This window comes from Mustela putorius, unplaced genomic scaffold, assembly GCF_011764305.1.
Source record: "Mustela putorius furo isolate JIRA1106 unplaced genomic scaffold, ASM1176430v1.1 tig00000873_pilon_pilon_pilon, whole genome shotgun sequence".
Taxonomy (NCBI): Eukaryota; Metazoa; Chordata; class Mammalia; order Carnivora; family Mustelidae; genus Mustela; species Mustela putorius.
Window position 1 is genome coordinate 1,281,471 of NW_025421504.1, and position 137,044 is coordinate 1,418,514.

At 63.3% G+C, this 137,044-nt stretch overlaps 2 protein-coding genes across 5 annotated transcripts; both read right to left on the bottom strand.

Moving 5' to 3' along the window:
* Nucleotides 1-9,357: 9,357 nt before the first annotated feature.
* On the bottom strand, nt 9,358-12,570 carry LOC123393541 (collagen alpha-1(I) chain-like). The gene is made up of 2 exons (XM_045085992.1): nt 12,415-12,570; nt 9,358-11,658 (listed from the first exon to the last, which is right to left on the bottom strand). Exons 1-2 carry the CDS (start codon nt 12,568-12,570, stop codon nt 9,358-9,360), a joined length of 2,457 nt encoding a protein of 818 aa, XP_044941927.1.
* Nucleotides 12,571-27,554: 14,984 nt separating this feature from the next.
* On the bottom strand, nt 27,555-87,219 carry BAHCC1 (BAH domain and coiled-coil containing 1). Of its 4 annotated transcripts, none has more exons than XM_045085708.1 (28): nt 87,027-87,219; nt 82,930-83,318; nt 60,133-60,312; nt 49,844-49,966; nt 45,846-47,573; nt 45,545-45,650; nt 45,012-45,220; nt 44,688-44,846; nt 44,262-44,440; nt 43,801-44,131; nt 42,399-43,211; nt 39,174-39,373; nt 38,917-39,053; nt 38,486-38,614; nt 36,438-36,555; nt 35,556-35,847; nt 34,606-34,788; nt 34,208-34,509; nt 33,935-34,009; nt 33,642-33,813; nt 33,444-33,558; nt 33,294-33,369; nt 33,090-33,198; nt 32,602-32,721; nt 32,301-32,477; nt 31,009-32,183; nt 30,102-30,338; nt 27,555-29,656 (listed from the first exon to the last, which is right to left on the bottom strand). In XM_045085708.1, exons 2-28 carry the CDS (start codon nt 83,102-83,104, stop codon nt 29,450-29,452), a joined length of 7,827 nt encoding a protein of 2,608 aa, XP_044941643.1. In that variant the 5' UTR covers nt 83,105-83,318; nt 87,027-87,219; the 3' UTR covers nt 27,555-29,449. The 4 variants fall into 4 exon arrangements, with proteins under 4 accessions (XP_044941643.1, XP_044941642.1, XP_044941641.1 ...); XM_045085707.1 differs by having other exon boundaries at nt 33,935-34,006; nt 45,545-45,653; XM_045085706.1 differs by having other exon boundaries at nt 45,545-45,653.
* Between the last annotated feature and the right edge of the window lie 49,825 nt (nt 87,220-137,044).

Sequence of the window (137,044 nt, forward strand, 5' to 3'; positions counted from 1 at the left end):
ACATGTCTGTGTGGCTCAGGAGCTCCCTCCTTCCGTCGCACTTCGTGTATCCATGCGCCTGTCAAGGACATTTTGTTTGCTTCTGGGTTTTGGCAATTACTAATAAAGCATCTCTACGGAGCTTTTTGTCTGGACAGGGCTTTCAGATCAGGGGGACAAAACTTCTGCTGCATAAGCATGGGATTGAATGCTGACATAATCTTTATCTTTGTAAGAAACTGCCAAATTACCTTCCGAAGTGGCTGGACCGGTTTGCAGCCTTCCAGCCGGGAGGGACGGCTTCCCTGGGTCTCCTCGCCAGCAGCCCGGTGCTCTCATGTGAAAAACTGTGATAAGATACGCATAACGTAGAACATATCATCATGACCACTTTTAAGTGTTCAGTGGTGTTAAGTACATGGTGGTGCCACCGATCTTCAGAATTCTTTCCATTTTGAAAACTCAAACGTAACCCTGTCCCCTGCCCCCATTAAACGACAACTCGCACTTCCCTCCCCCAGCCCCTGGCACCCACCACCCTACTTTCTGTTTCTATGGCTCTAGGGACCTCGTATAGAAGGTTTCTCATATAGTAGCCTTTTGTGAGGGCTGATTTCACGCGGTAAAATGTCTTTAAGTTTCATCTCTATTGTAGCATGTGTTAGAATTTCCTTCCTTTTCAAGGATAAATAATGTTCTGTTGTGTGGAGGGACCCTGCTTTGTTGATCCATTCATTCCTCGATGACAGTTGCGCGTCACTGTCGGCTGTTGTGAATGTTGCCGCAGTGACCGTAGGTGTGCAAATATCTCCTTAAGACCTTGCTTTCAGGGGTGCCTGGGGGGCTCAGTCATTGGGCGTCTGCCTTTGGCTCAGGTCAGGATCCCAAGGTCCTGGGATCAAGCCCTGAGTCAGGAATCCCTGCTCAGCAGGGAGCCTGCTTCTCCCTCTCCCACTCCCCCTGCTCATGTTCCCTCTCTGGCTCTTTCTGTCAAATAAACAAATAAAATCTTTCTTTTTTTTTTTTAGATTTTATTTATTGGGCACCTGGGTGGCTCAGTGGGTTAAGCCACTGCCCTCGGCTCAGTTCATGATCCCGGAGACCAGGGATCAGTCCCGCATCGGACTCCCAGCTCCATGAGGAGTCTGCTTCTCCCTCTGACCTTCTCCCCTCTCAGGCTCTCTCTCACTGTCTCTCCCTCAAATAAACAAATAAAAATCTTTAGAGGGGCGCCTGGGTGGCTCAGTGGGTTAAAGCCTCTGCCTTCGGCTCAGGTCATGATCTCAGGGTCCTGGGATCGAGCCCCACATCCGGCTCTCTGCTCAGCGGGGAGCCTGCTTCCCCCTCTCTCTGCCTGCCTCTCTGCCTGCTTGTGATCTCTCTGTGTCAAGTAAATAAATAAAAAATCTTTAGAAAAATATTTTATTTATTTATTTGACAGACAGGAATCACAAGTAGGCAGAGAGGCAGAGGGAGTTGGGGAAGCAGGCTCCCCGCTGAGCAGAGAGCCTGATGCAGGACTCGATCCCAGGACCCTGAGATCATGACCCAAGCTGAAGGCAGCCGCCCAACTGACTGGGCCACCCAGGCACCCAATTAATAAAAGTAAAAAAAATAAAAATAAAAAGACCTTGCTTTCATTTATTTTAGGTAAAGTGGAATTCAGGGCTATATATATGATAATTCTATTTTTAATATTTTTGAGGAGGTGACATGTCAGATTTTTAATTTAATCTTTAATATTAAAAATCCTTCTGAATTTATTATTTATTTATTTATTTGAGAGAAAGAGAAGGAGAGAGAGCGCACAAGCTGAGGGGAGAGGCAGAGAGGAAGAGAGAAGCTCCCTGCTGAGCGCGGACCCGACTCTGGGTTCAGTCTCACAGCTCTGAGATCATGACCTGAACCAAAACCAAGAGTAGGATGGCTGACCAGCCGAGCCACCCAGGTGCCCCGGGTCCTTGTATTTTATTAGATTTAAGAGTTCTTTATATTTTTTGGAGACAAGACATTTATCAGATGTGTGACTTACGAACATTTTCTCCAAGTCTGTGTGTTATCTTTTCATTTTCTCAACAGTGTCCTTCACAGAGTAAAGGTTTTTAATTTTAATGAGGTCCAACTCATTTTTTCTTCCGTGCATCACGATTTTGGTGCTATGTCCAGAAAATCACATCCGAGGTTGTGTAGATTTTCTTCTATGTCTCTTCTAGAAGTCTGATAGGTTTTGCATTTTACGTTTAAGCCTTGGGGTTAGGACTTCAACACTTGGATGTTGTGGAGACACAATCCAGCCCATAAAACCAGTGTTCCTGGCCTGGAGCTTTGTCAAAGTTATTGAGGTTTCCAGAGAGCTAGCTTCTGCGTTCATTGATTTTTCTCTATTATGTATTCATTTTCTATATCATTGATTTTTGCTATTTTCTTTGTTTTTCCTTCTATTTTGGATTTAATTTGTTCTTCTTTTTTCTAGGTCTTAAAATAGAGACATATATATTTGATTTCGGACCCTTATTATTTTTTAATATCAACATTGAAAACTATATCTACCCTCTAAGCTCTGTTCTGGTTTCATCTCCAAATTTTTGATACATTGTGTTTTCCATATCATTTGGTTAAACTATGTCCTAATTGCCCTTGTGATTTTATAATCGATGGGTTACTTAGGGATATGTTGTTAACTTCCAAATATTTTTAATTTTCCCAGAATTTTTTAATGGCTGTTTCTACTTTAATTCTGTAGAGATCAGAGGACATAATCTATGTAACTTCAATCCTTTTGAATTTATTAAAACTGGCGTTATAGCCCAGAATTTGCTCAATCTTAATTTTTTTGGGGGGGAGGGGCAGGGGACGAGAGAGAAAGAATCTCGAGCAGATTCCAGGCCCAGCTGGGCTCCAGGTCACAGTCCTGAGATCACGACCTGACCCTGCCAGACCGAGCCACCCAGGGGCCCCAATCTTGTTTCATTTTCTAGGTACGCTTGGAAAGGACGTTCAGGGGATCCGCAGTCAGTAGAACATGCGACACTCAGAGTTGTGAGTTCAAGCCCCACGTGGGTGTGGAGCATACTTTTAAAAAATAATTAACTAATTAATTAAAAGAAAGGAAAATGATGCGCATTCTGCCATGTTGGGTACAGTGTTCTGTAAACATTAATTAGGTCAACGTTTGAGTGCTGATGTAGCTGGTTGGGCATACTATTTATTACCAATTTTTTTCCTTAATTGTCTTAATTTGCTTTTGTTTTTGTTAAGATTCTATTTATTTCAGGGACACCTGGGTGGCTCAGTGGGTTAAGCCTCTGCCTTCGGCTCAGGTCATGGTCTCAGGGTCCTGGGATCGAGCCCCGCATTGGGCTCTCTGCTCAGCGGGGAGCCTGCTTCCTCCTCTCTCTCTCTGCCTCTCTGCCTGCTTGTGATCTCTCTCTGTCAAATAAATAAATAAAATCTTTTTTTTTTTAAATGTTAAGGAAAAAAAAAAGATTCTATTTATTTCACAGAGAGTGAGACAGCCAGAGAGGGAGCACAAGCAGGGGGAGTGAGAGAGAAGGAGAAGCAGGCTTCCCGCTGAGCAGGGAGCCCGATGCGGGGCTCGATCCCAGGACCCTGGGATCATGACCTGAGCCGAAGGCAGAGGCTTTAACTCACTGAGGCACCCAGGCGCCCCGAGGCTATTTTCAAGCCTTGTCAGAGTGAGTCTGGGTTAGCCTTTTATTCTGGGGAAGGTCAGCTCTACGGCTAAGATGGGACCCTTACGAAATGTCCAGGAGTGCCCTGGGTGCTTCATGAGGTCTGTTGGGCACCGGCACATCTCTCTGTCCCCCGTGAGCCCTGGGAATCGTCCAGCTCTGCCGTTCTGCCTGGGCTGTTGTTTGCTAAGTCTCACGAGGTGTCCTTGAACACAGGTTCAAGTTTAAAATTTACCAAAACCCTTAAGGGAACGTCTGTGCATATTTCCGGAGCTTGTCCTCCGCACGGCTGCTTCCGCTGGGGCGCCCGGGCCGCTCGTTCCAAGCCTCTCCCAAGCCCAGTGTCCGTGGCTCAGTCCAGAGAGCACCTCCCAGCAGAAAGGCCAGAGCTGTAGGCCCTGCGTCTTCGCCTTTCTTCTCTTAGGGACCTCACAGTCCTGGGCGGTCTATGGTCCAACGTCTTCCAAAAGTTGCTGCGTATTTTCTTTTCTTTCCAGTGCTCTGGTTGCTGATGGCAGGACGACACACCCCAAGCCAGTCACCCCGCGGTGACCAGACACCGGAGTGCCCTCTGTGCTTCGCGAGGCACATGTTAACCTATTTTCAGGATATTTAGGATTTAAAGGACACATTCCTCCAGGATCTGACTTTCCTTCTATCCGCACGCGAGTGACTTCCACGCCCACACACGCGGGGCACCTTCTTTGTGGCTGGGCGGTGTTGGGCCGTGGAAACCCACCGTCCGCCGCGGCTCCCGGATGGTTCCGAGGCGGCTCTAAGTTTCTGTCACACACAACGTACTGGAGGCAATTCCCGGCTCTGCAACTTTATGAGCTTGTCTGGCCGTGTCCACTCGTCCGACCCTCTCGGCCAGCCAACCTGGAGCTTGCTCCAAGGGCGTTGACATTTGAGGACTTCACCTAATTTTCGGGGAGAAATTTCTGCTAAAATGGGGAGCTTCTTCGGCGCCTTCTGCCAACGAAGCGAACAGCGGGCCGGCCTCGGGGGCTGGGCTCGGTGAATCCCGCGTCCCCGCGCTTTGCCCAGACAGCCACGGGCACGTGAGCGTGTCCCCGGGTGATCACATACTCGCGAACGTGTCTCGCCGGACAAGTCAGCTGCCCCCGCGGGCTAGGGTTAAAAGCCACCTCGCTGTGATGGCCTGAGCGGTAGAAGCTCCCTTCGCGCCCGCCACCATCCTCGAGGGAGGCTCCCCCAGGTGACGCTCCTGGGCCCATCTGTGGGCTCTTCGTACGCATCCCCAAACTGCTTTCCACTATGTCATGCCGACTCACCGCCCCTTGTCCCCTAAGGTCAGTGGCTCAGGCTCTGGCAACTGGGTCATCCCCTCCCTGAGTCACAGCCCTGGACGTGGCTGACGGCAGGGGTGGCCGTGCGCCCCGTGAGCTCCCGGCATGTGGCACTGGGTGCATTTTGCGGTGTTGAGGTGGCTGGAGCCAGCGGCGGCCGCGGGACCGTAGACTCACCGACCAGCTGCGTGAGCCCCGCCACCGCGGCTCACCTGTGACACGCCTTCCGATCCCTAATGAAAAACTTAGCTCCTCCGCCCGGGGCGCGTGGCTGGCTCAGGAGGGCTGAGCGGTTGACTCTTGGTCTACGTTCAGGTCATGATCTCAGGGTCTGGGATGGAGCCCCGTGTCAGGTTCTGTGCTCAGTGGGCAGTCTCTCTCCCTCCGCCCCTGCCCCCTGGTCACACGCGCACGTGCTCTCTAACTCTGAAAGAAATAAATGCATCTTTTAAAAAATCCTTCTTCCGGGGCTCCTGGCTGGCTCTGTTGGTGAGCACGAAGACTCCGGATCTTGGGGCTGTGAGTTCGAGCTCCATGTTGGGTGTAGAGATGACCTGAAAATAACATCTTTTGTTTTTCTTTTTTTAAAGTTTTTATTTATTTAACAGAGAGAGATCACAAGTAGGCAGAGATGCAGGCAGAGGAAGGGGGAAAGCAGGCTCCCTGCTGAGCAGAGAGCCCGATGCGGGGCTCGATTCCAGGACCCTGGGAGCATGACCTGAGCCGAAGGCAGAGGCTTTAACCCATTGAGCCACCCAGGCGCCCCAGAATTTTTTAAAGATTTTATTTCTTTATTTGAGAACGAGAATGAGAAGAGAACATGATGGGGAAGGGTCAGCGGGAGAAGCAGACCCCCCCCCCCACTGAGCAGGGAACCCCAGCCAGGACTCAATCCGGGGACTCCAGAATCATGACCTGAGCCAAAGGCAATTGCTTAACCCACTGAGTGACCTGGGTACCCCAATAAGTCGAATCCTTAGAATGCATAAACAAATAGGAGGCGCGTGACCGGGCCTGCGTCTTCCTCGTTTCTTTTCTTCTCCCCCACCCCCAACAGCCGGCTGTGCGGTGCACTGTGAGCCACGGTCGACATTCCAGCAGCCGCCTAGCAAACCGTGAGGACAAAACGCGGGCCAGCCGCTCGCCGTGTTGGAGCGGAGGGCAGAGGGGTGCGGTCCTGGACGCGGACAGCCCCGCCTCCTGATTTCACGCGAAACCCAGGTCACAGGAGAAAAACCAGCCCCATCGTCTCCTGTCCCGTTCACCGGGCACTGCCCCACCTGCGGCGGACTTGGTGCCCGACCCCGACGCCCTCACACCTGCCTCTGCAGATCAACGCGCGCATTCACAGAGCGCTTGAGGGCTTACAAAGGCTCACCCTGGGGCACCCCAGAGTCATTTCGGGATATGTCCTCAGTCGGGATTCTTGCCGACAGCCACAGACACCCAACCTTGAGAAACAAAGTGCCAGACAGTTTGGTGGATGAGACCGGGCAGCCCACAGAAGCCTCTGGAAGACAGAGGGCCTTTCCCAGGTAGCAGGAAGGACCCCAAGGAAGCAGGCGCTCAGCCCGGGTGACCTGGTGAGGTCCCGTTGTGTGGTCTCCTGGCACCCCAGCCCAGATGCCTCAAGTGCATCCTCAAGGCCACTGAAGGAGGCTGAGGGCCATGTCTAGGGAGAGAGTGTGGCTCTTCGGCTGGGATTCTTCTGGAAACCGTTCTGGGATGCCTCCTTCAGACTCGGATGGCCTCACCTTGTCCGGTGTAGACAAGTAATTCTCTTGGACATTTTCCAGATTTATTTATACCGTAAATATTAATGTGCTGAAAACAAATCCCTTTTTCTGACTCCCACAGATTTTGCCTATCTTGGTGATTTAGGCAAAAAAATGATCCAAACTGTCCGGCCCAAGGGAAGGTCAGCGCCCCCACCCCTGCCCCTGTCCTGAGGCCGCCTGTCCCCATGGGAGGCATGGACAAGAGAGGTCAGGGGCCAGGCCCTGCTGCCTGCTGGGGGCCTCGTGGACCGATGGGTGTCCACCGCTATGGACAAACGAGCCAGCTGCCAGGACAGCACCAGCTCTGACGACACTGCCTGGGGAATGGCCCGCAGCCCAACTGCGGGGCGCCGGGGAGACCGGCACGGGGCCTTCCGTGCTGGGGCCCCATGACATCAGCCATCCAGGGTCGGGAGATAATTTGTCAGTTCTCTGCCCCACGTGGCCCCTGTGGAAATCAAAGAAGCAGTCTCGCCCATTTTTAGAGATAAATTAAATGCATCAGTATGAGGAAGTCAGACAGCGAGGCGGAGGGGAGAGGGTGGGTGGAGCCGTGATTTATCGGCTCTTTAATAAGCATTTCTGGGGCTGCCCTGGCGGCCTCCCGCCCAGAGCCCGGTGCCCGGGAGCCTCTTCACTGAGGTCACGAGTGGGGCTCCCACTGCGACCTGCCACTCGCCGGCGAGAGGCTCATCTCCCAGCTGCTGTCCCGGAGCATCAATACGAAACGGCGCTGGAGCTGATGGGGAAGGAGCGAGGGGTGGGCAGGATGGGGCCGTGGCGCGGATCGGTCACCCCAGCTACCTGGGACCAGCCCCTGCAGCCACAGTGCCACACCCGGGAGTCAGCAGCCCAGGAGCCAGAGGCCGCCCGCGGGGGAGGACGCCCTCCGGTCCTCAGCGGGGCCCCTGCCCTCCCCGCCTTTGCCCTGCACCCACCTTGTCGTGCCTGCGTCTGCCAGGTGAGAAACGACACCTGGCAGCTGTTTGAGCTGGGGGGGCGTCGTTCAGCTCCGCTGGGGTCACGGCAGAAGATCTGCTCCCAGCCACGGCCTCCATTTTATTGAAGTGCTGCGGGTTTTCCTAACAGAGGCGCTCTGATGTGCTGAGAATGTCCGCGTTTGGTCGTGTATGTGATACAAAGCAGCCCCGCTTGCTGCTGCCCCGCTTGCTGCTGCGTACTGGTTCTGGGGTGGGGCTGCTGGGAGGGTCGGCCTTGATCTGAAAGGTGGCCTACAGATGTATGGTGGGTTCATTGTCAACCAATACTTAGGGAGGGCCCCCTTCTCAGGATACGGCGGCACACACAATGGGCAGAAAGAACTCACATCCTCGTGAGGGAAACGGACTTAAAAGCCAGGAAACTGCAGCGTGGGGGGCGGGATGCAAGCTTCGGAGGAAAAGGGGGGGTGAAAGCTGGAGCAGGGGCTGGAGAAGGCCCCTCTGAGCAAAGATTCGAAGGAGGGGGCACCTAGATGGAAGGGGAGAGGTCCCCAGAAGCACGGACACTGCAAAAGCCCTGGGGTGAGAGCAGGCCTGGGTATATTCCAGGGACCACAGGACGGGGGTGTACCTGGAGCTTGAGCGCCTGGGGCCATGAGGTGGTCAGGGCCAGAACAGGGAAGTGGTCTGATGAAATGGGGCTGTGAGGGGCGCCTGGGTGGCTCAGTGGGTTAAGCCTCTGTCTTCCGCTCTGGTCAGATCTGAGCTCTGCAATGGGCTCTCTGCTCAGCAGGGAGCCTGCTTCCCTCTCTCTCTCTGCCTACTTGTGATCTCTGCCTGTCAAATAAATAAGCAAAATCTTAAAAAAAAAAAAGAAGAAAAGAAATAAAAGAAATGGGGCTGAGTTCCCGGGAGGACTTTGGCTTCTCCTGAGAGCTTTGTGGGGAGTCCCCAACTCTAGCAGTGCAGTGTGGACAGCAGAGCCGGATTCCCAGTTTGGGTTAAGAGCACTGAGGCTGGGAGCCGGGTGACTCACAGAGGTTTACCTCCCCAGCCCTGAGGCCACCAGCCCCTCTGAGGCCCTCCCTGTCCTCACTCCCTGTCAGGACCTGGGGCTCCTGAAGCCATCCAGGGGAGCAGAGGGCTCAGCCCATTGGACATGCCCCCACACCCCCAGGACCCTGCAACAGAGAGGAGAGGGAAAAGGGGATGGGGTGGTGCTTGCCCCCAAGGGTGGCCCCCCACTGTGCACAGCGAGAGGTGTTATGGGCCCATGCTCCTCCCCAAAGTGCTCTCTGCACGGAGCTGGGCTCCCTGGAAGAGTGAGCCACCTGCTTGGCCCTGTCACTCAGCCCATTCCCCTTCCTGGAGGCCCGGGGCTCTCCCTCTGTGGCCGGATCCCAGGCAGGGCGCAGTGGGCAGAGGGCAGGGGTTTTCTCTGGCCTTCGGCCTTTGTGTAGAGCCTCCCAGGCCACCTGGGCAGGCCCGAGGCGGGGACAGGGGCCGGCTCCCGCCAGAGGCCCGGCTCCCGAGACAAGGGCAAGGTCTTGTCCGGGAGGTCCAGGGTCCCCGCCGGCCTTTGGAACCTGGCAGGAGGGCTCTCCGCGGAGGGCCGGGCGCCCTCGATTTGACTAGTTCCCCCTGAAGCAGAGCTGACCTAACGGAAATTCTCCCAAAGCCTCTCCACCGGGCTCTGGGGCTGGGGCGGGGGGAGGCGAGCGGAGGCGGGCACGGGGGAGGGCGAGGCCGGCCCGCCCTGCCGGGACCCCGCCGCAGCGGCCTCGCGGCCCGGGGACGCCTTTGTCTCGCAGATGCGCGGCCAGATGCCGCCCAGCGCGCCCCGAGGGCCGTCTCGCCCGGCCCGCGCCTCCCCTTTGTGCGGCGCGCGGACGCCCGCCGGGTGAGGACGCCGCGGCGACCCGGCGCTTCCTCCTCCCGGTCCTGGGTGGAGGGTCCGCGCGCCCGGGGCCGACGAGGGGCGGGCGAGCACCGACGCGGGGGCACCCGGCGAGGCCGGCGCGGGGAGGGGCGCCCAGGCTTCCAGAGGCGGCCTGGAGCGAAGCCCGCGCGGGAACCCGGGTCGGACGGGGGCGGGGCCGCAGTGGGTCCAGTGCGCACGCGCCCGCAGCCCCGCCCACCGCGCTCCCACTGGGCGCTGGGCCGCCTCCCTCGCGCGATTGGCCCGGACCGTCGCGCTGTCGGCCAATGGACGCGCGGTTCCTGGCGGGCCGCGCGGCGGGGGCGGGGCCGGCGCCGGAGCGGGGGGGCGGGGACGGCGGGGCCCCCCCGGGAACGCTCGGCTGCGGGCCGGCAGTGGGCGCCGTGAGCCCGCGATCGAGGCCGCGCCCCCCCCCCCCGTAGCGGGTCCGTGCAAGGGGCGGCGGTCTGGCCGACCGGAAGGCCCCGCGCCGCGCGGGCCGGGGGCGCCCTCGCACGGTGTCGCGATGTCACGGCGGCCCGCGCCGCCTCTGCTCGCCCCCCGCCCCGCTCCCGCGCATCCCAAAGCCACGAGCCCACCCCCGCGGACAGCAGCGGCGTCCCTGACGGTCGGCGGGGGTGGGGCTGGCGGTGACCGGTCGTCGGCCCCCGACCAGCCGCCGTCAGTGGACACAGCGTAGCGAAGGAGAAGGTCGCTTTCGGGGGCGCCGGGGCTCGTCGGTGCAGCGTCTGCCGTCGGCTCGGGTCGCGCTCCCGGGGTCCTGCGACTGGGCCCGCACGGGACTCCCTGCGCCGCGGGCAGCGGCCGCCCCCTTCCGCCTGCCTCCGCCCGGCCCCCGCACAGGCCCCGCTCTCGGCTCTCGCGCACAGACGTCTGAGAAAGTGGGTCCCGCCCTGTAGCCCTCGGGCCGCTGCGGCGACAGCCCCGGGCGGAGGGACGCGGCGGTGGGACGTGGGAGCGCGCGGCCGTGCGGGGCTGGCGCGCCGCGTCCCGCACCGCCCCAGCCGGGCGAGGGGGGACAGCGCAGGCGTCCGCGAGCCCCCGCACAGGGGAAGCGCGCGGCGGAGTGTCCCCGCCCGAGGGAGGCCGCTCGGACCCGCGGCCGCACGGGGATCCCGCGGCGGCGCTCACGGACGCGGCCAGCGCAGGGCAGGGCGAGCTTGCGGGACCGCACCCCGCCCCGCGGTGCGCCCCCGCCGGTCCCGAGAGGCCGCGCGGGCGGAGGCACCAGGCAGGGTCGCGGCGCCCTGGCGGCGGCTGCTCGGGGACCCCGCGGCGACGACGCGCGCACGACAGCGCCGCACGGTGAAGGCCACCGACTGGGCACGGAAGTGGCCCTACAGCGGCGAGTGTGACGTCAGACACGTGGGCCCGAACTTGAGAAGATGCTGGGACGTGCCGGACCTCGGGGCTCGTCCGGGCCAAGCGGGCGAACCGCCCCAGGCCGCGACCCGAGCACGGCGTCCGCCGGCTCCGCTCCAGCGGCGGCCCGCGGGGCTTTGGCGGGGCCCGGGAAGGACACCGGGACCGCACGACGCCCCGACCCGGACGAGCCAGACCCGGCCTGCCGCGGGGTCCCCCCCGCAGCCGCGCCCGCCCCTCGGCGTCCCCCACGAAGGCGTCTCGTTTTTCCTGTCCCACGGCAGCCTCCCTTCGGCTCCTAGATCCCCCCAGCCCGGCAGGAGCGGGGCTCCGGCGGGCGGAGGCGTCGGAGGCCGGACGCTGGGGAACCGCCAGCCCCCGCTCCCCGCCGGGGGTCCCGCAGGTCGGCCGCCTTCCGGGCCGCGGCCGCTGGAGGGCGCCTCCGGACCGCTCCTGCCGACCGGCGGGCTCCCGCCGGGAGGGCCCTCGGCGGCGCCGGAGGTTGATCTCCTGGTTCACGCCAGAATGGGACGCGGAGGGTCGGCGCAGGAGGCCGCGAGCCGTATTCAGACCTGGTCCCCAGACCCGCCCGGCGGCCACTTCCAGCCCCAAGGCTGCCCCGCAGCTCGCCGGGTAGCGGCGAAGATGCGGCAAAGTCTTAGGAGGCGAAGGACGAACCGCTGTTCGTCCTTTCCAGGGTCCTGGGCCGCCCCGTCAAGGGCTTGGTGCTCAGCAACTCCATTAGCAAACCTGGACTAACTCCGCCCTTACGGGGGGACGGGTGGCCGGGACAGGCCCTCAACACTCACTTCCTCCAGACGCGATACAGAAGGCCGAGACCCACCATGCCTCTCGGGTCCCTCTGGGCCCTTCCCAACACCTCTGTGCCTCCAAGCTCTACCCTCCGGGCGGCGGGGTCCTCAGCAGGTGACAGCAAGGTCCAAGCGAGTGACACCTCCCCTACGCTGTCCCCCACCTGGCAGGACCTCTGTCTGCACATCTGGGCCTGGAACTCAGGCTGCCTCCTCACCGTGGCCTGGCTGGGAATAGGGCGTCCCCCACACGGATAGGCCCTGCCATGAACCCCCCCCCCATCATCCAGTGAACTAGCCCAGGCTGATCCCTGGACGTGGGATCCTCAGCCAAGGCCTAACCCCGACCTTGGTTCACCCCAGCGCCCTTTCTCAGTCTCTGCCCTGAGGCTCCTGCTGAGGGCAGAGTACGGTCTCCCGCTGACCACTCTGTCTTCCACAGCTGTTTACCCATAAGACCCTGTTGGCCTTGGTGGTCCAGTCACAGTCACCTGACATCCAGAGACAGCCTTGGGCTGGCTGCTCAGGGTGACAGAGAGAGGGCCATCGCAGTGCCACAGGAGCCCTCTGTGTGGGAAGGTCGCTGCGTGGGGAGCCTCACCTGAGTCCCTGCCGCCCCCACCCCGCCCCTGCAGCTCCAGGAGAAGGAGGGTGTTGAGGCGGTGGCCCAGCCCCCCTTGCTGGAGTCAGGGGACCATGGCAGCTCGGGGAGGGGCAGGCTCCCCAGCAGTGGCTGGCTCTGGGTCAGCTGGGTCATGGAGCAGCCAGTCCCTAACTCATTCTGGGCCTGCCCGAGCCCAAGGCTTCCGCTCCAGGTGGGCGACTGGGGGCCCAGCTATCACCGTCGAAGTCTGTTTCCTTTTTCCTCTTTCCTCTGCTGCTTCCCTGGGCCTCCTGGGGCGGACTCTTCTCTAGGTGGAGCCTCCCAGCTTCCGGAGGCCTGTGTGTGTGTGTGTGTGTGTGTGTGTGTGTGTCCCTGCGCTTGCAATGGGTTGGGAAACTCTGGTGCCCCAGAAGGTCATAGGGCAGGCAGTCCAAAAGCCCAAATGCCTGAATCTTAGGTGGGGAAATGGGTCTCCGTCATGCAGGCACCCCTTACCACTGGCGACTCTCCCCCACAACACTCGGGGTGGCCTTCTCTTCCGTCACTGCGGCGGTCAGCCCCCCCAACAGCAGGGAAAGGGGTGTATGCTCCCATCTTGCCCTCGAACGTGCACCAGGGAGACACCCCGAGAGACAGGCGTGCAGCCCCATCGCCTCTGCTTCCCCTCTTCCTGTGCTCCATGCCCAGCTACCGGGACGGGGCCTGTTTAATTGATTCAATTTGTCCAACAGTAAAAACACTCTGCAGATGTCAGCCTCCCAGCACCCCACCCTCAGGGAGGCAGCAGACACCTGCCAAGGCCCTGGGGCTGGGAGTCCTTCCAGGGGCCACTACAGCCGGACCGCGGGGCAGGCCCCGGCTCCCACGCTGCTTGCTGGGAGCTGCAGCCAAAGAGACATCTATGGCTGAGGGACCGCCCCGCGGTGGCACAGAGGTATTCCAAATTCTGATCAGATCAGTCTGTCTGTCCCAAGGAACCATGGTCTGTCTGGACTTCCAGTTCCAGGCAGGTAAGTCCTGTTCTGGTAGAGATGCTATTCCTGAGCCGTTGTTAGAATTTCATCTTCTCCATTAACTAGGGCTTCCGGGCTTTCCAGGTCAATGGGGGTGGAAGGGGGGACCGAGGATCCCCTGGGGCCTGGCTGGCCCCCCTTCCTAGGGCCCCAGCCATGGCTTGGTGGTCTCCTTGGTGGCCACCTGGTGGAGGGAAAGGAGTTGAGCCTCTGAGCTCACAGCTGGTCGGGGACCTCAGGTCCCTGTGTAGAGATTAGGAGCCCTGGGTCCACAGCCTGGGCAGTCCTGCAGCCTGTCCGCCTGCGGGGTATGTGTGAGTGGCCACTGCCACACTGGCAAATGCTTTGGGGCAGTTTCTAGGGGGAAGGTGGTGAGCCAGGAGGCCGACTCAGACCCGAACCCCTGAGCCCCTCGCCCAGCCCAGAGCCCCTCTCTCCCTGTGTGGGCCCCTGGCCCCAAGAGCCACTACTCTCCACCCCAGAAGGAAGAGCCGGGATGATTTAGGGAGAGTTTGCGCCGCTGCCCCTCCCCCGCCCAGCCCCAGCGGGACGGGCGCCCGGAATACGGTCTCGGGGACAAGTCAGCCGAATGCGGACACCCCGCGCCCGCCGCGGCGCGCCCCCGCCTGCACCCTTCTCTCGTTCGCTTTTACGTGTACCCGGAGCGCAGGCTCGGTTCTGGCGCGCTCCTCTGCGCAGCTCCGAGGACACCGGAGGGGGCGAGGGGACGGGGACCGCGCGACGGAGACCGAGCGGGCCGGGGCAAGGTCAGGCCCCGCACAGGCCGCGTGTCAGGCGGAGGGTCTTTCTCTCGCGTGTGAACAAGCCGGGGGCGGGGGCAAGGCCGGGCCCCCCGCGCGGCCATTTTGGAGGGGCGTCGGGCGGCAGCCTGCGGCCCCCACCACATCCCCGGCGGCCCGGGCCAGGCTCCGGGTGGGGGTCCCGGGAGGCGGGGAGCGGGAGGTGGGGCGCGCGGCGCCGAGGAAGAAAGAACAAAAGGGAGCCCCGCCCCCTCCCCCGGCCGGCCCGCGGCGGCCAATCGGCGCGGCCGCCTCTGAAGGTGACCTCTGATTGGCCGGACGGTGATCAATCCGGAGTCGGAGCCCCGGGCCCGTGCGGCCCCACGTGGGGCGACGCGCGCGGCGGTTCGCGGGCCGCGGCGGGTGGGCGGGGCGTGGGGATCGGGGCCGCGCCTTGGGGACCGGACGGCGACCGCGGCCGCGCTTCGCCCCGGGGACCCCCGCCCCAGGGCTCCCCGCGCCGCCCCAGCCGTCGCCGAGACCCCGAGCGCCGTGTGCGCTCGAAGCGCTGTGCCGCCTTCCGGCCGGTCTGCGGTGCGGGGCCGGGTGGTGGCTGCCCTCGCCGCGCGCGCGGGGCTGCAGTGACCGCCTCGAGGCCACCAGCCTGTTCAGGGCAGGCGGCTGCCGCGCCGCGGGCCTCCCTTCCCCGGGGCCGGGCGCCCGGCTTCGGCCCCCCCGGCCCCCCCGCCGCCCCCCAGGCCACTGCGCTCCGGGGCCGGGAGCGGAGGAGAGGGTCTCGGGGCTGGGTCGCGCGGACGGGGGGAGACGTGGCCCGCTGCGGGCGGCGGGGGGGCCGGGGCGGCCGCTTCACCGACGGAGTCAGCTCCCGGTGCGGCCCGCGGCAACGGCCCAGCGGGCGAGAGGGCTGGCCTCCCCGCGGCTTCCATTAACCGCTCCGGGCTCCTCGGAAGGGGACGCGGACCGTGTTCTCTGATGAGGCACTGACGTGGCCTTCGTGCCTCTGGCACCCTCGGACGGTCCCGGGCCGAGCGCGGAGTCAGTGGAAGTCAGTGAATTAAAGGGCGGATGGTGCAGTGCCCGGGCCGGCAACAAAGGGGAGCTGTCACCACTGCAGACTGAAGGGCCGCGGTAGTCCGGGAGGGGCCCAGCCAGCAGGAGCTGTGACCTTGGGGAGAGGGACACAGCGACCCTGCAGGGAGCAGAATGGGTACACAGACTGACCCGGCTTTTCCCGCCGGCTTTCTTGTCTTCAGGCTCCTCTTTGGCCAAGCTGACACTGTGGCTCCGGGACAGGCTCCGGGACAGGCACGGTACCAGGCAGGGCAGCTGGGGCAGTGAGGTGTGCTCTGACCGTTCTGAGGCAGGAACTGACTCATCCTAGAAATGTCGCTATTTTGTTTTATGGCAGTGCCATACGATGCAAGTGAAACCTGTGAGCATCCTGTGCAGAGATGGCCCCACACCCGGTATCTACACTACATCATAACTCCACGCCCCACATCCCCGCTCCACCCCCACCGGCAGCCCAGGGCTCAGCAGAACCTTCTCTCCCACAGAACCATTTGGAGCCTTTCCTGCCAGGACAGCCTGCCAATGAGGAGTGCACAGCACGGCAGCGGAGGAACCGTGCTCCTGCTGGTGCACGTGAGCAATGAAGTTAGGTGCCTCCTCCCCCAGGAAGCCTTCCTGGATATTCCATTTTCATTAAACCGTTGCCACGGGGGACTATAAATCTGGTGGTAGGGACTTGCCTTGTTCACTGTCCCCTCTTCATGGTTCCTGGGTCTGCTGGGCGCCCAGTACACACTAGGGCATACGGTCCATGCCAACACAGGCCTGCCCTCAAAGCAGGGCATATTCACCCAGAGAAAGGGGGCCTTCCTCTGCCCAGCCGGGGCTCAGCCCCAGGGGACCCCAAGGGGAAAAGAGTGTGTTCCAGTCGGGAAGTTCAGGGTCCAACAGCACAGCCACACATGAGTTCAGGATAAGGCAGCCTGAGCCGAGGACCTGGAGAGGTTCGGGAGGGAGGGACTCGGAACAGAATGGAGACAAGGGAAGGAGCTGGCACATGCGATGGCTTTGAAAGCAGGGAGGAGGTGGGGTGGGGGAGGGGGGGAAGCAAGGGGCAGGAGGGAAATCAAATCGTGTGGCATCTGGGGAGTCTGATCTTGAATGCACACTGACGGAGAGCCCTGCCTGTCCTCCGAGGGGGCCCCGCTCAGCGTAAGCCACAGGCGGCAGCCCACCACTGCTTCTGTCTGTCCCACCACTGCTTCTGTCTGTTCTTTTGCACGGCTGTGTTGTGTTTCACTGTATGGGGCGGCATGGTTTATTCTCTCCGGCTCCCGGCTCCCTCCGGGTTAGGCGCAGTGCCGCTCTGAGCATTCCAGAGTCTGTCTTCTGGGCGTGTGCCTGGGGGTGGGGGGCCGGGGAGGCAAGTGTTTGGTTTGGTCCGGATGCGACCGGTCCTCCAAGGGCAGTGCTGACCACCATTTCCACCGGCAGTGTGGGTGGGTTCCGGTGGCCCTGGACCTGTGCCAGCCCTTGGGATTATCCGTCCCTCACTCTGCCCTTTGGGGGTGAGGGGAACACACGCCACCTCTTGATCTTCCAAATGCCTCCATGACTAAGAGGCGAGGGGTATCATCCCCATTTATAGGACAGAAACTCTGGCCACAACTGCCAGTGAGCACTGGAGCTGCTTCTGGAATTCCAGTCTCAATTCTCCCAGAAAATGACATGCGGCTGGTGTGGCTAGCTGGCCAGCCCGGGGCACGGAGCTCCGGTGAGAGGTCAGGGCTGGTGCAGAACAAAGCGAGCTGGGGAGGGGATTCTGGGCTTTGGGGGAGCGGGGGGAGGGCCGTGGGGTCGGTAGGGTCAGTGCCCGCCTGGTGGGGCTTTGCTGGGTGCACGTTTGTGCGCAGACCCCGAGCTGGGTGCAGGGACGTGAGGGTGCACACAGAGGCGGGGGCCCTGCTCACAGGTTAATGGCAGTCCGGGGCAGCGGGCAATCCAGGAAATCCACAATAAATACATAATTACAGGCTGCAGTGAGTGCTCTGTGCTGCGAGAGGCCTGCCCCGGCCTGACGTTGGGACTGAGAGTGAGCTGGCCTCGGAGACGGCAGTGTCCCGGGGACTCTGGAGGGAAGTGTCCCAGCAGCACGGGGATGTGGGGCCCGGAGGAGGCACAGAGGTGGAGGGGGAGCCCTCCGAGCCCGCGGGGGCCACACTAAATCCCAAGCTCCGGATCTGTCCCCGCAGGAACTCCAAAATACAGTGACTTAAGTGAGGGGGACATTCCTTTCTCTTTCACGGAAAGCCTCCAGGAAAGCTTGGGGGTGCTTCGGGGTCGGCGGGAACCCGCGCTCGTCATGCCCTGTTGCTCTGTTATCCCCGAGTGCAGCTTCCTGCCCCTGGTGCCCCTCGGCTGCTCAGCTGTCACGTGCACAGGACAAGCAGCTGGAGGGGAGGGCGGAGGAGGAGCACAGCCTTGACACGGAAGGACATGGCGTCACTGTTCACCCTTGCTGGCTAGACCGTGGCCCTAGGACAGCATCTAGCTGCAAGGGAAGCTGGGGAATGTGACCTTGACCCTGGCCAGGCAGGAGCCCAGCTACACGCTGGGGAAAGGGGAAAACAGATGCAGTCTCTGTCCCTCCCAGTAACCAGAAACCAGGGGATGCTGTTGGGGCCAGAAATGACCAGTGGATGGGCTCCCCCTCGTTCTCTGCACACAACGGGCCCCTCAGGGCTCAACAGCAGCGGCCACAGGGTCACAGGGCACGCCGGAGCCGCTGCTGATGCCCCGTCCCGCTGGCATCTTCTCGTTTTCAGAGATGAGGAACTAGGTCTCAGAAGAGCAAGGGCCCATGGTTGACAGGCCAAGAGAAGCAAGCCCACTGAGAACTTTCCAGAACTACTGTCCATCTGCGGGGAGCTCCCTTACCCAGGATGCTCCCACTCTCCTAGTCCCTTCTTGACCGGCGCTGTCCCTGCCCCCTCTTTAAGCAGGACATGGGAGTGGCATTAGACCCCTTCCCATCTTCCCAGAGCACAGGAGGCAAGTCAGTGATGGGTGGCCAGGCCCTGAATGACCAGTGTGCCCTCAGCGCTGGGCAGGAGCACAGGCAGAGGAGATGACCTGGGAGCTGTGGAACGGGCCAGCGACACGACAGGGCACACACTGCCCCCTGCTCCCCTCCCCAGCTGCTAACCGGCTGCACAGCACCGAGCAGGGTCTGCCCAGTCCGGTTGGGTGGCTGCTGCCGGGCATGTTCGAGCTTCCAGCATTCTCTGGACGTCTCGGCCTTGCAGTACTTCTGCAGGAGCTTGGGGTGCTCCCCAGAAATTCACCACCCTTTCTACCCCATCAGGCCTCCGCTGGCCCCACCAGCCACCAGAGTGTGCTTGCTGGACCAGAGCTTGGGGGGAGAGGGTGTGCACTGGCACGAGGGGTGACTGTGGGCCTCTGGCTGCTCAGAAAGGGATGGCAGGCCGGGCATCCGCCCCTCAGGGCTGGTGCACCCAAGCCCCTCCAGTTACAATTGAGGGACTCTGAATGCCAAGTTTCTCAGCGGAAGTTGCTACCAGAGCCGCCAGGGGCAACAGCCCCGCCCTCTGGGTCTCCGAGGCGATCAGAGATGCTGGGTTTCTCTTGTTGCTGGCTTGGCTTCTCTCTGCATACTGGCTGGGCCACGCGTCCCAGCTTGGCTATCCAGTAGAAACACGGGTTTTTCACGGCATGTCCAGGAAAGGGCTTCCTCCCTGGGCCAGGGGTCAGCGCACTGTGGCCGTCCAGGCCTGGGTCCCGAGCTCAGCGCTGTGCGGGGGGCGGTTGGTGGCTCTACGGAACCGTGCGGGTTGGTGAAGGCAATTCTGACAGGAAGCAGGGGCATCTGCCGTGGGAAGAAGTGGCCAGGAGGCCCCACTCTGGCCCCGTGGAAGTCACACATTCTTCCCCCACTCACACCACGACTCCAGGGGCCCTGCCTGGCACAGTGCCACTGTCTGAGGGTCAACAAAAACGTCCTTCCCAACAGAGGTTGACCTCGGGCGGGGGAGGCGACCGGGACCACAGTCCCCTGGGGTGTGCGCACTCCCTGAGTTCTGGTAAGATCCTGCCCAGTGTCTGGAGCCTCAAGTAGACGCCAGAACTACCCACCACCCGCATGTCTGCGACCCGTGCCACAGCGGGAGGAAGGAAGAGGAAAGGAGGGGAGAATAAAATGTGTCCAGCCCCGGGCAAGTCCAGACGATGCCCTTTCCTCTCCCGTGGGGTCGCAGCTACGGCTGGGGTCCGTGACCCCTCTGCTGCTGACCTTCCACACTGCCCTTGCCTCTAGCCGGTGCTGCGGATGGGTGGGCTCCGTCCCGAGGGGCTCACCCAACCTTTATTGCTGAGGGAGTCAGAGCCCTGTGCCTTGTGCCCTCCTGGGATTGCGAAGGTCCCCCCTTAACACATCGGCATGCGGCGGAGGAACGTTCCTGAGGTCCCCGGTCCCACCCATGTCTTCCTGCCAACTGCAGTCCAGGCTGGTCACCCCAAACCCTCCTTCCCCATTCACTCCGTGTGGCCCCAGCTCCCATTTCCTGGGCTGGCCGTGTCCCCCTCTGGAGAATGCACTCCAGAGCAGCCCGGCTCTGAGTCAGGATGGAAAGCAGAGCCCAAGCTCGCTGGTACAACGCAGGAAACGTTGCCTGCTCCTCCAGCTCCTGGACATGTCTGGGGCCAAGGGAGAAACAGCCCTTACATGGGCCTGTGGGCTGCACCCCTTCAGCCCGAGCTGCAGGGGCTGGCGTGGGTGTGGCACAGGGACGATCATAGTCCTTTGCTCAGAAAGGAGTTCCTCCGTGGCAGGGGCTGGGCGGGGTTTCCTGGGCAGGTGTAGGGGTTCACGAGGCCCATCAGGACGTGTCATGGCGGAAGGGCCCAATGTCACCGACTTGCCGCTGCAGAGCGGCTGGGTCCCCTGAGGTGTGGTGTCACCGTCGGGATTTGAGGTCTATTGTCGCTGACACTTGGGTATTTGTCGGGGGATCCAGGTGGAGAGGTTCATGGCGGGGTCCTTGTGCACATTTTCCTGCCTGCTGTGCTCTCAGCGTGAGCTCAGGAAGCAAGCCTGAGGCTCCCGGGGGGAGGGGAGCTGACAGGCCGCCCTGGGGTGGGTCACATGCTTACTGGACCGTGCAGGACCGTCCTGCAATGGGCCTCTGATGGCACTCACATGGGCAGGCAGATGCCCAGCCTCTGGGCACCGTCCATGACGTCTGTCCACTCTCCTTCTCCAGCCTCGCTGAGTCGAGTCATTTGCTCCTAAGTCCCTCATGGCTGTTGAGATGGCCGGGCTCTGCCCAGGACTCTGTGTACATCCTGGCCTTGGACATCCAGGCCTCTGCTCAGCAGTCTGTGCCCTGCCCCCCACCAGGGCCGGAAGGATTGTCCTGCAAGGCAAGGCTGTGACGGCACCGCGGTCCGCTTGCGGCGGGGCTGGCACATCTGCACGCCCACACTGCTTCTCCCTTGGTCAGCAGATCACCGGGCTTCACAGAGGCCATGAATTTGTGGCAGGAGTGGCCTCCTGTGCCTTGGGGCCTGCTTGGCCTCCTCTATGTGCACCGTTCTGCTCCGTGCTGGACACCTGCTGGGTGCGTCCGCTGCGGCCGGGGGGCTCGGCAGCACCCAGTTTGACAAACAGCTGGGTTTCGAGGTCAACGCACTGACCCCCAGTGGCAAGGCCACACAGGACGTTACAGAGAGCGGGCGCCTGGCTGGCTCCGCCGGTAGCACTTCCCGACACCCGATCTGGAATCGTGAGTTTGAGCTCCCGGCTCGGGAGCAGACGGAGGGGCGCAGTGAGTAACCTTTAGCATAAGTATATCCCTAACACCGCCTGGACGGTTCTGACGCTACAATTCCTCGTTGTCGATCTGGAAGTCGAATTCGGCTGGCGGTCCTGAGCTTTATCTGGCGACCCCCACGGCTCGGGTGTGCGGTCCTGCCTGAGGACAGCACGAAGCCGGGCACCCAAGCTTCACTGGCGGTCACCTGGGGGAGCCGAAGGCCGCGCGGCTCCCCTCGGCTGGGGGGGCGATCGCCCGAGAACTCCGGGGCAGGCCCTGATTGGCTCAGCTTGGGTCACGTGCTCACCCCTAAAGCCAATCACCTCCCCAGAGGAAGCGAGAGGCGAGGCGCCGCGATTGGCCCAGCCGGGGTCATGTGACCGGAGGGCGGCAGGGCGCGTGGCTCGGCGCGTGCGGGGCGGCGTGGCCGGCGGCAGTGCTGGGCGCCAGCCCGCAGGGGCGCGTCTTCCGCGGCCGGAGGGTCTCGGCCCGGATGGCCTCGGGTGTCCGCGGGGCCGGCGCGGCGTCGCTCCCCTCGGCGCCCGGAAGCCGGGGCCTGCGGGGCTCGTGTGTCCCTCCCGCGGCGCCTGCAGCCCGGGGCCGGTCGCCGCGACCTCGCCCAGGACGGCTGCGTCCCCGCCCGGCCCGCTGGCAGCCGCCCCGGCTCTGCGTCCGTGCGGGGGCGCACGCGGGACGGAGGCTCGCAGCCGGTCCGCGGGCGCGCTGGCCGACGGGGCGGGCGACCGTGGCTCGCAGCAGACCGCGTGCGAGGCCCGAGCCGGCCCGGCCTGCGGGGGGTTGGGGCGCCGGCCCCGCCGCCGTCCGGAGCGCTTCCCGGCGGAGCCCGATCCCAGCGCCCGCGGCCGGGCGGGGCGGGAGCAGCTTTGCCCCGGCGTCGGGGTCAGCCGGCGCAGGTCAGCGACCCGGCCTGGAGGCGGTTTTCTGGGCCCCGTTGTCTGAGGAGACGCGGGGACGGCGGCGCCTGACTCTGCCGCTTGCCCGGGAAGCGGGAGCTTGAATCCACCTCCGCGCGTTAAACCCGCGGAAGGAGGCCGGGCAGGTGCCCCTGGAAGGACTTGCTGCCGCGGCCGGGCTTCCCGGGAGAGGGGCGAGCGGCTCCCTTCCTTGGGCTCCTCGGCCGGGCTGCTCGGCCTGCCGCCGCCCGCGCTCGTGAGGGGCCCTGTCCGGCGGGGCCTTCCTGAGATACTCGGCCCTGCGCCCCCGTGCCTGGCAGGGAGCCCGGCACGCAGTAGGTCTTCAGCACGTACTTACGGAGGTGACAGACGGACCGACGGATGGCCCGGCTGCGAACAGGTGGTGTTCGTGCCGGGAGCACATCACATCTGCAAGGGCGAGAAACCCTTGCCTGAGGGCGGAGCGGCGGCTTCCGCGGAGTTGGCCCTATATGGGAGGCGCGGGCAGCCTCTGCAGCCCCGGCTGTCCGCAGCGGCTACCGTGCCTCCGTCCGGGAAAACGGGACTGCTGAAGGTTTTCTCTGAATCGTAGGCAGGGGCCCGGGACGCCCAGCGTGCTGGGTCAGTCCCGGGCCTTTCTCCCTATGCACAGGTGGTCTGCCTTGGGAGCCCTGCAGAATCCGACAGGAAATGCCTCTAGGAAGGGACACCCGGGTTGGGGCAGCAGGTGACAGCACTTGAAATTCAGTCTGTTCTAGGCCAGAGAAGGGGGGTGGCATCAGGGGAATGTGGGGCCCAAGAAAACAATTTTCCAAGTTCGCAGCTCATTTTGAGCCCCCCACCCCCACCCGGGGCTCCAGGCCGCCCTCGTCAGCTCTCATCCAAGGCAGTGAGGGCCAGGACGTTGGGTGTTCTTCAGGGATGGCTGCAGCCTCCCGCTTCGGTTGGGAGGGCCTCTCCCCACCCTTCAGGGGGTGAACCGAGTCGAGAGGTGTGTGAGCTTTGGGGCCGCTGTAGGTGCTGGGAAGCTTGGGCCTCCGACTCCATCCACTCAGGACCGCACCAAACACAGAGGGGGTGTGCGCAGGCCACCCTGCCCCTTCCTGCCTGAACCGTGCCCCTGCGGGACTCCCAAGCAGGAGGGCTTGGGATGGGACGGCTGTTGAGACTGCAGAACAGTGGGCCGGGGCCAACCGGCGCAGAGGGCCTGCCCCTCCCCACAACCCAGTTGCAGCCCCCATGGGTCCTCCGTCCTGCGGCCTCTGGCTGTCCTGGCCAGATGGGGTCCCAGGGCTGTCCGTAGGGCCCACAGTCACCCTATCCATCCGAGTCCCCCCGGGGGGGGTCTGTCCCGACTGGATCCGATAGAGATGCTCTCCCCCCGGGGGCCCAGACTACTCTTGGGGTCCTGTGCCCACCTGGACATAGGATCAGTGCGTCAGAGCTCCTGACAGGGCACGTCCCCGGAGTCGGGGCCCACAGACAGGAGAGCCAGTGCGGGGAGGAGGAGCGTTCACACCTCCCACCCCAGCTTCTCCCCAGAACTCCCCTCCCTGGAGGCATCTCTGCTCACCTGGCCTGGAAGCCTGGGCCTTGCCCTCGGTTCTCTTCTCCGGGTCCTGTTGGTCTCGGAGCGTTTGCCCCAGCAGCTCCCATGCTCCTTCAGGGCTGGCCAGGGAGCTGCACGGGGCCCACGGCCTCCCAGGCTGGTGTGGGGAGGGGGAGGCATATCCCACGGCTGTAGACCCCTCCAGGCCTCATCCTTCACACAGGGGCGGCAGGTGCGTGCACACCTGACACTTAGGAGGTTCTGTGAACATTTGTCAGAGAAGGGGTTGTAGCCCCGCACAGGCCCCCCAGGGAAGTCCCTGCCAGTCCCTGGACTGAGCCGCTGGAGCAGCTGTGAGGACCTGGGTAGAGTTGTGGGGGCACCTCCCTGGGCCCTGAGGGATCCCCGGCTGGGGGGTACCGGGGCCCCTGAACCGGGCGGGGGTAGAATCTGGCTCCAGTGAGTCCATCCTGGGGCCGGGCATGTGTCCCCACACTCTGAGTCCTGTCACTGTCACTGCTGGCCAGAGGATGAGAAGACAGTGCGCTTGGAAAGGATAGCCCAGGGCTGGCTGGGCCGTTCTCCGTCCCACCTGGGGCGGTGACGTGGGGCCCAGAGAAAGGGCCCGGTGTGCGTGCGTGTGCCCCCGGAAGCCCCTTCTGCCAGCTCTCGTCAGCTTCGCCTTCATCTTGTCCCGTTCCCGGGGGCGGCAAGAGCCGGCGGTGGACTCAGGCCTGGGCTGCGGCGAGGAAGAGCCGGGCTGCCGCCCACCCGCCGCCTCGCCCTGCCTGCCTCCCTTGTCCTCTTTGGGGGCCTGTGTCACTAGGGCCTCTTGGTGCCCCCGCCCGTGGTACTCAGGCCCGGGGCGGGCCCTGAGAGGGTTCCTTTAGTGCCCTCCCGGCCGGTCTGCCCCGAGCCGCCCTGCTTCCGTCACCGTCCTGGGTTTGAGCTGGCGGTGGGAAGAAGCGCAGGAGGCCCGGCCTTTAGAGGAGAAGCGGCGCGGCGCGGGGGGCGGGGGGCTGGCTTCCACTAGGACCCCTAGGGGTGGGGCGGGCGGGTGGCCAGGAGGCAGTATGGAGGTCGGGACCCCTGGGGTCCTGGCAGGAAGCAAGGAAGCCTTTCAGGGTCACTCCTGGGGGCCGGCTCTGTCCTCTGCCTTAGCTGGCAGCCGGGGCCACAGAGGCAGGTCTCGCCTCTCTGCTGCAGACACAGGAGGCCGTGGCCTTTGGCTGGCCGAGTGCCCAGATGCCCCTTCGCAGGCCGGGGCACGGAGCTGACCTCTCACCTGTCCGTGGCCTGGGTCTGGGGCCGGCTCCCACCCACCCCAGGCTGGGGCAGAAACAATTAGAGGCCCTCGTCCCGCGATTGGCTTGCGGTGATAAAAAGGAATGGCGATAGCCTGGTTGTCATTTCTACCTGATCAAACGCCCCTTGTATCGATCTCCGTGCCCAGTGCCACCATTTATCTTGCTTTGCGTTTCACATAATGGCTCGTTTGTCTTGATCCAAGTGCAGTCCTGTGTATTTAACCCTTGGGGCTCCACTGTCCACCCCCTTCCCTCGCCTGGGGCCCTGTTCTAGGGGGTGGGAGGTTCTAGAAGGCAGGGGCCATTCTGAGTGAAGGTGGCAAGCGGGAGGGGGCAGGGAGGCACCTGGAGGGGAAGGGGAAGGAGCAGGTGCAGCTGCTGGGGGCTCGCTCAGTCCCGCTTCGGTCCCCCCTTGCTGTGTCCCTGTGGTCATCAGCCTCTGCCCCACGTGCCCCACATGCCCATGTCCCTGCGCCCATCACCACGCCCCCCAACACCCCCAGCACTCCACGTACTCTGGCCCCCACCCAGGCCCTTAGAGCCACTCTTTGGGCACCAGCCCCTTCCCCAGGGGCTGGCTGGGCCCCTCTCACCCTGGCCCAGCGGGGGTGGTCTCAGCGGGCGTGTGGGCCCTCCGCCTAGAGCCTGTCGTCTGGCAGACAGCACAGCCACCGCCATCGGGCCTGTCACACTCCATCTCCAGCGTCGGGCCCCCGTGCCTCCTGGCCGCCAGCCGTGTTCCTCACCGCCTTTCTGCCTGCATCGCCTCCTCCGGGAAGCCCTCATGAGCTGTTGCTCACGGTGTCCTTGAAGTCGCCGTCCGTCTGGCTGCAGCGGGGAGCCCAGGCCCGCAGCTAGCAGGCCTGGCTCAGCCCGAGCCTCCTGGCAGAATTCCACTGGGGACGCCGTCTTGGCGGCAGGACTGTTGTGACGTCCTTTCCTGTCTGCCTCTCAGGGTGCCCAGCACCTCGGAGGCTGTGGCTGGCGCCAGTATCGGTGGAACGGAGGCTTCGAACCCGTGACGAGCCAGGGGAGCTCTCCCACTCGGCTGCCGGGCGGCCACTGTTGCCCTTTCTGGGCATCGGCACCCATCCCGCTCTGGCCCCACCCTGCTCTCTCGCTCCAGAACGTCCACTGTGACCGCCAGTGCCCACCGTGCCGTGTCTTGGTGTGGGCACGGGGCGGCGCAGTTGCAAATCCCGGCTCGTGGCCCCCAGAAGCCCGAGGCAGTGGCTCCAGGCCTTCATCCCCATCCTGGCCCTGGGTGCCCTGGATTCTGCCCCTGCCCACAAGTAAACGTGTGAAACCACTGAGGCTGGGTTTCTCGAGCCTCTGGCCTGGCCCCCGTCCCTCCTCCCCAGCCCAGGGAGGGCTGTTCAGCCAGAAACCTAGGTTAGCAGGCTCTCCTTCCCTCAGAGCTGCCCTTCCTGTTTCATCAAGTCCCATGGCTCAGCCTGGCCCCCAAGGCCTCCTCCAGCCCTATTCTGTCCCTCTTCCTGCTGCGGCCCTTGGAGAGTTGGGACCATGGGCCACCAAGACGGAAACCCCACCAATTCCTGTGTGAAGCAGGGGCTGCTGATTCATGGACTCAGTCCAAGGGCAAAGTCTGTCCACCTTCAGGCACAGCTGAATCCAGGCGCTCAGACTTCAGTCAGGGGGTGTTTGAAGCAGATGTGTGCCCCGAGTGTACACAGCCCCAGGCCTCCTGCTCAGACACCCCATTCTAATCCTACTTGCTTGGCAGGCTCAGAACTGCTGAGGGAAGAGCTTCTTGCCCCTTCCACCCGGCTCTGTGCCCAGGGCCCTGTCCCCTCTGCTCTCTCTGGACAGCTGGTCCAATGGAGGAAATGGGGGGGGGTGTCAGCAGGTCGGCCGAGGGCAGCCCCAGCGTGGGCTGGCGGTTGTGTGTGGGGGAGTGTGTGCGCAAACGGCCCACGGCTCCTCACACACCTGCGGGGGGGGGGTCCCTGTCTGTGTCGTGGCCTCACTCTCCACACTTACCCTGCCCTGTCCACCTGCCCTAATCGGAGGCTCCTTCCTGGGGTCTGTAATTCCAGCCGGGACCTCCCTCCCCAGGGACCCTGGAGGTGGAGGGAAAAATGGAGTGCCTCCTCCCTGGCTGGACGGACAGTTCCAGAAAGACCTTGGGTCTGCAGCTTCACTGGACACAGCTCTCTAGCTAGCAGCTTGTTGGGGTGGCTTCCCAGTTCCCCGATGTACCCTGCGTTCTGACCACCTCCAACCTGGGGGGTTCAGCTCTCCATCTACAGTCTGGAGCACTGTTTATTACCCCTCCTCAGGGCTCTCAGCTAAGAAAATGTTTGTTGAATGAATGAATTCCTCTTCTCCCTGAGGAGGTGTCTGTTGTCTGGTCTGCCCAGACCCCTCTATTAGCTGGCACTTTGGGGACCACCCATCCCCCCTGTGCCTGTGCCTTGCGGGGGCTGAGCCTCCCCTCCTTTCCTCCAGGAGCAGCCGCCCTGGCTGGTGAGGTGTGTAAAGAAAGGGAGCCTCCTCTTGGGAGGTCTTAAAGGCCAAAGCCACCCCAGGCCCATTCTGGTTGCAGAGTCCCCTCACGTGTGTGAGTCCCCGTGCCCTGAGGGGCTCCCCTCTCACGGACTTGGGGGGCAGACTTGGCCTGCACGTGGGCATGTTGGCTGAGACCACCCCCCCCAAGACGCCGTGGCCTCCGGGGAGACACCTAGGACGTCAGGCGGACGCCGAGGCACAGTTAGATTCCGGACCACTGACCACCTGTACAATAGTTCATATATTTATTCTTAAGCAAGTTATCAATAAAAAATTTAATACTAAAATGCCTTTACATAGAGTTTGCTGTTCATAAAACCTTTGTGTTTTTTGTTTGTTTGTTTTTAGTGTTTACATTGAAAAAAAAATCCAACCATCCTCTTAGTTTACACATTTACAAGAGCGAGCTCCGCCGCGTCCACCCTGGTCAGAGGGCAGGCCGCACGGCCCACGCGCTCCGGTGGAGGGACAGACGGGAGAGTCAGCGCGAGGGCCGGGAGAAGGGGCTGCTCCTTCGCTGCGTGCCCGGGCTTGCGAAGGGCCTCGGACTCTCGCTGTTGCGGCTGGGCTGTCCCCCACTCAGCGCCTTGGCGCCGGGCGCGTCTTCTCCACTCTGCTTGTGCAGCCGCGAGCAGGCCCTCGGGCGTCGCCTCCCGGGTGACTGCCAGGACTGAAATATTGCACTCGTGCCGAGACAAAGGGGAGAGCGAGGTGGGAGAGGTAAGCTGGTGGGCAGGGGACCCCCTCCCTGCCCCTGTGCTTCCCGTGGAGCCAGGAGCGGGAGGTGGGGCCGGAGTGGTTTCCCGGCCGGAAAGGAAGGGGCCAGAGCGGGGCCCGGCTGGGGTGCCGGGCACCCACCGACATCCCACATTTTCCAGGGACCTGGGCTGCAGAAACAGTGACTAACTTGGGGGGGGCTTTCTTGGGGTTCCTGGGGAGTGGGGTGGCACGTGAGGACACGCGGCCCTACGTAGGTTTCTGGCATAAGGGCTGCTAGGCCGTGGGTCTGGCTCACCCGGTCTCTCTTGCCACAGGAGGAATGAGGGGGTGACAAGCACTTTGAGGCTCTTGGGTGCGGGGTGAACAGCCCCTTGTGGGCGTGGGTTCAGGCAGACAGGAGGGACCCGAGCGGCCCCATGCCCCAAACACTGGTCTCCCAGCCCGGCCATCGGCCATGCCCAGCGGCCACAGAAAAGGCGCCGGAACCTCCCGGTGAGTTGGCGGGGGCTGGCCCCTTCCCTGCTCCGAGTGGAGGCTCGGGCAAACTGACCATTGCAACGGAAATCAGCGAGAACTTGGAATATTCAGGAAATAAAATCAAAATGTCATTTTTTTCCATATCGATACTTTAAAATATTTGTTCATATTTGTTTTGAACAGAGGTAAGATACACATATGGCTGCTGGGGGACCAGCTGGTCCTGGTTTTATTTCAGCCTCTGGAACCCCTTCTGTCCCCGGGGACCCTCAGGGGGGCCCTCCCTCACTGCCCTGCACCCCAGCTACGCTTTTCCTAGTAGGTCAAAAGGGAATAAACACCAGTGTGACTCCCTCGCACGGGGCCCCGCGATCAGGGCCGTGACCGAGGGTCCTGCCCTCCCTCCCGTGGCCAGCCCCTTCCCCGCTGCTTCCGTGGCCACAGACGCCCCCGTCAGAACTCAGCCAGGCTGAGCAAAACAGTGCATTTTCAACAAAAACCCCCAGAACGAAACCTACACACGCACGCACACACTCACGCACACGCATGCACAGACACCCTCATCACGCGTGTGGGGAGAAAAAAAAATCCTCTTCCACTATTTTTTTCCATAAAACTTCCCGCAGAAATACAATATTTACATAGAGAAATAAATAGACAACACACCTGATTTCTGCTTTCCCTGGCGGGAGACAGTCGGAGGTACTAGGGAGAATATGGCTTGGATTCTAATCTCTCGGGGACGGCCGGCGGGAGCGTGGCCGGGCGGCCGAGGCGGGGGACCCCCGAGCCGGGCGCCGCTCCCCGGGGAGAGGAACGCGAAGCCTGGGCCTGGGCGCGCTTGCATATTTGCCGTCTCGCTGCGTGCTCCTGCCGCCCGCCGCTCCCTGGGCTCGGGCCCCGGACCCGCTCGGCCGGGCTCAGCCCAGGATAGGCGCTCCGTCGGCCGCCACCAGGCGCCCCGTGGTGGGGTCATACGTGCCCGCCAGGTAGTAGAGGTCGCGCCGGTCCTGGCACCGGCGGCCCCGCGCCATCTGCTCGTACTGCTCCCGCCCCACGACCTGGCACTTGTGGGAGATGGTCTGCACGTCGTTCTCGTCCTCGTGGCAGGACTGGTACAGCGCGTTCTGTCGGGGGAGCGGGGAGCTGGGCGGGGCCGCGCTGGGGAGCCCCGTCCGGCGTGGGGCCCGCCTCTCGGTTCTGGGAGGGCCCCTCAGATCAGCCCTGGAGCCGTGGCCCCGGCACTCTGGGTCCTGCCCCTCTCTGAAGCGTCCGCAAACTCGTGTCCTTCCCGGGGGAGAACAGAGGGGATGCTGGGGGCCTCCTGGGTGGGGTCTGCTGCTTGGGGCCGCGTGCCCCCTGCCACAGGGAGCCTGGGAGGCACGGCCGGGGAGGGACCCCGGTGACCTGTCTCCAGTGCCTCCGCCCTCCGCGGGGAAGCCTCAAGGTGTGGGGGGCGGGGGGGGTCCACGGATGGGGCCGCTCCTCTGGTTCCGCCTGCCGCCCCTGCCGCCCATCCCCCCCACCTTGGGTCTCCACCTCCCCCAGGCCCCCGCCTGCCCCGGCTCTCACCTTCCCGTCGCTCTGCCGCTTCCCCAGCTTGGTCTCCTCCGGGTGGTAAAACCACTTGACCTTCACCACCATGTTGCTGCCCCATGACTCCCACATGCTCTCGATGCGGCCAATGTAGGGCAGGTTGGGCCGCCCGGCCGACAGGAACACAGCGCAGTCCCCAACGCGCAGCGTCTCCTTGCCCCGGACGATGGCCTTGTAGAACAGCTTCCTGGCTTTCCCCTTCATGCCCCGGCGCTGTAGGGGACATAGCCAGAGGCAGACGGCAGTGAGGGACCCGGGGACTGGCGGGCAGGAGAAAGACAGGGAGGGACAGAGGGACAGCGGAAGGACAGACCGCACGTCTCGTGTGCAAGCGCATGTGCACAGACGCCTTCGAGGGCCAGACGGGGCGCTCCAGGGTTAGGGTCACGCCCGTGCCCGCCCTGCACGCTGGGTCATGACTGAGGAGGGATGCTGGACCGGAAGGTTTGGAGGGGAGGAAGCCACGGGGGTGTCCACGGCAGTGTGGCTCCCAGGGCAGAGAGGCACAAACGGTGTTTCTGTCCACAGAGTGCGGTAAAGACGCCCGCGTGTGCACGCAGTGGGGCAGCACCCTGCAGCGCCCTGAACCCGCTCCGTTGTGCACACAGAAAGATGTACCCCCGGGGGTCTGCCGCATGGGAAGCAAAACCCTGGGGGACACGCCCCACGGCACCGGGCAGGCGGCGGGGACTCAGAGGGGACACGGGGGCAGCTGCCTGCCTGGTCACATCACGCACAAGCTTTTGTTCTTCCCAAAGTTCACTTATTTTTTTGTTTGTCGACCCGAAATAGAAAAACCGAAAGCAGGATGAGAGGGAGGGAGCGCGCGGGCTTCCGGGCAGCAGGGGCTCCCGGCGGGTGGGGCGGGGGTCGGGCCACCTACCTGCGTGGGGTTCCCGGACCACTTCCAGAGCTGCCGGGCGGGCAGGAAGGCAGAGATCTTTGGCCGGTTTTCCACGGAGGGCAGCCGCTGCCTCCGCGAAAGCTCTTTGGCTTTGGAGAAGCTCAGAGCATCCTTGCGCTTCAGCTTGGACTTGCCGCCGCCGGGGCCCGAACCCGCGCCCCCGCCGGCCACCGCAGCCCGGGACAGGAAGCAGCGCTGGGCGTGCGCGTGGGGCCCGCCGCCCTTGGAGCGCAAGGCCTCGGGCCGCGCCAGGAGGGCGGGCACGGGGTGGGTGAGGCAGGTCTGCAGCAGCAGGGCCGGGTCCTCGTCGTCCGAGCTGTAGGAGGAGCCCTCGTCGTCGGAGGAGCAGAGGCTGGAGGTGGACAGGGAGCCCGACGACGAGGAGGTGGAGGAGCCTGAGGAGGAGGACGACACCGACAGGCGGGCGAGGAAGCGGGAGGGCACGCCGGGGGCCAGCCCGGGCCCGTCCTCCTCGTCGTCCGAGTAGGAGCTGTGGCAGTCGCTGTCGCAGGGCAGCGGGAACTCGGCCTGGCCCGCGAACTTGCGCAGCGCCAGCCCCATGGGCAGAGGGTGCACGGGCGCCCGCCCCTTCCTGTCCTTGCCCACCAGGGCCGGGTGCGCGTAGCTGGGGCTGGGCAGGGGCCGCCCCAGCTTGGGGTCCTTGTCGCCCACGAGCAGCGCCTTGCAGTTCTTGTTCTTGGGGGAGGTCACGCCCTCGTGGTCCAGCTTGACCAGGAACTCGCCGCCCGCCCGCCGCCGCGCACCCTTCTCGGCCTCCGCGCGCTCGGCCTTCTTGGTCCGCAGCAGCTTGTGCGCGCCCCCGGGCAGCCCCGGCCCGGCCCCGCCGACGAAGGGCGCGTAGGCGCTGGCCAGGCTGCTGAAGGAGTCGGCGCGGAAGCCGTTGCCGAACACCGGGGCGGCCACGCTGTGCACGGGGAACAGCGCCTCGCGGGCCCGCAGCTTCCTGGCGCTGCCGTTGAGCTGGAAGAGGTTCTGCAGCGCGCCCGGGCCCTTGCTGCCCGCGGCCGCCGCCGCCTTCCGCTTCGTCTGCGCCACCGCCGACCAGCTCAGCAGGGGGCTGCCCCGGCGGCCCAGGAAGTGGTCTGCGGCCCCCGCAGGGGGCTTGGCACCTGAGGTGAGGAGCTCCGCCTTGCCTGTGGGGAGGCCAGGTGGAGTCAGAGGTTCCACCTGTTCCCCCCCGCCCCCCTGCCGAGCTCTGGGCACTCCGCCCCCTCCCCCCAGGTGCTTCCCTGCCCCTCCCCCATGGGTACCGGCTTTGTCTTTGCTGATGGACTTCTTCCCGGGGGTCTTCGAGGCCTCGGGGCCGTCATGCACCTTGGGGGACAGGCTCGGGGCGGGGGCCTCGCTGGGTGGGGGGACCTCGAAGGAAGCTTTCTTGGTCCTCCGGCAGCTGCTGGACACCAGCAGTGCGGGCGAGGGCTCAGTGCCTGCAGAGTGGAGGTGCGCCTCAGCGTGGCCCGGCTTTTCCCCAGGTCTTGGGAGGAACCAAGGGAGGGGAACAGCGTGGTGGCAGGGAGGGGGCCCCCCCGCAGCAGCAGCCCCGGGGCTCACACTGGATTTTGAAGTCGGGAGGCAGCAGCCGGATGTTGGAGACGGCGATGTGGCCGGTGTCGCCGTCATCGAACTCCACGACCACGGAGTCCAGGTCCTCCTCCTCGTCGCTGCGGGAGCCTGGGGGTGAGGCCCAGCTGAGCAGGGGGCCCTCTCCGGCTGGCCCAGCTGAGCAGGGGGCCCTCTCCGGCTCTGTGCGGCTCGCCCCGGCCGCCAGGTGGGGGGCTCCTGGCGCCTCGCAGACACCGGGACCATTCTGTCTCCTCGGGGCTGCCCCGGCTGCCAGGACACAGACAGCCTCACCGCAGCCACTCACTCACCTGCACGACCCCGGGGCTCCACACCCCTGCTTGTGGCCCAGGGGACCCCACATTCCCTGTTGTTCCCGGCCGGGCCACGTGGATGGCCACAGCTGCCCGCCGTGTCCCCACCCGGGGCCCAGGGAGCCGTGTCTGCGGAGCCTGGATGCCGGATGTCAGCCCGCTCACCTCGGACCACGTTGCCTGGGTACAGACAGCGGGACTTCTGGCTCCAGTAGGCACACACCCTCGTGCCCGGGGGGAGGTAGCGGCTGGACTGCGGCCGCACATCCAGAACCTGCGGGGCCGGGAGGCAGGCAGTGAGGGGGTGCTGGGGCCGGCGGCCGCGGGGCGTCCCCTCACCGCCCGCTCCCGGCCCCGCCGGCCCCGCACCGCCTCCTGCAGCAGCTGTTCCAGCGAGTAGATCCTGGGCCTGTTGCCTCTCTCGCCCTCGATGACGATGCTGTAGCTGCGGGAGCAGACGTGTGAGCGGCCAGCGCGTCCCCGCCCCACGCCCCCGCCCCGCGCTTCCCCGGGCCTCACATGTCAGGGGGCTGCAGGGTCCTGACGCTGCCCGCATACAGCAGACTGTCCTCCTTGGGAATGAGCACGGGCAGCCCGTCCTGCAGGTCCTCCTTGTGGATGGTGCACGAGCGCGCTGAGGGAGCAGGGCGTCAGCGTCCGCCCGGCCCCGCCGCTGTCCCTGCCGCCCGCACCCAGGGGCACTCCGGGGCCGCTCACCCAGGGCTGCGCTCTGCTCAGCGCTCAGAGGCCCGCTGGAGGCCGCCGGCTCTTCCTCGCCTTCCTCCTCCTCTTCCTCCTCCTCCTCCTCGAAGCTGCCGTTGTCGTCAAACGCAAAATCGTTGTCCACCGCAAAGCTCTCCAGCAGCCGACTCACGGCCCGGCCCTTGCCCTGGGGGGCCAGAGGGGTCAACTCCCACTGGAGGGCGGGCGGGAGCGGTCTGCGTCCTGACCCGGCGCCCGGATGGGGGCACTACCTGCCGGCCCACGGCCTCGCTTTCCACCGAGCCTACCTTCCTGCCCTTCCCCAGGATGGCCTTGGCGTTCCGCGGCGACAGCGCGATGGACAGGGCCCCGTTCTTCCGCTGCTGGGGACGGCGGCAAGGAAGGAGGTCAGCTGGCCCCGGCCTCCGGCTCCCGGCCGGCCCAGGGTGCGCCCCGGGGCGTGGTGTGTGCTGACGCAGGGCGGCCCACCGGGAGCAGGGAGAGAAGGGGGAGCGAGCGCTCCCTTGGCATCACTGCCCGCCCACGGCACCCAGGACCGCCGGGGCCCCCGCGGCCCTCACCCTCAGCCCCGGCTGGAGAAGCGTGCTCTTGCGCGTGGCTCTTTTGAGACGCTCGCTGGCCAGCGTGCTGCCCTCCTCGCGGCAGGTGAAGGCCCGGGTGGGGCTGAAGAGGGCGTCCCTGCTGGGGGCGGCCCCCGCGTCTGTCCGCAGGCTGCCTTTGGCCTTGCCCTTGGCCTTCTTCCTGCCTGGGGCGCCCGGGGGCCTGCGCCCTGGGGCACGCTCCAGCTTGGCGCCCACCTCGGTCTTCACCACGCGCCTCTTGACCTTGACCTCGCTGTCTGGGCTGGACAGGCGGCAGGCCCCTGTGGGGGGAAGGCGGCTGTCCCAGGGGTCCCCGAGGCTGGGAACCTCCCCCCACCCCGAGGCAGACCCCTGGCCCGCCCGTGCCTCCTGGTTACCTAGCAAGCCCTGCCTCTCCTTCTTCTTCTTGGCCTTCTGGTTGGCCTCCATCTTGACCACAGAAGAGGGGGAGGGCCCCAGCACGGTTACGCTGGCCCCCGCGTGCAGCGTCAGCCCGGGCTCCTTGGGGGGTGCCTCTGTCCCCAAGAACCTCTCGCAGTTCTCGCTGTCATAGCCACTGCCTGGGGGAGACCGAGGGCTCAGGTGACTCGGCGTCGCGTCGGGGCCACGCCGCGTCAGGGTGGGGTCGGGGGCCCGACGGTCTGGCGCACAAGCTATGTCGGGGGGGGGGGGGGGGCGGTGTGAGGGGGCCGTCACTGTCGCCCTTGGGGCTAATATAGGGGAGAGGCACCTGGGCCAGGCACCTGGGGAGGATGTTTGCTCCAGGATGGGGAGGGTGGGCCCCTCTGACCTTCCTCTCCCGGCCTCTGCTTGCCTTTCTTACTCCTTGAGCAGCAGGGCGCCCACCTCTGGGCCTGGGCACGGCCCTCCCCAGGGCAGCCCCTCCCCCAGCCGGCCTCCTGCTTCCTCTTCCCCTCCCTCTGCTCTTTCTCAGGCGAGAGCGTGGAGGGGGCGGGCAAGGCCTGGGGTGGCCGAAGCATTTATCTTCCCAGACGCCGGTCTCTGGACACACGGCTTTGCTGGGGGCCAGATACCTCCCCGGGTCAGACCGGCCGGACGCTGCAGGAAAGCAGCCTTCAGCAGAAGGCCTATTTTTAGCCCCTGTCCAGGATGTGTCCGGGGGCCTCCTTCTCCCCATGGCCCTGCAGAGAGCCACTGGGCTCAGCCTTGGGGCGGGGGCTGCTTCCCCCGCAGCTGTAGCGGGAGGCTGTCCTCTTCAGAGGTCCTGACCCGGCTCTGAGGGCTGTCTCAGCCGTGGGCCCTCTCCCCCAGACCCCGGGGGACCGCAGTGGACGTCCTGGCTGGGGCCCTCATGCCGACGACTTGCCTGCCTCCTGTGCTGTGGCCACCGAAGCCTGGGCCGGGAACTTGGGTGTCTCCCTGCTGGCGCCCCCGTCCTCGGGCTGGGTGTGCCGGGCTGCCCCGGGCACCTTGGCGGTCTTGCCTCGGGACAGCTTCTTCCGGATGCGTCCCCCGGGGGCAGCCTCCTTCCGCCTGAAGGGGCCGAGGCTGGCAGGAAGCCCCTTGGTCCTGACCTTCGGCTTCAGCTGGGTCACTTTGTGGGCTGCGGCGGACGCCAGCTCGCCCTGCCCACTGCCTCTCTTGCAGCGAACCTTGTCCTAGAAAGGGGGGCAGCGGTCAGTGTCCCCACCCTGAGCCGCCACCCCCCCGCCGGCCACCGGCCCTCTGCCACGGTCGGCGCCAAAGCCACACTTCCCGGGTCCTGCCCTCCGAAGTCCAAGGGGGGGCTTCGCCACTGGAACCTACCCATCCCCTGCCCCGCAGCAACCCCAGACCGCTCCCCCACTGCGGAGGGAGCCCACGGGCCCAGGGGTCTCACCTGTCCCTCTCAGGGTCCTAAAGTGGGGGATGGGACAGGGGGTGCCCTGCACTCAGAGGAAGGGCCCACTGGCAGCGAGAGAAAGCCCCCTGAGGGAGGCCGCCCACTACGCAAGGGAGCAGTCCAGTCACCGTGGACAGCACTGGCTCTCACGGCTTGGAGCCTGGAGCCCAGAACAGCCTTTTTCTTTCTGCTGGAGCACAGACGTGGGGACGCAGGAGCGGCCGGAGCCACACCCGGCTACCTGCAGCTCCCCAGGCCTCTGCTTCCTCATCTGGCTGGGGGCCAGCACGGGGCGGGTGTGTGGCCTGCAGCTGTCTGCCCGAGCCCCCGAGTCCCCGCGCCCGCGGAGGCTGCCGCAGCGCTCACCGCCGATGATGCCTGCAGGCCCGCGTAGACACCGGCCTCTAGTCGGCTCTGCTTCTTCGGGGGCCCGTCGCTGCCCCGCAGCTCAGCACACAGCAGGCTCAGGCTGGACCGCACCGCTCTGGGGGGATGGGGTGCCGGTGGACGTGGGTCAGAGGCGAGCCTGCCTCGGCCCCCTGGCCCCGTCCACCCAAGGGTCCCTGTGGCAGCAGTTAAGAGACCCTGCCCGGCCCCCACATGGGCTCTGCTTCTTTCCTGGACTGAGCTGTGAGTACACGCATAGCTGTTGGGTGGTCCCAGGGGCTGAGCCCCCCGCTTCCCGGCCAGGGCCTCCGCTCGCTGACCAGGGAGGGCAGCCCAGACTCAGGACAGGGCCCTGAGGCCTGCTGGACCACTCTGTGAGCTGTGGCCTCAGTCTTCACACCCGGAAGATGGGGTAACGACTGTGGCCCTCTGCAAGCCTGGGGTGGGGCTGTGCGTGGTCCAGGCCTGGCCCTCGGTGAGTGCCAAGGCCACCTGCCCCGACTTCAGAACAAGGAGGGAGCTAGAGAGGCTCCTGAGAGTGGGGTCCCCTCCCTTCAACTTGGTCACTGCCAGGAAGACAATGGGGCCCAATGGCCAGAAAAACTCACGTCCAGGCTCTGCCTCCCAGCCTCCAGGGACCCCAGCTGCCGGGCTCACACCCCTGTCCTTAATTCCAGGTCTGGAGGGAGGGGTGCCCCACAAGTGTGGGCTGGGAGCTTGGCGGCCTGAGGGGCTGGGCCTGACCCCGCCCCATCCCCCACTCACAGGGTGGGAATGAAGAGAAGTCATAGAGGGAGGCTGAGGGCCTTGGCTTTTGGGGGCCCAGAGAGGCAGCCAAGCGAGAAGCCGGCCCATCCAGTGATGCCGCACCCCACTCCCACCCACGACCTGCTTCCTGCTTGGTCCCCGCTGCCAGCCGGCAGTGCTGGGCCAGGCCCCGCAGCAGGATGGAGAGAGAGAAGCCCCAGATTCAGGCAGGAGCCCTGATCCTTGGGAAGAGAGGGTCTTGGATGCCGTGTCCCTTCTTGTCCTGACGCCGCGACCCTCTAGCTGGGACCTGCCGTGGAGGGTCAGCGGAGAATGTGGCCGCAGTGCAAGGAGCAGGACGGAATTTCCAGGGCTGGGGCTCAGGGCCACGGGGGCCCCGGGGGCCCCGGGAAAGCGCGGGGCAGCCTCACGGGGACTCCGACAGGGCCCCTAGCCGACCCCCGGCCTCCGTGGGCTCCGCCTTGGCCAGAGGTCCCAAGGGCCTTAGTTGGTCCACAAAGGGAAACTCTAGGGGGTCCCCCGCTGAATGGCACCTGGGCAACGGGGAGGGAGTGCTGGGGAGGCCCCAGCCCTGTGGCTTCTCCCGCCCCTGCCACAGGCGGGTGGACTCCCCCTCCCAGTAACCTTCCCTGCATTTGCTAATGTTTTGTGACATAAAGCCCTGAGATTAATTTTTTGCCTCTGTCTTAATTGAAGAAACCATTTAGTGCCGATTTAACTATTATTACCAAATCATCAGGATTGATGCAGGGCGCACACGCGCTCGCCAATCGGCTTTGCAGGAGCTCGTAGGATTTATGCAAATAGGTCTGCCGGGAGAGGCAATTTGCAGCCGAGAAGGACAATTATGCCCGGCCCGGGAGCGTGCCAACGAGTGCGCCGGGCGGGTAATGGGTAATAACACGGCGCCGCAGCGTGAGCAGCGCCGGGCGCGACCAGCAGCATCAGACGGGGCAGCCCGAGAGGCTGCTCCGTGTGGGCAAGGCCACAGCCAGGGGTGTGGACAGGCTGTGGCTGCGGTCCAGGCCCCCTGGGCTTCCGAGAGGAAGCAGGGAGCGGCGAGCCTCGAGCATAGCACCGGGAAGAAGGTGGCGCCTGCAGCGGGCTTCGTCCCCTGGACGCTCACCGGGACTAGAGTTCTGGGAGGGAGGGGCTGGGTCTTCGGGGGCGCTGGGGGCGCGAAGAGGGGCCTAGAGGGAACTACAGCCCCACCCGGCCCAGAGCGCCCTGCTCTGCCTGCAGACGCACCCGGGACTTACTTGACTTTCTTGCCATCGCCCCTGGGCAGCTGGCCCCCAGGACGCAGAGGGGACAGCAGGCTGGAGTACTTGCGCTTCCTCGGTCGGCCGGGCCCTCGCCGAGCGGGGCTGCGCGAGCTCTCCTCTCTCCTGGAGGCCACAGGAAGGGCGGTCAGAGGCTGGCGCCCACCTGATTCCCCAGCGGGAGTGGCGTGGTGTGCAGGGGGCACGGGCCTTTTGGAGGGCTATGGGGGCGGGGCAGGCCCTCCCAGGGAGCCGGGTCCCCATGTGCAGGCTGGTTCCTCATCCTTCCTTCCACTGCGTCTGGAGGCTGCCCCAGACCCCAGCCTGCAGTCTAGGTCGGCACCCACAGGGGCCCCCTGACCTTGAGGTGGCGGCCCTGGGCTGTACCACTGGGCCTCCTCCCCGCCCCCCCGCGGGCCTGGCCGTACTCATGGTCATGCCTGCGCTGCAGGCGCGCCAGCTCTCGCTGCTTCTCCTTGTAGCGCCGCTGTAGCTCCGCCAGCCGCACACGCATCTCCACTTCTTGCGTGTCCAGCCGCTCGATGGCGGCCTTCAGGGGGCACACCTGCTGGGCAGGTGCATCATGAGCCCGGCTCAGGCCCCACCATGAGGGTGGCCAGTGGAGGGGGAGACTCGGGGGTCCCCTGGGAGTCCAGCCCCGGGGCAGCCAGGCCCCCTCACTCACAGGCTTGGTCTTGGGGGTCCAGGTGTCTTTGCGTTGCAGGATCTGCATGCGGGGGGTGAGTATGGGTGCCCTGCAGGCGTCGGGAGCCGGGGGCTGGGCGCAGGACGGTGGGCTATCCAGGCTAGCAGCCTCCACCAGGGACCAGGCCGAGGCCAGCGTGGCCAGGCGCTGCAGGTCGAACGCCAGCATGTCCTCTTCCTCTGCAGAGGACACGAGGGTCAGCGTGTGTGTGGGCGGCAGGCACATACTGCCCCCTGGATAGGCTCTATATGTCATCCGGCATCTCGTCCTGGCCCAGACCCTCCAAGCTTCCCAAAACGTGGGGACTGAGGACCAGGGTGAGGTGGCTGGGAGCCACGAGGTGGGCACAGGGCCAGGTCCCCAGCAGCCCCCGCCTCAGCTCTGAGGAGGTGGGGGGACGTCTCTCTTGGCTGCTGTGGGCTAGGCCAGCGGGATGGCCCAGACCTAGGGGCAGTGCCCAAAGCATTCACGCACTAAGAGACCAGCTTCTTATGCTTCCGACAGAGAGTGCCCGTGTTTCTGCCACGTGAAGAGTCGGGTGAGAGAGAGGAATGGCCCAGTGCAGGGTTGGAGCTGGGCCCGTGGAGGGCAGCATCTGTCCAGTGGAGAGGCCTGGAGCCCGGACTCAGGACAGGAGGGTGGTGGCAGAGTTGGGGAGTCAGGCATGCAGGGGCAGGCTGACCCCACAAAGAGCCACAGCCAGGGAAAGGGGGCCAGCTAGGGGGAGCCCTGGGCGGTCAGTTGGGGTGCCTGGGCTGGAAGCTGTCTGAGGGTACCTGTGGTTTTCAGGACATATAGCTCTGCCCTCTGAGAGGCAAAACCTCCGAGGGGCAAAACCCCAGTTGCAGTGAGCACCCCAACACTCTGAACTTGGCTTCTAATACCATCCCACCAGGACAGGGCCCGGGCTTCTCAGAGAAACGGCTGGTCCCAGGGGCAGGGGAGGTGTGCGGACAGCCAGGAAGGGTCCCTCAGTGACAGGGACACGTCGGCGCCCACATGGGCCAGCCATGGGAACACGATTCCATCACCACATTAAACAGTGAAGATGGGTCGATCACAGCCCATCAGAGAGTGAGACCCCATGAGCCACACGGATGTAGGAGATAAATGCACAGGAAGACGCACGAGGGGTGGGGAAAACACCCCACTTCAGGCACCGCCTGCGAGATCCTTGCTGTGTGCCAGGGGAAGTGCCTAGTCATGCCCATGGCCACGGCCCTGCAGGGAGAGAGCCTCCGCCACAGGACAGAGTCGCCCGGCGGGTGCCAGGAGCGCCAGCCTCTGGCCGCTGGGCGTGAGCCGCGGCCGCTGTGGGAGTCTCTGGACACTCAAGAGTGCTGGGAATTCAGAGGTGCCCGGGCACGGGAGCCAGAGGGAGGCTGAGGGAAGCTGGCTCCCTCAGCAGCCGGGACAGGGCTATCCCCAAGCCCTATATCAGGTAGAAATCCCACACTAGGTCCTATCTGCTGGGGTCACTGTGGCAGCCAGAAGCTCCTCTGCTCCATGCCCCCGGCCTCAATCCACCCCCCAGACTAGGCCTGTGGAGACCACAACCCCGCGGGTGAGCCTGGGAGGCCGGTGCCAGTGGGGAGATGTGCTGGGGACGGCTCTTCTCAGCTTCAAACCACACCCTGCCGACACAGGTGGGGAGGGAGGCTCGGGCTTCCCGCCACGGTCCTGTCTCACGGGGTCAGTGGGGTGGGGGTAGGGGGCCGCCAGGACAGGGCTGAGGGTCGGGCAGCAGGGGAGGAGCATGGAGGTCAGCAGACCCGTACAAAGCGGGCTCTAGGGTGGTATCTTGGCTCAGCGTCACCCGGTTTCAGGCTCACTCAGGACGAAAGGGGCATCGACCCCCCGCGAGGGACGGGACTGGAATTCCGAAACTCCGGGGAGGACGGGAGGCTCAGGCAGTGCCTCCAAGAGCCGGGTCGCTGGGAGCCTCAGGGCCGGGCCCCCGTGAACAGGCCTCACCCCCCAGGACAGACACAGCGTCTGGCAACTAAACCCCTTTCCGGCTCCCAGGACTCAGTGGGGGGCCCAAGTCCCTTGGCATGGATCCTCCAGGGGGGAGGGTGGAGTGGAGGCGTGGCCACCGCGTCTCCCTTGGTCGGCGCACAAGGTGACGGGCATCTGGCCCGGCCCGGCGGCAGCGCCCATGCTGGGCCGCACGTGGCCTCCACATGAGCGTTCATGCAGTAGATGGGCGCCCATCCAGCGGGCGCTCATGTGCACCGACGGGCTGGACACACACCCCGCCCGGCTTCCGCTTGGCTCCCTGTGCCGGCGCACGGGGGCTCCGGGTCTGTCCAGGGGCCCCCGCCGCACCCTGCAGCCCCAGCCCTAAGTGAGGCCCTCAGGGAAGTCGGCGGCACAGCTGTGGGTGGACAGCCCGTCTGGGTGGACAGAAGAGTGACACCGAGGCCTCTGGGGAGATGACCTCCGCGAGAGTGTCGGCTCTCCTCCCGGCAGCACTGAAGGCGCCGGCGACGGGCCTCGGGGAGCCTTATGTGTCAGGGAGACAAGCGGACAAGCCCGGAGAACTCTGGCAGGTTCCTTCTGTAAACATCACGGACGCAGTGCCTGGCTGGGGGTGCTCCCTCCAGCAGGGGGTCTCCTCAGGGGCCCCTTGAGGTTCCTGCTCAGGCGGGAAGGAGGGTCTGCTGGCCTGCGTGGGGACCCCACGGGCTCCGGTCCAACGCTCCCCGCGGGCTGGCACAAGACCCTATGCCTGCGCCCTCGGGTTCTTCCGCGTGCTGGGAGCCCAGGAGCCTCTCCACCTGCAGGTCGGCCCTGGGGCAGAAAGGACCAGCACCCCAGCCCTCATCCCTGGGGAAACTGTGGGGCACATGTGCGTCCAAGCCCTGGGGATGGTGTGACCAACCTCAGGCCACCTCCCCTGGGCCCGTGTGGGAGCGGGTCAGAGCTGAGCACCTACAGAGGAACACACGCACCCCTGCTTTCCCAGTTAGCCGCCCGGCCCCGACGGCCTTGGCATCCTTGCGGGACACCCGAGTCCCCCCAGGGCACCGTGAACACCATGACTAGGGGACGTCCTTGACCGTGTCCCCAGCCAACAGCTTCAGGCGGGGCTAGGGTCGGGGGGGGGGGAGCAGTGGGGGCCCCATGGTGGGGCAGCTGAGCTGAAGCCCACAGCCAGACCCTGGGCCCTAGCAGGCTCCCCGAGGCTCGGGCGGTGCTCACCCTGCAAAGTCGGCTCCCTCCTCCGCTGCTGGATCTCCAGGTCCGCCAGCTCACTGAGAAGGGCGATCCCGGGACTGTGAGTCCCAGAGCGACAGGGCGCAGGGGCTGTGCGTGGGGGCCCTGGGGCAGCGGCCAGCTGCGGGTCCCGCGGGCTGATGCCCGGCAGGTCCCCCAGGTCGATGGTGGCTGCGACCAGGGCGTCCAGGCCCAGAAACGTCCTGGGTAGGTGGCAGCTCCTGCAAGCGGAGCCCTGGCCCTCTTCCTCCTCCAGCTCGTCTTCCCGATCCTCAGCCCCCTCCTCCGACCTGGCTTCCCTGGGGGCCTGCTGCTTGCCAGGGGGGGCCTCGTCGAGGGCGCCGGGGCTTCTCTGCTGCTGTAGGGTCTGGGGGCTGGCCCCCGACGAGGGCCCCACCGCCTCACCCCCCTCCGCTGCTGCCCCTCCCTGAGTAGATTGAGCCTGGGCAACGGCCTCAGGGCTCCCTCCCTCGAGGAGGGCCCCATATCGCAGTTCTCGAAGCCCCTCCAGTGGGCTGGGGTCTGCTGCCTGCCCCAGGGGTCCCCGCTCGGCAGGGTGGGTGGTGGCGGCAAGGTCCTGGGTGGCCTCCCTGGCCCTTGAGGACAACCCCGGCTCCTGTGGGCTCTGGGGGCTGTGGGGGGGCAGCTCCCTGGGTGGGAACGTCCTCGCTGGCTCAGGCTGGACCCTGGGGGCTGCAGTTTGCATAGTTTTGGGGTCCGAGAGGTCAGGAGAGTGCGCGCTGGGGGACAGGGCGAAGCCCGAGCTGGCCGTGGGGCAGGTGTACCGAGGAGGCAGGCCTGTGGAAAGAGCAGGTGTCGTCGGGGGCAGCCGGGGGTCTGGGGGGCTCTGTTCTACATGGGGAGAGGGTGGCCTCCGATCCCTGACTCACAGCGGGGAGGGAGGGTCCCCAGTCAGCCCTTGGCCTCTGCCTTTGGAGCAGGGGAGATAGGAACCGGGAACACATTACATCGAAGGGGGCTGAGAGCCAGACTCGGGGCTGTGAACCGGTCCTGCGGCTGGGCCCAGCCTCGGCCACCTTCCCCGGCAGGCCAGACACTTTGTCACCAGTGACCCCCGCTGCAGGCCAGTCCCCCGAGCCCATCCCTCATCCTACCCTGCCTGCCGGGAACTGGGGAGGAGAGGTCAGAGGTCAAAGGATGGCGGGGACCCTGAGCTTCCACCACAGAAGGACCGTGGACGGGGAAGGAGAGAGAACAGAGCACAGCAGTGGCGCCCTGGGCCCTACCAGGGGCCCTGGGAGAGGACGGGGCCCTGCAGGGGCCCCACGAGGCGGCCCCTCAGTTCGGCTCTGCACATCCACAGGTGGGAAGAGACCTCAGAGTGGAAGGGGCGGGCCGAGGTCAGCCCAGCGTCCGCCGCGCTCACCTGCTTCCAACGTGCTAAGGTCGGCTCCAGCCCGCCGGCTCTCCCCACTCACGACCTCGGAGCTGGGCAGCTTGGAGCCAGGCCCAGGGCTGCCCGAGGGGCCGAGAGAGAAAGTGCACGGGGCGCTGGGGTGTGGCGGTGTCACGGGGCGGCTGGCAGGGGGCTTCGGGCTGGGCGAGTGGCAGCAAGGGGACAGCTTGGCGGGGCCTACGGTGGCCGGGGAGGGGGTGCCCTTGGCTGTGGGGGTTAAGGCAACTGGCTTGTGGGCAGACTTGGGGGTCTTCTCCTGGGCGGGCTCCTCCAGCTCCGGGAGATGGTCCTCAGGCTTCCGCTGTCGGGGTGAGGGAGAGGCTCAGGGCGTCGTCCCGCGGCGTGCGGGGCGAGGGGGTTCTGGGGCCGCGCTGCAGCAGAAGGAGGGAGGGGGCGCCGCGTACCCCCTGGGTGCGGCCTGGGGCGGGTACCTGGACAGGAGCTGTCCGCTGCTGCTGCTGCTGCTGCTGCTGCAAGGCGTAGAGCTCTTGCTGCCGCAGGAGTTGGGACCGCGAGTACACGGGGAGCTGGCTGGGGGGCTGCACGTGCGAGGCGGGACCCCGGCCCCCGTACATGGGAGGCCACAAGGGGGCCTGGTCCATGACGTCGGCTGTGGGCAGGGCCAAGGAGCATCAGACCCAGCGAGGATGGGACGCAGGCAGCCCCCAGCCCCCCGAGGGCCTCACCGCCACCGCCCGCTGTCCCTCCTCCCTGGCAGCTCCTCTACCCGCCTGCTCGCCTCCCAGGCGGTGGCCGGGGGCCTGCCCTGCCACCCTGTCCCCCTTGCGGGCTGCTCTCTTCCTCAGACCTGCTTCCTACACCTCCACGTTCAGGCAGCCCGCCCAGGAGGCTCTTACCAAGCGCGTGGGGGGCGGTGTGGGGGGTGGGCTCCGAGGGCAGGATGACGAGCTGTGCAGGGCTGTCCTGGGACAGGGGGAAGACGGAGGGCATGGAGCCTGGCACGGAGGCGGAGAAGCCTGGGGGCAGGTTCTGGTGTAGGGCAGGGTGCCCAAGGCCTAGGGACACAAGGCACAGCGGTAAGGCAGAGTGGAGTGGGGAGCCCGGTCTGGCCAGGCCCTGAGCTCTCGGGCCTCCTGCACCGGGCCAAGGGCCGCTCAGCCCCACGCCGGCCCTGCCCCACGCCCGCGGACTGCCCCCTTGCTTGCCGTGGGAGCACTGACCGTAGGAGTGGCCCCCCATCCACAGGGAGGGGCTGCGGGTGCGGGGCAGCCAGGGGGGATGGGCGGGGTGCGGGCGGGAGGCCGGGTCGCCACCCAGCTGGCCCGTCTGCAGGGAGGGTCCGCCGGCGATCATGAGGTGAGGGGCCAGGTCCCCGGGGCAGCCGCCCGACGGGTGGATCCGGGAGAACTCTAGGCGGTCCTTGTTGTCTCTGTGGGTCACGGCGGGGATGGGGGTGTGTGGCGGGGCTCAGCACGGCCACTGGCCACCCAACCAGCCCTTCCACCCCATCCTGCTGACATCAGCCTTGGAAGGAGGGGCTTGGAGCCTCATGGGGACAGCCCAGGATCAGGTGGGCCTTGGTGGTGGGGGTCTCCATCCCAGCCGCGGCCCTGATAGCGGAGGGAAAGTCAGCAGAGCTCCCCCACCCCCAACAGGGGCAGAAACCCCAGCCCCGCGATGGCCCGTCAGGCTGCTCTGTCCCAGAGCTGTGGTCCTGCTCGCCCCCGGAGGGTGGCCAACAGCCCGTCCTTACGGCAGCAGCAGCTCCCGGCCGGCGAGTCCCAGGCGGTCCTCAGGCAGCCGGGCCCTTTCCTCCTCGGCCTCCAGGTCCAGCGCGGGGGTGGGGCGGGGCGGGCCGCCTGCTGCACGGGGAGGAGACGGCAGAAGGCTCGAGGGTCGGGGTGGCTGGGGCGGCCAGCCCTGCACGGGGTGGGACCGCGGACGTGGGGCGGGGACAGCAGGAGCGCCCAGGGCCCATCCCAGCTAAGCTTCAGACGGGCACGTGAGGGCCGGCGAGCCCCACTGCCCACCTCCCTGCCCACCAAGGGTCCTACCTTTGAAGGCAGGGGCTGCCCGGCCCTGCCGCCCGGTATTGGCGCCGTAGGCTGTCTCCGGCCGGCTCACCGTGTCTTTCTGCCGGGACAGGGCCACCGCGATGCCCACGGGCGGCTGCCTCACTTCTGCGTCGCTGTGCGCGGTGTCGTGCTCCCGGCTCCGGGCACAGTCGGGCCTCTCGGCCTCGCTGGGGGCCTGGGCGGGGCCTTTGGGGGCTGGGAACTTCATCTCCTGCTGGGCACAGCTGGCCTTGAGACTGCCCAGGCCCACGAAGGGTGCCTTCCGGCCGGCGACCAGCGCTTGGCTGCTGTACTTGAGCAGGCTCTGCATGGCCGAGACCTCGTCGGGTGGCGCGGGCAGGTCCTGGGGCAGGAGGCCGGCCTGCTGGAGGCCGCCGCTGAAGGGGTCCAGGTAGGCACCGCCCTTACGCTCCTCGCCCACGGCCATGGCGGCGCCCTGGCCCGACTGGATACTCCACGGGGGCAGGTGGGGCCCGCCGTAGCCCAGAGAGGACAGTGCCAGGGACTTGCGCTTGGCTTCAGCCCCGCCGCCGCCCCCCGGCTCCCCCTCGGGGGTCACCAGGTGCTGCTGATGCCGGATCCGGGCCACCTTCTGGGCCCCAGGGGGGCCTGCGGAGGTCTTTTCTAAAGTGCAGCAGGCCTGGGGGACCTTCCCCCCCAGCGGGTCTGGGTGACCTGGCCGGGCACAGTCCTGCGAGTGGGCGGGCAGCTCGAAGTAGCCACTCTTGTCCAGACCACGCTTGGGGAGCGTGGGGAAAGGGGTCTCGGGGCCTGTGCTGTTGAAATACTCCAGGCCCTTGAGCCGGGGGTTGGGCGCAGCCTCGAAGCCCCCAGGCCGCCGTTCCCCCTTGCCCTCGGCCTTCAGCTGGGTGTAGGGGACCCCGTAGGGCACGGCGTGCTCAGGGCCCAAGGTGCCATCGAGGTGCCGATCTTTGCCCTCACCTGCCACGGCACAGGCCTCGGCGGCCTGGAAGGGGCGGCTCTTCTCAGCCAGGTGTCCCACGGAAGGCACGAAGGTGGGCCCACTGGCCTTCAGGTCTCGGGGGACTTTGTCCTGCAGCGGGCAGAGCCCGTCAGGGCCCGCGTGCAGCTGCAGGCAAGGGAAGGAGCCAGCGGCCGTGCTGAGGGGCGGGGGCGGCCCGGCGGGCAGGCCGGACGGCACGGTGTAGGCCACGGCGTGGTGCAGCATCTGCCGCCTCTCCAGGCACTCGCTGAAGGCCGGCCCGGGCTCTGCAGGGCCCGCCGCCTCCTTGGCGCAGCGTCCGGGGGCCGCCCCCGCCACGCCAGGCCGCACCAGCATGCCACCCGCACAGCTGGCCAGTGCGGCCTTGCCCATCTCGCCGTTGAGCACCTTGGTGTTGAGGAGGCAGGAGGCGAGGTGCTTGGGACGGCCCTCGCAGGCTCCGCGGGGCGTCACGCCGCTCTCCTTGCAGTGGCCGTCGGCGGGCACGGGCAGCGCCAGCTTGTGCCGCTCCTTGCCGCCCTCCTCCTCGGCCGCCGGCCGCTCCTTGCCCTCCGCGGCCTTCCCGGCCTTCTCTCTGCCCAGCAGGAAGCGGTCGAACTCCTTGGCCCCCTTCTGGAGGGGGCCAGCCTCGCCCCGGTCACGGCTGCAGGAGCCAATGGGGTGACCGGGGGCGGCCCGGGCCACACCGGGGAAGCTGTGGTTGGCAGGCAGGAGGGTGGGCTGGGGGGGCAGGTAGAAGTTATCTGCATGCCAAGAGAACCGAGGTCACTGGGAGGGCTGGGCCGGGGGCGGGAGAGGTCAGACCCCCCCCCAAACACAGGCTCTAGGAGCCTCTCCCCACCAGCAGCTGCTCGCGACCCGCGGCGGCTGTTGCAAAGAGCTTATGCCGTGAAACCACGTGCAGTTCCCCGCACTCGCCTTTTGGGAGTGCACACGTCAGAGCACGGAGCCCACTCACGCACGCGACCCCCACCTAGACTTGGGCGTCACCCCAAACCGAAGCTGCGCTTCCCCTGAAGGTTCTGACGGGCGTGCAGCCCCCCGGAGACAGGAGCGGCGAAGGGTCTGGCTCCCCTGCCCGGTGCCGAGGAGCACAAGTGGGGGAAAGGCAGGAGCAGAGGCAGGGTGCTCAGGTACCCCCGCTTCCCAGGCAACGCCAGCAGAGTGAGGACCGGGCCAGTCTTCACAGCCACTAGAGCCTTAACACCGGGCAGGGTGCTGACCCGCCGCCATGGGTGGGCTACGTGGACGGCATGCACGGCAGGAGAGAGCCTGCGGCCTGGGGACCGCACACGGATGACCGCCGAGCGCTGGGCTCTGACCAGGCCCCCGTGAGAGCTAAGACCCCCCAGGACAAAGTGAGGCCTTGTCTGATGATGGGCCCCTGGCTCCTCTGTACGGTGGTCACCGTGGACACCTCTGGCTGGGGCTCCAGTGACAGTGCAGACGAGGAAGTGGCCCCCACCTCCAGACGGCCAGCCGTCACTACTTCTAGCCTGCTATCGGCTTGCTACAGCCCTGCAGCTCAAGGTCCCTCCAAGAACCCCGGCCCCCTTGCTGGGCTACGGCTTGCTGTCCAGCCTGGGCCCTGGGCCAAGCCGGCCATACCATCCCTGGGGGTCCCTGGCCAGCCCTGGGGACACCCACTGCTCCCAGAGTGAGGGCTGGGCTCCTGTCTCCGGGGAGCTGGGGGGCTACCCCCCTGCAGCCAGCTGGGGTGGCAGACAGAGGAGGGCCTGGAGCCCAGAGGGGGCAGACGAGGGAAACAAAGAAACATTTGGAACTTGTAAAACTGTCCTCAGTCGCAGAAGTTCCTTGTCAATTTCCTGCTAATTAAAACAAGGGGGAAGAGGGTAGCCTGGGTGAACCCTAATTAGCTTGATTTCCGAAACCCAAATGTTTGGATGGGACGCTGCCACAACGCTGAACGCCAAGAGGCCACCAGCGCTCGGGATGCCGACGACCCACGGCTGGAGGGGAGTTTCTGGGCTCTGGTTCAGCCCCTACAGACACCGTCAAAACAGCTGCACATGTGGGAGTCTGGGGGACCAAGCCCAGGGCTTGTGGGGGGCTGACCATCCCCCGGGGACGGGGCGGGGGCTTTGCCAGCCCTGCCCACTGCAGGCAGGGTCTCATCTGCGTCAATCCCCACCAGCCAGTCTAGGGAGGGGTCAAGGCCGCGGCTTTCCGGACCTTGGCCACCCTGCCAGGCCCAAAGCAGCAAGACACACCAGTGTCCTAGAACAGGGGTCTCTTCGGGAGAAAGGGCGGGGGTAGGAGGACACGAGGGATGGCCGAAGCCTCGCTCCCAAATCTGCCACGCTGGGGTCGTCTCGCTAAGGTCCCCTTCCTTGCCAGAGATCCGCTCTGGCACACTCTGACCTGACCACTACCTCCTGAAACCCTGCCCGGCGTCCTGTCTACCACGTGGGCTTGGGGGGTGCCTCCTTGGCCTCCACGAGAGCCCCAGTCTCGGGGCTCCTGGGGCTCCCCCGAGGTGCGTCAATCCTCACCCGGGGGGCTCCCTGGCACCGACCCCCACCATGTGTGCCCAGCCACCACCTGGATACTACTGGGAGAGACTCTCTGTGTGGGAGGTGGCCACACCTCCACAGCTACACCCCTCCCAGGGTCTGGCCACGGATGGGGGTTCATCGAGGACCTCCTGACCCTCACATACCAATTCAGTCTCGTGTCATCAGAAACAAGTAACCAAACCAGCAGTCTCCTTGCCTGTCTCCTGGACACCAGCCCAGAGAGCCCTTTCTAAAAGCCAAACAAGAGGCCCCCCGGGAAAACTCTGCAAGACAGGCCACGAAGGCCTGCAGCCACTCCGCACACCTGTCCCTTCTCTAGGGGCCACACCTCCCTTGGCCTCCTTGACAGGGTTCATGTCCTGGACATCGGGCCTTTGCACAGTGTGTGTGCGTGTGCGTGGGACAGCTCACACGCATGTGCCCTCCCCACCCTCCAGGAGCCCCAGACCCTAGCACGGCCCCAAGCCAGCACTTGCCTTTTTGGGTTCCATAGAAACGATGTTGCCCATAGAGAACGTTGCTGTTTCCATGGTGATCCAAGTGGCTCATGGGTAGGAAGGTGGATGCCAGACCCCCCGAAAATCTGGGGTACCCTGGAGCTAGGGAAGGAGAGAGACTGGCTGCAGAGGCACGGCCAAGGCCCTGGCCCGCTCCGGCCCTGACCCCAGGGAGGTGAGAAGCAGCGGGCAGCCCGGGGCGGCGCCCTGCCAGGCTTGGTGTGTCGTCTGCTGGTGGGAAATCAACCCATCAGCACATCACATTAGCTCTGGCTAGACCAACACCATCCCTCCGGTGCGGTACAAATTGAATTGCTGATAGGCCGGGAGGGGAGGGTGGACGGTGGAGGAGGGGCCCGTGGTGCCTTCCCCAGCTGCCCACAGCGGCGTGGGGGCTCTGGGGCCGGGCAGGAAAGTGGCCCTGGAGAGGCGCCGTGGGAGGACATGCACACCGGACACGGCAGGACACAGGACAGCCGGGGCCGGACGCCACCTTGGCCTGCGCCATCCAAGCTACCGGGCAGCTCCGGGGTTGGGCGGTCCACGCCCTGGGGCTGGCGCGGTCAGGGTATGGCCGAGGACCGTTTGGCTGGAGGCTGCTGGCCCTGTGGTGTCTCCGCTGCCTGGGCCTCCTCTGTGCTTGGAGATCTACAGAGGGAGCTGGCCCCCAGCCTGGAGACCCTCCCTGGCACTTCTGAGTCATGCCTGGCAGGCCCTTCTCTGGGCCCCAGGGCCTAAACTGGCCTCTAGGCCTGGCCCTGTCCTGCCCCGAACAGGAACGCCAGCCACACCCTGTCCCCCATCCCCACCCCTGCCAGTCTTGGACCTTAGGAGCTCCAGCCACCTGGTACACACACGCTGCCCCCACGGGGATGAAGACAGACAGGAGTTAAGCAAGGCCTGGGAGGCCCTTCCTGGACTCCTGCCCTGGCCAGGCCCGGCTGTGTCTGCGGGACGCCCAGAGCCTCCAGGCACCTTGAACGTGGCTCTTCCCCGCTGGTGATTCCTGACCTGGCCAGCAGGGAGGGGTGGCGCTGGGGCCCGGTACTGGGAAGCCGGGTCACCTGCTGGGCCGAGGCAGGAGGACGCAGTCTCACGCTCTGAACACTTTCTCCATGGAAAGCTCTGCAGGAGTTTCTCTCGGGGACACCAGGATTGTTGTCCCTGGAGGGACCGGCTCCTGGAGCAGCTTCCCACCCTTCTGGGTGGCCTTGGCTGCAAAGAGGAAGCCGCCATCCAGGGGTTTCCCCAGAGAGGAGCTGCTGCGGGGCCCTGCAGACAGCCGTCCCGGAGGGCAGGCGAGGCCAGGTCCCCAAGCGAGTGCCTATTGTAGCCACATGCTGGGGGCTACATGCTGGGGCGGGGGAGAGGCAGCCGTACCCCTCAGAGTGCGTCACAGAGGGGTCCCTTCCTTTTCACTCGTCCTCTGTTTCCCGAACTGCACTTATGACCAAACCCCTCTGCGGACCCAGTGACTGTGCCGGCTGGTGGCCGGTAAGGTACCAGCTGGTGGCTGGGCACTCCATGGGGTACCCCGAGGGAACCACCTTTCCAGAAGGGGCAGGGTCAGAACCACAGGACTGTCCTCCAGGCCCCCATGCCCTAGTCCTCGGGCAGGGACATTGGCTCATGGCCTGAGGCGGGCCTGGCTGGGCTGTGGGAGGGAAGGGGGTGGAGGGTTGGAGCCAGGGGGGCCTGGGCTCTAGGTCAGTGCTGGGCCGCTGCAGCTACGCGGGGGTGCGGGGCAGTCCGCAGCTCACCTTGAGCGTCAGGGGTCCGGGAGGCCCCTCGCCAGGCCTGAGGCTAACGGGGAGCCGTGCTGCCCCAGGGCAGGCTGAGAATGGGTTGCAGGGGCAGAGCTTGGACTGGAACATGGCCAGCATCGAACGGGAGCCCCCGCCGGGATCAGGCCCCTTCCAGACCCTAATGATGCCACGGGTGGTTCTCTGGCCTAGCGGGTCTGAGGTGAAGCTGTGGAGTCTCCTCCCCATCCCCACGGAATGTTCTAGGCAGATCCCACAAGCCTGACGCACCCCACTACAGCAGCCCCATCTGCAGGCTCCAGAACGGTCCGGACAGAGGTGTCCCTGCTTAAGGCTTCCGTCCCCAGGCTCATCCGAGGGCTCCGGAGAGGTGCCGACCGCCACCCCGGCCCGACCCCTTCCAGCCCCTCCCGCGGAGGCAGGGCCGGGTCCGCAGAGTCCGGCCAACTGGCCCGGTCTGTCTGCAGAGACGCATCTGGGACAGCTGCTCCCCAGATCACACTCAGCTCCTGGAGGCCCCGACAACAGCCGCGAGCGGGCTGGGGCCGGGAGCCGCGGGGCGGGGGGGCCGGGGAGGGGGAGAGGTTCAGCCACCACAGCTGTCCCCTTTTAATTGGCTGCTGTTAAATGTTTTACGGGCCTCGTTTTGGTAAACAGAAGTCTGTAAATTCCTCCTGCCCAGAACCCGTTTCCCCGAGCATGGACCCCCCCTCTGTGACCCCCGGGGAGGTCCGGGCCTGCCCACCCGCTGCGTGGGGGCGCTGTGAGGGTGCCTGTCGTGCGCAAACCTGTCCTTCCGGGCGGGTGGCCGTCCAAGCGCAGGGGCCCCCTCCCACCCCCAGCCTGCCCCTCAGGGGAAGTGGGGGAAGAAGGAAGAAACAGCAGAAGGGCACGGACGGACCCGGGCGGGGGAGGGGGCTGCAGGGGCCTGGGGCAGGGGCCTCCCAGCCCGGACACAGAAAGGTCCCTTTCTTTCCCCCAACACGACCATCCTCTCTGACCTGAAGAAAAGAAAAGCCGATTTTACACAGCAGCTGTACTGCGGGGGCACCAGCCAGGGCCGCCGTGGCTGGAACCCACGGCCGGGTCCTTGAAGGGGCTATGCGGGGGACAACGTGGGGGCTGTGGTCGTCAGCAGGGCTTGAGGCCCGAGGCGCAGGGAGAGGGGAGGGGGCTGGACACCAGAAACGCAGGACCAGAGCTCCTCAAGTCCACACCCCTGCAGGGGATAGTGTGGTTGGGGACCTCCTTCCCGGACCCCTTGTACCCCTTGGGTTTGGGGCTGCTGTGACTACCTTAAGGGACAGGGGGCAAATGTGTGTAGAGCAACAGCCCAGGGTCGGGGAAACCAGGCCCCAGACCTGTCCCTGGGCTCCGACTGCCCTAGAGGCCCCGGAGGGCCTTGATGAGCTCTGAGGAGCCCCGAGCCTCGGTGGGCGTCTCACGACTCCACAGGATGGAGGACACCCTGCACCCTGACCCTGCCGCTCTGAGCCACAAGAGACTCCGGCCAGTCCTGTGACATAAGGGACAACGGGGCAGAGGGCCAAGGCCTTCACCTGATGGGGGCAATGAAGCAGACGCAGTCAGGCCCTGGGCAGGGGCAGCACCTTCCAGGTCCCTGGGCTGCTGGGGGGCAGAGCGACCTCACACTGAGCCCCCTCCCGGGATCCCCTGGGCCTTTGCTGGCTGTCCGGGGAAGTCAGGGGTGCTGGGGAGACAGGTGGGGAGTGGGCCGCCCTCCCGCGTAGGGGCCGCCCAGAGGCCGGGTCTGACGCGCAGAGGAGAAAGGAAAAAAAGGCGGGGACACTTTGTGGGGGGCCCGGGCAAGCACGAGGGGCGGGGGCTTCTCCCGACCCTCTCCCAGGGAAGAGGCCGGCGCCTGGGAGGACCCAAGGTCTGTTGCAAGCTTCTGAGTGAGAGAGGAAGGGGGGGCGCGGCACCCCCATGTCGGCCCTCCTCTCCGAGCGGGGCCACCCGGACCAGCCCGCAGCACCTCCCTGCTCCCGGGCCTCACCACGTGACCCCCCCAGCCCCTGACCTCCCAGAGACCACCCTCCTGGGAGGCCCCGGGCCCTGCTCTCGCATCTCTCGGGAAGCCAGGCTGGGGGTGTGGGGGCGTGTGGCCAGGCAACCAGAGGACTGGGACTTTCTAGGGGAAGCTGCCCCTCAGCCCAGGCCCAGAGTCCGGTAAACTCTTCTGGGGGCCCCGGCCACCTTCCCTCCCCCAGGGTTCTGCCTTTCTGCCACAGACACCCCATCCCCCAGGCCACCCTAACAGCGGGCCGTCTCTCTGGAGGGTGACCGCTCCCCGCATCCCAAGGCTCCAACTGCTGGAACGTTCTCACCAACTATCAGGCCTCGAGCTGTGGCTGCGGGTCCCAGGAGGGTCCCAGTGCCAGACCTCGAAGGCAACTCCCCACAGCACGACCGACCCTGGAGGGCCGGCTCTCAGGAACCCAAATGCCCATCTCCTCTGGGCCAGACCACTGGGGGACCAGGGTTCAGCAAGGGTCAGGGCCTCCAGATGGAGCCCAGCGGATGTCCCACTCCCACCTGCAGATCCCACCCGCCCGGGGACGCTCCCGCCACACAGGCCCTGCTAGGGGTCCCGGCTCCATGACCGGACGCTGGCTCGCTCCTGCACGACGCCCCTCTCAGGATGTTGGGGATTCCAAGTGTGGCACGCAGGTCTACTAAGTGACAGCGACCCCGCAGAGTGCTGGGTTAAACAGGATTCTGAGAGGCGCCTGGGCGGCTCAGGGTCCTGGGATCGAGCCCCGCATCGGGCTCTCTGCTCGGCGGGGAGCCTGCTGCCCCCTCTCTCTCTGCCTGCCTCTCTGCCTGCTTGTCATCTCTGTCTGTCAGATAAATCAATAAAATACTTAAAGAAAAAAAGGATTCTGAGGTTGCAGCCACATGCACCTGGAGTGCCGCGATTGACTAATAACCTCTGTCCCGGGAAGGGGAGGCACGGGCAGTGAGCAGGAGACGTGCCACCCCTGCTCGAAATAGCCTCGCGAAATAGCCTCGCAACGGCCCCTCCCCATGTCCTCCCAGCTTCCGTCCAGAGGCCCCCTCACACTCGGCGGTTGGACCGAGGCTGTCCAGGCTGAACTTCCAGAGGGGGACCCCTTCTCCAGGACGGAGTGGGCTTTGGAAGCTCGGCCCTCAGGGAGTGCCCGCACCTCGGGCAGGTTCAGGTGCCCCCCACTGCCCAAGGTGCAGGGCCTGGCAGCGCCGGTCTCATCCCAGGCCCACAGCAGTGCTAAGAGCCGGGGGAAGGTGCCAGGCCCTGCACCTTGGGCGGCTCTGGCATGAAAGCGGCAGGCAGCCTGCCCGGGATCCAGGCAGTTTGCGGACAGCCCAGGCTCCTGGCACGTGCTGCCCTGAGCTCCCTCAGAGAGGGGCGGGGCCTGAGGGCCTGGGAGGGCTGGGGGCAAACTGGCGTGATCCCCAGAACCTTCACTGAGATCCCCCAGGACAACCCTGGCTACTCGGGAGCCCACCAGGCCGGCCTACTCGCCCTCTGGAGGGCTCCAAGCCCCAGGGTTTGGGTGGCCCGGCCACAGGCGGTCACCAAGCCTAGAGGATCCTGGGGGCCACGAGGACACCCCAACCCAGCCCCATCTACAGTTGTGCCGCAGACAGGTGGTCTGCCCGGGCAGTGACATGGGGACTTCTCCCCAGCCCAGACGGTGCTGTCCTCACCCGTGCTCGCACTACAGGCGTCAGCCCAGGAAGCCCCAAGACCCTGGCCCAGCAGTGGACAGCTGCTACGGGCGACATGGCAGACAGACACAGCAAGCGCTCAGGGAGGCCTCTGCCGGGCACCGGCTGGCCACCAGGCTGTGTGAGACTATACCACCCTGGGTCAGGAGGGCTCTCCCGGTCAGCCGGGTGCATCTGGGGCAACAGAGGCCCAGGGGTGCCATGGCTCCCCCAGCCTTTCAGGACCCACTCTTGAGCAGTGAAGGTGACCCCTGCAAGGGCCAGGGGCCTTGGGGCTGGTCCAGCAGGGTCCTGACCACCCCCTGCCCCCCCACGGCTGCCCGGGACAAGCACACTACCTGGGTCCCCGCAGGAGCTGGGAAAGGGGGTGCCCATTCCCGACACGAGGAAGGCGGAGGGAGCCTGGGCTGGGGGGACCTGGGGCTGCCGAGGAAAGGGGAGGGGTGGACAGTCTCTCAGTTGGGCTGTCTAGACTCAAAGCCCGCCACACACCTTCCCCGGCCTGTTCCCTCCCCTGTAAGACGGTTGAAAAGCCGCCCACCTGCCATGGCGTCGCTCTGAGAAGCAAACGATGCACGTGCCGTCCCTGGGCCAGGGTCCCCACAAAATGCCGTCATCCTGAGCACACCCGTGGGCTCCCGGCCTGACCTAGAGCCAGGGACTGGCCCGGGCCTCCCGCCCTCAGGGCCACCTGTGGCGCAGGACCCAGAGCAGCGCAAGACAGGCTGGACCGGCAGAGTGACCCTGCCCGGGACTAGCCTCCCAGGGGTCAGGCGGGGACCTGTGCCCTCAGCAACCAACTGCACAAGTTAGGAGCCACGTGGAGGAAGCCTGCCTGAGCGCCAGACTCGGGCCCACGGCGGGGGCGGGGCGGGCGGGCAGCAGGGGACCGGGACCGCAGGAGACAAGGACCAGAGCAGGGAGCAGCCAGGGCCGGAGCACCCGGTCAGGGTCAGGGAAGGCCACGCAACAGCCCCAAGGACGCTCTGGAGGGGGTCCGAGGTCCGCAGGGGACAGGCCTCCCTGATTTCCACGTTGGGACCTGGGGAGCTGGGGCCCTACCCACACTCTGTCCTCAGATCTCAGAGCGGCCAGCCATCCCACGAGCCACCCCCTTCCTTCCAGCAGGGGCCGGGGTCAGGGGGGCAGGGTGAGGGCGACCACAGACACGGGCGGTCGTCAGTGGCTCTGTGGGGTCAGAGTCCCAGGCCATCAGGGGAACGGAGGCCAGGAGAGGGAGAAGGGCGGACAGGGTGGAGGGGAGAGGGGCTGGGGCTCAGGAGAGAGACCCGCCTCACATGGCTCCTCTCCGTGGCTCTGGAACACACACTCTGGGAGGCAGGATGGCCGGAGGTCCCACGGAGGTGGGGGGTGCTGGGCGGCCCTTCTGCCCTCGCACAGACATGCTCCAGCCTCCCCAACGTCTGCATGGGGAAGCTGGGGAGCATCAGGGAGCACCCACTGGAGGCTGGCCCAGCTCCGGGGGAGAGCAGTAGCCGCCTCTGCTAGAGAGCCCCCGGGGGCCACTGCCGTGGACGGCACAAGGGCCTGCTTCTTCCCACGGCTCCCCGTCCAGGTGGCACTAGAGACCGTGGTAGCCTGTGGTGCGCGGCCGCTGGGGGCCCCACCCCTCCCCAGCTGAGCCCCCAGGAACAGAATCTCCTTTCACGGCCCTGTGGGTGGTCCCAGCCTGCAGCTGGGGGTGGGGTGGGGAGAGAGGGGCCAGGCTCCATGACCATGGGACCAGCTGTGCTGTGCCCCCCCGCCCCCCCACTCTGACCCACCCAAGGCAGCCTTGCTGGACACTGGCTCACCCCTGCCTGCACTTCCGCAGCCCACTCCCACCCTAAGCCTCAGAGGGGAACGTCCAGCTTCTGGCAGGTCCCTTCCTTTGGGCGAGCCTAGGCGGCCAGGAGGCCTGCGGGCTGGACCGCCAGGCCCTGCCCCAGGCCAGATGTTCCCGGCGGCTTCTCCAGCCCCAGCCTCCCCGGCACCCAGCTGCTCTGCCAGGGAAGCAGGAAGCCTGGGCGCTGCTCAGATGGCTGCCCCCCCAGATGCCGAGCCGGGTTCCCCAACGGAAAAGCGGGCAGTCCTGCCTGGAGCTGCGGGTGCCGTGGGGTCCCTTGGACCCCTCCCCTGACTTGGCCCCCACCTGCCGCCCGGTCCGGGCCTCCGGGCCTTTCAGGAGCCCAGCCCCGGGCCGGCCCCAGGCCAAGGAGGGGCGGTGAGCAGGCGCTGCTGGGCGCCTGCCAGCCTGCCCAGCCCGGGGGCGGCGGAAGGAAGCAGGACGAGGGTGAGAGCCAGCCCTCAAAGCAGCCCGCCCAGGCAGCCCACCATGCCTGGCGGCCCCCGCTCTCCGGCCGTGTCGCGTGCCCCCCGCCCGCCTCACCCCCCTTCTCTGCGAACACACACGGCAGAGAAACAGGCCCCGGCACGCGGGGAGCCAGCTGGCACCCAGTGAGACTAGCAGCCGGGCACTGTGCCAGGGCAGCCGGCCAGCAGGCGCTGCTGCTCGCTCTGCCCCCCCCCCACCGCCGGCCTTCACGCTCCGAGCTCACGGCGAGGCAGCCGGCACCACGTGGCCCGTCGGGGAGCGAGGCTGCGGCAGGCAGACAGGCAGAGGGCGGAGGGCAGGGGAACCCCCGCGGGAAGGAGATCCCGAGGCGGGGCCGCTCCACGGACGGCGGAGAGAAGGGAGGTGGCGAGGGGTAAACTGAGGCACGGGCCTGGCCGGCGCAGGTGGCTGCACGGTCCCCAGGACGCACACACACGCAGCTTCCCTCAGGTAGGACCGGGCAGGTCGGGGGTGGGGGGCACTCTCCCTGCTCCCTCTCCCAGGCCTGGGCCTCGGGCTGCTCCGTACACGCCCCAGCTTCGGAGGCCGCCTCCTCTTCTCTGTCCTCTGCCCACCTGCCTTGCCCACGGAGCCCCTCGCCCTGGCAGGCACCAAGCGGCGGGCGTGTGAAGCCCCAGCAGGTGCAGGTCGTGTCTGGGCGGGGGCGGGGGGGTACGGACAGACCTCAGGGCCGGCCTGAGAGGGAGAAGTGCCCTCGGGGTGCTCTAGCCTTGACCCCCTTCCCGTTCAGGCTGGCCCTGCCTCCGAGAATCCTCTGGAGCACGCAGGACGGGGTGGAGGCCGCAGAGGCTGGGGGACCCCACCCCGCCAGGTAGCTGCCCCCGGGGCCCGCAGCTCATCTCCCGATGCAGAGGCAGCCGTTGGCTCAGGGGAAGTGAGTGGCGGGAGGCCGTTGAGGGCGCTGCCTGCAGGCTGCCTCCCTCCCGCCTTCCCTGCGGCCCCCCGGGGGGCAGGACAGGGACACCTCCCTGGGCCCCAGGGCAGGTGGCGCTGCCCACAAACCGCCCTCTACGCTGACAAGGTCCCCAAGGGTGACACGGGGTGGGGGTCCGTGCCTCCTGGAGCAGAGCTGCTGACCGGACCACGGGCCCCCCCACCCCCCGCACAGAGGGGAAACCGAGTCAGCTAGCCGGGGAGCGCCCGTGCACCTGCGGCTGGACCTGGGTGCAGCATGGCCGTTACTTCGTTATTTGGAGGTGGTTCCTGTGGCTGTTGCAGGCCTCCCCCTGCCTGACCCCCCCCCGCCGGCCGCCCTCCTCCCTCCCACAGACATCCTTCCCAGATGCTCCCGCCAGGGCTGGGAACTCGCCTGGCAGACACAGAAGGCGGAAGGGCTGGAGGGGCCCGGGGGAGAGGCGCAGAGTGCCTGGGGCCCACCCACGGCTGCCAGCCAAGCCTCCCGCCACCCCCACACCCCTACACTGGGCTGCGTAGGGGCCAGGGGTCCCGCCCTGGCGGCCCGGGCCGCCCGGCCTCCCTCCGCGGGGAAGGAGAGCCGCTCCTTATCGCCCGGCCGTCATGTGCACTCCGCATGGCGCTTAAAGCCCAGATTATTTTAACAACTGTCCCTCACTTGTCACCTGTCCTGTTTGGAAAACAGCCCCTTTCTTGTTGCACAAAGAAGTTTCTCTGGCTCTCCAGCCGCGCCGGGCGCTAATCTCCCGGCCTGGAACACGGCGGCAGGCGCGGTGTGTGGGTACGCGCTCTGCAAACGCCGAGCTTGCCGCCCAGCCGTCACTGAGTTACGGCGGCGCCGGTGCCAGGAGCCGAGAGCCCTCCGTGCCCGCTGCCAACTGCAATTACCTCCCCGCGTGCCAGCCAGCGCCGCCGGCCTTAACCCTTCCGGGGCCGCACGGGAGCCAGCAGGCACGGGGCTCGGCTGCTCCTGGAGTCGCCGCGCCAAGGGGCTGAACAGACCGGGGAGAGCGGGGGACGCTGCGGGGAGCCCCCGAGTCCCAGCGGGGGGCCGGGGCCATGGCCCATGTGCCTCGGGCTGCGTTCCACGGGGAGGCCGGGAGCCTGGGAGGGACTCCGCTCCCGGCCAGGCCCCCAAGGTGGCGGGGTGAGCATGTTGACAGCTCTCCCCTCCCCTCCCCTGCCTCCCTCCCAGCTGGCACATCTGGAGCCCATACCGCTCTGAGTCTGGGGAGGTGGGTGCAGCCCCAGGCAGAGGGTGCAGCCCGGCCCCGGCCTGCCCAGCTGTGTTCCACATTTCCTCAGCTCTCCCAGAGCCCTCTCGGCCGCACCCCTTCCCTCCCTCTGCTCATCTGTGGTGCACATCTGGCCGGGACCACTGCTTGGTGCCCCCCCACCAACCCGTTTCCAACCAATTACCCCCTCCCCCGTGGGGGCTTCCTCAGCAGGCCACAGCAGGGGAGGGAGCCCCTCTGCTCACGCCAGCCACCCCCTGGGCTTACCTTCGTGGGAGTGGGAGAACCAGATCTGGGAGGTGGCGGGGTGGGAGGCCCGGTAGGCCTGCTCCGAGGGGGCTGGGGTGGGGCCGCTGGGGTGCGCGGGGGCAGCTGAGCCCAGGCTGCCGGTGAGAAAGCTGCCCATGAAAGAGGAGGCCGGGGAGTTCCCCATCAGACGGCTGCCGGCTGTGGACACGGGGGACAACAGTGAGTCTGAGCAGAGCTGCCCCGCCGTGGAGCCCTGCCCCGGTGCTGACTCTCGAGCTCCCTACTCTCTGTCCTCAAAGAGCTCGGAGGTCACCGGCAGGAGAACCCACCCATCCAGGCCCCCGACAGGCACACTTGGGGTCTGCTGCCCTCCCGTGACTGTCTGCACTTCTGCCGCCCCCCAAGCCAGATGCCGAGCACTGTGCCCGCGGGGAGCCAGCTGCTCAGCGAGAGTCCCCAACTCTCCCAGACCACGGTCCCCCCGCCACGGCCGACCTGCCAGACTGCTTTGCCCACACCTCCCAAGAGAGCTCCAGTGTCCCCGGTCCCCCTGCCCCAGCCCGGTGGGCCCCGCAGCCTCGGTCACCGTGCAGGCAGCACGGGGCTAGAATGGCCTCTCCCCGCAGTGGGGTCCTCAACCTCCTGCCGCGTCTGACAGGCTCCTCAGCCCCGTCCCAGGGAGCGAAATGAGAGAAGCCCGCGGAGAAGGCCAGGACCCGCTTTTCAGAGCCACGGGGGGCTCCCGGGGTCATGCCCCAGCCGGGCTGGCAGGCGACCGCACACAGTCATCGGCCTCCCAGGAAACCTCTGCGCTTCCGCTGGACGCCAGCCTCGTGGCCCTCCAGGCACACTTGCACCCTCGTCACTGGGTGTCCCCTCTGCCCAAATCCAGAGGCCACGGCCAGGCCGAGCGGGCCTCCCGGGATTTGCACGCCAACCGGCCATGTGTGTTCACAGACCGCGCACAGCCCCGGGGCCTGGCCGGTAGTTTAGGGCTGGGCTAGGCGGCCCCCCACTCTGGTCGCACCTGGTCCCCTCTGTTCCACGGGCGGTGAGTCAGGCCTGGGACCATCCCAGCGGACGGGGAGCCAGGACTTGCGGGCTCACCACCCCGTGGGGCTGAGTGCAGGGGCCCGGTGGGGTTCGCAGGGGCTCGGGGGGTCTCCACGGGCAGCAGGCCCTGCCCCAGGTGAGTCAGGGCGGCTGTTTCCCAGCCCGGGAGGCGGGGGGAATTTATGACTCCTCACCCAGCCTGGCCTGGCCCTGGGAGCTTCCCAGACACGGGGTGACTCAGCACAGAGGAGGCCCAGAGCAGCGGTGAGGGAGGCACGGCCCCGATGGGGACCCTGTTGGCCTCCTACCCCGCCTGTGAGCGAATGGGACATCACAGGAGGGAAGAGGTCTTCCCTGGGCGGAGGCCACGGAGGTGAGTCTGTGAGCACTGGCGGGGGGCCGGGCTTCAACCTGACCTGTGTGGTGGGTGTCAGGCTGCACGGAGACCCCGAGAGGACCCAGGGGCAGGGGACGAAGGTGCCCACGAGCCAGGGACTTCCCGAACCGCAGGGCTGGGACTGCCATGGGCCGCCGCCAGACCACAGGAGTCCAGCCAGAGGAGGGACTCTGGGCTGGGAAGGGAAGTGTCGGCCTCCAGAGGCCGTGGGCGGAGGGGCAGGAGCAGGAGGGCGGCCTCTGCTGGGCTCTAGGGACCCCGGGGGGGCCATGCCTGGCGGATGAGCAGGCCTCTTCCTGCCTCGCCCGGGCCAGCCTGAGTCTCCCAGGGCTTCCCACCCCCGCACCCTCCCAGGGAAATCCCTCCCACCCTGCTCCTCCCGGGACACTGGGAGGCAACCGAGTCCAAGAATTGGGTCTGGATAAAGGATTTCTCCAGGAGCTCAGCCTGAGAAGCCCGCACCTTGAGCTCTCCCACACCGCGGGGGCGAGGCGGAGGGCCAGGCCTCAGGCTGGGCGGGAAATGCCGCTCAGAGTTGCACAGGGCCCTCTGGCCCTCGGGTCCAGGGACGCTGAGGCTTGGAGGTGGGTCCAGGCACCAGGCAACCTCTGAAGACCCACCTGGGGCCAGGACAGACGGGGTGCAGGCCTGAGGCCTGGAGCCGGTCCAAAGCTGAAATCTGGGTTGGGCAGGTGCCAGGACACCATGGCCCTGGGTGACGGATCCTGGCCCTCGGGTGGGTGGAGACTCTCGGGGTGCCCTGCTCTGACACCATCCCGTGGGGGTGGGGTCGCACTGCAAGGGGTGTGGGGGAGGGGCAGCACCTCAGCTCAGCCAGCCCAGGCTCTCCGCTCCACAGGGCAGGAGACGTACTTCCCCCTGAGCCAGAGCCCTCAAGCCTGGGGTCGACCTCGCCCCACACAGCCTATCTCCTGACCGGGGGTCGGGGGGTGAGGGGGGACCTTCTTGGGGATCCTCAGAGAGATGGTTTCTCAGAATCGGGAGAAGCGACCCGTGCCTCAGGGCATGGGCAATGAAGGGGGTGGGACAGCCTGCCAGCCCAGCCCAGCCCCTCCTCCACCTTCTGGCCCCCCCACCCCCATGGAACCCTGCTGCCTCTGGTGGTCCCAGGCCCTGGGAAGCTTCTCCTCTCTTTCCCTTTCATATTGAAAACAGAGGCTTGTCATACAAATGTGAGGCCTGCAACTTCACTGTAAAGTGCCCTCCAGGAAGGAAGCAGGGGTCACTGGAGGCCTCTGGCCCCAAGAGCACACCACAAGGCCCTTGCCCAGACACAGTGCCACCGGGGCTTCCGGCACCCCCACTGCCCACACGGACACCCCATTCCTGAGCCACCGTCACAGACTCACTCCTAAATCCCCAGTCTGCAGCACCAGGTCTGGGGGGCGGGGGGTTCACACACCCCCTGATGCGCAGGCCAGTCTCCTGGCCGGAATCCTGTGCCATGGGGTTCCACACTCCTTGCTCAGAAGGGCTCAGTCTCTACCCTGCCACTCGGGCTGAGCAGCTCAGAAGTAGCTGAAGGTCCAGCCGGCCTTGCCCGGGGCGTGGGGGGTGACTATGGGGCGTGGGGGGCAGGGAGTGGGCTGATGAAGCCCCCCCTAGCTGGCTCTCACTGTCACCTCCACCTCCAAGAAGCCTGGAGATGGCAATGTGCCTGGCCAGCAGGGGCCTGGGCTGACCTGGCTGCTGCCTCCCCAGCCCCTCCCGCCAACCAGTAGCCAGCCCAGACAGAGCGTGAGCTGAGGCGGCCTGGGCCTCGGCCAGGGCTGAGCCTCGCGGCCAAGTCTGGCCGGGAACTGGGCTGAAGGGTTCTTTCCTCTTGGCAGGGTCCTTGCCCACGGACTGTCGTGGTCACCGGCCTGGGAAGGGACAGTGGGAGCCCGGAGCATCAGGGAAGGCCAGAGAGGTGCTTGGTTAGGACACCCCTGCCCCCGGCTAGGACCCCCAATCCTAGAGCCATTGGCACCCGCCCTTCTCAGACCAGGGGCTCTACAGACCTCCCAGTAATTGCTTTCATGCAGCCCTGACGGCAGGCCCACCACGGGGCATCTGGACTCCATGGTGCCAAGGACCTCTGCTGCGGTTTGAATGAGGCCTGTCCTCTCCAAGGCCGCCCCAGCCCCACCAGTGTGCACGGTCCGATCTCATCACAGAAAAAGTACATGTGTGGAATGACTTCAGGAAAGAGGCCTGGACGCGGTGCGAGGTGTTCGTGGGCCCAGAAACGGCCCACCTGTACTGCACATTCAGGCCCCCAGTGCCTGACCAGCCCCAGCTGGACACAGGGCTCCTGTCCTGGCTCCAGCACTGCCCAAGCTCGCCTAGTACCCTGCGGAGGCCTGGGCGCCGGGCTGGCTGAGGAGACAGCTCCAGGGGCCAGGGTTCCTGGAAGGGCCTGCTGACACCCCCCAGCGGCCTGGCTCCTCAGGCACAGCCCCGGCCCTGAGCCCCATCTGACCCCTCATCCCCAGGCCCAGACGACCTGGGCTACGGCTGTGGCGGCTGTGTCCCTCGTGGCGGCCGGCCCAGTGGAGCCAGGCTTGAGTGACCATGGAGCCCCGCCTCCGCCCACAGGCTGCTGCGCAGAGAGGCTGGCGGCCGGCCGGCGACGAGCTGCATCGGCCCTGGCAGAGGTGGCTCCGTGTGGCCCGGACAAACAGCCCAGCTGGGCCTTCCACGGCTGTTCTGTTTGGGAGGCCTACCTGCCACGGCCCAGAGCACAGCTGCAGCCGGGGAGGCCCCGTCTAGGGGCCACGGAGACGGACCAGCAGCAACGCGGGGTTTGGGGTGCCAGTACACCCTAGGCCTGGGGACTCGGGAGGCCAGGTGCCCACAGTACCACCGCACCCCCTCTCCGTCGGGCCCCCACCTCCGCACCAGGCTGTCCTACGGTGGGAACACCGGGAAGCCGGTCTCTCTGTGACCCCAGGCTGATGGCAGAGGGAGGACGGGCAGACAGGGGGGCTCGGAGAGCTGGGCGCAATGAGTATTTGCGTTGTCTTGAGTAAGCCGTGGGGACAGCCGCCTCCCTTTCTGGAAACCCAGATGTGCTGCAAAGGAAAGGCCTAGACGGCTGTAGCCGCCCCCGAGAACCAAGCCCTTCCTGGAGCCCAGCCGAGGGGCCGGCACGCCACTCCCCGGCTCCGTATCCACCAGTTCCCACTCACACTTGCTCGGGCTCCCCACCGCCCCAGGCCCTGCAGGGCTCCCCAACTCTCCCGGGGTCATCCCTGGGTCTCCCCCAGCACACCAAAGGCAGCTGAGACACTGGAGGGACGGGAGGTCTGCCTAGGGAACCAAAGGGCTCCTCCGTGCCAAGCCAGGCCCGGAAGGAGCGGTCAGGAAGAAGAGGCAGGAAGGACGGGCAGCCCACGGCAGGGCCTGGCCACAGCCCTCTCGTCCCGGGACAGGACACGAGGAAGGAGTGCAGCCAGCTGGTGACCGGCCTCGGTCCCGCCTGGACGACAATGGAGAGGACTCAGCCTAGCCTGCTAGAAAGCAGGTGGGAGAGGGGACAGGGATGGGGCGACCCGGCCCTGGAGGGAGGGGCCGCTCTGGGACCGCCCCTGCCCGGCAGCCCCACAGCGCCGCCCAGGGAGCCGCTCTGGGTGTGCTCTGGAGGCTCCGTTTCCAGATGCACCCAGGGGACGGTCCCGCGGGGCTGGAACCCACCACCAGCCAGGCGTGAGAGGATGGTGAGCACACGCACGGGGCAGAGGGTGGCCGAGGGGCGCTGTGCAGGCACCCGTGTGGCGTCTGGGCCTGGCTGCGTGGCTGGGAGCGTGCGCACGTGGCCATGGGTGCACACGCCGGCGGGCTCAGCCCGCACCCTGGGTACAGGTGTGGACACGCGGCTCTGAGCGCACACGGCGTCGTGTTCTTGTGTGCGGGGCCCAAGACCCACCTCCCAGAGCTCGACTGCCACAAACCGGTCCCTTCGCCGGCTGGGACCCAGGAAGAGGCTCCTGGCCTTTGGTTCTGTCTGCTCCGCGGGGTGCCACCGGAGGGGACTGCAGGCGGACTGGCTACCTGGGTCCTGCCCACCTCCTCCTCCATCCCGGGAGGTGGGAATGCGCCCTGGCTCGGTGGTGGTGGGAGGAAGCCCTAGTTAGCCCCAAACTATTGCTCCCGCGCTCCCAACTCCCGCGCCCCAAGCCAGCTGCTCAGCCCCGGTCACCTGGACCTGAACGTGGCTCCAGGAGTCATGTGGATGCCGGGGGACAGCTGGCAGGCCACGTGGCCAGGCCCACCTCCCCACAAGCAGCCCACCCTCTCTGCCGCAGAGAAGCGGCTTAGATTGGCACAAAGCCCTCTCTGATCGGGGACGCGCCCCTGCAGGGCCAGCCTGGCTGCGCTGCCTCGCCAGGACCCACGCATCGTCCAGATCTGGGGCAGTCCCCTCCGGCCGCCAGCGGGCAGCCCCCGGATGTCGGCCTGTCCAGCACCATTCCCTCACTCGGTCTGGCCAGACCCAAGCCCAGCCCGGCCTCCAGGCAGTCCTCTGCCACCACGGCCCTGGGAGTCCCCGAGCGCCCCTCCCAGCGACGGCAGCTGCCGTCCACGATCCGAGACGGTGGCCAGACAAGAGGAGCCTGAGACAGGCACCGGGAGAGGGGAGGGACAGAGACAGGAGGCAGGAATGTGAGGCCGCGGGGGAGCCTCCTGGCCGGCCCAGCCCTACGAGGCGGAGGCAGCCCAGGGTAAGGGGCACCCGCCCAGAAGCACGAGTGCGTCACATGGGAAGCCCCTTTCCAATGGCCCAGGAGAACCTTCCAGAAGCCCGGGTTGGCCCAAAGGCAGCGGTTCTCAGGCCATAATAGGAAAATTCTGTGGTTGCCGAACCACCCAGCGGACAGACGTGGAGGCAGGATGACAGGGGCCCAACCACCAACAGCCCAGAACTAATAAAAGAAAAGGAAAATCGGATATAAGTCTGGTTCTTATTAAAAGGGTAAATTTAGCCCTTTGGCTGGGCAAAGGGGCCGCCCTCGGACTCGATGCTGAGAGCGACTCAGAGGGCCCCTCGGCCGGGGGGGTGCAGCAGCAGCGGCCAAAGGCCGCCCTCTTGTTGCCCGCCCTGCTCTCCCGCAGCCTCCCTTCCCTGCACACTCTCTGGCAGGCAGCCGGCACCTCCGCCTCCAGGACACTCCCGAGGGCAGCAAAATATTGGGGGGGGGGGGCATGGGGAGGTGGCCAGGGCTAGTCAGCACCACCCCCGCACGCCCCAGCTGGAAGAGTGGCCTCGGCCTAAGCAAGGCAGCTCCCTCCCACCATCTTGAAAGAAGCCAGCTCCAAGGAGGTGGCCGTGCGGGTCTAGATGCTGGTCTTCTGCCCCCTTGTGCCCTGGGCCCGGACCCCCATGCCCTCCAGCTTCCCCTGGACCTGCCCTGTGTTAGCTGTGGTCAGACAGAGGCCCAGGCAGGTCTGCTCACAGGGTAGTCTGAGCGGTCATGCCAGTACAGGATGGACCCCAATGGAAGCCTCCATGCCTGAAGGGTGAGGAGTCTGCCCTGCTGGCCAGCCCCTCCCTGTCTGCCAAGTGGACCCGGCCAGAGTGTCCCGCATGGCCTGGCATTAGACCGATGTCTGGCAGGTGTGAGCTTCCTCCCCCTGCCCCAGCCCCATGAAGGCGACATCATTGCCTGCATCGGGCAGAAGCTCCAAGGGCAGCAGGCGGAGGAAATGAAGGGGTAGGAGACAGGAGTGGGATGAGGGCCACTTGGGGTCAGGCTTACCACCATCTGGGGCACCTTCCCAACCTGTGGGTCCGTCCATCCGTCCGTCCACCCATTCGTCCACCCAACCGTCCACTTATCCCTCCCGTATGGGTAGTCAGAACCCTAGACCAAGGTACCTCCTAGACCAAGGGCCCTCCCCTACGTGGAGGCCACCGCCATTGTAGGTCAAGCTGGGCACCAGCTGTGGAGCCGAGGGCATGCGTGCTACAGCTGCCCAGGCTCTGGCCTCTGAGCCATCCCCCAAGCTGTCCCCGAGCCCGCTGGCCACAGAGGCGGTTCCCTCAGTTCTCCAAGCCGGACCAAAGCCACCAAGTCCAGCCTCTTGCTCCCAGTGGAGTTCACAGACCCCTCTGCTGTCCTAAGTAAAGGCAAGATTCGCACCCTGCCCGGAGGCTGGTGGCTTCGGGGTGGGGCGCTCAGAGGCCCCACATCTTCCTGGGGGAGGAAGGGGATGCCCCGCACCCTGCCCCAGCGCCCCCTACAGCTCCCACCTTGCACCCTGCAAGGCCCGGAGGTTGGGCTGGCTTGGGTGGGCGTGGAGGGATCCAAAGTCCCCTCCCGAAGACGCCAAACAAGGCTACAGGCTGAGCCAGCCCCCTGCACCCACACCCAGGCGGGAGCTCCGTGGTGGCGGGACCGGAGACAGGGACAGCTGTGCACCCTGGGGTCCCGACCGCTGGCCGTGGGGTCGCCACCATGTTGGGCTGGGAGAGCTCCCCCCGGGCCGCTGCAAGCACTCGGGCCGGCTTCTGCGGCCTCGTGCCTGAGGACAGGGGACCAAGGGCCTGACTCCCAGAACAGGGCTGGCTCGGGCTGCGGTGTCCTGGCGTGGGGCCAGGAGGGGGACCCGAGACCGCCGCAGGTCGCTGCACACAGCAGCCTCTGGTCTCTCAGAAAGAGAGACCGGTACGCTCTCAAGAAGGTCGGCAGGTCCCTGCTGCCAGCGCCACTCTCTCCTTGTGTCCCTGCCGACTCTGGCAAGTACGGGGCTCACCCTCCTGCCCCTTCCCGGAAACCATGTCCCTTCCCGACTCCTGACTTCTCAAGGCCCCATTCGCACCAGCCCCCTCTCTGAAACTCAGCCAGGGCCCGCACAGGGCCCTGCCTTCAGCACCCGGCCATGCCCCCGAGCCGTTCAACACCCTCCAGCCCCGGCAGAAGAGGCCCAGGGCCTGCGTGGGCCCTGGGCGAGTCTAGGTTTCCCAGGACCTCAACCCGATGGGGAACAAAGCAACAGCGGCGGGCTGACCTGGGTGCCCCAGCGAGCACGCGGTGCGGGCAAGGCGGGTGGCCAGAGGGACTCCAGGCTGAGGCCGTCTGACCCCAGCCTCCCGGGGAAGCTGGTCCTGCCTCAGGCCTGGTCGGCACCAGCACCCCCGCGGGTCCTGACAGGGGACCGGCTCAGGAGGGGGGCCTCTCAGCGACAGGGTTCTGCTCACGGCCAGGCAGGGGAGCCCTGAAGGAGGGGAGACCAGCAGGAAGGGCAGAGAGCCAGGGAGCACCCCAGGGCAAAGGCCACAAACAGGACAGCCTGGGGATGCGGAGGGAAGTCCCGATGGGCACGTGAGCCCCGGCAAATGCTCTGTGGGTGTGAGACACGAGGGTCGGGGAGGCGATGGGGAAAGGGTGGGGTCTGATTAGCGAGAAATGCTGTATTTCTCAGTGAGATTGCATCGCCGTGCAGGGCTGGTGTGGGGGGAGGTGCAGGCAGAGGACGGGGACCCGGGGAGGCCTGCCAAGCCCATGCCCTCGGCCGCGTGGAGGCCTGGGGGTGTCCGGCTAAGAGAGCCACGGTGACTGGCCCCCGAGCCACCGAGTACGACCAAATCCCCAAGGGGCCCCGGGAGGGAGACGGGGTCTGGGCCAGCCCGCGGCACCCACAGCCGACACTCCCAACAGAAAGGCGGGCCAAGCGACCCGGGGCCTGGGCCTCTCCTGGCACAGACCTCCAGGGAGCCCGAACTTCGGAAGGCCCAGCCCTCCCCACTGCCTCTTAGTCCCCAGGGCCAGAAGCAGGAAAAGGCCTGCCCCCCCCCCGGGGCTGCTCCTGGCTCCTGGCGGGAGGCACAGACCTGGCCCCATGCACAGTGCTCAGCCTGTGGTGCTGGGCCCACAGTGCTCGCAGGGCAGGGCGGCGGGCGCGGGATGGAGTGTGCCCCGTGGGCTGTCCGCATCCTTCCAGCTTCTTCTAGAAGGACAGACATAAGGAATTCTCAGCTCTAGAAACACCGAGCTGAAGGAGAAGGGAAGCCTCACTTCTCAGAGGTGAAACTATGGTGTTTCCGGGGACTCTTGAGGGCAAGAAGAGCAGCTCTGGGGTAGGGGACAGCAGACCCCGGATCCGAGACCCCCCCAGGAAGAGGAGCAGCCCCGAGGAGGGAGGGGTGGCTTCCAGAAGGGCCGGATTGACGGCCAGCCCAGGGGAGTCCCTGGGGGCCCATGCCTGGGGGAACCCAGCAAGAATTTCCTCCGGAACAAAGGCTCAGCGGTGTCCCCTGAAGCTCCCACCTCAGCGTCCAGCCCTTTGCTCCCTGGTTCCCGGAGGCCTGGGGCCTGCCAGCGGCCAGGGCAGGAGACAAGGGGGCAGAGAACCAGCCCTGGGCTTTCAGCCCCGAGCCCCGTGCTCTCGCCCTGCTCCCGGTGTGACCTCAGGGCAAGCAAGTGGTTTCACTGAGCTCTGTCACTAGGACCCCGTCAGCCCCGCGGGACTTGTCCCTGAGCCTAAGGACTGATCCCCTCAGCCCAACTCACAGCCTGAGCTCTGAGCAAGTGTTGTGTGCAACACAATCAGAAGAGGGAAGGGCTTTGTGCTGGCTGCCCGTACAGGACAAGGCCCCAGTGGGCACCTCACACACAGCCTCAGAGGGACCCAGGGCCTGGCGAGGTTCCCAGGGTCTGCCCCGACCTGCACTGGCTCCCAGGGGCGGGGCGGGGGGCAGGTAAGCCCAGGGCACCTGCTGACCTCCCCGGGGCAGGCACCTGGCTCAAGAACAGCGTGAAAAGTGCTGCCCAGACCTCACCAGGCCACGTCCCTGTCACCCAAGCCGCAGCCTGGAGCCTGGGCTCCGTCCGGACACAGAAACTCTAACCCAGGTCATTCACTAGACGAACGATTATGGAGAGCGCGTGCCACACACGGGGTCACCCAGTCCCACCGCGGCCCAGCCTGGAAGCTGAGGAAACCGCAGGCCAGGCACCCTGGCCTCTGACAGCGGCCCTTGGATCTCTCAGTGACCTGCACCGTCCTTGAGGCCATTTTGGGGCTGAGTCACAGGCCTGCCGGTGGCATGTCTTTTTTTTTTTTTTTAAGGTTTTTATTTATTTGCCAGAGATAGAGAGAGAGAATACACACAAGCAGGCAGAGAGGCAGGCAGAGGCAGCGAGAGAAGCAGGCTCCCTGCCGAGCAAGGAGCCCGATGCGGGACTCGATCCCAGGACCTTGGGATCATGACCTGAGCCGAAGGCAGCAGCTTAACGAACTGAGCCACCCAGGCGTCCCCCGGTGGCGTGTCTTGAAGCAGACGGTGCACAGGTGGTCAGAGGACAACATGCCCAGCCTGCAGAGGAGCAGATCCCTGTTGGTCTGGGTCCTCTACCGAGCAGGCAGCAGGCTGCTGGAGGGGACAGGCCAGGGAGGGGTCACCGTGAGGAGATGATGACAGAGTTGCAGAGCAAGGAGGGGGCTGAGCTGGACAAGAGGGGACAGAGGCTGAGAGGCTGGGCCAGGTCCCACGCAGGGAGCCCGGGAGGTGGGGGGGGACAGGGGACAACCTCCAGAGCCTCCGGGGCCGTGACAGCTTCAGGAGGGTCCAGATCGAGCGGGGCTCCCAACGCCCCCGACCCCTGGTATTCACGCCTTTATGCAATCCCTCCCCTGGGCGTGGGAGGGATTAGACTTACTTGTACAGAACCGTCGTCCGCAGCCGGCCCCAGTAAGGAACTGAGGCCTGTGGCAGCCACGCGGGGGGAGCTTGGAAGGGGACCCCCCAACCGCCGAGCCCCGAGATGCCCACAGCCCTGGCTGCCACCTCGACTCCGATTCCTGACCCCCAGGGAGTACGAGGCAATCGTGTTGGCTGCGTTAAGCCGCCAAGTTTGGGACGATCTGTTACACAGCAGTACCTCACTAACGCATAGAGAAGCCACAGAACCTGGGCGGGGAGAGGTTCTGCTGCATTTACAGGGGAGCCCAGGGCAAAGAAGGAACCTTCAGGAAGGATCAGGAGGGGAGTCGGCAACTCAGGGTACAGATCTGCTTCTGCAGAAAAGCCCAACATCTGGGTCTACGTGGGACGTTCCCCCAGCCCCACCCTGGCCGGACGGCCACCTCCTGACCCTGGCAACACAGACACACAGGTACCCCCCAGCTTCCCGTCAAGCCAAGCCTGAGGTCACCTCAGCCCTTGATCCCTGCAGGCGCCAGCAGCCACAGAGGCCCCTGCGTGGGGTCACGTCCTGGCCCCTCCCCTTGCGTTGGACACTCTAAGGACCATCTGCCCGTCTCCCACTCGAGGGCCCTTCGGACTTAATCGTTCCGGATTCCTGCTGGGTATTTGCCATCAAACCTACAAGAGGCTATGAGGGATGGGACAGTCTGAACAGCTTCCCAACTTTTCCCAATCTTTTCTGTATTCACGCACGTTAAGGACTTTTAAGAGCTGGCCTAAAGATGCGTTACAATTTAATTTAGAATTAATTCTAATGTTAATTTAAAATAAATTAAAAGCTTATTTTTAGGAGGCCCAAAGGGATGCAAAAAGTCTCAAAAAGGGGACTGGCTTCAGGCAAAGTGCCCACGAGTGACCCGCTGGCCTGGGTGGCCGGGGTACACCGCAGGCTGAGTGGGCAGGATGGCTGTCCCGCAGCTCCAGAGGCCAGCTCCTTCCCCCTCCCTCCCGTGCACCCTGGCCAGGGACGAAGGGATCTGCTGTCACCCTCCTACAAGGTGCCACTGCTGAGGCCAGAAAGCAGGTGGGAGCCCCAGTTCTGCCCTCACCATAGTCACACCCAGGCCTGGTCCCGAACCCGCCGCCTGGGGGCCACCCGCGCCCTGGAGAGTGCTGCAGAGGCAGCATCTGGGCTGGTGCCCTGCTGAGTGCATGGGCAAGGGTTATGGGGGCGGCAGGGGAGGCAGGAGCAGGGGCTGGGCGGGAAGCAGGACTGAGGGAGGAGGGTTGGGGAGGACCTCCGTGAGGTGCTCAGGCTGGTGGAGGGTCCGCGGGGCAGAGGGGGAGTGAGAAGGCCCAGAAACCACGGGAAGCTCGGGGCTCCCCGGGGCGCAGGGGGGCAGTGGAGGGGAAGGGGAGTGGGAGATGCCTCCAGAGGACACACATCTTCCACCCACCGCCCCCTGGGGCCACCACACGCCTGGGCCCGGGGTGGCCGGCCGCCCACCGGGGCTTCCCAGCAGATGCACCCAGGTTAGGTCAACAGACAGGCTGGGCTCTAGGGCTGCCCGTGGAGAGCCCGAGGACGGGGCATGGAGGGGAGGAAGGAGAAAGGAAGGCCAGCGCGGACCCCAGAGTTGCCAGGAGCTGAGCGGCAGGGACAGAGCCCGCCTGCCACGGGTAGGTGGCCGTCCCCATGCGCAGCCAGTGGTTGCCCCCCTCCCCCGCCGACTTCCTCCCTGGGGGTCTCCCCAGCTGTCCTCACTGAGCCTCACTCTCATTGGCCCAAATCACAGGGCTGGGCACAGGTGTCGGTCTGGGGTCAGGGTTTGGGGGGATGGAAGAGGGGGGAGGGGGGCAGGGAGGAGGCTGCAGGGCACATCCACGGTGCCGCAGGGCTGGGGCTGAGGACAAGGAGGGCGGGCCGGGGACAGACGCACAGGGAAGGGAGAGACCCAGGCCCGCTCGCCGCGCAAGGTGGCGTCCCGGCCCCCGTATGACGAGCACCTCTTCCCGCTCAGACAGAGAAATGACGAGAGAGGTGAGAGCTAGGAGAGGCTCACAGACGCTCCCTCCTCTCCGACCCCGGGACCTGCCCGGGGCCCTCGGCCTAAAGTTCCCGCGGGCCGGGCGCCTGGCGGGCTCCGTGGGTTAAAGCCTCTGCCTTCGGCTCAGGTCATGATCTCAGGGTCCTGGGATCGAGTCCCGCATCGGGCTCTCTGCTCGGCAGGGAGCCTGCTTCCTCCTCTCTCTCTGCCTGCTTGTGATCTCTCTCTGTCAAATAAACAAATAAAATCTTAAAAAAAGAAAAAGAAAGAAAGAAAGAAAGAAAAGCCTTAAGTTCCCACGGGCCATCCTGCCTCTGGCCTTGGACGGCGCCCTGGGATCTCCAGACGCATGCTCAGCACCCCTACCTATGGGGCTCCCAAACTCGCAGGCGGCCCTGCCCAGGCCCGGCATCTCCACCTCCAGCCCTATGATGTCAAACCCTGTGGCCCCGAAGCCCAGAGACATCTGACGCGCCCCGTGCGACGGCCCCCAGAAGCCGAAGCCAGCCAGGGGAAGGATGGCAGGACCTCATAGCTGGGTGCCGCTCAGGCCCTCTAGACAGACACCATGGGAAGCTGGGGGACTGGGACCCGTGAAGGGGGTCCCCCAGGAGGTGCCCCATGTGCCCCTCTCTGCCTGTCCCCAGGGAGGCAGCCCCTCCTGCAAGACACAGGCACCAGTCACTTTCTCTCCAGGCCTCTGGGCACATCCTGGGGCCAGGGTGTGTACAAGTGTGTACGTCCAGCCAGCTCTAATGGGCTCCTAAGGGACAGAGCAGGGGCGACCAGCAGTCAGAAGGCCTGGACACGGCCGGCCCCGCCACACAAACCTCCCAGCCAGGCGCCAAGGTCCAGAGAGCAGAGTGGCACCGTGTGAAGGTTCGCCTGCCTAGGACGGAGATGCCATGCAGGGCAAGGGGCAGAACCCCAGCCCTGCCTTCTGCCGGCTCCCGTGTCTCCACTGCGCCCTCCTTTTCCTTTGGTTGGTGGCCCCCACCACACGCGAGTCCCCCGCCTGGGCAGCCGCCCACAGCCACCAGGGAGGAGAGCGGCAGCCCCCCCCCCGCCCCCCGCAGCATCCCTCGTCACTCACCAGTGCCCTAGGACTCAGGTGAAGCCTCTGGGCTCTACCCCCAACCCCCGCCCCAGGTGTGATACTAACAGGGGGACAGCTTCCTCTGTCCATCTGTTTAGTGCTCGTACCTTTTAAAATGTGGCACACACAGCTTGGGGGCCTCTGCCAAGGACAGAAGATGCTTCTGGAAGGGGAGACGCTGACCCGGCCCCCGGGAGGTGTCCACACGGGCTGGGGACACACACAGGGCACTGCCAGCATGCCGTCCCCATGTCATGCTCAGGCAGACGGGCAGGGCACCTTGGTTTTTAGTGAAGAGACCTAGGGTCCATGCGGACCCTGGCGCGTCCCCCACCCCCTCCCCCTAACTGCCTTCTCCCGGAGACGGTCCTCTTCTTCCCTCTTCTCCAACATGGGAGAAAACCCGGACGAGGCTCTCCTTGTATCCCCAGACACACGCGTGCTCCCCAAGTGCACACCCCCACCTGGGGGCCCCCACGGTCCTGGGGGGCCCAACTCCGGCAGAAAGGAAGGGATGGAGGACACCCCAGACTTAGGAGTCTGCAGCCCCATGGGGAAGGGCTCCAACTCCACCAGCACTGGTCCGGGGAGCTGGGCAGAGCCCGCTGCTGGCCTGGGGGCACAGGGCACCCAGGGGGTCAGGGCCAGGAGGCCATGCAGCCTGTGGGACGGGGGATGGGCCAGAGGCCCAGGGAGGCCCTCCTGAGAGGGAGAGGTAGAGTCTGGGCAGAACGTGGGGGCACGTTCAGGATCCGCACGGCAGGATCACCAGGAGGCTCTGAGAGTGGGTGAGGCCCGGACCTGGTGGAGTCAGCTGCAGCGCTGAGTGTGTGACAGGGTCTAGGCACGGGCGGCTGTGTTGGTGGCCCCCTGGAGACCTGGCCGCGGGCCAGCTCCGGAAGGGGCCGGAGCCCGTGGGTGGCTGGGCACAGACGTAGAGTGCTAAGTACGGTGGGGACTCCGTACGGGAAGCCCTTCCGGCAAGGGGAGCGGGGGGTCTCCGCGGGGCCACGGTGGGAGAGGCACAGAGGGGCTAAAGCATGGTCCACGGCTCCCCAGGGCCCAGCCGCACAGCAAGGGCCCCAAGTGGGCTCCACCCTGCCCGGGGCCCAGGACCTCAAGGACAGAGCAGGTGGCAGGAAGTGGCACCAGCAGGCGCTCAGGTCACCGGACAGCTGGCTCTCCCAGCGGCGCCGGAATCGGATTCCTGGAAGGCTGCTTGTGCGGGAGTGGGAAGGCCTGTCCGGCAAGGAGAGCGGGGGTGAGCGGGAGGCGACCTGCATCCACGCACCGCGGCCCCTGGGAGCTCGGCCAGGAGATGCGCCGGTGCCCCCGTCGGGGTCTGCGGGGTGGGCCTCCACCTCTGCCCACAGAGGGGATGGGGGCTGTGCCAGGAGGCGGGGCTGTCGTCCGTGCCCGAGGCGGAGCCCGTCCCTGCCGGGGGCACCCGGGTGCCAGGCGGGGAGCGCAAGCCCAGCCCCCTCCCACTCCCACCACTGCGTCCCCGGGGCTCGGGTCTCCCGTCCAGCTGTCCCTAGCGGGCCTTCTTCTCACCCCTGCCCAACTGGGCTCCAGCACACCCTCCTCCACGAAGGACGGGCCGCCCCGCTGCCCACTGCCCAAGCCGCCTGTGGCTGTGCCCAGGAGGAAAGCCCCTGGCTTCCCTGAGGACCCCGCAGAGGGACCCAGCCGTGACCTGCCCTCCCGGGAAGATGGCCCGGGGCGTACAGTCCCGACGTAATTCACCCTGGGACACTCTCGTTCTGGATGGGGTGCCCCAGCAGGGCGCTGCTCCCAGGCCGCCCTCGGGGACCCCAGCTAGCTGCTTAGAGGCTTCTACGGGCAGCACAGGGGTCCTCTCCACCCCTCCCCCATTTCTGGAAATTTCCAGTGGAAAACCAAGTTCCTGCCCTAGGGAGGGGGAGGGGCTGCTTCCTCTTTCCTTCCAGTTCCAGGCACACAGTGGGTCTCCCTCCCCCCACTGAGCCTCAAAAGCCTTTGCATCTAAAGACACTGGACTCTTTGTTGGGGGGCCAGGGAGGGGAGGGGGGAGGGGGCAGAGGGGAGGGGGAGGGAACCCAACCCACCTGTTCGTTCCCTTCTCCTCCTCTCCCCAGCCCAGGTCAGAGGGAAAAAACCGCTTGCTGGCTGATTCCATCTGGAACCTAATCACCCAGACAGCTGCGGCGGCCCCCGGCCCCCGGCCCTCGGATGCCAGCCCCTGGCTCCCAGCTCGCGTGCTGGACGCCTCCCCGCCAGGCCCACGCGGCTCCTCCTGCAACCCTCCTCCCCAACCCCCGGGGTGGGCCTCTGGTGGCAGCTGCTCAAGGGCCGCAGGACGCACCCATATCATATATGACAACAGACAGAGGCGGCCGGCTGTCCCACAGGCCTGCGTGATCTGACAGTGTATTACCCCGTGAAAACGTCAGAGCCGCGGCGGAGCGGCGGTCCCCCCTTCCCGGCGGGGCTGGCGGGGCACTGTGGGACGTGTTCCGGATGCTGTGAGCGGGCTTGGATTTTGTGGCGATTCCCCCCACCGCCACCCAGTCTCTGGGATGAGAAAGGAGGCCCCAGAGATTAAGCGGGGGCTGGGGCTACCTGGTGCCGAGCGGGGGCGGGGGGCCATCAGAGCACATGGCCTATCTGCCAAAGGGGGTGTGCCCTGTGCTTCCTGCCACTCTGAAGTCACGCGTGGAGAAAGCAATGGGGTGACGCAGGAGGACCTCGCAGTGGGGGGGACCTGACGGGGGGGGGTTGTCTCCAAGGGGCACCTGGGACAGGCCCCCTCTCCAGGGGGCTGCAGGTGGCAGCCAGTTTGAGAACCTTCTTTGGACAGGTGATGATGAGCCGGGCCGTCCTAGGAGCCCAGGGCGTCTGTCCTGGGGGGACGGTTTCTTCTTAGAAACTGCCAGACCTCGCTCCCAGGCTGCGCGCAGACCCGCCTGGTTTGGGCAAGGACTGAGGACGTGAGGCTAGGAGAAGGTGCCACGCCGAAGGCTGTGAAGGGTGTTCTCATGGGACTCCAGGACAGAGACCAGCCTGGGGGCCAGGCAGGGCCCCCGGCATCCCTTCCACACCGGTCCTCAAGGAGACCAGGGCCCCTCTGAGAAGGCCACGCCGAAGGGAGGCATGAAGCGTGGGCTGAAATGGGGAGGGGCACTGGTGGGAATCCCCAGGGACTCTGGTCACGCCAGTCAAGATAGCGGCCATGCAGGTCCAAGGTTGCAGGGCAGCTCCCCACGGCCGGGGCCCAGGAGCCTCTCCCAGGAGGCAAGCAAGGGAGGCTCCAAGGGGGTGGTGACCAAGGATCCTCTCTGGTCTGCTGGAAAGCACTCATTCTCAGTGGCACTGGCTGAACTCTCAGTGCCTGGGAACCACCCCCACCCCCAGAGCTGGACCAGGGGCATCCTGGGAAGTGTAGTCTTTTAGGAGTTAGGAGAGCGGGCAGGGATTTCCAGGGGCGGTCCTCTAAGGAACAACGGAGGAAGAGAAGAGACCAAAGGGGATTACTCGGACCCTAATCCCTGGGTGCAAATTTGACATTCCTAAAGTGGCTGAATGTAGACATCTGCTGCCCAAAGTCACCAGCCTCAGGTCCTCCCGCAGTGGCTTCTCTAGCAAGACGACCGAACTCTTATTTTGGCGGGGAGACCCGATGTTGGAGACCCAACGTGTCCCCCCACTCCTATCCTCCTCTGCCTACTGACCCCAGACACCAGGAGAGAGAAGCACCCGCCAGGGGACGGGGTGCTACCTGCCGGTGCCCGCCGAGGCTGCCGCACACTCCGCGTTATTTATGCTCACAGCCCGCTCTGATGACATATGTAAGTTGACAGCGAACATCCTATCAACTTGCTGGAGTGTATCTTGATTGTTAAAACACACTCTTAAAGGCGTACGATCGTTTATCAAATTAAAACAGCCGCACCTAGCCGTCTCCTTTCTGCCTCCCCTGACCGCCCACCCCCAGCCCTGCAACCTCCCTCCTCCTTCCGCCTGGCCTCCAGGGGCCGTTGTGCCCTGGCACCCAGGCCCTCCTCCCGAGGAGAGGCCATCCTGTGCTTCCAGGGACCCCAGGCCCTGCACCCCCTCCCCACCCTGCCCCAGGCCAGGGCAAGCCCACTAATAATCGCCAAGAAGTGACAAACGCCAGAAACCCCACCAATTAAATTTAAACTCATGCAAAGCTCAGTGGCCAGTAAATTATTATTTTTATTAGCTTGAACCAAGTTCCCGTAAGAGAGAAAGTCGACTTGCTCCCATGAATGGCTCTTGTATAATTTATTTAACTCTGTGCTCTTTGCCAAAGCCTGGAATATTTTTAGCTCGTTCTGTTGTTGGATTTGGCTTTTTTATGTGTGTTTCTGAGGGGTATTTTTAGCCTCATCCATGTTATTCTAACAGACTCCTATGCGTTCGGTCCTGTCTGTGCGGGCTGCTGAACCCAGTCTCGAGGCAGAGGAGGGAGATTTCTAAGAATAACCGGGCGGCGTTTGGGGTGCGTGTGTTTTCCTGGGGAGATGTGCTATCTGTACGAGGCCGCTCCCTGCCTCGCTGGCTAATTTGTTTTATTACTCACGTGACCTGGATATTCCTATAGGAATATCCTTATAGGCAATAATCAGACATGGCAGCACAAGCCCCACTGAGAAAAAACCCACATTCCAAAAATGGCTTCGGAGGGGCGGGCAGGGCGGCTGTGGCCGGGCTGGTCTATGCGGCCGCCGGATCCCCGGGGCTCTGCAGCGGGGCGGCCCGCTTTGATGTCTGGTTCTGTCACTTCCCAAGCAGGATGGGTAGAGTCTTCAGAAAGTAACTCTTTTCACACCTACTTAATGTTGGTAACTGTTGCAGAAACACCATCGTGTCATTGAGTTAATGAGGTATTTACGAAAATGTATTTTTTTCTTTACAAAAAAATATCACATGATGAGGGAGGGGGAGCCTTTGATGGGGTCTTTTCACACTAGGAAATTATCTTTCTTCCTCCAGTGTGTTTTGCTTTCTTTCTTTTCAAGGTTGGCAATCCGAAACGCCTTTAAGCAGGAAAGGAGTCTGCCGTCCTCCCGACAGAAGGGACCTGCTCCTGCCCTGTTTATTCCCAACGCCCCCCTTCCCCGCGGCCCCTGGCCTCCAGGACGGGCCCGTCTACACCCCAAAAGAGACAAGAGAAGAGGCAGAGAGGAAAACCCAACCCGCAGCCAGAGTGCGGAAATCGGCACCTCCGCCTGTCTTGGGTAGAGGCCCGGTGGTTCTTGGAGGCTCGGCCCAAGGCAGGGGGGTGGGGGGGCGGTGGACAGAGAAGGATGGAGGACAGGCGCTGACCCGGCCGGAAGAGGGGGTGGGGACCGGCTTCTCCCAGGCCCCGCCGCCTCTTTTTGAAAGGAGCCGGGAGAGGCGCGGTCCCCAACCGCTCCAGGCGGTAGTGCTGATGGAAAATCTTGGGTTGATGCGTTGTTGATTTTCTTTTTTTTTTTTTTTTCCCCTAGACTTCACAGCTTTGCCTCTGGACCATCTGTATTAGAGACAAAATCTAACACTGCACTAAAAATAATGATTCCAAACATTTTAATTGCACCTTTTGGTGACAAGGTTACTGGAACAGCACTTTACCATAAAACCCTACAGCCCGATTATAAAGCTACCAGCACTTTCATTTTTAGAAAAACAATAGAAGAAGCCCTGGAGCCCAACGTCCCATCAGGGTCCTCAAGCTGACATCTTGAAAGCACTGGGTGGGGCAGCACAGGCAGGCGGGGGGTGGGGGTGTTGGGGGGGGACAGGGAGCCCCTTGGCTCAGCCCTGCAGGGGATAACGAGTCCTGGGAAGCCGGGACTCCATCCTCGGTGGCTGGACCCCACTCCCGGTTAGACCTGGACACATAAGAAGGAGCTTCGGGGCAATTTTCCTTTCGGGGGCAGCCGAGCAGTGCGGGGAGGGAGGGGCGGCTAGGCTGCGGGCAGCCTGGCCTGGCCTGAGGATCGGCGGCCATCTGCGGAAATGGGAAGAAAGTCCGCCAAACTAGCCATTTGGAAATCCACACACAAATGGGGAAAAACACGTTTTTAACTTAATTATACTTTTTTTCCTTTCTAAACTAGACCATCTATAGATACAGTCCAAAGCAAAGTGATCTGGGGTATAATTCTTTAAAAAAAATGATGCAGCTAAATTTTAAAAACCAATACAATATTCTGGCTTTCAGCAATTTCAAAAGGCTTTCGGCGGCAGACATTTCTCGCTGGACGCCCATTCGGGCCAGCCTTTCCGTCACTAATGGGTCGGACACCTCCAAACACAATAGCACTCTGGTCCCCCAGGGGGTGGAAATGGCCTCCAGGAACAGGGAACACGTGGCCCTTCAGCCCCCCTCGAAGGGTGCCCTGGGGACCTCCAGCGCCCTCTGGAGCACCCTGCATATGGGGAGGAGGGCCGGGTCTAGGTCAAGGACACAGACCAGGCCACGGCCCACCCGGGATCTCCAAACCCAGTAAGGCCTCTGCTCCAAGAACCACGTGGTCAAACTTGGAAAGATCAAGACAATGGTCCGGGCCACCCCGACCACATTCCCACCTGACTTGGTGATGCCTGCATGTGGCAGAAACAGCAGAAAAGGGACATGGTGGCTGACCAAGACCTAGGTTAGGCTACAGGTTTGGGAGTGGGGACCGGGGAGGCAGCCGTGACCTGAATGGATGGGGGATCCCACCTGCTCGGGCCTCCCCCGAGTGGGATAGCCTGGGGGAAGCCTAGGCATCAGGCGCCCTTCCGGACCCTCTCTGGACCCTGTTGTTTCAGGGCTGATGCTCCTACCTGCCCGGCTAGCAGGCACAACGCTGGGGGGGCGGGGGGTTGCAGCTCCTCCCTCCCCATCCCCCAACCTGCAGGCTCAGCCTTCTCACCCTCAGCGGGGCTGCAAGCCTCCGGCTGAGAAAAGGGGCTGGCAGGGAGACCACACTGTCCCTGTGGCCCGCAGGAGCCCCGCACCGCAGCCCCCCAGTGCAGGCTCCTCCCGGTGGGCACCATCTCCAAACCCGGGGCAGGAAAGTCACTAACTCCAGGGACAGCCAGCACAGATATTTTTAAATCACCAATTTCCCAAGCAAGTACGTTTCCTCTTTCAAGTTATAAATCTAGAGAGGAGAAAAGAGAAGGACAGAAAGAGGAACAGCAAGAAAGAGCTGAAGGGCTGCCTCAGGGAGGCCCCTCGGCCGGGCAGAGCGCAGGACCCCAGGACGCCCGGAGCCCAGCCCCTCTGCTCCCGCCTCCATCTAACTTTCTGAACCTCTCCGTGTTGTACATGCTAAAAGCCCATTAGTAATTAAGGAATTTTGCATATTTTTTTCTTTTTAGGAAATTTATGTTGTTCTTTCTGACATTTTCCCTTCTAGCCGGAGTCTTCCATCCGTTTTAATCCACACTAATTGTAATCCCATTAAAGCAGATATAATTTTATTAGTATTCACAGTTCATCAAGCTAGCAATAATAACTGTTACTGCCAAATTAACAAACAAACCCCAAAAAGCGGCAAACAGCATTTCCGATGTTTAGAACAAACTGTAAACAAAAGCAAGCCAGCCTTCAAGCCTGACCGGCAGGCCCCCACCCCAAGCCCCAGACCTTACTCCTGCAAACTCTGCGGGCTAAGGCCGGTGACCTCCAGGGTCTCCCCGAGATAGCCGCCCCTGGGCTCCCCGCTCCCTCTCCCTGACCTTGCTCAACGGTAATATCAGAGCCGCCCCAGAGGGGCGAGGGCCGCTGGGGAGGCCTGGGTCAGCCCTGCCCAGGAGCAACGCTCCGCGGAAGGGGAGCCGCCAGGACGGGAACGCCGGGCAGGCCCGTTCACTCCTCTTGGAGCAAATTCCCGGCGCACTCGCCTGCACCGAAATGCCGAGGCGGCCCGCGCCGCCCCCAGCCAGGCCGCCGCCCGGCGCTGCGCTCCCCCGGGGCGGCGCGCCTGGAGCCTCGGCCGCGCCGCAGCCACGCTCTGTCCGGCTTTAGCAGGATACCGGACGCACTTGTTAAAGCCCAGGCAGCCCCTGCAAACCCATTCTCACCCTGACACTTCAAGGCTTTATATAGAAACAGGATTTGCTCGTCTTACACCAGCAGTCCCTATTAGCGCGCACCCCGCGCGCACACCGCCCTAATCCGCCGGCCGCGGCGCCCCCCGCCCCCAGGCACAACAGCCGTTTTGTTCCCGCAGAAAGTGCCTCGTTGTCCCGGCCCCGGAATGTCTCAAGGATGTGAATGCAGAATGCAGAAACGAGGTTTCCGGGGGAGTTTGGGTTTTCTGCAGGAAGGGGTGGGGGAGGGGGCCGGAGGGGAAGGCTTTATTTTTAGCTGGCTCCGGGGCTGCCCTCCGAGACCCGGGGGACCCCGGCAAGGCCGCTCCAAACCGCGGCTCGGCGGCTCGGGGCCCCGCCACCGCGGCCCCGGCGGGGAAATGAAAGCGAAGCTGCCCCGCGAGGGCTCCACGGAGAGGAGGGGCGCGCGCCCGCTCCCCCCGGACCGTGCCCGCCTCTCGGCTGGGCCTCCTCTCCCGCGCCCGCCCCGGCCGGCACTGACCTGTGTGCGAAGCCATGGGCAGCGGCGACGAGAAGTACTTTCCAGGCTGGAAGTGAGCGGGCGGCTGCGCGGCCGGCCCGGCGGGGGCAAGGCGCGCGGCGGCGGCGCTGCGGTGGCCCAGGCTCCCGCGCTCCGACAGCAGATGCGGCGGCGGCGCGAAGTCGCGGCCATCCATGCCGGGCCCCGGCCCCGGCCCGCCGCCGCCTCCGGGGAGCAGCGCGGCCGGGGCCCCGGGGCGGATCGGCGTGCGCGGGCGGCGCGCGGGCGGCGCGGAGGAGGCGGCGTCCGGGGTCAGCGGCGGGGTGGCGGGCGGGTCAGCACGCCGGCGGACTGGGCTCCTCGGCGGGCAGCCGCGCGCCGAGCCGGCGGCCGCCGTGTGGGTCCATAGTCTGCGGAGGCAAGCAGAAGAGACTCGGTGACTCGGGGGGCTCGACTCGTCTGGGAGGGGGTGTCCTCGCCCCGCCCGCCGGCCGGACCCGGGACGGTCCGCGCGTCTCCCGCCGCTTGCGCGCGCGCCGGGCCACCCGGGCCGTCCGGACCCCGCGCGCACACGCACCGTCCCGGCCGCGCTCGGCCCCGAAGAGCCTGGGGGGAACCCGCCTGCAGCGCTCGCCGCTACCCCTTCGCGTCTCCGCGGGTCCCTGCGGCGAGGGCGCCGCGGCAAAAGGCTGCTGGCTCCGCTGGGTGATAAAAACCCAAATCTGCGAAGCCATCACGCACTCACACACAGACACACACACTCACACGCACACCCCCTCCCCTCCCCCGCTGCCCAGAGGTGTCTCGGAGGAAAAGGCCTGAGGTCCACGCTCGCCTTTTTCCTCTCCCCCCTTATGCCGAGGTCCAGCTTTTACTACATTCCGCTTAACCGAATAACCATGCTAATTAAGCGAGTAATTTTATTGATTGTAACTCAAGAGTTTTTTTTTTTTTTTAATAACCTTCCTTTCTCCCCTGTTCCCATCCCCCCCATGCGTCTTTCGGCCCATTCTTTAGAACCCGCCGCCCCCGACAAGGCCCCCACCCCCAGCTCCCAGCCGGGACCCCGGGGCAGCTCCCCAGTGTCCCAGGAGTCTGCGTCCGCCGCCGGTGTCACCTGGGCGGCCACGCCGCAGTGCCCGGCCTGCCGTCCCCGAGCCGGGAGCTTCCCGGCTAGGCTGGAACAATTACCCCGCCCCCCAATCAAATTCGCCCAGGATCTTCCACTGCGGACTGGGGACTTTGGGGCGGGGGTGGGGTGGGGTGGGGTGGGGTGGGGTGGGGGATGCTTTGAGAGTCAGAAAGTGTTCTCTCTTGGCGCCCCGAATCGGCCACAGAATTCCTCCCTGCAGCGCCTGCCCCGGGTCGCCGAGCCCAGTCGGTCTCCGAGTGGCCGCGCGGCCCGGGCACGCGGGGGTCTGCGGCGGCCGGCTCAGCCCTCCGGCCTCGGGGAGTCGGCCCGGCCCCGCGCAACCTTCGCTCCGGCTCAGGGCCCAGCAGACCCCGGGACTCAGCCCTGGGTTTCCCCCTCCCGGCAAAGCCACTTAAAAGACCCCCCCGGCTCCCTTCCTTCCACCCCCGCGCGGCCGGGGGCGTGCACTGGGAGGCCGAGTGGGCAAACACCGACCCGGCGACAGAAACTGCACGGCCGGGCGCGCGCGTGGACCGCTTTCACTTTGCATATTTCCCCTCATCTTCCTAAATCTGCATTGTTTCGGCGTTCGGTGTCAGCTCCCGCCGAAGGGAGAGGGGCAGGCTCGGTACTCTCGCCGGCGAACCCCGCGGAAAGCCCGGCTCCTGCCTTCCCGCCGTCCCGCCGTGGCAGCAGGGCGACCAGGATGCTCTCCAGGCCGTGAGCACCAGTTTAGACGGCCGTGTCGAGCGCTACGGGCTCCACAACGTCTTATTTGCAGACTATTTTGTGTTTGATTTAATCTATAACCGAAAACATAATGTATTAAGTGAACACATATTTGCTCAGCTGATAAGCTTTTCTCCATATTTATCCGGAGAACTTTCGCATTGTAAATAAATGGGACCTGCACAAAGAGTTCTCTTTGTCTCTCAACTTCATACAAAGGGGTTTGGGGTTCCCTCGCCGCCAGGGATCGCCGGCTCTCTGCCCCGGTCTAACAAACAAACCCGCTCGCCGCCGCGCCGGCCTGCAAAGCGAGCGCCGCGCCGCCAGGGCCAGGGCAGCGCCGGCGAGCGGGCTGCCGGCGCCGGGTCAGGGGAGGGGCGGCCCGGGCCGGGGGCCTCGGGGAGGGACAAAGACAGAGAAGGAGGGGAGGGAGGTCTGGAACCTGCGACTTCAAAGGCGCCGAGGGCCTGGGCTGCGCCCGCGGGGGCGCGAGGCTTGCCGGCGGCCTCCGGGGACTCGTGCGCGCCACGCTTTTGTTCGTGGGTCCTTTCTTCCCGCAGGGGACTGCGACGCGAGCTGCTCGCGATTCTCCGGACGCGGGCTCGGCCGCGCGCAGCGGTCTCAGTCTCGCGCGCCCCGCGGCCGGATCGCGGGCTCACCGTCCCGCCAGACTCGGTACGCACCCTGGGGGCGCGAGGACGGTCGCCCGCCCCTGCAGCTGCGATTCCGACGGGGCAGGAGGGACTTCCCTTTGTGCTCTTCGCTCCCGGAGAGGCCGCGCGGCGCCTCCGCGCAGGTCGGCGGGCGGCCCTGGGCCTGCGGAGCCCCGGCGGAGGACGGCGCTGGGCGGGGACGCGCGGGCGCCGCGGCCCGGACCCGAAGCCGCCGAGCCGCCCCCCGCCGCTGCTCGGGCTGCAGCCCCCTCCCCCAGCGCCGCCGCAGGCCGCGGCCACAGGCCTGGCGGGTCTAGAGCAGGAAACGCAGCGAACGCCGCAGAGGGCAGGGGCCTCGCGCCGGGCGGAGGAACGACGAGCACGGTTTGGAAAGAACCGAACTTCGGACCGCTGGGACGCTGGGCTCCTCCCCGGGGGAGCGGGCTCGGTCCCCAGAGCTGCCGCCCCCACTCTGCGTGGCTCGCGCGCTCCTGAATCCGGGGTTCCTGGGGTCTGCCTCGCTTCTAGCCGAAGGACCAAAACAACGCGCCGCCGCTTCGGCCGCCCTAGGGCTCGGAGCACCCTCTCTGCGCGTCCCTCCGGCGCAGTCTCGCAGCGCGCGGGCGCCGTGGGGCCTGCAGGCTGGGCTGGAGCCAGGGGCGCACCGGGGCGCGGTCGGCTCGGGCGCCGCCGCAGAACCCGCTCCCTGCGAAACGGCCGCGCCCGCCCCCGCGGGAGAGGACCGAGGGCCGGGGCCGCGCGGGAACCCGCACCCCCAGGGCGCACTCGCCCGCAGACCCCGCCAGGCCGGCCGTGACCCGAGCCCCACGCGCTTCCCGGGACACACGCGGCGAAAACGCCCCGCTGCGCTGTCCTCGTGCCCCCCTTCCCCGTCCTCGGCACCCCCGCCTCCCAGGAAAAGAATTTCTGAAATGTTCTGCAACGAATTAGGCTCTGGAAAGCGAAACCCGAAGAACTCGCGTCACCGCTCCCCACCGCGGGCCCTCGCGGGCGGCCGGAAAACCCCTCCGGCCAGCGGCCCGCACCGCCGCAGCCTCTCCGAGCCGGCGCGTTCCCAGGGCCGCCGAGCGACCGGGCGGGGCCGAGCCGCGGCGGCTCGCGGGGGGGAGCGAGGTGGGGGGCGGACAACCGGGGTCCGTCCGTGGTGCCGCGGGAGCCCGACTCGCGTTGGCGGCGCCCGGGTCCTCGCCCACGGCCGCCCGGAGCCACCCGCGCAGCTAGCGCTGGACGCAGCCTGGCGGTCCCTGGCCTGTCGCGGTTATTTATTTTTAATGCTGGGTGTCGATCGAGACAACAAGCGCTCAGAGCAAAGCAAGGACGCGTTACGGGGGGAATTTTAAACCGATCGATAAGATTTTTCAGAGGAAAAAAAAATCGCTCTTATATATAGTCCATCTTAAAAAAAAAAGCCTACTCGACATTATAACGGAATTTTTAAAAGGGAAGATATATACTTCTTAACATCGCAACCCTGAATTTCTCTTGCTAAAAAGAAAAAAATGTAAATCCCCAAAGCCAAAATAAAAAATAAAATAATAATAAAAATACAAAAACAAAAAATGAAAGCAATTTCAGTTACTTACTGGAGGCTGTTTCCTGGATACAATTGAATGCAATACAATTAAATCAGTAAATGTGACTTTGTTTTGTATTCCTATTGGTATTTTCAATGTGCTGACTGTTGCACTGTAAATGCACCGCTTCCACAACAACGACTCTAGCGAGCCCATCCAGAGCGGCTCTCAAACCTGCAGCCCGGCGCGGCGAGCCACGGGCCCTGCATACTAATAAGCTCGTGCCACTCAGCCCCGAGCAGCCGGCGCGCTGATTGGCTGCGCGGCCCTCCGCGGCCGGGAGCTCGTGCCACTCATTCGGCGTAAACAGGCCTCCCAATAGGCTGGCGCCGGGCCAGAGAGCTGCCAATCAGGGAGCAGCAGGGCTACTACTGAGCCCGATGGCGCCTAATTCAAGCCCGGCGACTGCGCAGCTCCTCTGCGCAGATCGTTGCTGCTGAATGGGAATGTGGTGGCGCAGGGCGGGAGAGGGAGCAAGGCGAGTGGGAGCGCGTGTCCGCGCATAGGGGAAGGCTTTTCCTTTTTCTTTCTTTCTTTCTTCCTTTTTTTTTTTTTCCCCCAATTTAATCCAGCAGGCCTAACGTTTGGCTTCTGGTGCACAGAGGCCGGGAGAAGAAACAGCAACACCCGTGAAGGCAGATGTTTTTTTAATACCTGGGATCTGTCTGGCAGGTGGCTGAACCCCGCGCAAGTAGGCCCGAGCTCCAGACGTAGAGGCCTCCTCGGGTTGCCGACCCTTCCACCACTCCGAGACGTTCGCCTGCTCCGGCCGAGCTCAGGAATGCCCCCACGCCCGAGGCCTGGGCGGCGCAGGGTCCGAGTCACCTGCCTGGTTGTCTCCTTTCCCTGCCTGCGGATCAGACCTCAGGGAGAGGGTCCTGCCTCTCTGGCCATCTATCTGTCAACTCTCATTTTTATCTCCCTCGGCCATACTTTGCAACGGAGCACTGATCAAAATGAAAATCGGGGAATTTATGGCCAAGATAAAGATTGCCCTTTTCTGCATCTGCAACTAGATTTTTAAAATATGTTTACCTTCATACGCACAATGCGAAAATCCTGCGCGGCGTTTTTCAATGCCACTCTTCTGCATATCCGCTAAATTATCTTCCCCATTAAAAAGAGCCACTGAACGATTATCTTCATCATTATTAGACGCAAAGCACTTTTTAAAATAGTCTCCAAATAAATATTTCTGTTGGAATTTGGTTTCCCAACAAAATGCTATTTATTCTCCGGGAGTCAAGCTGATGTCTCAGTAGTGATGGGTACATTATTTTCATTCCTCTTTCTTATCGTGAATCTCTGCCTCCTCCTCTGGGGGATTTAAAAAAAAAAACGATATTTAGACTAGATGCTAACAAACGCACGCACACGCATTAGAAATTCTCCACCGGCTCATTCCGATAGGGACAGGAAAGGGTTAAGCCCAAGGCCTTCTGTTGTCTCCTTCCTTTTCCCGCCCCCCCCGCCCGCTCCCGCGGGACAGCCGCGATTGGCTGGCACGCTGCCAGCAGGCTGTCAATCACCGAGTGTAAACAAGGCGCTGATTGGCTGTTGTCCAGTCCGCACAGGGCCTCCTGAAAAAAGCAATTACTGGCTCCGCGGTTTCAAGGCGCCCAAGGCCGCTTGATGAAAGGAGATAAGCTGGGGACGGTTTCCAGGACCCCCACGGGCCGACCCCGGCAGCCCGGGAGCCGAGGTGCGCCGCGGAGCCCGCGGATCAAAGGAATCCGGAGAGAAAGGGGAAGCAGGCGCGCGGCCCGGGCCGGCCTTGCCCCGCGGGCATCTCTGACCTGGGCTGGGGGGCTCGGGCGGCGGGCGGGGGCTCCGGGACTGGGCGCCCGCTTCGGGCGGCGCGGCCGGCGGAGCCGCTCCGGAGAGCCGGAGGCTGGCAGGTAAGCGCCGGGACGCGACGATCGCGGACAGGGCGCGCGGTCCCGAGGTGAGCCCCGGGCGAGGCCGCGACGCGGCGGGTACAGACCCCCCTGCGGCCCGAGCCCCCGGCCAGTCCCCAGGCCGACGCCTGCGGAAACGACCCCGGGCGGCGCGCGGCGACCGCGGAGAGAAGGCGGCGGGAGCAAATCCGTAAAGCGCCGGGCGATCCGATTAGCGTGCGGCTATTCATTAGGCCGCGGGCTATTGAATTAGGTCCCCGTTGCCGACCCGTGGGAGGGGGGGCTCGGGCTGGCGCGGCCGTCGGGGCGGGGGGTGGCTGACGCGGGCCACCGGGCTCGGGCCGCGGCTTCCGGAGGATGGAGTCTCCGTGGCGGCCCCGGCGTGTGTTGGGGGGACTGGGTTCCTCCGGGTCCCGCCCCTGTGGCTACCTACGGAGGCCCCCGCTTCCTGCGCACATCCGGGAAAGCCGGCCCGGCTCGGGAGAAATCAGTCTCACCTGTGGGGGGGGGCAGGGGCGGCCGCGGCCTGCGCCGCGGGACCGCTGGCAGGGCCACGCGGGGCGGAAGCTCGGCCTGGGAGCGGCTTGCCGCGCGTCCCGGAGCGCGCCGGGCTCACACTGCGCCCCGGGCTCCGGTGGCCTGGTGCGCGGTGGTTGCCCGGTCCGTGCGCCTTGGGGTCCCCACCAGCTTCTCGCAGCCCCTCGGCCCAGCTCTCCAGCCCTGGAGTCCCGATCCCCCGCAAAGCGCCCCTCGCTGACCGCATATTGCCTGCTTTGGCTCGGAAAGGGACTTCCCCATTGCTGACTTTCTCCAATAAGCTTGTTTTCTGGTCCAGGAACCTTTTTTTTTTTTTTTTTATCTTAAAATGTAACATTATGTATTAAAGCTCCATTTGAAATTAAATATATACGTGAGCAAAGTACTTGAAAAAGGATCCTCCATGCAAGAGAACACCTTGGCGACGGCCGGAACCCTGGAATTTCTCCGAGCTCCCCGAGTGTGCCGCTGCGACCCGGGTGCCCATGAGCCCGGAGGGGATCCCTGGCCTTTCAACCGCCTGCTGGGGGAGACACAGGGGCTTTTAGCCTCCAGGATCCCCCACCGTGTGCGCAGAGGGGTGCCGCCTGGGAAATCGTAAACCCTGCTCCCAACCCCTGGGGCAGAAGATGGTCTGAAGGTCCTGGAGCTTGGCTGATGGGCCCCACCCCAGCCTCGATGGAGACAGGCTGGCCTGGCAGAGAGCTGCTCCAGGAACGCTAGGGTAGGGGAGCTCCCTGCTGTCCGCGGGTTGCAGATCGCCCTCACTGAGGCTTTCCAGCTCACAGTCACCAGTTTACTCATCCAGGGGGTGAGAGCTGGCTTTCGGAGCCTCTCCAGTGCTGTGCCCTGCCCCTGGTGACTTGCACCGGGATGCAGGCTGCAGGCCTCCCGAGGGCCTGCCTACCTTGGATGTGCCTGGGCCTCACTGCTCCCTGCCCAGCCATGGCCCCCACCCCCTCCTTCTTCCCCCAGCATCACTTAAAACCAATCTGGTGGGCTCCCCCCCCACAATGCTGTTTCAAAACAGTTGTTACAGCAAATGACTGCAGACTGCCTCTGGATGCGGCAGCGGCTGGCAGCCTCCCAGCTCGGGCACCGGGCCGCTAGGCAGCTCCTGAAGTGCCACGGAAATGAGCTCCCAGTGTTCCCCCTTGAGGCTGGGGCCGGGCATGTTTGGCTGGGAGCGCTATCAGCTCCAAGGAAACCTCCAGTTTCCTTTTCACTCTCTCCGCTGTCCAGAGCTAACAAATGTTTTTAATTTTAGAGGAACGTGGTGTAGGGATCTGTAGACTTGCCTTCCCCCCGGGCGGGAGAGAAAACCAGGGAGAGGTCAGAGAGGAGGAACAAGGGGTCCCGATGGCAAATCGGGTTGAGCTGGGGTGTCCAGGCCCTGCAGTCACCCACCGTTTCATGGGGGAAGGGGCTCTCACACCCCAGCAGCCCGTATGCCTGCCCCCGCCTCAACAGCACCAGCAGGGTGAGCCCCCAGCAAGGTCCCTCCCTACAAGAGCCCTGCTGGCACACGCTGGCACACGCCTCTCCTGGTGAACACCCCTCTTGGCTTGCCCTCTGGCCCCAAGAAGAAGATAAAGAGATCCCCGAGCCGCCAGCCCTTCTTGGACACTTGGGCATGTGGTCTCCCAGACCACACGACACACGTGTGCCCTCTCCCGCATGCTCACGTGCCCCGCGTACACATACATCACACGGGCATACACTCGGGCGTTGCACGGCACATGACATCCCGTGTGCACAAAACGTACGCACACCCACTTCCATGCCCCACGCTGACACGTGTTTACAGCAGGCCCGTGTATCAGCGAGTATCTGGAGAACCTGCCTCCCCCAACGCAGCCTGGGCCCCTGCCGGCCAGAGCCCATCCCCAGCATCGGCAAGGGTCCCTGGGAGGTGGCGACAGATCTAGATCTCTCAGCTCCCGAAGGACCGTGATCCTGCTCTGTCTGAAATCATGAAATAATCATTTTTTAACACCAGAGGGTGGGGTTGTTGGGTGAGTTACATAAAATTGTGAATTAGTCCCTGCTCCAAATAGGCACCTGCCGCGTGCTCTGTAATTGTGCCTCAGGAGTCTCGCCATTGTTCCCTGGGCCATTAGTCAAAGGGCAAATTAGGAACAATTTCTTGACAAAAATTGACTCTTAATTCTACAGCGGCCCCCCCCCCCCAGCTCAGGGGGCCAGGTCCAGAGGGCAGGCAGGCCGGCCTGCCTGAAGGGGGGGCCCTGTACCCACAGGTCTGTACTTGCCCAGTGTCTAGAGTTTGTGCAAGAGAGCAAAGGGGGGTGAGCTGAGCCAGCACCCCCTCCCCTGGCCCAGGAGGAGAATGGTGCACATCTGCTCTTTCCGAGGACAGTACAAAGATTTGGAGTTTGGGGTCACCTGGGTGGCTCAGTTGTTAAGCCTTGGGCTCAGGTCCTGATCACGCCCCGCATCCGGCTCCCTGCTCAGCGGGAAGCCTGCTCCCTCTCCCACTCCCCCTGCTTGTGTTCTCTCTTTCATTGTATCTCTTTTTCAGTCAAATAAATAAATAACATCTTTGAAAAAGAAAAAACAGATAAAGAGTTTGCACCCCCCTGCCCAAGTAAGCGGGATTAAAAAAAAAGAAGAAGAAAAAAACCAGACACATTCCCCGGAGCACCTTAGCTGGAGGAGCTCGGCCCCAGCACCCCGAAGCCGCTCGGCCCCAGCACCCCGAAGCCGGGCCTCCACATGCTCTCCTTGAAAGAGGTCTTCTGTCACCGGATTGGGGGCTGCATTCTTTTCATCAAGGCCTCTGGCTGGTGCACTGGAGGGAGCAGAGTTGCTGGTCTGTGTGGACCAGCCCCAGCCCAGACCCCAGAAGCACTCTCCCCCATGTGGCTCCCTCGCTAGGGCAGCTTGGACCCCCACAGGCCCTCCCCAAGGTGCTGTACAGGGGTCTTTGTGCCTAGACTGGAAGATGGTCTTCTTGCCACGTTGTCCTCTTTGGGGGTTAAGCTTTGTTAAGGCAGCCCTGCTTTGGAGGGGAGAGGAAGGCAGAGATCCCCTCCCCCAAAGAAAGGGGCCCTCCCCCCTCCCCACTGGAAAACAATGCCTTCTGTCTCACAAGGCCAGGTGATGGGGAGGGGCAGCAGACAGAAGGAGAAGGCTTGACCTGGGCCAGGCCAGGGTGGGAGGGTCCTTTCCACACCTCCCCCAGGACATCTCCCTCCAGCATGGCCAGGCCCCGTGGCCGGGGCGGAATGTCTCCCAAGTCCCAGCTCTGGCCTGAGCAAGGGGCCTACGTGCTGAGGCCAGACACCATCCCCAACCGCCCCCCCATCCTGAACACAGCTGGTCCCTGCAGGCCACAGACAGGCTCCAGGACAGCCTTGGGGATGTAGCTGGAAGTTTCAAAAGGCAGCAGGAGCTGCTGGGGAGCCAAACTTTGAAATTGGATGAACAGCTTTCCCAGGCCCCTCCTGCCTGGGGGGGTAATTCTGTTTCTGGTTGGTCCAACCAGGTCGGAAGGCTGCCCAGCCCCCTCAGCTCTGGGAAGGTGCTTGTTAAACAGAGCCATAATTTGCGGCTAAATATAACCCAGTGTGTTCACACCTACAGTATAATTCAGGGTGCTGGTTGCGTGAGGTTATCAACAGGAGACCCATCTGGGTTAAATCGAAGCGATTTTCATAAAAGGGCAGGAGCGTCCCTGTCGCCCAGCTTCCTCCCTCCAGTGGCAGTGAGGCTCTTCTGCTGAAGAGGATGAAGGGGCCGGGAGGCGCCTGGGACCCACAGGGGTGAGGAGGGCCCCAGGAGAGGGAGCCCCCCCACTGTCCCCCCGCCGCCCTCCAGCCTCCTGGACACCTTTACACATGGCCTACAAGAAGGCAAGGGACCCCGCGGGGATGTCTGGGGAGGAATCTATAGCGTGTACTAGGCCGCCGGCCCCAAAGGCCAACTGCTCCTTCCCTACCTATGATCACCCTCCATAGCCAGAACTGTGGAGGGGTGTGTTTTGGGGGTCTCCTTTGCAGGAGGCTGGCCCAAACTGGGCCCTCCTCTTCCTGCCTGTGGGGAAAGACCCGAGCCCCAGCCCCAGCCCAGGGGAATGGAGGTGGCCTAGTGGCTGGAACAGCTCTGGCAGTGGGGTGGGCCGGGCCAGGGTGGGGGACAGAAACTGCTGGACCTCGTGAGGGGCCAGGTACAGGGTGCTTCTGGGCACTCGCCCCCTGCTCCCCGCAGAGACTGGCCACATGCCTTCTCTTCAAGGACACCTGCCTCCTCCCAGACCAGGCCTCGCACTCCCGCCAGAGGGAGAGCCAAGTAAGCAGTTGCTGTGCACTGCTCCTTCCCGGCCGGCCGTTTGGGTGTGTTTACACATATCGCTGTCAGGGTATGTCTGGACAGGGTCTCTGGGGCCCGGCTTCCTGAGCCTGATCTCACATGGGGGTGGGGGAGCTGGGAGAGGGGTACAGGCTGGGTGTCAGGGTTTCCTCTGATAAAATCCAGCTGGCACTGGCGAGCCAAGACAGACAGGCAAGGCCAGGAGCAAAACCTAGGCTGGCCCGATCTTCAGGGGTTGGGCTGGCCACAGCTCCTAGCTCATCTCACCCCACCCTAACACATGACCAACACAGTTCCTCTGGCACCAGTTCCCCCCAGATGTAGGGGAAATGGCACCTGCCCCTTCTCACCCCAACCTCCAGAGTGGCCAGGAACCTTGAAGCAAATTTCCCTGTTGGACTTTTTCACATTCCCGAAGGTGGGAGATCCGCCACCCCCCCCCCACTGCCCTGCTAGGCTCCCCTTCCTGCCTCTGTCCCTGCAGAGGGCTCCGATGGTCAGGGCTGCCTGGTGCAGACTGGCTTCTGACACACAAAGTCAGAGGCCTGGACGGTTCAGTCTGGCAGCCCTCCTGTTCTCTTCCTGCTGTGAAGTTGCGGCTGGCCTCGCTCCCCACTCACATCCCAGACCCTGCTCCATGGGGCGGGCACACCTCACAACCTCCCCTTGTCCCTGCGCTCCCTAGGACTTTTCTCCCAGTGGGATGGCCAAGGCCAGGCCGGCTGTGTCTAGGTAGAAACCAGGGCTGGGCAGGTACCAGGTCTGCCTGTTCGCTGCGTCCTTACTGCTGGGGGGTTGAGCCCTCCGCCTGTTAGCCTGGGCATATATGAACCAACAATAAATTATTCCCATCAAAATTCCCATAGAGCAGCCGGGGACTGTGGCAAAGCCCTTTCTCCTCTCATTCCTCCCAGGCAAGCAAAGGGCTTGGCCCAGGCAGGGCCACAGGACCACCACTGCAGCCTGCGCACACCGCGTTTGTTAAGAGGACAGTAGATCCATTCAATTGAAAGATCATTCAATAGCCCCGTTTATTATTGTTGTTGTTGTTGTTGTTGTGGGTTTTCGACCTGCAGGAATATGTGCCGCGTCCCAGTCCATGACGCATCAGTGCTGCGGGGGGCGGGGAGAATCCCCGGGAAAGTCCCCCTTCCAACAGGGCAAGGCAGGATGGCCAGCGGGGCCGCACCCAGGGCAGCGCCGAGGCCGGCCCCCTGCGCCCAGAGAGCCACCTCCGCGGCGGCGTCCCCAGCGCGCGAGGCCCCGGCTGCGAGTCCAGAGTCCGGCGGGCGAGGGGCCGCGGGGGCGTGGACGGGTCGGTCCCCACGCGCGGATTCGGGCCCGGGGAGGCGCCGCCCGTTCCGGGGTTTGCGCTCGTGTTTTCCGGGAGCGCGAGTGCCCGAGGCCCGGAGCCGCCGCGCGAGGCGGGTGGGAGCGCAGAGCCCCCGGCGGCGAGCGAGAAACAAAAGCCCACCGGGGGCGGCCGCGTCGGGAGGAGCCACCGCTCCGCGGCTCCGTGTCCCCATCCGGTCCCGCTCCGGGTCCCCGCGCGGGAAGCGGCCGCCGCGCTCCCCCGTCCCGCCCGTCCCCGGGGCGCGCAGGCGGCTGGAGGCGCCACAGTCGGATTCACGGCCCGGGAGGCGCCCCACCCCCGCCCCCGCTACGGGCCGGCGACAGCGGACGGGAAACTGACGGGAGGCGAGCGGGGTCCGCCCTCCGCCCCGCACGCCGGCTCGGCTCGCTGCTCGGGGCCGCCACTGGCCGGGACGCGGGGAGGCCGCCGCGCGTGGGAATGGGGGGCCCGCGCTCGCTGCTGCCTCCCGAGCTCGGCCGGGTCGCCGGGGATGGGGCGAGACCTCGCCCCGCTTCCCCTCCAGCCCCCACGCGCGGCCCGCCGACCCCCGCCGCATTCCGCACCCCAGTGCCACCCGCTCCGCCGCGCCCCCGGCTGCCCCATCCCGCCCCCACCGAGCGAGTGACCACGCCGGGCGCGCCCCGGGTGGCTGCGGGGTTGGCCGCGGGCGCCCGCTCTCCTCCGCCCGCCGCGCGGCTCCCCCGGGGCTCGCCCGGCGCCTCCTGGCACCGACCCCGCCGCGCCGCGTCCTTAAAGGCGCCGCCCGCCCCGCCGGCCTTTGTCCGCGCGGCGGCGAAGGTCACGCCCGGGGGGGGGGGGGGGGGGGGGGGGGGGCGCCGCGGGGCCGGAAGTGCTGCCGGTGAGCTGGGCTCTATCCCCCCATCCCCTCCGCCAGCCCAGGGGCAACATTCCGCTGAGGCCTCCCCCTGCCCTGCTGGCGGCCTGGAGGAGGCCCCGGGCCCAGTAGCCACCAGGCCAGAGGCTTCCTGAGGCCTCCAGGCTGGGGCGGATTGTCCTGTGGCCCTATGCAGTTGGGGCCAAGGGCCTGGCTTTCAACGACTGAGGGCGAGGGGTGTGCTTCTGGGAGAGGGAATGAATGAGGGACCCCAGTGGGGCAGCTTGCAGAAAGGAAGGCTCCCATCCTCAAGAGAAAACACAGTACCAACCAGGCTGGCAACCTGGCTGAGCTGGGCTCTGGCCAAGAAGGGACAGTCCCTGGGGAGGGACTCACTCCTGGTCTAGGGACCAGACCAGGATCCAGAGGGCAAGACTTGGGCCAATTCCACTGGTCTACCTCTTTGATTTATGTGACTACATGGACATCTGGGCGCCAAATGGTGTCCTGGACCCTCATTTAATTCTCTGGGTAGCCGGGGATACAGAGGGCATGACGATCATCCCCATTTTACAGATGAGCAAATGGAGACTGGGACAGTCGGGAACTGGCCGGCCTGAGTTCTTACCCAGGGGCTGGGTGCTGGGGTCCCAGATTCTGCAAAACCTCCAGACATGGATTGACTGGCCTGTGGTCAGTCTTGATAGCCCCAAGACTCATGGACCGGGCAGACTGTGTCCTGACGTCTCCTGGCCCTTATGCTTGTAGACGGAGAGCAGGAAAAGGTGGGCCTTATAACCCCACACTGTGGGCCACAGCACCCACAAGCAGGATGCCAAGGGCCCTGTTCTCCCTGGGAAGTCCCCTCTGCAGCCTCTGCCAGCCAGGCCTGTTTTTCGGAGTCCCTGGGATGAAGGCACAGCCAGGCAGGTCACCATCTCTACAGCTGGGGAGAACTGCTAATATATGGGAAGAATCTGGAAGCCAGATTCCAAAAGGTCACATTGGACTGAAACCAATAAGATTATGTTTAACAGGCTGGGTATGAACCTCCACTTTTGGGTTCAGAAATCAGCTGTAACAATGCAGGCGGTTTGCACCCGAGGCTGGACGTGCGGACTTGCAGCTGTCTGTACCTCTCGGGCAGAACTGGCTTCCCCGGCAGAGGCCCCTTGTGAATGTCTCCGAGCCCCAGCCCCAGCCCGGCAGCTGAGCCTGTGCCCTTGGGGGCCCTCCCGGGGTGTCAGGCTCACTGGGGGAGGGGACACAGCTGGGCACAAGAGAGAATGGGGTCCTTGTGCTGCTATCATCAAACCCGGGGCTGGAAGAACACAGCTTTGTCTGCACCCACACTCCCGTGGTCACCACGGGACCAGGGATCAGCGCCTGGGGCTGGGGGCCCGGGAGAACAACAGTGGCTCTGCTTTTTGGCCTCAGTTAACCCTTGAGTGGGTGTTGCATGCATAGTTTTTGCCTGGCTCTGTGCTTGGGGGCTGGCGGCATGCGGGAGAAGGGTAAAAATCAGTGTCAGGACCCAAGGTTCAAAACAGTGTCGTGAAACCAAATGTTTTCTGGATTTAAATGGCTGCAGCTGGGGGGATGAGCGGGTGGGCCTTGGCAGGGGGCGGCGGGGGCGGGGGTGTTCCAGGTGGCGGCAGCTCTGACCCGCACTCAGCCTTCCCCAGATTCCCCTTCCTGTACTGGGCCCGTCTGGGAACAGAAGCCCAACCTGAGGGCACCGCATTCCTGAGCTGGCTGCAGGCCCGCACCTCACTCCAGGGGAGTTCGTCGTGTAGAGCAGCTCCCGCACCGGGCAGCCGTCAGCTCTGCCGGATCTCTTCCCTGACCACAGGGACACCCAACTGGGAAAAGAGCCCAGACATCCTTGGCTGGAAGCTGGAGGACCTTGCAGGGACTTCAGAGCGAGTTGGGGTGGGGGTGGGGGTGGGGGATCAGGAAGGGCTTCCTGGAGGCAGGAAGGGCGGGTGGAGGTCAGGAGAGGCGGATGAGGGTGATTTGCAGGCTTCCAATTGGGCGTCTGGGCTTGAACTGCCGGAATCTGGGCCGGGAGTGGGGTCCTCCCTGCGACTGTGGGCTGTTCTCTCGCAGTAAGTGGCAGGGGCAGCAAAGGGCCAGCGAGGCATACGGGGACCCCAGGGAGCCCCGGGGCCGCAGCATCTCTGGCCCAGGCCACCGTACGTACCTGTCTGGCCCACTGACCCAGCCTCAGGCCCTGTGGTAGGGTCAGGACAGTTCTCTTCTTTATAATTTCCTAGGCTTCTCACATTTCTCTCTTGAAAGGTTTCTTTGCGTGTGTGGTTTTTTTTAAAGATTTTGTGTATTTGACAGAGAGAGAGAGAGAGAGATCACAAGCAGGCAGAGAGTCAGGCAGAGAGGGGGGAAGCAGGCTCCCCACTGAGCAGAGAGCCCGATGTGATTCGGGGATGTGATTCGGGGCTCGATCCCAGGACCCTGAGACCATGACCTGAGCTGAAGGCAGAGGTTTAACCCACTGAGCTACCCAGGCGCCCCTGAAAGTATTCTTTCTGCAATCAGAGAAATCCAAAACAATAGGCATGACCCCCAACACATCTCTGGGCCAGAGGCCCCCGGCCGTGCCGCTGGGGATCACTAGCTCAGTGTCCTCGGTCCTCCCCAGGAGCCTTGGTCCTATCCCTGCTCCACGGACCCCTTGATGGTTTGTAGACCCTGGGGTGCGTCAGTTCGCCCTACAGCCCCTTCCCCAGGCCCTGTGGAGACCGCCAGCCGGGCTCAGGGGGAGTGCCCCCCGCTCCGGCTGCCGTCCCTCCGTCCCCAGGGTCCAGTCTGGTCCACCAGCTCCCAGAAGCCCATCGCCAAAGCTGGGCACTTGTCTTCTGAGCCTGCACGTAAAGTGAGCCCTGGGCAGCAGGTCCCGCTCGCGAGAGGCCCACAGCCCCGCACATCCCATGCCGCGGCTGGGGAGCAAGCTGCGCAGTGAGGGCCGTATGGGGGGCCCAGGCCTCCGGGGCTGAAGTCAGCCCAGACTCCTGCACCTTGTCAGGGCCCTGGGAAAGCCTCACACAGGAGTCGGGGTCCTCTGCCGGCAGGCACACCCTCATGTGGGGGCCCATGGCAGGAACTTCCTGATGTCTCATGGGTGGGCACAGTGAGCTGAGGCGGGCACGGGGCTGGGTGCCCTGACCATGCCTGGCCTGCGGCCGGCTGCCCTATTTTCACCACAGGGATTGCTGGCTGGACTGGTGCTGACTCTGCCCTGCCCCCACCCTGGGATCAAGGGCCATGGGTTAGGAGCCCCCATGAAGGTGACAGGTGTGGGGGTGCCGAGGGATTTCCCATGGAGGCTGCTGGACGAGAGGCTGGCTCCGGGGAATTGCTGGCTTAGCATGCACTGGGGTGAGGGGGTGCCGGGGGTCCTGGGGGTGGACAGAGCAGGCCTAGGGCCCTCCCCTGGGGAGGGGCAGAAGAGATTTCCCCGCACGGAGTCAGAAAAGGAATCTGTGGGGGCACCTGGTGGCTCAGTCCATTAAGTGTCTGACTTCAGCTCAGGTCATGGTCCCAGGGTCCTGGGATCGAGCCCCTGCATTGGGCTCCCTGCTCAATAGGAAGCTCCTTCTCCCTCACCCACTCCCCCTACTCGTGTTCCCTCTCTCGCCGTGTCTCTGTCAAATAAATGAATAAAATCTTAAAAAAAGAAAAGAAAAGGAATCTGGAGAGGGCCTGGGGGGACGGAAGCGGGAGAGGATGAGCAAGGGCCGGGCCCCTCGCTAGGCCTGGGGACACAGCCGCCGGCCAGCCTCACTGACCACGACGGAGAAGGGAGGTTTTCTGAGCGCGAGCCGCAGGCCCCCGCTGACCCCTCACCACCGGCCAAGGCCGCGCAGGCAGGAGGGAGCGCAGCCAGCATCTGGGCCCAGGCGTTGACCCCCGTCTGAGCTCCGAAAACGGAGAAATGTAGGATTTGGGCAATGGGCTGCCTCACAGGGGCCCCTGCTGGCCTCTGGCTCAGGACAGCCAGACTTGACCCAGACAGCTGAAGGGCCAAGGGGGTTCTGCAGAGTGTTTTGGGGGGAGCAGCTGTTCCTGTCCTCATCCTCCTCCGTGGCCGTGCCGCAGACACCCTCAGGTCCTCCCCAGGAGCCTCCCCAGGCCTCCCTCAAACGCAGGTAGGGTAGGACCGAGGCGTCTTCCGCCCTCTGCCCTGTGGGGCTCAGGTGCTCGGCTGTTTCCCCGCCGGGACAGGCCCCTTGGAGGTGGCCAGCTGGGCTTTGGGGTCTTCGGGGAAGGGGCTGAGTCAGAGCCCAGGGCACCTGGGACAGAACAAGGGTGAGGCCCGGCCCCAGGGTTGAGGGTACATGCGGGGACCCGGCCTGCTTCTCCCTCCTGTTGGGTGATTCACATCATTAGTGAACCCACAATACAAAGTTCAAAGCTCCAAGGGGCGTATCAGCTCAGAATGGCTCCCCAGCCCCATGGGCCCCGTCTGTTCTGGGCCACGAGACAAGAGAGGCCCCATTAGGCCTCAGCCAGTGCATGGGGTAGAAATTGGTCCCCTGAACCCCTCGTGTCTCTGGCTGCCTGGGCCACACACAGCCCCACTGTGTGCCCACACCCGTGCCCATCCCCCACCACACACACCGGTCCCCCACCACACACCATTCCAGAAATGGAATCTCTGGGGGCACTTCCAAGGCCCCTCTTCCTCCGTTTCTTGGGGGCTGGCTGGTATCTACAGGGCCCAAGTCCCCTAGGTCTTGGAACGAGACCTTCTCTTCCCGCAAACTCTTTGTAGCCCTGCTTCACCTGCTTAGGCTCAGCCCACCGCCGGGCAGGCAAGGGCCTCCTTGGGCTCAGGAGGTCTGGGCCCACACCCAGGTCTGCCATGTCCTGCTGGGGCACCCCACCTCCCTGAGCCCAGCGTGTCTCCCACAATCACACGGAAGACGCTCTCTCAGTGGGGATGAGAGGGGTAGGTTGGATGGCAGGGTGATCCCGCTGACATGGAGAAGCCTGGAGGCAAGTGTGTGTGCACAGTGGCGGCCTGTGTGGCCACGGCCAGCGTTCTCCCTGGCCTGAACCGCTGCCGGGGCCCCTTCCCCACACAGGCCTGTCCTCGTCTGGTTTTGGGGTTGAGGCCCTTGGTGACTTGCCCACAGCTCTCAGACCCCACACCCCACTTCTGTAACCACATGGCCGGGTGACTGTGTCCCCAGTGCTCGGAAACCCTCCTGGAGTGGCTGGATGGTGACCCCAAAGGACAGTGCACCTGGCTCCTATGGGTGTGTGCTGGCGCGGGAAAGGTGTGTGTGGGGGGGAGGGTGTTCTGCGTCAGGTCGGGCCCCAAACCCACACCCAATGGCAAGTGTCCTTTTAAGAGAGAGGCACAGGGGCATTCGGGGTGGCCTCATGATGACGGAGGTGAGGACCTTGTAGGGTCACCAGAAGCGGGAAGAAAAGAGGGAGGCTGAGCCTCTGGAGCCTCGGGAGGGAGCGCGGCCCCGTCCAGCCCCGGATTTGGAACCGTGGCCTTCCGCGCTGAGACAGTACGTGTCTGCTACGCCAGGCACTCAGTCTGGGGTCCTCCGCGTGACCAGCCTAGGACACCAACCCCCATGCGGGCCTGGCTGTGGGCAGCTCCTCCGCGCCCAGGCACACGGTGAGGGTGTGAGCTGGTCCCTGGGAGGGAGATGTCCGTCTTCCTCTGCGCTCTCAGGACAGAGGTGAGCCCCAGAGAGTCTGCGCTGCAGGCGCTCGCTGAGCGATGTGGCCCCATGGCAGGCTGCGTCTACCAAGCGCCATGACGTGCCGCTCTTTAGGAGAAGACATAATTGGTTAGTCATCTTGAGATGAGGCCACAGTGGTGAGAGCCGGGCCTAAGCCCAGTGACAAATGTCCTCATTCCAGGGGGCACAGAGGCAAGGCCACGTGGCCACAGAAGCCGAGACTAGAGTGATGGGACCCCAAGCCACAGGGTGCCGAGGATTGTCGAAGCCCCCAGAAGCCCGGAGGGAGCTCTGGACAGAGGGACCGCTGGACACCTGTGGCCTCCCAAACTGTGATGGGGCATCTGTGCTGTTCTGAACTGGCCACTCCGAGGGCCTCTGGGGATGGCAACCCTGGGACACTGGTGCAGGGCTCCAGGGGACAGAGGGAGTGCGTGTAAGGAGCTGGCCACATGGTCCCGCGGCTAAGTCCGAGGCTGGGAGCTGGCCGCTGGAAACCGGGCCGTCCCCTGTCTCCGTGTGTGTCCTGAGGGGGGGGGAAAGGGCACCCAGGTCTAGGACGCGGTTGCTTCCCTGATGATTAAGGACACCGAGCTACTTTTCACTGCGTGTTGGCCATTTGGAAAGTCCACAGGTCTGGGCAGTACCTGTTCAAGTGTTGTACCGGATTCAAAAATTGCTAGATTGTCTTGTTTTTATGGTTTTGTGGATGTTCTTTATGTATTCTGCTCAGGAAGGCGGCTTCGGTTGGGTACCTGTCTGTCTATCACGATAGACAGATGGTGGGGCGCCCGGCTGGCTCCGTCCGTACCGCATGCAACTCTGGATCTTGGGGCATGAGTCCGAGTCCCGTGCTGGGCGTACAGATTACTTAAAAATAAAATCTTTTTAAAAAAAGATACACAGATGTATGGAGTGGATGTTGTCTCCCTGTGTGTGGCTTACCTTTCCACTCTCTAAATGGCGTCTTTTTTGTTTTTTAAAGGTTTTATTTATTTGACGGCAGATTTTAAGTAGGCAGAGAGGCAGGCAGAGGGCGGGAGGTGGGGGCAGCAGGCTCCCCGCTGAGCAGAGACCACCCCTCCCACCCCCCCACCCCTGTGTGGGGCTTGATCCCAGGACCTTAACCCACTGAGCCACCCAGGTGTCCCTCTAAATGGCGTCTTGATGAGCCAATGTCCTTAAACTCAATGAAGTCCAATCGTTCATGGAGAGAGCCTTTTGTATCTTGGAGCAATCTTGCCCAGTGATAAGGTCTTGAAGAAGTTCTCTTATTTTTATTCTGGAAGCTTTTTTTTTTAATTTTACTTTTCACATAGCGGTCTGTGATCCATTTTTAATTGATTTTTGTCTATGGGGTGATGTTGGGATCAAGGATCATTTCCCCCCATCAAATCCAGCGGACACGGCGCCTCGGATGAGAGGCCCAGACTCAGGCCATCTTTTCACCCTGCGCCACAGTGGCCCTTGCGGTGGCCCAGCTGATCGGAAGATGGGGTTGAGGGGTTCCTCATCCTGACCCTCCCTCCTGTTCCATTGGTCTGTTTTGCTGTTTTCGTGCCAATCATCAGAGGCTTCTGCTCGCTGCCTAGTGAGTGCTCCTGCCGGCTGGAGCAGAGGAGGCCGCGAGGCCGCTGGAGAGCTTGTCTTGGGCTCCAGGCCTCCATGTGTCCGTCTGCCCAGCTTACTTCTCTCCGCCGCGGACTGTGGCCTTCTCCCCTCCCACACTGAGTGCCGCCAGCCCCACAGCGGTGTCAGCAGAGCCCAGATTCCGCGGCCCAGAGACCCAGCCGCTGATCCCAGGCCAGGTTCCCGAGGCCGAGCACGCCTTCTGGAAGATACCTGGCATGGAAGTGGGGGTGGCTCGCAGGGAAGGGCATGCCGAGGTCAAGCCTGCCTGCCAGGCAGGAGTCCCCCCTGTGGATCCTCACACCGTCGCCTGGCACCGGCTGTGGACCCGCCGTGGGCGCCCAGAGAGCTGGAATCTTAAGGAGCTGACCCCCCCCCGGAGCTGACACTGCAGTGGGGGGGCGGGGTGAGGCGAGAGCTTGCACCAAGGAGTCAACTCTACAGCACGCTCAGGGAGTGCGTGGCCCCCAGGAGGCTGGAAGGTGTTGCAAATTCAGACAGGGCACAGCAAGACAGCATTTGAGCAAAGTAGTCAAGGAAATGAGGAACCAAGTCATGAAAGTTGTGGCGGGGGAAGGGGATCATTTCAGGCTGGCAGGTGCAAAGGCCCTGAGGCTTCTAGGAATGAAAGGGGACCAATGGGCCTTCAATGGTGGTAGAGGGGAGATGAGATGAGGAAGGGGCTGGGGGAGCCGGTGGCTGCATCCCTGAGGTCTTTGCAAGCACTGGGAAGACCAGCACAAGAGGCCCCGGGGAGAGCTTGGAGTGTGGAAGAGATGGCTGCGACCCGGGTGGGGGGAGGGGGCAAGCCCAGGGGAGGCGGCTGCAGGTCAGGGAATGGCATTCAGCCTGGGGGCGTGTGGAGTGAGCAAGAGCCAGCCCCAGGCTTGCAGAGTCGGCTGGGGGGGGGGGGGGGGGGGGGGGGGTGGGGGGGGGGGGGGGGGGGGGGGGGTGGGAAGTCCCAGTGTGGTTAGGATGGAAAGCAGAGGTGTGGCTGAGGTCCATGCAGGGGTGAGGAGGGTCCTTCCTGTAGAGGGCAGGGGAGAGGCAAGAGGGCCACCAGGCCAGGGAATGGAAGCCTGGAAAAGGAAGGTCTTACCAAGCAGGCGTGGTCCCCTGGGTCAACCAAGAGCAAGACCGAGTGCCACCCCACCCCACTGTGGGGACCCTCCCTGAACTGGCCTCCTGGCCCCAACCTCTCACCCTGTGGGGAAGCCCCAGCCCGAGGTCCAGCCCCTCTGGGCCCTGTGAGCCCGGCAGTGTCCCTAAGGTGCCCGGGGCCCTGCTTACAGCAAGCCCTCCTGGCAGGGTAGGACTCCCTGATGCCCTGGTCGGACTCACGCTGGGGACAGAAGGGCTCCTGCCTCCCATCCCCGTGACCCCAGCGGTGCCCTGGTTCCCACCTTCCCCGCCCCCCATTCCAGCAAAGGGGCAGAACTTGGAGGACTTGGGTGTGAATGTCACCAGAAGGCTCAGAACCACTGATGTCCTCTGGCAGCTCTAGAGGCCAGAAGTCCCAGGCCATACGGGGCTCTGAGGACAGTCGGGTCATGCCTCTTGGCCTCTGGTGGCCAGGACAGTCCCCGTCTCCGCAATCCCGCCAGTCCCCATCTCTTCTGAGTCTCAGATCTCCCTTAGCCTCCCTCTTCTTTTCTCTTTCAAGTTTTTACTTATTTTTCAGGCTGTGGTGAAATGTACATGAAAGGGGCCACGTCCACCGCTTGTAAGCACAGCTCGGCGGCTTCAAGCCTCTCCATCCCTGGCACCTCACTTTATAAAGACTCCAGTCACCCCGTTAGGTCCTGCATCCCTGGGAACTGGGGAATACCGCCCCCCCCGCACCGGCAGGAGGAGGGAGCCCCTGGGATCCTGCTTCTCCCCCTCTGGCTCTACCCCCCCAACTCCTGGCCAGCAGGGGCCCTGGCTGGCTCCATCCTGCCGAGCCTCCTATGAAAACTGGGCTCTCCAGCCTCCCTCCAAGGGCACTGTGGGCGTGAACGGCCCGCCTTGCAGAAACAGCCCAGGAAGAGCCAGCAGCTTCCCTGAGGACCCCCAGGCCTCCAGCCCTTGACCCCACCCTAGAGGAGAAGCATGGGGAGCACAGAGGGGTTAGGGGAGCCGTGGGCCCAAAAGGCAGGATATGCTGGAGCAAGCTGGCTGCTCCCCCCGGGGCAGATGGGGGTGCGAGGAAATGTCCCCAAGTCCTGACAGGTGACGTCCTGCATCAGCCCCTCCTGTCCCAACTGCAGGAGGGCAGAGGCGGAGCCCTGGGGAAGCCAGGCCCAGCCCGGTGTCCCGCAGGCCCAGGGCAGCAGCTGGTGATCCTCTGGCCTGTGGGGAGAGCCGCAGGCCCCCTCTCTGGGCCCTGACATGCTCCTAGTCTCACCATCCCCCTGTCTGAGGCTGCCCAGATGGCTTGGTGGAGGAAGGGCACTGCCGCTGTGTCCCCTGCTCCTGGCCTCTCAGCCGTGCAGGCTGTGACAGAGCCTCAGTCTCCTGTGCAAGCTTCCGACCTGATCCTGCTTCCGAAAGGGGGAAGTGCATGAAGCCTTTGTCGAACGCAGGCCCCTGGCCTTCCCTCCTCCCCTGGCCCTAAACCTTTGCAAGTAAGGGGACCCACTCTGGGCCTGGCCACCTCTAGAGCTGGGGGAGCACAGAGGGCTCAACAGGCCACCTGCTCGCTCCTCCCAAGGCCGCGTCTTGGGTGAAACCTGGTGGCTGGGCCAAAGCAATAGCCTGGCTGCCCCAGGACCCCCAGTGGATGGGGCCTCCAGGTGAGGAGCAGAGGTCACCGGCCAAGGCCCCAGGGCTGCAGAGGCCCAAACACTCGGACCTTACCGGCCCCTCGGCTCTGTGTGGGCAGAGAGCCACCCCAGGAGGGGCCGCTGGGACAGGCGGGCACCCCCACCCCTTGGCCCCACTTGGTCTCTGCAGCACCTGGATCTGGTCTCAAAGAGACCTCAGCACTTCTCTGTGGCTTTCCTGCCCTGGTCCCAGCCAGGGTGTCCCGAGCCCAAGGAAAGGGGCGCTGGGAAAGCACCCAGCCACATGGGCACCTGCGTGCTGAGGCTCCAGCCAGGCCCAGGTTCCACTCGGGGCCATGCACCTGCATTTCTAGACTGGGGGCCGGGCTCCAGGTCCGCGGTCCCTCCTGGTTCTGAATTATATCCCATTTTCACATGAGGTCGTCCTGGACTTAGGCTTGGCCCTAAATCCAATGCTAGCGTCCTCATGATCAGAGAAAGGTAGAGGGACATTTCAGACTCAGAGGCACCGGGAGGGAGATGTCCAGTGAGGGGGAGGCAGACACTGGGGAGGAGCCCTGGGAAGACCGGTGAATTCCCCCTCCCAAAGCCTTTGGAAGGTGCTTGGCCATGCCCACACCTTGATTTAGGACCTGTGGTCTCTCCAGTGGTCCGAGTGCCAATTCCCGCTGCCTTCAGGCACCCAGTGAGTGGGAAAGTGTCACCGAAGTCCGAGGGAAATAACACAATACTTAAAAACCAAATCCACACGGTAGAGACGGTAGAAATGACTGAGGGACCGATGCTCCAGGCGCCTGGTGCCCTCCCGGCGGCCACGGGGACATGCGGCAGGATGCCGCCGGGCCATCCTCAGCCAGCCCCACGCTGCCGTGCCTCCCCGCTTAGCCCCCCGCAGCCCCTGAGTCCTCCAAGCCAGAGCGGGCGGCCCGGCCACTTTCCAAGGACTGCTCTCTGCGACTCTGCCAGAGGGCTGGGCCTCTTAGGCAAACACGGAGGGTGTCGGTCCTCCAGTCCCCATCGGGTCCGCCCCACAGGAAGAGGTGGAGGAGGGGGGTGCTGGAGCACTGGAGGCCGCCGGCTGGGTGCGGGCTGGGTGCGGCCCGGAGCGAGCACAGCTGGGCCCCCCCAGGAGGCTCCCCGCCCGCCTCTCCCTGCCCTGGCCGGTGATGGACGCGCAGTTAACCGGCCTGCGGTTCTGCCGGCGGCGGGAAGGGGACAGGAAGTGAGTGTTATAAACCAGGGCCTTCCAAGTTATGACAGATTCATCAGACAAATGAACCTGCGAGCACAGAGGGCCTCGCGCCTCCCTGCGTGTCAGGAGAGAAGGGCCGCTCCGGCTCCGAGGGCGGAGGCGCCTTCCAGCCCTTTCGGGCCCTTCCCCGAGCTCCAGACTGAAGGGTGCACAGGGCAGGGCCCACGCTCCCAGGTGTGTGATCTCTCTTCGGGCCTCAGTTTCCCCTTCCGAGAGCGGCCAGCAAGCTTTGATTTTCCTCTTGAATTCCAGATGCCAGGCTTGAACTGGTGCTGCCAAAACCAAACAGGGTCCCCCCCTCCCCACTCCGCTGCTTGAGGGAGCAAGTTCCAGAACCTTTATGCTAAGGGCTTGTGTTCATCAGGGCAGGCTATCTTTTAGGTTTTAGGCCCAGGGTGGATTCGAAATGGCTCTGAGAGCACAGCAGAGCCTGAACAGTGGTGGCAGGGGACAAGCACTGATGGGGCAGGGGCACTGGCGTGCGGCCCTCGTCCCACTGCTGGGATTCTGAGCCAGGCAGTGTCCGGCTCTCGCACACACGAGGCCACTGGCTTAGACGCCCTGGGCCAGCATGGGCTCACGGCTGCCCCGGCCCACCGAGGACGGCTCTGGCTTGTCCGGACCTGAGACCCAAAGCCGCCGCAGCCCTGAGGCCAGAATGAAGACAGGTTCCCTTTTGGGGCTCTGGGCTCAATGCTGGCTGCCATGCGGAGGGTCCCCCAGCCAGCATGTCCCCCTTGTCTTGTGGGAGAACGTATTGGCATGAATTGTTTTTTCTTTTTTTTTAAAAGATTTTATTTATTTATTGGACAGACAGAGATCACAAGTAGGCAGAGAAGCAGGCAGAGAGAGAGGAGGAAGCAGGGTCCCTGCTGAGCAGAGAGCCCGATGCGGGGCTCGATCCCAGGACCCTGGGATCATGACCTGAGCCAAAGCCAGAGGCTTTAACCCACTGAGCCACCCAGGCGCCCCATGAACTGGTTTTTTAATATACAAACAAATGCTGGGATGTGCGAGCCGCGTGCTTCTTGGCTCCGTCTGCCCAAAGGGCCCAGAAACCGAAGTCCCAGGGGCAGTGAGCACACCTGGCGCCCAGACCTTGACTTCCAAATTCCGTTCTCCTCTAAAAGGAGACATGGCGGGTTCCAGGGCTGGGGCAGGGAAGGCTCCAGATGTGCCCGGAAGGCCTGTGGGGCCACAAAGGCAGGCAGTGTGCAGAAGAAGAAGGTAAAGGCATGGGAGTCAGAAGAGGCTTGAAGAGGGTCCCACTGGCCACACCGGGACAAGCCGAGCAACAGAATGAAGACCGTAACGGGCCACCATGCTCGTTTACAGTCGAGATCGGCCGAGCTGCCAGTAAATGAACGAACCCAGAAACAGGACAGGAAGCAGAGTCTGAAACGCCGAGGGCACGCCACAGTCGGCCCAGGTGAGCGGGGAAGGCGGCACGTCCGTCCCCGGTTCACGGAAGAGCCCGCAGGAAGCTGCCGGCCAGCGAGAGGCTGGAGAAACGGGGTGTCCACGCGACTCAGCACATCGCCCCACAGGTTTCTACTAATTATTGCTTACTAATTTTGTGAGTTCAAAATACGAATTAATTGACCTTATGGTGGAGAAACCTGGCAGACGTGACCTTCACCGGGTAGCAAATGTTCATACCGTGTGCACTGGGACAGACAGATGTCGCGTGCCTCCCGGTGCCACCACCAGGAAGAACAATACGTCGTTTCTGGGAGATTTCACCAAAAGCGCAGAAGTGGGGCCCCATGAGGAGGAGACATCAGACCAACCCAAACGGAGGGATAGCTTACCAAGTCAGTCACCTGTACCCCTCAAGAATATCACGGGCATGAGCTATAAAGACCAATTCTCAAGTTAAAGTTTGTTTTTGCCTTTTTTTTTTTTTTTAAGATTTTATTTATTATTTGACAGAGAGACAGCGAGAGGGAACACAAGCAGGGGGAGTGGCAGAGCAGGGAACAGCCGAGCAGGGAACCTGATGCGGGGCTCGATCCCAGGACCTGGGGACCACGACCTGAGCTGAAGGCAGACGCCGAACAACGGAACTACCCAGGCGCCCCTATTTATCACATTTTTATTTTTTATTTTTATTTATTTATTTTTAAAGATTTTATTTATTTATTTGACAGACAGAGATCACAAGTAGGCAGAGAGGCAGCCAGAGAGAGAGAGGGAAGCAGGCTCCCCGCTGAGCAGAGAGCCCGATGCGGGGCTCGATCCCAGGACCCTGAGATCATGACCTGAGCCGAAGGCAGCGGCTTAACCCACTGAGCCACCCAGGCGCCCCTATCACATTTTTAAAGTCAGCTCTATACCCAGCCTGGCTCAGAGGAGAGAGCCAGGCACCCCAGATGTATCACATTTTTAAAATTTCTATTGAAGTGTAGTTGACAGACAGCATCATATGGGTTTCAGGCGCAGGACAGAGTGATGCTACATTATACACGCTACCATGTTGTTACAGTATCAGCACCGCATTCCTCACGCTGTTCACGTCCCTGTGTCTTATGCTCTCTGTAACCCCAAGATCACCGCCTCTGTCCCCTTCACCCATTTGGTCCACGTCCCTTCTGGTAACCACCGGTCTGTACTCCCTACCTGAATCTGTTTCTTTCTTCTTCTTCTTCTTCTTTTTTTTTTTTTTTTTGGCGTGTTTGTTTTGTTTTTCAGATTTCGGCGTTATAAGTGAAATCGTATGCTATTTATTTGTCTTGCTCCAACTTATTTCACTCAGCGTAATACTCTTTGGCTCCAACCATGTTGTTGCAGACGGCAGGATTTCATTCTTTTTTTGTGACTAAGTAATATTGCATTGTGTGTGTGTGAGAGAGAGAGAGAGAGAGAGCTCACACGCACGGCACTTTATCCATTCATCTATCTGTGGATCTTTGGGTTGTTTCCACGTCTTGGCTATCATAAATGATTGTGCAACAAAGAACGGAGCGCATGAGTCTTTCCGAATTTGTGTTTTTGTTTTCTTTGGATTAATACCTAGACATGGACTTGCTGGATTGAACGGTACTTCTACTTTCAGTTTTTTCAGGACCCTCCATACTGTTCTCCAGGGTGCTGCACCAGTGCGCAACCCCACCAACAGTACATGAGTGTCCTTCTTCTACGCATCCTCACCAACACTTGTGCTTCTTGTCTATTTGATTTTAATCCTTCTGACGGGGGAGGCGAGATCTCATTGTGGTTTTTCTTTGCATCTCCCTGACGTTGAGTGATGAAGAGCATCTTTTCACGTGTCTGTTGGGCATCAGAGTGTCTGTTCAGGTCCTCTGCCCATTTTTTAATTGAATTATTTGGGTTTTATTCATATCAAGTCACATAAGTTCTTTACACATTTTGCATGTTAGCTGCTTGCCAGGAACCCGATTTGCAGATACCCTCTCCTGCTCAGGAAAATACCTTTCCGTTTCACCAGTTGTTTCCTTTGCTGTGCAGAAGGTGGTTTTTTGGTTTTTTTTTTTTTTGGTTTTGGTTTTGGTTTTTTTTTTAAGTAATCTCTACACCCAACCTGGGACTGGAACTCAAGCGTCACATGCTCCACCGACTGAGTCCGCAGAGCGCCCCAGTGTGCGGAAGCTTTTTATTTTCGCCCAGTCCCACTTGCTTATTTCTGCTTTCCTTGTCCTTGCCTGAGGAGACAGATGATCCAAAAAATACCACTAGGCCGATGTCAGAGAAATTACTAGGTTTTCTTCTAGGAGGCTGTGGTTTCAACTCGTACATTTAAGTCTTGAAGCCATTTTGAGTCTATTTGGGGGTATGTGTAAAAAAGTGGCCCAGGGTGTTACTTTTTAAAAATATATATTTTTTTATTTTTTTAAAAAGATTTTATTTATTTATTTGACAGACAGAGATCACAAGTAGGCAGAAAGGCAGGCAGAGAGGGGGGGGAGCAGGCTCCCCACTGAGCAGAGAGCCCACTGAGCCACCCAGGTGCCCCAGCGTACCAAATTTTAAAGTAGATTTTGAAAAAGCAACCCTTTTACCCTCTGACCTTTCGGATTGCCTTATCAGCGGACAGCACCGTCCAGAGTCCCAGGGTGTGTGCGGCCTTAGGGAAGGGGCTGGCGAGCTCGGGAACCGCCCCCCGTCCTCCAACCGTGCCACACTGAACAAGCCCCTGCATTTTCCTGGCCTCGGTTTACCCTTCTGCTTAACACGCTTTTCTTAGCTTGTCTTCCTTCCTGACTGCCGAGGCACTGACCTTGATTGTCAGACCAAAGTGTGGCCGGTGAGCTTTCCCAAGCCCGCGTGACAAAGTCACAAAGAAAGACTCGGATTCCAGATCGAAGGAGACCGTGGAATGGGACAACAACTGACCTGTGGCCCCGGGCTGGATTCTGGGGCTCTCTAGGACACGTCTGGGACAATCCGTGAAACGTCCCGGGGTTTGTGGTTGAGGAGTAGCGTCGTATCAGTGTAGTGTCCTGATTTTGATTGCTATGCCGTGGCTGTGTGGGAGCCTGTCCTCGCTTGAGGAAACCCGTGCTCACTGTGAAGGGATCACGGGCATCGTGTCTGCGACTCTCAGTGGTTCAAAAAAGCTGTAAAACGCTAGGGCAACACAATGTGGCGAAATGTCACTACTTGAGGAATCTGGGCGAACAGTACAGAGGGACTGGGTCAGCCCCTTTTCTGTAAGTTCGAAAGTGTTCACGAGCACAAAGTTAAGGGGCGCTTCGGTGGCTCAGTCGTTAAACGTTAAAACTTAAGTCATTAAACGTCTGCCTTCGGCTCAGGTCATGATCCCAGGGTCCTGGGACCGAGCCGCGCATCGGGCTCCCTGCTCGGCGGGAAACCTTGTTCTCTCTCTCCCGCTCCCCCTGCTTGTGTCCCCTCTCTTGCTGTCTCTCTCTCTCTCTCTGTCACATAAATAAATAATCTTAAAAAAAGAAAAAAAGAGTATGGAGTTAAAAAAAAAAGCAATGCGGTCCATCCATGCTGCTGGCTAGAGGAAGACATGCAAACCACAAACCCATCCACAGGCTCGCGCAGGTCCCCCAGCCCAGCCGTGGAAAGACAACAGCTGGGTTAGGAAATGGGCAAGCAGCATGAACAGACAGTTTCCTGCAGGGGCCCTGCAGGCCGCAAGTGATCCCTGAGAAAACACTCGACGTCATCGTTCGTCAGGAAGACGCGAGCTAAAGGCACACCGAGTCCCCAGCACGGGCCACAGAAGGGCTCCCCCCGTGGCAGAAGCCACAGCCGGAGAGCGCGGGGGTCGCCGTGGTGCAGCCTCTCTGGACAGCGGCCTGGCGGGGTCTCTTAAAACCGAACCTGAAGAGCGGTCGCGTGCGTGGGTGTCACTGTCTCAGAGAAGCCGCGACCTGTGTTCACACCAAACCCCGAGCTCCAGCGCACGCCGCGGCTCTACTGCTGACGGTCAAGACCAGAAAACAACGCCCGTGACCTCTGGCGGGTGGGGGAGCTCCCAGGATGATGGTGAGTGAGGAAAGCCAGGCCCAGAGGTCAGCGCCTGGGTGACCCCTCCTCCATGCCACTCGTGAAACCGCGAAAGTATAGAAATGGAGGCCGGGCGGTGGTCGCGGGGGTGACGGGGCGGGGGCGGGGGTGACGGAAGGGCGTGGGTCTGACGCAGGGTTCTGTATCTTGACTGCATCCAGACCAATACCCAGGTCACGATGCTGTGGGATCATATCCAGACCAATACCCAGGTCACAATGCTGCGGGATCATATCCAGACCAATACCCAGGTCACGATGCTGCGGGATCATATCCAGACCAATACCCAGGTCACGATGCTGCTGGATCATTTTGCAGGGTGTGACCACGGGTGGAACCTGGGGAAAGGGGAGGCGGCTCTCTCTGTGCTATTTCCGACAACGGTGCCGAATCCATAATCATTTCAAAATGAAGAGCCTAACAACAACAGATCCTAACTGATGCTATGTGTGTGTGTCTAATGTGACTTTGTATAGTTGCCAAATATATATGGCGGTACGCTAATTATTATATACATTTGCATATGCAAATACAACCTTAAGTGTTTAGGAAGAAAAGCCCGTGGCGGGTTGTCTCCACAGCCTCTCAGTTGGATTCCCTGATGGCCTTCCGGAGGTTCCCATGTCGGTTCTTTTTTTATTTTTTATTTTTTTAAAGACTTATTTATTTATTTATTGGACAGACAGAGATCACAAGTAGGCAGAGAGGCAGGCGGGCGGGGTGGGGGAGCAGGCTCCCCTCTGAGCAGAGAGCCCGACCTGGGGCTCTATCCCAGGACCCTGAGATCACGACCTGAGCCGAAGGCAGAGGCTTAACCCACTGAGCCACCCAGGCACCCCCCCACCCACCCGCCCACGTTGGTTCTGCTTTACACTCAGACGGAGAACCACCAGCTCTCTGGGGACAAAAGTCTTCTCAAGCCCACAACCCTGGCTAAGCCACACACACACACAGCCTATCCAGACCATTCCAAGGATTTATGGAGGTGCTGTGAGCAGATGTTGGGCTAGTGCTGGGGACAGAAAACAAGGAGCGCCCTGCCTCCGTGGGGCTCGCAGGCTGCGAGGGGACAGAGGTGAGGTGGCCAGCGAGGCCGAAGACGGTGAGCCCCGGCCGCCATCTCTCGCATCTCCTACTGGTGGCGGACCCCTCGTTCCAAGCCCGCAGCCAGGCCTGGGGCCCGCCCCTCCATCAAGTATCCACCCAGCTCTGGCGGCAGCCGGCAGCCGGGTGGGGTGATCTTGATGGCTCACACTAAGTTTGGAAAAACCCGGAGAAAGTCACTCTGATGTCTTTCAAAGTGAGTTTCCCCTGGGGACCCTGCATCAGAATCACTATGGGAGCTATTCTGCGAGCTTCCCAGGCCCCACCCTGAATTCAGGGACCGAACTTCCGGGCCTGCAGTCTGAATTTGAAGCGGGCTCCCCGGGGATCTTTCTGCATACGAACGGGACTCAGCGGTCGGATTCTCCCTGCCTGGAATTTCCACTCCGGCAGAGCTGAGAGAGGCTCGTGCGACATTCCCTTCTCGCCATAGTCTGAAAACTAAAATGCTCACAAACTAGTTGATCCTCCTTCCATTAGTGGGTAGATCTGCGTCTCCCCAGCCCCGTCGATCCGGGGCTGGTCTTGCTGACTGGGCTGGCTTGGTCAGAAAAGACCAGCAACTTCGGCTCAGTTCTCTCCCTTCCCAGGCCAGGACTGAGCTGTAAGCAGCCCGGTGCTCCAGACTGCAGGGCTCGAGGCCACAGGAGAGACTCACAGCTGGTATCGACTGCCAGAAATAGGAATGCAGGTGTTTCCAGATGATTCCAGGCCCCAGGCTGTTCAAGTCACCCCCAGCTGTCTTCCCAGCCCAAACCTCAGACTTCGCAGAGCAGAGATCAGGACCCGCTGCACCAGACCCAGATTCCGGCTCATAGAAGCATGAGCCTAAGGGAGTGGGGGTTTAGCTGCGGAATCTTGAGGGTTGTCATGCAGGGTTAGTGGCCAGAGCAGGGCAGAAACTTCCCTTGGAGAAGCCTGAGCAGGAGGTTCCTGCCCCCTAGACTCCAGGAGCACCCCTGCTTCTGTCCTAGGCCCCTGGCCCCTGCCTAGTTATGCAGCTCTGCCCTCCAATCTGTGAGCCAACCTATATCCTCCCCAGTTAGCTCCAAGAACCCGTGTCGACACAGGCACGCTGATCCGGAGGAGCCGTGGACATCCGGGAGGAGGCTAGAGGGTGGATCCGGACGTTCTTGGCACGGAGGTGTGGAAGACTCAGCCCACAGTGTGGTCCTGCAGAGAGAGCACAGAGCGCGCAGAGGGCCAGGAGAAGAGGGCCCACTGGGTGGGCGGCGAAAGGTGGGGAAACAGAGGAAGGTGAGGACACAGGAGAGCGGGCTCAGTGAAGGCAAGGCCCAGGCCTCCAGGGAGCTGCCCAGGGAGGGGAGGCCTGGGAGACCTTCTGGAGCCTCTGGAGGCAAAGGTGGAAGCAGGGCCCCAGGCTGTGGATTCCGGAGTGGGCCAGCACTCCCCTGCAGCACGACACCAGGCCCGGCTGAGCAGCCCGGGAGCCCAGACAGAGCACTTAGCAATCAGCCCGGGAGCCCAGACAGAGCACTTAGCAATATGCACAGTGAGCTGGCAGGGCTATGGACGGCTGCGGAATCCTGCAAGATTAGGGCCCGCACTGGGGATGCCTTTGGGGTTTTGTTTTATTTTTGCAGTCATTCATTTTAGTCTGTTTGACAGGGGTACTTGTTCCAAAGGACTGGGGAAACACCAGGACAGGACAGAAGCCTTGGAGTGGAAGGACTACCCTTTCCAGATGTCTTGCGGAGGCGAGAGGGAGTGCAGGAGAGCGCAGGCTAAGGGAAAGTCCTGCACAGGAGGCGTTTGGGGTTGGCTCTTTACTTTCCGGCGCGTCTATACATGGAGAGAAGAGCCAGTGGGGAAAGAAGGGTGACAGGACGCAGCAGAGATGTCACTGTCGGGGTGAGGGCCCCTCTGGAGCTGCAGGAAGACCCCTCGGGCGTGTAGACACGCACACGCACACGCACACAAGCACAGGATGGGGAAAGGGACCAAACATACAAATGCAGAGCGGGGGTCTATTTATTTGAGCAGGAGAATGTGTGGTACACCAACAAGAAAGAAACCGAAACCTAGAGTACTTCCTAGGAGGAAGAAAAGCCTAAAACTGACTCAAGAAGAAGTAGAAATGATCAGTGGAAATTGTCGAGAATCTAGCCATAGAAGTGTCACCAGGCTCAAATGGTCTTAAGGAAAGTTCCGCCACATTTTCATGGGACAGGTAAGTGACAGATAGGGAACACCCCCGCCCCAAAGCATGGAAGACAGGGATCATCCTGACTCTTCTACCAACCCAAAGGGGAAAAACCAACAGAAATGTTTCAAGGTCCTGTGTTCCTTTATGAACACAAATGTAAAAACCTTAGCTAAAATGCTGGGATTTCTTTGCTGCTTTTTATAAACTTCTCCACTCGAAGGCTGGATTTGTTCCTTTTCAGTCTTTCTTGCCTTCTCACAATGTCCTTAGGGTGCACATTTTCAGTTATTCCTTGGGGATAAGCACACAGGCTTATAATACTCTCATTGCTTCTTCATTTATAAATAGTTTACAATTGCTGTTTTGATTTCCTCCTTTAGCCAAGAGTTATGTCAATGTCCTTAAACATCCAAGTGATTAATCTTTATGTAAACTACTTCCTCTTAATTTCTATATGACTTCATTGTAGTCAAGGAATGTGAACTGCATGGTATCTGCTCTGGTAATCTAGCCGATATATATTTTTTTCAATTAAGTAGGCTTCGCTCCCAGTGTGGGGCTTGAACTCACAGTCCTGAGATCAAGAGTCCAGTGTTCCACCAACTGAGCCAGCCAGGTGCCCCAATCTATTAGATTTCTTTTGTGACCCAATAAATGGACAGCTCTGTGACCAGTCCATATGTGTGAAATAATAGAGCTTCTGTTCATCCATCACAATGTTCTCTTACAGAGATCTGTGGGATCACATTTGTTAATTGTGCCTTTTAAAGCTGTCATATACTTCATTGTTTTCTGTGCACTGGGTCTCTCGATTTCTGAGGCTGATGTGTTAAGATCTATGTGCAGCTTTGTGTACACTATAATTTTTTTTTAAAGATTTTATTTTTAAGTCATCTCGACACCCCATGCGGGGCCCGAACTCACAACCCTGAGATCAAGATCCTGTGCTCCACCAACTGAGCCAGTCAGGTGAACCCTGTGATTTTTTGCTCTCTGTGTTTTGAAGACATGTTAGTTGGTTTATAGCAGTTTGTGATTGGTGCCGCAGACTCTGCCTCCCTGGACGATAGGAGTGTCCGTGTGACCTAGTCCTGACCAAGGAGATGTGGGCAGAAACCTCTGCGGACTTCTCCACCTAAAAATAAGGGGAAGCTTTGTGGAAATAAAGCTTTACCCCTTGGCCCTTTCCCTTGCTCATTTTTGGAAACAGGATGTGACTAGAGGCACAGCAGCCATCTTGTAACCATGAGGACATAAGCCACATGCTGCCAAAAGACAGAATCTGTGCCCCTGACAATTTCCTCAGGTCGCTCTGTTAATCGTAAACTTCCAACGTCTGCACTTCTTGCCGCATGAAACAAACAACGTGTAGGTCAGTGTTAAGTTTTCCGTCATTTGCAGCTGAACGGCTACAGGACAGCCAATGCACTTGGCACGGCTCTGTGGCGGCTGGAAGGGAAATGCAGTGCACTTTGGGGGATCGCTTTACACGCCTTTTGCCTTGAATTCCATTTCTCTTACTAGCATTACTACATATGTTCCCTTTTGTTAGCATTTGCTTTAGCAATGTTTTCTCTAATCCTCTGAACTTTTCTTCCTTTTTGTTGTGGTATACTATACATACAAAATTCATCATTTAAAGCATTTTTACATGCGATTCGGTGACATGAAGAGCCGTCACAATGTTGTGCAACCATTACCATTGGTACGGCATTTTTAAATTAAATTTAAAAATTTTTTAAAGATTTATTTGACACACAGAGAGATCACAAGCAAGAGGTAGGCAGAGAGAGAGGGGGGAGCCCGACACAGGGCTTGATCCCAGGACCCTGAGATCATGACCTGAGCCGAAGGCAGATGCTTAATCCACTGAGCCACCCAGGTGCCCCAAATTTAATTTTTTTTTAAGATTTTATTTATTTATTTGACACAAGTAGGCAGAGAGGCAGGCAGAGAGAGAGGAGGAAGCAGGCTTCCCTTAGAGCAGAGAGCCCGATGCAGGGCTCAATCCCAGGACCCTGAGATCATGACCCCAGCCAAAGGCAGAGGCTCAACCCATCGAGCCACACAGGTGTCCCTGCTATGGCATTTTTAAAAACGATGAATTGAAGGACAGTACACGTACATGGATGGGAACCGGTATTAAATGTGCAATTCTACCGGGCACCTGGGGTCGCTGTCGCTTGAGCCACCAACTCTTGGTTTCGACTCTGGTCACGACCTCAGGGTCTTGAGATGGAGCCCTGCATAGGGCTCGGTGCTGCTCCGACTCTGCTTAAGACTCTCTCCCTCTACCCTTACCCCCTGCACGTTCCCTCTCTCTCCCCCTGTCTGAAGTAAATAAATCTTTAAAAATAGACATGTGCAGCCCTACAGCTTCTCACAGCGCGGCCCACACACAGACGGCGGAGCAGCCCGTTAGCCCGCTGTCACCTTTGACCATTTTCTCTGCTTGCTCCATGTTTTCTTCTGGGCGGGGGTACAGGAAGCAGAGACTCCATCTTCCTCTGGCATCAACAGTGATGAAGTTTAACATTTCACACGAGGAGGGGGGCGGGCGCCGGAGCTGACAGCTGGGGTCCTGCAGTGTCTCTCGCAGACCTGGGCTCCTGGGCTCTGACTACAAGAGGTGGGGAGGGGCCGGACCGCCCTCAGGCTGGGTGAGGGGACTGGTGGTTGCAGGATTCTCACCCAAACCCAACAGGATCCAGGGGAAGACCAGAGCATCTGCCCACAGGAGCGCTTACAGAAGTAACGGGTTGTCCTGGAGTCTTTGGAGCCCGCGTCCCTTTGCGTGCATGCGTGTCCGCCCTGCCCGGGTGTGGGGTCAGCAGCTGAGTCACGGAGATTAGTGGCATTTGGGGGTGTGTGGATCCCTTCTCAGAATAAGGTTTTTAAATACAGAAAACACATAGGATTATAAGAGAAATCAACTATATTCAAATACAATCATCAACATCTATATGATTTTTTATGTTTTGTACACATGTGTGTTAATATATCATAAACATCCGTATGTGATTTGAGCTTCTTCGTTAATACATTACATAGTTACAAAATTTGGAAGCGTTAATGGACAGAAACAGTACTTCAAGATGCCTGCACCAAACGCCAAGTTGCAGTGGGAAATGAAAGAAAAGGGTGATGACTCTGTCCTAGCCCTCCTCGTAGGCCTCAGGAACCTCCTGCCTGGGCTCTCTCTGTGGGCCCAGGCTGGGTACTGGGGTCAGCCTCCCTGACAGCCGGGGTCTGGATTTTGAACCTTTATTTATCCCAAGGGTCTCTGCCTTTGAATGCATGACTTTAACTCCTTCGCGTTTATTGTGATCGCCAGGGTCCTGAAATCCAGTCCTGTGATCTAGCCTCAGCTTTCCATCTGGAGGCTTCCTGCCAACCCCCCATTTCCTGTTTCTCTTAGATTCAAAAATCATCTTTGCTGCAACTTTCCCTTCTAATGGCTCCGAAGGCTTATACCATACTTCTATGCATCTAGTGGTTACTTAAAATTTTTAGCATGCATATGTGAACTTACCTTTTCCTACCCATGTTGAGAGTTAATCAGGATCCAGATTGTCCGCAGGAATCCGATGCACTTCCGGGCGTTTCCACACTTTCCATCGGGATTTTCCTCCCAGGCTGTTGAGAGGATTTTCCAGCACGAGTTCCCCGATAAAAATAATTTCACTGACTCCTGTACGCCCTGTCTTCCTCTTGGATTCATTTTTCGTTTTGCTAGAGCATATAATCTAGTAATTATGTCAGATAGTATTTGTTGGAAATAAACTCTCTGAACACTTGGCATGACCCAAAAAAGTGTTTGTTTTTCCTCCCAGCTGAATGGCTGTTAGGCCTGGCAGAGAATCACAGGCTCAAATAATTTCCCCTCCAAACTGTGAAGGTACCCTGAATTGTTTGGAATCTGAAGTTGCTGATGTCTGACATCAGGCTTATCCTTTTCTTTCTTTTTTTGGACGTAACATGTTCTTTTTTTTTTTTCCCCCCACTGGGAGCTTTTATTTGCTCACTTTGTCTGGGTTCCAAAGTGTTGTCATGTGTGTTCTCGAGGCCGGGGCGTTTTCCTGGACTCTGTTGCAGTAGATAGCTTTCCCTCTAGTCTCTGTGCTTCGGAATTCCGTCTAAATAACGGGATATAGGAAACTGTGGAATTAATTTTTATGCTTCTTAAATTTTCTTCCTACTTTATAACTTTTTACATTTTACTCTGTGTTCTAGAGAATTCTCCAGCGCACTAGTTCGTGGCTCCACTGTTTCTATTCTACTCTTTGGCCTTTTTTTTCCCCCCATTTTTATTTTTTAAGATTTTTTATTTATTCACTTGACAGAAAGAGATCACAAGTAGGCAGAGAAGCAGGCGGAGAGAGGAGGAAGCAGGCTCCCTGCGGAGCAGAGAGCCCGATGTGGGGCCCTATCCCAGGACCCTGGGATCACAACCTGAGCCGAAGGCAGAGGCTTTAACCCACTGAGCCACCCAGGCGCCCCAAATAAAATCTTTTAAAAATAAATAAATTAAAAAAACTTAAAGATCTTAAAATAAAATAAAGGATAAAATCTCTTTTTTTCTCTATGATGTTATTACAGATGCTGTTTTACACGTTCCAAGTGTTCTGGAAATTCTTGCTTCTTTGTAGGCAAGCACAGCTCAAGTCCTGTAACACTGAGACCCCGCATGTAACTGTACATGTTAGAAGCTTCTGAAGCTCTCACCTGCCCAGGGCAAGCATCCCATTTGGGGTAGGAGGTCCTGTTTGCAGCAGGTGGCTTCCTTGGTCGCTTGGACTGTCCCTGCCCTGGCCGTGGGAAGGGGAGTCACAGAAAAAGTCTCAAGAGAGGTCTCCGGGCTCTTCTGAAGGTGACGCACATTGCTTCTCCCACATGCTCTTGGACAGAACGGCTCACCTGGTCACACTGATTGCAAGGGGAACCCAGGGAAGGTTCGTGCTGCGGGGCCCAGGGCTGGGCAGCTAAGACATCTGCCCTTTGGCCTCCAGAGGTCCAGAAGCACCCAGGCTTCCCCCAGGGAGAAAAGCACCTCATCTCCATGGAGATGGCCCAGCCCAAAGCCCAAATCTCTCTACGCCCATGCAGCCTCCCCCTCTCAGAAGTGCGGGGCTCTTTCAACCTGCAGTCCCAGGCCCCCCGGGCCACGCCGCCAGCCGGCCCTGGCTTTCCGGTGAGGCCACAGGGAAGCTGCAGAGACCGCCAACGCGCCCTTGCCCTTGGGGCCTTGGCGACCGCTGCCCCAGTTTTTCCGAATGTGTTGCCACGACCCGACAAGGGAAGTGTGTTATTATTTCCAGCTTGCCAAGTCCGCTTCCCTGTCCCCCGCGAGCTGAGCACGAAGCCAGCGCCACATGTTTTCGGGCTTTGTCACACCGGCTCCTGGGCACCCGTTTCTGCCTTAGCTGTGGTGGGCGGGTTAGGCAGCCGTTGCTACAGCGACGCTGCAAGCAAACCAACCACCCGACGTCCGGCGGCAGGGCCACAATCATGGATGCTCAGGCTCGCAGCCCTGAGGGTCGCTGGGGCCTGGACGCAGGCCCGCCCCTCGGGCGCCCCCAGCACATGGCGCTGTGCCCTCCGCCCTTCCAGCGCAGCCTCCCCAGGTGCCGGCCGACAACCTGCGGGCCGACGGGGTCGCACTGCCAGGGGCAAGGACAGCAGTGCCTCCCACTGCCCGGGGGGCCACGGCCTGCAGGTGGACGTGAGGGTCTCTTGCGGGGCAGTGAACCTCGAGGGTTTGCCAGCCCCAGCACACAGACCTGGCGTGACTGCACAGACCTGCTGTGACCACACAAACTCGGAAAAGCTGCTTTGTCTCCGGAGAAGCCACACCAGGGCTCCGAGTGGCGGTGGCCTGAACCCCGGCCTTCAGAACCCAGGATGGTGACCCGCAGTCTCTGAAGCTTCCCGTCACCCTCACTGGGCTTGTCACCATTTAGGTCCCCAGGAGGGGGTTTGGGCCATTCCCAGACAGGGCACCTGTCCCGTCTGCTCAAGTTCCACTGGACAAGGGCTGGTGTCCCGGCCACACCTACTTGCTAAGGAATTTGGGAAATGGAGTCTAGCCTGTGACCAGGGGACCGGGGAACCCGATCCCCGCAGACAGCTGCGGCCTCTGCCCTGCTTCAGGAACTTCCTGGGCGCCGCCGCCTCCAGGTCTGTGGTCCTCTTCAGACACCAGGCATTCCGTTTGTCCATCAGCACATTGTTAGTGGCCTATGGCCACTGTGTGGAGGGTCCAGCAGGCCGCTGAGGGGCTTGGGGACCGCTCAGGGGACAGGGCACTCCATGTTCCTTCTGGGCATTAGGCACCTGTAGGCTCTCCTCTTTATCTGCTGTCTGGTGCTTGGCAGCCAGGGGTGAAGCTGCCCACACAAGGCCCCCCCCAGGAGTCACCCTGACAGTTGTCCCTGTGGCCCCACAGCAGCATCCCCTGAGCTCCTGTCGCCTGCCAGCAGTTGCGGCCTCTGCTTTTTTTTTTTTTTTTTTAAGATTTATTTATTTATTTGACAGACAGAGATCACAAGTAGGCAGAGAGGCAGGCAGAGAGAGAGGGGGAAGCAGGCTCCTCACGGAGTAGAGAGCCCGATGTGGGGCTTGATCCCAGGACCTTGGGATCATGACCAGAGTCGAAGGCAGATACTTAACCCACTGAGCCACCCAGGCACCCTGCCCTCTGCTTTTAGTTCAGTTTCTCCCCTCGGGGCAGAGCAACCGGTTCCACCACCACCCATCTCCCTAGAACCCCTTGGGATCTCTGGTCCACTGAGGGCACCCTTCTTGTGCTCCTGGTTAGAATGGATTTTCAATTTTTCTGTCGTTTCCTGGTTCCGAGGGGAAGTCCAGAGGCTGCCAGGAAGGGTCCAGATCACCATCTTTACTCATCTCCTTGTGGCATCCGAACCTGGTCAGTTCTCAGGATTTGCATCCCAGGGAGCAAAATCTCCAAGGACAAGCTGATAGGGTCTGTGGGCTGCCACCAGGGTTAGGGGTGGCCTTCCAGGCCTGCCTCAGGATCACCTAGACCTGGAGTGGGCAACCCCAGAGTGGAGCCTTGGAGATCACTGTCTTGAGGCCTTAGACATGAAAGTTGCATGGTGACTTTGGTGACATCAGCTCCAGTAATGTGTGGACCGAGAAACCTCAGCCAAACCTGATGAGTTCTGGGTCCGTGTGACATGGCAGGTCCCTGTGGCAGGCAGCACCTCATCCTGGTGTCCAACTCACCCCCCAGAGTAGGACCTTCCCAATCTCTCCCAATCTCCGCTATGGAAGAGAACCACCCACAAGTGCTGTGCTCAGGATCTTACTCGGGTTTATCCGTGATTGTACTCTGAGCCCAGATTTGGAAGCCACCCTCTCTGCCATGCGTGGTGGCTGTTGCTCCTTGTGGAATGAAGACCATGTCTTCTACTTTCAAAGAAGGTACCGGAGCAGCGTGGGCAGAAATCCCCCATGAAGAAGCAAGCCGACATGCGGCCTGTGTGTGTGTGTGTGTGTGCGCGCGCATGTTTCCTAGGGAAAAGGGGACCAGAGGAGCGATCTGGCATCCTGGAGCTTTTCACCTTCTCCCTCCGTGAGGAGGCAACAAGGACACTGTACAGAGGTCAGAACCTTTCTCCGTCCCACAGGGCTTGCGTGAGGGCACAGACAGACCCTTCCCGTGACCCGGCCGTCCAGGGGAGGTGGAAGCCCACCTGCGGGAGGACATCAAGGGCAGCAGGTGCGGAGCCCCCAGATCTGAGAGGCTGTGGGCGCCGCCTCTTGGCGTTCTGACATTTCCCCCTCAATATGACCCCGCTCATGGGGACAGAGGGCCGGCCACTCCTTATCCAGGGTGACCTGAGAGCCTCCAGGCAGGAAGCGCGGCCAGGACTGGCTCCTGGGCCTCACTCCCACCCCAGGGGTCCCAGTTCGGGGAGGAGACGCCTCTAAGCGGCACGTCCCTCGGGGGCACCGGCTCTCTGGGACCCTCGCGCCCTCCCGCTGTGCTGCCTTTCTCTGCAGGGCGCCGGGCGCGCGGAGCCCTTCGGGCCAAATCCCCCAGGGCCTCGCGCTCCAGGGCGCGCCGTCGTCCCGCTCCGCAGTGCCATCCGCCCTCCCGCACAGCGGAGGCCACTCCGAGAGGGGAGACAACGCTGCGGGCCGCCGCCGGCGGGCCACCTGCCTCGGGGCCGCCGTCCCGGCCGCAGGCGCGGGCCTGCCCGAAGCTTCCCTGCCGCGCGCGGACCCCCCGGGGCCCCGGCACCGCCCCGCGCGGCCCGTCCGGCCAGCCCATTGGGCCAGACGCGCGCCGCCCATGTGTCCGCGCACCGCCATTGGCCCGAGCCCGCGGCCCAGACAAAGGGAGCGGCGGCGGCGGGCGGTGATTGGGCCGCGGCGGAGGGGGGCGAGGCGCGGCGGCCCGAAGTGGGAGGGGGCGCCGCGGGGGGAGGCGCGCGAGGGGAGGACTCCCGAGCGGAGGCGGGGCGAGGGCGGGGGCGGGGCGGGGTGCCCTGGAGGGCGGCGGCCGCGGGGCGCGGGGAGCCCGCCCGCCCCTCCGCCCCTCCGCCCCTCCGCCCCTCCGCCCAGCACCCCTCCCGCCCCGGGGCTCCTGCCGGGACCGCGGCCGCTGCCGCCTCCTCGTCTTCCCCGAGGGCTCCGCGGCCGTCTCCGGAGCTCGGCGGGGAACGGGGGAACGCGGAGCCCAGGCCCGGAAGGATGCGCGCGGGCCGGGGGCGCGACCTACGGCGAGAGCCCCTGCCCAGCGGCGGGAGGCGCCGCTCCCCGGCCTCGGCGCCCGGTTCCCGGCCTGCAGGGCCGCGGGGATCTTCCTCGGGGACGGCGCCCTGGAAGCTGGATGCTGCGCCGGGACTGGAAGCTCCTCGCGCTTCCTGAGGACTTGACTCGGAGGGGTGCGTCGCCGGGGAGGGAGGGACGGGCCGCGGGGCGACCGGCCGGGCGGGGAGTGGCTTCTGGGGGTCCCCTCGCCAGCGGAGGCCCCGCGAGGCCGCCCTCGGAGCGCCGCCAGGTACGTGTTTCCTTGTTTCCAGCGCGCCCGGAGCGCACCCGGGTAGCGAACGAATAAAAACCCGGTTGGTGTGTAAGAGCCTTTCGGTGCAAGCGTGTCTCTCTGCAGGGCTCTGGGGGGGCCGCTGGAGGCGGCGTGGACGCCGGCCCGGGTTGCGCCTGCAGGCCCTGCGGGGGGACCGTCCTCCGCTCCGCTTCGGGGCTGGGACCTCGTGCCGCTTTGCAAAAGCTTGTTTTCTCCAGGTTCCGTTTAATTCGCCGCAGAGACCACGAGCCCTGCCTGGGTCCCAGAGCGGGTCGACGGCGCTTTGTTCCCTGCAGTTTCTCACCCTCATCCCCTGGAAAACCCGGATTCTTTTCAGAGCTGTGAGGCTCAGTTTGGGGAGGGTCGGAGGGAGCTCAGAAAGGCGAGGCCCAACCTTGGCTCCATGCTGGGCGGGCAGCTCCCCTAGTTCCGTAGTGCTCCCTCCTAGCCCCAGGAGCCCCGAACTTGCCGGTTAGGAGAGGCCGCGGGCTTTGTTTTTTAGGGGGGTTGATAGGGGAGGCCCCGTAGCCGCCCTCCGGCGGGCTCCTTCCCCTCCCCCATGCCCACGTCAAACAAAAGAAGTCCTCTGAGAATCGTTTTGGGGGGAGAACTCTTCTGATTGTGAACCTGTAGCCCCCCCTTCCCCGCTCTTAGGATGGGACTGAGTCTTTGCAACAAAGGGGAGGGTTGGAGAGCGCTGCAGGAAAGGGCGCGCTTTTATCTGGGGGACGCTTTAAGAAGGAAGATGCACCTCCTCCTGCCCACTTTTGATGGGGCTTTAGGTGGTGTTTGGATTTGGGGTGTTTTTGTTTGGAGACTGATTCACAAAAGGAAGAGTCCTACGTGGGAAACTGGAAATGTGGTCCCTGCCCGGTGGGGGAAAATCCCCCATGGAGTGAAATGTATTCTTTGCCGTTCGGGGGATACTGAAAATGAAGCCACGGAGGGGGTGATTTCGTGTCCTTTTCTCCTGCCTCCCCCCAAATGAGAACAAAGGGCCTGGGCGAAAGGGGTGGGGGTGCGAGTGGGGCACGCTGTAAAAAATGCCTCACCTCGCCGTCCCTGTGGACACTCGAATATTCTCCTTGGAGCTGGTCTGGAAAGAAGAGGAGGCCCCCCGCCCCGGAGTCGGGTTCTGGACAACACCCAGCTTCACGTTGTCCCAAGTCGTGGGTACCGGGCCGCGGAGAGGGGCCCCGACGACAGGAAAAGCCCCTCCGCTCGGCAGAGCGCGCAGTTTCGGTTTCCACCTTCCGGGGACGGAGACGAGGGGTTCCCGGCGCCCTCGCTGCGCGCGGCCCGGCTCGCCCCGGCGTGGGGCTCCTGGCGCAGACCCGCATCCACCAAACCCCGGAATAAAACTCAACAAACCGTAAAGGCTCCCGATTCCGTAGAAAAGGCGCCGAAGATTTATGGTCCCCCGAATTCCCCACACTCTAATTATCCCTGTTTTTAGTTGACTTAAGGGTGGTGACCACTAAAGTCATTTTCCATTTTAGATTTTTTTTTTTAACATGAAAAACGAAAGTTTCACTCCTTAAGTCTTACCCGCTTGGGCGGATAATTTTATCTGGTGGGAAGAAAAGACATCCGGCCTCCCGCTGCCTTCTCTACCACCCGGGTTGGGGGGCCCCGGCCCAACGCTCTCCATGAACCGCTTCCATTGCAATTTAGGGGAAAGGATTTCTCTTTCTCCTGCCGCCCAAGGGCCTTCACGGGGATTCCTCCCAAGGAGCCCGGCCTGGCAGCGCGTTGGAGGCGATGCGGCCTGCGCGAGGCGCCGAGACCCGCTGGGGGGTCGCGGCTCCCACCCTAACCAGTGGAGGAAGCTGAGCCGGCCTGGAGAGTGAGTCCCTCACGTCCCGCTGGGATCACCCTTCGTCCTTCGCCTTCCCGGAGACCCACGCAGGGTAGGAGCCTGGGGCTCCAGGGGCGCCCACTGTGCTGGGGGGGGGACCCCGCGGATCCCTCCATGCTGCCGAGTGGCCCCATCCCCCATCCTCCCTTTGTTTGCTTCTCTGGACACTGAGTCGAAAGTGGCAGGAACAAAATGATTAGATGGAAGTCAAAGATTAGGCGGGTGCGCTGGCTGCCTCCCGGAGGCCTGGCCGACACCCCTCCGGCACCTCATAAATCTGCGAGGGCCTGACAGAGCCGGTCCTCGTTACCTGGGAGTTTCGAGCTTCTCCACCTCCTTGCCTGTCCCCAACACCCCTCTTTGGGAGCACTGGTGGGAAATCTTTGGGGGGCCCGGCTTCTGGCCAGCACACGATGCCCCCAGCCCAAGCCTGGAGTCCATTAATTCTCAGACGTGGAGGGTGCCACAGGGGGAGGGCCTGGGACCCCGGACCCCCATGCAAGGAACAGCAGCCCAGACCCGACCCGTCTGCCAAGCAGATCAATACTACCAGGGTGTTCCCCATTCCCTGCCCCATGCTGCCCCAGGAGGGTGTGGGGTGGGGATGGAGAAGGGTTGGGGGTGGATTAACCCCTCCTGAGCGACTCCTTTGTCTGGCCTGGCCACTGCGGAGGCCACTGCGGAGACTGTCTGACCCACAGCGTGCTAGGCCTCAGGGCCCAGCACAAGTGCTGGAAGGAGTGAGCGGGTCTCCCAGGCACTTCTGTGGCCCAGGTGCACAGACTGCGGGCAGGGACGCGGCCGTTGGTTGGGGCTGAGCCAAGACGTCCCAGCACCAGGGGGTCCGGAGGTCCAGGTGTCTGGCCGTCGAGGTCTTCCGGGCCCAAGTGCGATCCATCCGGGAGCTCTGCCCTAGACGCTCTGCAGCCTCGGAGCTGAAGAGGACATGAAGGAAGCCTTGGCCCATTCGGATTGTTTTAGAAACTCGAATTAATTGGTGAAATAGTGGCGGCGCTTCCCAACACAGAGGAGAGGTTGAGGGGGAAAGTCTTTCTTTAATTATACCCCCTTGTTGTGGGGGTTGTACCTGACCTTTTCCTACGATTAAAAGAAATGTTGCCATATTTAATTTTTGTTGCCATGAGATATGGAGAGGGTAGCCCCACATTTTGAAGTAATTTGATAAGCCTTCAAGTAGCAAATCCAGAGGGGAGGCGGGCCCCAGGTATGGCTGCCTGATAGCCCGAATTTACAACGAAAGCATTCTCCTTTATGGATACAATAGATTGGATTTCACAACTTCATTCACCGGAATGGCTCCGTTTAAGGGAGCTCCGGCTGATTTTATTACGCCAAGCCAAATTGGATGTTTGTGGTCTTAACGAAAAGTGATTGTGACATAAAATAATTTTTAAAGTAAAAAAAACCCAGCGGGTTCCACCCTGTCCCCCCTCTCTCCGACAGTCCTTCTCACACACCTGCCCCCAGCCCCGCCTCGGTTCCCCAGTGTGGGAAATACCAGAATTATTTGTTTGTTGATTTGTGCCCCAGAGACAGGAACTCACACCCCGGGCGGGAGTGGGGGGCACACCCGGAGCTGCAGGCCTTGTGTCCCCTGCTGCCTCCTCCGCTCGGCTCCACCAGCCCGCCCTCCCGCTACCGCGCACTGGGTGCCCTTCTCCCCCACCAGCAGGCTCGGGGCCGCTCCTCGGGGTCCCTGGAAACGTCGAAATTCCCAGCACCGGCTTCGGAGTCTCGGGCCCCCGGAGCACCCAGGGGGGCCGGAGGTGTGCCAGGACAGCGGCTCGGCGCAGGACCCTCCGCGGGACCCTGGGGACCGGGAGCTGCGGGGCCTGGCCACCGCGTGCGAAACGCCTGCGCTCCGGGACGACCGGCGCTCGCGGACCCGCTGCGCCCTCCAGCCCGGACCCCGTGCGGCCCGCGGGGAGTGGGCGCCAGCTCCAAGAACTTTCCAGGCCCAGCCCGCCCCCCGCCGCCTCTGAGCCCACCCCGGAGCCCGCGCTCTCCGCGCCCCGCGGAGAAAGGCGCCCCGGGTGGCCCGCGCGAGACCGGGGCGCGGATGGGGCCTGCTGGCCCGGCCGGCCCGGCCCGCCCGCGCCCGCGGCCCCTGCTGCTGTCACTTCTGATTGAGGTCGGCTCCGCTCTCCCGGCGGCGGCGGGTCCTGCTCTTCCCCTCCCCCACGGGCGGGCTGCTTTGTGGATCACCGAGGGAGCCCCGAGCCTGCCGGCGCCCGGTCCCCCGTCCGGGGTCGGCCTCCGGGCCGCCGCGACAGCCCCGCAGGGCAGGGCCTCGCCGAGTCTCGGGCCACGACGCGGCCGGCCCGGCGCGCGCCCCGGTCCTGCCGGGCCGCGAACCCCGCACCCGGGCGCGAGGGCGGTGCGTGCCGCGGGCGGTGCGGATGCCGGTGCGCGCCTTAAATTAGATCTTCGCGGCGCCTGACCTGGTTTTTTCTCGGCCGGATCGCGGCAGCAGCTGTTTTCTCCAGAATTCCTGCTGCTGGGGGAGGGGCGTTATTATGATTATTTTGGGGCCGTCACAACCTCCTGGAAAAATTCCCTGGCCTCGGAAAGTGTTAACAATAGCCCCGCAGATTTCTGGAGGAAGCGCCCCCGCCCCCGCTTTCTGCCGGGACGCCTTTGCCCCCAGGCTGCTGCGGGGACCTCGGCCAAGAGCGGGGACCGCCGCCCCCGCTCCTGCCCCGACCCCCTGCTGGGCTTTCTGCTCCGGTTCCGCAATCTGCCTCCGCGCTGGGGTCCCGCAGGGCTCGGGACTGGGGAGCTAGGGCCCTTCTCCAGCCTCGGTGGGGCGCGACGCTGGGGGGATGAGGTGGAGCCTTCCGCCCCCGCCCCTAGCCAGAGTGTCCCTTCCCCAGGAATCCTATTCCTGTTTGCTTTCGGGGTCAGCGCTAGCCCAGAGGCAGTTAAAGATTAATGGGCCGCGGCCCTGGGGGCTGGGGCAGGGGCGCTGGGGATGGAGTTCAGCACAAGTGGTACAAGGGGTAGTGGCTGGCTCTCAGTCTCTCTCTCTCTCTCTCTATCGGTTGGGCACATGGTCTTGTTCCAACCGCGTCGTTGAACAGAGGGTTTGGGAGGGCCGCAGGGCCTGTCCACCTGCCGGCGGGGAGGAGACTGGGGAGCTCTGTTGCCCACCACTGCCCTTACTCTGCTTTCGGCCTCAGCCCTGCAGACTCCCAGGGCAAGTGTAGAAAGAGGAGGGGTCTCTCGCCCTCCCAGCCCCTCCCATAGTGGTGCAAGAAGCCCCAGAAAGTGGCCATGCCCCTGCGGGCCCGGAGAAACCAGGCTAGCTCCCGGGCCTGGGGCGTGCGGCTGATCCGTCGGACTCTGCTGCCCTGTGCCGCGGCGTGGCGGGGGGAGTGTGGAGGGGCTGCTGTCTCTGCAGTCCTCCTCCTCGTCAGGAAGGAGAGTGGAGAGGTCCCGCTCCCCCCACCCCCCACCCCAGTCCCAGAGGCCTCTCCAGGGCCCTGATCCATCCCTCAGGAGGCAGGGGCTCTACCTGTCGCCTCCAGGACTTTCCCGAAGCCTTGATGTATTCACGCTGCTGTTCCGCCCGGTGCGTGGCCAGGAGCCGCATCCCCCAGCCCGCGTGGACGGCGGGCCCTGAGCCGGTCTCCAGGCGAGTAAGGCTACAAGGACTAGACTTCACGAGTGGCTGTTATGCACTAAAGGCGATACCATCACTCCTCCTCGTGATTTCAAAATGCCATTTATTTTAATTTACCTTTTTAAGAACTTCTAGGGCCTGATGAGGGCAGCTAGGGCATTGGTGGAGGAACAGGCATGGCCTGGCTGAAGTGCGCCGGGGGCACAGGAGACGGAGAGGCATGGGCAGCGGCAGGCTGGGCCTCGGGCCGGCAGAAGTGGAATATTCTGGGCTGCCTTTAAAAAGCGGAGAAAAGTCACTTGGAGGCCTTGCCCTTCTGTTCCTGGACGCTGCAGAGCAGGCTGGGGGCAGCGTTCCTGAGCCAGACATCTGGAAGCTTGCTGGGCAGGACTGCCCCCCAGGGCCCTGGCGTCTTGGGCATGGTGGTCCCCGGCTCATCCTGAGGGAAGCAGGGCTGCTTCCTCAGGTCCAGAGGGAACCTCCCTGGTGCCCCCTCCCCCCCACTGTCAGGAGCCCCCCTGTGGCTCCTTCCCCTGCGTGTGGATCACATTCCGGTTCCTGATGCCTCTGGAGGGTCCCCTGACTCCCGCTGAGGCTCTCTGTGATGCCGAGGCCTCGGGGCCCAGACAGTCCGTGCACGGGTGTCTCCTTGGTTCCTTCCGCAGCACCCGGACCCTGCCCACCCCGCGCCCAGACTGCGGGACAAGGCAAGAGCAGGGACAGGGGACCCGTGAGACTCCTTGGGGGAGCCAAGGCTGCCAGGGTGGGACCTGGCATTGAAGTGGAGGGGCCTGACTTTGCACAAGAGGGAGAAAGAAAGCACATGAAGGACCAACACTGCGGCCCTGGCTGTCACAGGACCCAAGGCCACCAGCTCCTGCCAGTCAGACCTGGCGCTGAACTGTCAGCGTGGTTGTTGTTCCCACCTATAGACCATGAGAGCTGGGGGTCCCAGTCCAACCCCCACAGCACATGCACACGCGCGTGCACACGCACAGACACACACACACACAGACACACACACACACACAGACACACACACACACACTTTAGGAGCCGTGGCCCAGAAGACCAGGACAGCTTTGCCTCCTGCCACCTGCTAGTGGCATGGGTGGGTCGGAGCTGGGGAGGCTCCTAATTGCTGTGTCTGTGCCCTCCAGTCTCCTGAGGATGACGGCGTCTATACCTGCGTCCCCCACATCTCTCACCAGGACTGTCCCGGGTCCCTGCCTGCCTCTCCCTTTTACTCTGGCCACCTCGGTTTGCGGAATTAATTGGCAAACTTCCCCAGAAGTAAACTTGAGGATGGAAATTAATAATTTTCCTGGCGTTGAACTCACTGCTAATCATGCCAGCTGGGAGTCGGGGGCCCGGGTGCACAGGGACCCCTGAAAAGCCATTAGCATGACGAGAGCCTTCTGAGGAGCCGGGAATCCCTCCCTCAATTTAGGGGCTGAGCTGCCCGGGGGGCCAGCGGAGCCAGGGCAGGCGTGAGGGTGCTTCCGAAGGGGCCGAGCCGCCCCTGCACCCCCCATCCTGGCTCTCTTGCTGTGTGACCTGGGTCTCATGGGAGCGTCTGGAGTACTTCCTAGGGACACCAAGGACGTCCTTCACAAGGGAGGTGTGGGGCGGGGAGGGGAACCTGACTGGATGCCCAGAGACCTCCAGGCTGGGGGTGAAGGACGCCCTTGGGAGCCGAGGAGGAGAGGCAGGGGAGGGCGGCCAGGGGCTGGGGTGGGGAGACAAGTGACCGTGGTCTCATAGGTCCACTCCAGCAGAGGGTGCCTGGGGCTTGGAGAACTTCGCCGGGACTCCCCCATCCTGTAAAGAGGCCCAGCCCCTTCTCTCTCATCTTCCGGCTCTGGGCCAGGTGGGCCTTGTCTGGCAGGGGTGGTGAGGGGAGTTAAGTCTGTGGCCGAGCAGGCCTCCGCACATCAGGGCTCAGCTGCCCAGAGGCGAGGCGGGCCCAGCGCCCGTGGTGGGGTCCCCAGCAAGATCTTGCATAGCCGGCAGCCTCGCCTGGCCTTCAGCACCTTCTGAAGGATGTGACCGTACAGGGGCCCTCCAGGGTCCCTGGTGAAAACCCAGACGCCCTGGAGAGAGGCCTGGGAGGCCTGGGGGTGACCAGCACGCCTGTGGACGGCTCTGGCATGGCCAGTCCAACTACCACCCAGGACCCTGGATGGACTGCAGGGTCAGTACTGGGGGCGGGGGCCTGGGACGCCGCCCAGCCCGCCGTCCAGGCCTCCCCAGCACCTCCTTGCTGTCACAATGGGACCACCAGGAAGCTGGGAGAGCCAGGCTGAGATGGAGGGGGAGGGGCGAAGACGGGGGGGGGGGGCAGAAGGTGGGGGGCAGGGCAGCGAGAACAGCAGAAGCCCAGCTAGGCTGCAGGAACCAGGCTCCCAGCTGTCTGCCCCAGCTGGACAGGCCATCCCACTCACCTGGCAGGTGCAGAGACCACCTGTGGCCCCCCTCGGCCATCCTCTGTTTACCCTTAGCCGTGCTGACCCCTCCGTGGGCTTGGCTGTCTTCGGGTGGGCCACCACACTGCCAGCCCCAGGCCCGCTAAGAGCACTGCCGAGCCGCCCTGTGCTGTCCTTGCCGCATTTACAACATTGGCACTGTGGGTCCCCACAGCCGTCCTGCCATGGAAATGACTGTTAACCTTGAAGACAAGGTGCACAGAGAGGTTTAGTTGCTTGCCCGAGGCCACACAGCAGGACCGAACCAGGTCCATCCGATGAGGAAGCCTGCCTTTGTCTTTGTCCAAGACAACTCGTCACCCCAGCAGGGCCCCCCAGGGGCCCTTCCTCCCACCTGGGGCTGTGTCCCTGGCCCCGAGCCACCCAGCTGACCCCGGCTTCCTGGGCTTGGGATCACCTACCATGACCTCCGCACACCCAGGCTGGGCCCATTCTAGTCACTGTGGGAAATGGTGTCCTGGCCTCAGGAAAGCTGTGGAGAAGTCTCCGTGGGCTTTGGGGCATTGTCCTGGCAGAGCCCCCGCCCCAAGACGTCCCCAGGCACCCTGGGGTAGGCGTATGATAAGAGTGTGGCCTGCAGAGCAGAGGGCTGTAAGAGCCCCTCTCCCCACCCCTAACCTCGGGTTACACCAAGTCCCTCCCATTCTGCCCCTCAGGTCTCTTCTCTCACGAAAGGCCCCTTCTCAGCCTTGTCCCTCAGGTGTCATTGCCGCCCCCCGCCCCCTGGCCTCCCGGACCCACACGTAGCCAGGAACCTTAACAATTCACAAACCATCCCCAAGGTCCCCGTCTAGTGGTCCTTGGTCCTCTCGACCCCAGCCCGGCCCAGCAACACGGTGGACGTTCAGGAGGGTGGCGCTGGTCTGCTGGGGAGACGCGGGAACCAGGCTGGACAGCAGAATGCACTCCCCTCCCCATCGGGCCGATGCTGACAGGTGGGTGAGTGAGCCCAGCTGGGCCCCGGGCTCTCCGACCCCCGTCCTGGGGCTTGGGAATCTGCCATTTGGTGATGTTTTCATTGAAATGGAATTTGCTCTATGCTTGTTTATCGATTTGAGTTCCTGGGGCCCGATGGGCCTGACTTACACACGCTGCTGCTGCCCTGCTGTGCACTGTTCTGACCCTGGGGGGGTTGCTGCCGCTCCCCTGGCATCAGGGCCACCTCCCCTGGGTGAGTGGGGCCAGGATGGGGTGGAAGAGGGCTCCCAACTCTGCTCTCCATCCTGCAGCAGGGGTTCCTGGGGCTGTCTTTGGGTGGGCCTGAGGGGCCCCGGCAGACGGCAGCCACACGCTGATCTGATGTCCTAGAACTTGGTGCGGCACAGCGTACCTCGCGTACTGGGAGAGCCAGAGCAGCAACACAAAGGCCTTCCCAGAGGCCCTGTGAGCCCCCACACCCGGGGGCTCAGACCTGGCAGGGGCCCGTCTCTCTGCCAGCCTCACCACCTCTGGGATTCCGTCAGAGAAGAGCTTGGGAAGTCAGGGATGTCACCACTTCCCCAGCCCCTCGTCCTCAGCCTGCTCGCTGGGTACCCGTGGCTGCAGAGAGAGAGAGAGAGGTCAGGCTGCTCCTGTCTTCCCCTTGGACACAGCCCCTCGGAGCTCCTACCCTGTGCCCCGAGGCCCCTTACCCCACACCCTTTGGATCTTCCTGGAGACTCTGCCAAGGGAAAGGGATTTCTGCTGGTGCGGCTCTGCTCCCAGCTCTCCAGGGAACCCTGAGCCCCACACCTCAGGCTCTCTGCCCTTCACCTCTAGCCCTCCTGGGTCCCGCCTCCTCCCTGTGCCCTGCCCCGCGCCCCTGGGCAGCTCAGAGGAGACCCAGCAGGTGCCACATCAGGGAGCCTTGTTGTTGGGACCTGGGTGTGGCTGACGGTGCCCATGGGGGGAGGCCAGCCATACTGGGGAGCGGGGTCTCTGCTCTCGTCCAGGATACCTACCCTGAATGGAGCCGTAGGTCCAACGAGGGGGAAACCCCGGTCATAGGACGCTGTGCAGAACGAGCGCTCTGGAAGCTGTCCAAGGTCAGTGGCGAGGAAGACTGAAGGGGGCGTCTCTTTTACAAGGAAGGCGGTTAGAGCGATGGACAAGTGATCGAAGTGCGAGGCCCAGGCAGTGTGCCGGACGCTCAGGGTTGGGGGGTCTGCTGTCTGGGACTATGGACAGAACCAGGGACCAGGAGCAGAGCGGGACCAGCTGGTCTCCTGGGTGCGATGATGCGTGAAAGCCGTTCCTGGACGTCGGCAGCCCGCCTTTTCGATGCCTGCCCGACGGCCGGCCGGGTGTGCAGGACATGGTCACAGCACCTGCCCCCGACTCCCAAGTGGTTCAGAGATTGGCTTTCAAGGGAGGAGAGGGAGCAGACGCCACGGCATCTGTTTAAAAAGAGCTGCCGGGAGGGGGTGGGGACTCTCGATCTCGGGGTCGTGGGTTCGAGCCCCACGTTGGGTGTAGAGAGTTACTTAAATAAATAAACTTTAAAAACTAAAAAACAAAAAGCTGTTGGATACAGAATCAATATACACAAATACATTTTATTTGCATGTCCTTACAGGGAGATCTCTCCTGGGGCCCTCAGGCAGCGCCCAGCCTGCAACAAAGACTTCGCAGGGACCCTAGCCTGTGCCCTGGTTTCCGGGGCCTGAACTGCCACTGCTCTGGCTCCGCAGCGTTGATGAGGGCGCGGTTCTGTTACTCAAATGCAGCTGACAGGAGTGACCACAGCCCCTAGACACCTGTCTGTACCCCTGAGGGCCGAAGGCCTTGACGCTCTCCAGGACGCCCTTGAAGGGGAAACCAGGGTAGTTCCGAAATCCTGCCTCAAATCCGCACACCGGGAGTTTGCTGTCATTAACTCATTTCTAAAACTTTAAAAAAAGATCGTATTTATTTGAGAGGGAGAGTGTGTGTGTGAGAGCGAGTGTGGGCGCAAACAGGCAGAGAGGCACGCAGAGGGACAGGGAAAGCGGAGCAGGAGCCCGACGCGGGGCTCGGTCCCAGGACCCTGAGATCACGACCTGAGCCGAAGGCAGCAGCTTAACTCCCTGAGCCACCCAGGCGCCCAAATATTTTATTTTTAAGTAAGCTCTGCACTCAACACCCAACACGGGTCTCGAACTTCAACCCCCAGATTGAGTTGCTGGTCCACAGGCTGAGGCAGCCAGGGGCCCTGGGTTTGTTTTTTTTTTATCATTTATTTGTTTGTCTGTTTATTTTCAAGAGAGGGAGAGTGCGATGCAGGGGGGTGGGGGCGACGGGCAGAGGCAGACGGAGAGGGAGAATCCCAAGCAGACTTCCCCGGGGAGTGCGGAGCCCAGAGCCGGCCTCCAGCTCTGCACCTGAGATCACAACCCGAGCCGGAACCAAGTCACACGCGTAACCCGCTGAGCCACCCAGGAGCCTGTTAACTTGTTTTTAAACAGGAAACTGAGGCCAAGAAAAACTAAAATTCAGGAGAAGCTGGTGCTCCCCATTCCTCAGATGAGAAAGCAGGGGCGCAGGAAGGCCCCAGAGGGGGAGCAGGGAGCTGAGCCCTAACCCCCTGGCTTCTCCCCTGCGGCAGCCCCTGGGTGGGAGGGGGCGAGGTCCTCACTCGGCCTCCAGCTCCAGGCCCCCCGCTGACGCCCCGCACCAGTGCCCCAGACCTGCTCTGCACACTTGCAGGGGAGCGGCTGCTCCGGCCGTAGGGAGGGCTTACAGGGGTCTGAGAGTGTGACGGCCACCACCGCGTCTCTCTCTCCGGCCAAGAGAAAACCGCAGAAGAGAAAACGGGCTCAGAGAGGGTCTGGGGCTTGTGGGCTGGTGTGGACTGCTGGGGACCCCCCCTCCGCACCCCAAGCTCCAAGGCCCTGGGCAGGCTCTTTGGTGCCCCTGAGGACAAGGAGCTCCGTCCCTGG

Excerpts from the sequence above, each read along its gene's own strand:
- LOC123393541 (XM_045085992.1), bottom strand. The coding sequence starts at position 12,570 with ATGACCCAGCTGACCCAGAGCCAGCCACTGCTGGGGAGCCTGCCCCTC. Across the intron at positions 11,659-12,414 it reads TGGGGGCGGCAGGGACTCAG|ACTTTGCCGCATCTTCGCCG; the intron begins GTGAGGCTCCCC and ends TCGCCTCCTAAG.
- BAHCC1 (XM_045085706.1), bottom strand. The coding sequence starts at position 83,104 with ATGGATGGCCGCGACTTCGCGCCGCCGCCGCATCTGCTGTCGGAGCGC. Across the intron at positions 60,313-82,929 it reads GCCCATGGCTTCGCACACAG|CCGGCAGCCGTCTGATGGGG; the intron begins GTCAGTGCCGGC and ends CCGTGTCCACAG. Across the intron at positions 33,370-33,443 it reads ACCCTGCAGCCCCCTGACAT|CTACAGCATCGTCATCGAGG; the intron begins GTGAGGCCCGGG and ends CTGCTCCCGCAG.